Raw genomic sequence first — 128,026 nt, 5'->3', positions numbered from 1 at the left:
ATCTAGGGGGCTCTAAAGGGGTATTTATAAATATGGGGGACCCTCACTCTGACCTAGGCCTGCTCTAAAGGGGGATCTAGGGGGCTCTAAAGGGGTATTTATAAATATGGGGGACCCTCACCCTGGCCTGCTCTAAAGGGGGATCTAGGGGGTACCTGGGATGGCTGACCTGTCTGCCATTGCCTGCTCTAAAGGGGTATTTATAAATATGGGGAACCCTCACCCTGCCCTAGGCCTGCTCTAAAGGGGGATCTAGGGGGTTCTAAAGGGGTATTTATAAATATGGGGGACCCTCACTCTGGCCTAGGCCTGCTCTAAAGGGGGATCTAGGGGGCTCTAAAGGGGTATTTCTAAATATGGGGGACCCTTACTCTGGCCTAGGCCTGCTCTAAAGGGGGATCTAGGGGGGACCCCATCCTCCAGTCCAGTGAGTCCACCACAACCTTACCGTTACAATCCTCCTGTTCTTCTCCTGCGCTGGACAGTCAGTCACAGAGAGATCACTGCGCAGCCGCGCACGCAGGTCTCTCTCCAGTCTCCACTTTGTGGGCGGTGCCACTGCCAAGAGCTAGAGCTGAACAGGAGCCGGGAGCAGACAACCCGAGGGAGGCCTTAGGCTCCGCCCCCGAGCGATCGAATCAGCAAACGGGCAGAGTGAGTCACTAGCTTCGGCGCGGCGGACACTGCAAGGACCGCTCACGGACACCAGTGTCCGTGTGCAGACACCTTGCTGACCCCTGAATACAATTACATCTACTGCCATCTAGTGGCTGTAGATGTAATTGTGGTAACGCAGCCGAAAGTAGCGGCAGCTGCATTACAGGGACAGGATGAGTAATCTGATAGATTACTCGTCACCCTCAAAAGTAACTGTGTTAAGTAACGCCGTTTACTTAAACGCCGTTTACTACCAACACTGACCACACCCCAGAAACATTTCCTGCTTGTGTGATTAGCTCCCCAATTTTCCCAGAAGTATGTCTAAGATACAAGTCAGATTTCTGGTATCCCCTGCAACAGAAATGTCATTTTTGGTGAGATACTCCCAATAGGAACACGTCTAAATGGATGCAGGCCCAGAAGATTTCTTCATTAGAGCCCTGCAGCTGCCACAGCTGATTGATATTTATGAAACCACTCCCATTTGACCGGATCAGCACAGAGGAACAAACAGTGATTTGAATAACAAATGGGAGCAATCTGCAATAAAGTTTGTTAAAATCCCTGCAATGAACAGAGATCACCCAGAGGGGAATGTTTTTTTTTCTCAACAAAAGTGGAGTTACGATTTAACCGCTTGCCGACCGCCGCACGACTATTTACTGCGGCGGTCAGCCCCGTACAGGCAAAGTGACGTAGGACTACGTCGCTAGCCTGTGTGCCTCTAGGGGGCGAGCGCGGCGCCGGAGGCTCGCTCCTGCCCCGGCTCGTTCCCTAAGAAGTCCGCGCGTGTGACCAGCAGACCCGATGTCCGCCAGCCACTCGCGATCTCCCCGTGGAGAGGGAGAAAGGCAGGCGGCTGATGTAAACAAAGCCGCCTGTCATTCTCCCTGATGTAAGAACAGAGATCATACGATCCTGCTATGTAGGATCGTATGTCTCTGTGCTTACGTCACTAGCCACACCCCTTTACAGTTAGAAGCACGCCCCTAGGGACACACTTAACCCCTGCATCACCAATAAAGTTAACCCCTTCCCTGCCAGTGTAATTTTTAGAGTAACAGTGCATATGTATAGCACTGATTACTGTAATAATGTCACTGGTAACCCCAAAAGTGTCAAAAATGTCAGTCAAGGGTCCGATCTGTCCGCCACAAAGTCGCAGCCCCGCAAAAAAAATTGCAGATCGCCGCCATTACTCGTTAAAAAAAAAAACACCAAAAATGACAGAAATCTTTCCCTTAGTTAGTAAACGCAATAACTTTTGCGCAAACCAAGCAAAATACGCTTATTGCGATCTTTTTTACCAAACATAGGTAGCAGAAAACAAATTGGCCTAAAATGTTAAAAAAATTTGATTTTTAAATTTTTTGGGGGGGAATTTCATATAAAAAAATGTGAAAAATATTGTTATTTTTTCAAAATTGTCGCTCTCTCGTAAAACAGTAAAAATCACACAGGTGATCAAATACCACCAAAAGAAAGCTCTGTTTGTGGGAAAAAAAGGACATCAATTTCATTTGGGTACAGCGTTGCACGACCGCGCAATTGTCCCTTAAAGTCACGCAGTGCCGAATTGCAAAATAGGGCCTGGTCAGGAAGGGGGTAAAATCTTCCGGGGCTTAAGTGGTTAAGTAAGCATCAAACTTTAAAATACAAATGCATTTTTATGCAAGAAGAGCAACTAAGGGCAAATCATAGGGCTATGCATCTTCTCACATATTTCAATGCACCAAATAATGGTTTCCACCTATACTTTAATCTTATTGTTCAAAGTGACAAAACGTTTCATATTTTGATCGACAAAACTTGAGAGTATAAATATGCTTTTGATCTCTTCATGTTCAGTCTAAAATAAAATAAAAAAAGGAATTAGGAAGGTGAGAATACTGAAGTGTACTGAACATTTTTTGATCCAATCCTTTGAGCATGCCTATTTGATCCCTTCCCTTTTTTTTAACGTGTCATTAAATGACTGTGCTATATAATTACTACTTGAATCCAAAGTCAATTAATTGGTATTAAAATAAAAATTTCATCATTTGATGTTATCCCATATTTTAGATCAAAAATTTCATCCAGAAACAAACAAGTTGGTGATCAAAAAAAAAAAAAAAAATCTCATCTAATCAAGCAGCTCGATTATATCTAAATTAAAATAAAATATTGATGTGCATGGCCAGTATAAAAAAAAAATGGATCTCAGTTTGACTTACCTCCTCCCCTAGGTATATAACCTTTCTTTATATACAACACATGAATAGTTAACAACTGCTTGTGCAGTTAACCCTTTCTTTACACCATTGCGTGCAAAATCCCTGAGAACGCAAAGTGTAACCTGCAATCAATGAGGATGCCTCAGGGAGGTGTGTGGGGGGGCAGGAAGGCAGGTACTCAAGAGGCAGCAGCCACATCTTCTTGTTGCTAGGTAACTGGCACACACAGCCTGTCCTGAATGATTTTCTTAAGCAGAACACATCTACCAGCATATACTGTACATGCCATCGTGCCTGCCCTTTTCTACAGCCTAATAAATGACAACATTATAAAAAGCCTGTCATTGAGTCCCAAGAGCCCCTCATGTCCTCCACAAACACAAACCCATCCTCCTCCATTTTTCTTTTGTTCCCGTGAAGTTCTGTGAATTCTCCATGGTAACGATGGTAGCAACTGATCACGTGCACGGATAGAGTACATATGCACAGGCAGTGGTTCTAGCAACGTATAGGGCTGCATGCTGGGCTTCCTCTGCATTTTTCCGCACCCAGTTGGGCGGATTTCTAAAAACTGGAGATGGAAGGTCTGAATTGTCCAGTGGAACTGGAAATGGAAGGTATGAGTGATAGCAACCAACAAAATATCCATAATTCTAAAGCACATGTAAGAAAATAAAATCAAACACCTGTTTGGTTGCTATAGGCTTTTATGCTTTAGTTCATCAGAATCAGCTCAACAGACAAAAACATGATAAATGTACAAACATTGATGTGCCAGTGATTGGCTGTTCATTTCGCAAAGAGAATGTTCCCTTAGCTTAGTGAATTAGGTGAAGCGCTGCTGACTTCTATCATCCAATCATGTGCAAGTAAAAAATGCTGTTTTTTTATTTATTTATTTATGTATTTATATATTTTTAATATGTATTGATTTTTTTGCAGGTAATTGGGGATTCTTTGCAAAGTGATTTTTACCACATTCACTAAGATAAGGTAAAATCCCTGCAAAGTGAAAAGTGAACAGCCTATTTGCCTTTCGTAAATCAACACTATAGTGTAAAAGCTGATTTGCAGGACAAAAAACCTCAAGATACAGGTGACGTACCTATTGGAGAGCAGTTTTATCTGCCAAAGGTTTGCATTTTTGAGTCCTGAGATTAACATAGCCCTGCCACACACTACAACCCCATGTGGCAGGGCAAGAGACCTGTTTTGTTTTTTTTTTATTTGGGTTATTTTTTTTTTTTTATAATATTTTTATTAAGAAGTTTTACAAACAGGTGAACACAGTAACGCAAATAAAGGCACACATCCGGAGTAAGAACTCCGACAAATGTGTATCCCTTAACTGCTTGCCAACCAACCGCCAGTGTTACGGCGGCAGTCTGGCGCTCTCAGGCAAAGTGCCTTACGTGTGCAGCGCTAGTCTGGGAGGAGGTAGGGGGCGATTGCGCGAGGTGCGCTCCTGCCCCCGCTCGTTGGCTGGGGAGTCAGTGCGTGTGACTGGCGGCTCCGATGGCCGCCGGCCGCCGGCCACTCGCGATCTCTCGCTGCAGTGAGAGAAGGACAGACAGCTGATGTTAACACAGCCGTCTGTCATTCTCACTAAAGTAAACACAGAGGCTATGTGACCCTGCTATGTAGGATTGCATGTCTCTGTGATTACATCACAAGCCACGCCCCCTGACCGTTATAATCACTCCCCTAGGGACACACTTAACCCCTTGATCACTCACCCAACGAATAAAATTCAAAGTGCTAACAATAGTTTATAAAGCCATCCACAACTCTGCCCCCAGCTACATCACTAACCTGATCTCAAAATATCAACCAAGCCGTTCTCTTTGGTCCTCCCAATACCTCCTGCTCTCCAGCTCCCTTGTCACCTCTTCCCATGCTCGCCTCCAGGATTTCTCCAGAGCTTCTCCCATTCTTTGGAACTATCTACCCCAATCTGTCCGACTGTCCCCTAATCTATCCATCTTTAGACGATCCCTGAAAACCCTTCTCTTTAAAGAAGCCTACCCGGCTACTAACTAATAACACTGTTTCACTTGCTCCATCAGCTCATCCCCCACAGCTATTGCCTTTTGTATCAATTGACCCTCCCTTTTAGATTGTAAGCTCTAACGAGCAGGGCCCTCTGATTCCTTTTGTTCCAAATTGTAGTGTAACTGTAATGTCTGCCTTCATTTTGTTAAGCGCTGCGCAAACTGTTGGCGCTATATAAATCCTGTATAATAATAATAAAGGGAGAGCAGCAGATTTCCCTTTCCTTCTATCAGCATGCTATTAAGGCCCTTTCACATGGGCAGTCGCCCCCGTTGGACTATGTTTTGCTCAGCGGGGATCGATCCGCCAATCCCTGCTGAGCAGGCAGATGACAGGTCCGTCTCCGCTTACTTTGTAGAGACAGCTGTCAGATCCCCGCTCTCCTCTATGGGAGATCGGATGAAAACGGCCAGACAGATAGAAAATAGGGTTTCCATCCGGATTTCACGGACCGGATCGGATCAGATAGCAGCGGGTGTCAGCGGAGATGTCTCCGCTGACATCCGCCGCCCCATAGGGGTCCATGGAGCATCCGATCAGGTTTGCCTGAAAAACTGACAGGTGGACCGGATCAGAAAGCCTGTGTGAAAGAGGCCTTACACTGCAGCTAATTGGATTTATTTGTGCTGCTTCTTCTTCCCCAGTCTGAGCTCTGCTGTACAGGGACAGCAAGAGGTTTATACCAGGTCAAATTCAGGTAATTACTTTGCTTGCGTGTAAAAAAAAAAAACTAAATTAAATTAGGGAAGTATTCAAGTGGAATTAAAGTATGCAGTAATTACATCTGCTTCAACATTCAGACGTTCACAAGGTCCACTGTCAATGCTTGCATTTTCTCCCCAGCTTTTTTCTGGTGCTGGTCTTCTGCCATCTTGATTGGTCAGTACGGGATGATGTCTCTCCCATACTTGCGCAGGAATTCATCCATCCCGGCACACAGGTACTTTGCATGCACAGCTCAGTGTATATTTTAACAGCTTGCCGACTGCGCACAGTATATTTACTGCGGCAGTCAGCCCCGGCCAGGCAGAGTGACGTAGATCTACGTCACTAGCCTGTGACCGGCTTGTGAGCCAATAGCGGGCGAGCGCGCGCCCGCCCCGGCTCGTTCACTGAGGAGTCCGCGCGTGTGACCGGCGGACCCGATGTCCGCCGGTCACACTACGATCGTCGGTAGAGAGGGAGAAAGGCAGGCGGCTGATGTAAACAAGAGGCCTGTCATTCTCCCCTGTGTAAAAATGGAGATCAGACGGTTCTACTATGTAGAACCGTTGATCTCTGTTTTTACAATAGTACACATGTCCCATGACAGTTAGAATCACGCCCCTAGGACACACTTAACCCCTCCCTCTCCAATACAGTTAACCCCTTCACTGCCAGTGTCATTTTTACAGTAACAGTGCATATATATAGCACTGATTACTGTAGTAATGTCACTGGTAACCCCAAAAGTGTCAAAAATGTCAGTCAAGGGTCCGATCTGTCCGCCGCAATGTCGCAATCCCGCAAAAAAAAACGCAGATCGCCGCCATTACTCGTTAAAAAAAAAACACCAAAAATGACAAAAATCTTTCCCTTAGTTAGTAAACGCGATAACTTTTGCGCAAACCAATCAAATTGGCTGAAAATGTTAAAACATTTTGATTTTTACATTTTTTTGGGGGAATTTCATATAAAAAAAAGTGAAAATTATTGTTATTTTTGCAAAATTGACGCTATTTTTTTGTTTATAGCGCATGATCAAAAAATCACACAGGTGATCAAATACCACCAAAAGAAAGCTCTGTTTGTGGGAAAAAAAGGACGTGAAATTCGTTTAGGTACAGCGTCCGCTAAAGTCACGCAGTAAAAAATCGCAAAAATCCCCTTGGTCAGGAAGGGGGTAAAATCTTCCGGGGCTTAAGTGGTTAAGGAAGAATGCAAACAGGGAGGTAGGTCTATTTTGTGGCAGGAGATTTCATTTTAATTTTAGTTCTGCTTCAATCAAAAAAAGAGATGCATTAATCTGTGTCTTCTATATCTACCTTTTCGGATTCATAATACAGTAATATTACCAAGCTGTCATGTGTGTATTACCACCACTGCATTTATGGGATGCACCCACATGTATATAAGCACATGCAGTTTTATTGTTGAGAATAGGAATTGCTTGAATATCTTGAATTACTGATTTTCCCACATCCGTCTCTTCAGTATCCCTAATGACAAGCAGACAGGGACACACCTAAAATAAATCGGTCCCGATTATTAGAGAAAATCCAGGCAGACACGCTAGAGTGCACATGCAGCACACACTTCATCACCCTGATGGCTTTTGTGTGAAGTGCAGACTCTGCCTCTTTATTTGTCTCCTCCTCTGTCTGTCCCTTCTCTGGGTTCCTTCCCTCCATCACTCCTGGACAGCATCCCTCCTTCCTCTTCTCCCTTGTCTTGTCCTGGGTACCAATCCTACTAGAGTTAGTGTCTTCCAGTAGGGCATCTGTCCCATTGTTAATGGGAGGAAATCAAAGGTGGCTAAGGTTCCTTTGTAGGAGAGTCCTTGTGTAAGGTGTCCAGAATTTCTCTTTTGTTACAGCGGGGTTACACAGATTGGCAGACCCTCCCCCATGTGCTCTGTATTCATTCACAGGCATCCTTTGGGCTCCTTACTACTGTAGCTCAGCATCCTGCTCTACCTCTCTTTGTTCCTGGTCTCCCCTTAAAGATGCTTTGATGTTTCCTTTTCTACCCTGCATCTCCCTCCCTTGACAGGTAAATATATTTTTAGCTAGCTCTCAAGATGTTGCTTGTGGATTTTGCTGTTTTGATTGCATGGAGTATATATTCAGGGTTGGGCTAATGATTTACCCGAATACTCATTGAATTAGAATATGCATACAGCAGTTGGCTATGTGTTCATGTAAAAGCATCTTCATCTATTAGAATTTTGGCGATATAACACTGACTGCATTATCCTTATGTCATTTCTTTATTTGCAGTCTATGGTTGAGACTCTATTGATTACTGTGAAATGCTATATTCCTTAGTAATATGCAGCTGCAATCAGTCCATAGCCTTAACTGTGCTGAAATGCATCCCTGGCAGTAATTACATCTTTTGACAAGTTAGACCACGCTGACAAATATTGTGGCTGCAGTATTTATGGCATTTCATTGGAAAAAAGATACCAGTTGATTTTATTTGTCTACATTATTTTTTGCACATTCTTACTTGCTTGACTGCATGACTGGCTTTGTAACTACTAAACAGAATAATTATCACGTGTAAAACCACATGGGTCCTTATGTCTCTGGGTATATGATATCTGAAGTGTTGTCATTCTTGCATGTTGCAATTTTCTATCCATTTTTATCATTTTTAGTAATGTTTGGCTGTATACTAGAGTATTAAAGGGTCAAGGCAGTGGTGTCAATCATATGCTCTTCAACCATGTAGGATATATTTGCTCAATTGTATTGTACTATTGCTATCATTCCACAGACCACAGAAAATGAGGTTTATGTCCAGCTAGGAACGCTATCTGCATGGAGTTGGTATGCTTTTGTGTGTCCTGTGTTTGAATAGTCTGGCTTTTTCCTCCCCCAACCCAAATACATACTGATACATTCACTGGCATCTTACCAAACCGGCCCTAGAGAAGGTTTGCTATTGCCTGTATGAGCTTACATAAGATTATACATGCCTTAGAAAGCCGGAAGAATTTTAGAACCAAAGTATGTTCTAGAAAATATGACATATTGTCCAAATAAAAGGGAACAAAATGACTACATTAACCAGTGAAATTCCACAACAACCACTGTACACATACATATTGCAGTTATACAGTTATTACTATCGGTTTGGGGAAGTGATATAAAAAGTTACTTTGATATCTAGCAAGCATGGTGCACCTAAAGCATGGAGGCCAACTGTTGAGTTTATGGCTTTTCCAGTGACCAATACCATTAAAGACTTGCCAGACAAGTTTATAGTTTACAGATTAATTCTAGGTATGTATATTTTATACCTAATTACAGTATCTCACAAAAGTGAGTACACCCCTCACATTTTTGTAAATATTTTATTATATATTTTCATGTGACAACACTGAAGAAATGACACTTTACTACAATGTAAAGTAGTGAGTGTACAGCTTGTATAACAGTGTAAATTTGCTGTCCCCTCAAAATAACTCAACTCACAACCAATAATGTCTAAACTGCTGGCAATAAAAGCGAGTACGTTAAAATGTCCAAATTGGGCCCAAAGTGTCAATATTTTGTGTCTGCACCATTATTTTCCAGCACTGCCTTAACCCTCTTGGGCGTGGAGTTCACCAGAGCTTCACAGGTTGCCACTGGAGTCCTCTTCCACTCCTCCATGGCTACTTCACGGAGCTGGTGGATGTTAGAGACCTTGCACTCCTCCACTTTCCGTTAGAGAATGCCTCACAGATGCTCAATAGGGTTTAGGTCTGGAGATATGCTTGGCCAGTTCATCCCCTTTATCCTCAGCTTCTTTAGCAAGGCAGTGGTTGAATTGGAGATGTGTTTGGGGTCATTATCAAGTTGGAATACTGCCCTGCGGCCTGGTCTCCAAAATGAGGGGATTATGCTGTGCTTTAGTATGTCACAGTACATGTTGGCATTCATGGTTCCCTCAATGAACTGTAGCTCCCCAGTTTCGGGCAGCACTCATGCAGTCCCAGAGTTTTCAGCAAACTGTTTGCAGGCTTTCTTGTGCATCATCTTTATAAGAGGCTTCCTTCTAGGACGGCGGTCATGCAGACCAATTTGATGCAGTGTGCAGCGTATGGTCTAAGCACTGACAGGCTGACCCCCCCCCCCCCCACCCCTTCAACCTCTGCAGCAATGCTGGCAGCACTCATATGTCTATATTTCCCAAAGACAACCTCTGAATACGACGATGAGCACGTGCACTCAACTACTTTGGTCGACCATGGCGAGGCCTGTTCTTGGTGGAACATGTCCTGTTAAACCGCTGTATGCAGGGGCGGACTGGGGCGGAGGGCAGGCATGCATTTGCCCCCCAGGCCATTCTGATGGACTGTAAAAAGGCCACTTCCACCGCAGCAGTCATGGGACTATTTTGTTATTTTCGGCTGCTTAACCTCGCGCGGCAGAAGCAATCAATTCCCCTTTGCCTGTCACTGGCACTGCTAGATAGTGCAGTGAAAGCTAGCTTTCCCGGGAGTCAGGCTGTTTTTGCTCTGTAGCCCGTCCCGTCGCCACCCACTGTCTTTCTAGCTCCTCCCTCACACTTGGCCGCCTCTTTAATTTGACGCCCCTCCTACCATTTGTTTTCAGCTAATCCCTGCCTACACTCCAGCCGCCTACGCTTACATGCATTGTGCTCAGCCTACCCGTGGAGACCAGCCTGAGGGGGGAAACTTAGTTCGTGAACAAGCTATCTGCACCCTGCACCCCGACCTCTTTTTGCTTCACCACTTCTTTCCCTTCTCATTTCTTACTCCCCCTGTGCAAAGGGGGGTTGCAGACTAACTAGAGGAAGGTGGGATTGTGTAAATTGAGGCGGGATTATGCAGACTGGGGGGGGGGGGGGTCCGGGGGATTTTGTAAACTGAGGGGGGACTTTGCATTCTGGGGGGATTGTGTAAACTGAGGGGGGGGGCTGTGCAGGCTGGGGGGGGGATTGTGCAGACTTGGGAGTGGATTGTGTAGAGGGGGGAGGGATTGTGCAGACTGGGGGGAGGGGGGAGTGTGGAGACTAGGGGTGGGGGGTTGTGCAAATGGGAGGGAGGATTGTGCAGACTGGGGGGAATTGTGCAAACTAGGGGGGTATGCACAGACTGGGGGAGGGGGGATTGTGCAGACTAGGGGGGAATTGTGCAAACTAGGGGGGTATGCACAGACTGGGGGAGGGGGGATTGTGCAGACTAGGGGGGGGATGGTGCAGACTAGGGGGGGATTTGAAAATTAGGGGGGAGGCGGATGGTGCAGACTGGGGGAGGGGGGATTGTGAAAATTAGGGGGGAGGGGGATGGTGCAGACCGGGGTAGGGGGGATTGTGCAGACTAGGGGAGGGGATATTGTGCAGACTAAGGGGAGTAGAAATTGTGCAGACTGGGGATGGAGGGATTGGGCAAACCAGGGGGGGGGGAGATTATGAGCAGACTAGGGGAGAGGGGAATATGCAGACTGGGGGAGGGGTGTTGTGCAGACTGGAGGGGATTGTGGAGACTAGGGGGACGGGGGGTAGAAGAGATTGGGAAGACTGGGAGAGGGGTGAAGAACTGAGAGCAGCACAGAGGAAACAACAGCTTCTGGAGGCAGGCAGAGGCAGGGCACTCCAGGGAGTCGGGCTGCACCCCGGCCGCCACAATTTGACCCCAGGACCAGGAGCATCACCAACCAGGAGGCCATGCAAGGACCTGCTGAGCTGCCATTGTTGAGGTGAGAGACCCTGACACAGCTGACCCCCACATCAGGCTGCATTGATGGGTACTGGTGAGGCTGCATTGATGAGCACAAATCAGGCTGCATTGATGGGCACTGGCGAGGCTGCATTGACGGGCACTGATCAGGCTGAATTGATGGGCACTGATCAGGCTGAATTGATGGGCACTGATCAGGGTGCATTGATGGGCACTGATCAGGCTGCATTGATGAGCACTGATCAGGCTGCATTGATGGGCACTGATCAGGCTGCACTGATGGGCACTGATCAGGCTGCACTGATGGGCACTGATCAGGCTGCACTGATGGGCTCTGGTGAGGCTGCATTGATGGGCACTGGGGGGGCTAACTTGATGGGTACTGATTAGGCTGCATTGATGGGCACCGATCAATCTGCATTGATGGGCACTGATGAGGCTGAGCTGATGGGCACTGGTGAAGCTGCATTGATGGGCACTGATCAGGCTGAATTGATGGGCACTGATCAGGGTGCATTGATTGGCACTGATTAGGCTGCATTGATGGGCACTGGTGGGGCTAACTTGATGGGTACTGATTAGGCTGCATTGATGGGCACTGATCAGGCTGCATTGATGGGCACTGGGGAGGCTGCATTGATGGGTACTGATTAGGCTGCATTTATGGGCACTGGTGGGGCTGTATTGAGGGCACTGATCAGGCTGCATTGATGGGCACTGATCAGGTTGCATTGATGGGCACTAATGAGACTGAGCTGATGGGCACTGATGAGGCTGCATTGGTGGGCACTGATGAGGCGGCACTGATGGACACTGATGCATTATTTTTGTTAAAACTCCTTTGTTGCTGTTAACATTAAATTATGGTACTACATTGTATCATTTTTGCCGTGCTTCATACCATCAATATCCGTTAAAAGACCAGGTGGGCATGGATTGTGAGCTGATTTGGTGGTTCAATGGGCCACTTGACCGGACCTGCCCCCCAGGCCTAAGGCTGCCAGCCCTCCCCTGGCTGTATGGTCTTGGCCACCGTGCTGCAGCTCAGTTTCAGGGTTTTGGCAATCTTCTTATAGCCTAGACCATTCTTATGTAGAGCAGCAGTTCTTTTTTTTCAGATCCTCAGAGGGTTCTTTGCCATGAGGTGCCATGTTGAACTTCCAGTGACCAGTATAAGAGAGTGAGAGGGATAACACCAAATTTAACACACCTGCTCCCCATGCACACCTGAGACCTTGTAACACTAACAAATCACATGACTCCGGGGAGGAAAAATGGCTAATTGGACCCAATTTGGACATTTTCACTTAAGGTGTACTCACTTTTGTTGCCAGCGGTTTAGACATTAATGGCTGTGTGTTGAGTTATTTTGAGGGGACAGCAAATTTACACTGTTATACAAGCTGTACACTCACTACTTTACATTGTAGTAAAGTGTCATTTCTTCATTATAGTCACATGAAAAGTTATAATAAAATATTTACAAAAATGTGAGGGGTGTACTCACTTTTGTGAGATATTGTAATTGCTCTAGCCAAGCGTATTATCTATTGCACTTAAAGGAAATGTATAGGGTTTTTGTATATTTTTTATAATGTATTAAATTCAGGGCTAAAAAATACATTTATTGTTTGAATTGTTTATAGCTGTCTTTTTCAACCAGGGTGCCCAGGCTCCCTGGGCTACCTCCTGGCATACCTGTCCTCATTGTATTCATTATTATACATATATGGAATCTCTCACAGATTTCAGTGAGGAGTACACTTCACAGAAGGGCCTTGATGAGGCAGTGTGGCTTCCACATTTATAGTTGGGCAACTAAAACCTCTGTTTTTAATTTAATTTTAATTAATAAACAATGTGTACTTTTTACTTTACTTTTTTGCTGGCTACCTGGTAGGTTTGCTGGGAAATGTTTGTTCTGTGCAAAGCCCTTCCACTTTTGTGAGATACAGTACATTGGAACTCAGAAGAAAGTGGGAGATCACTGGAGTAGCTGAAGGTCAACTTCAGTGATTTCCAGAGAAATCCCAAAGATTTGGTATGTGCATAGTTACATTGGTCCAAGCTAATAATTAGCATTCCACTCATACTGATACCAGTATTGGTACCGATACTTGTACTCATGCAAATGCTCCGATACTGAAACCAATAACTTCAGGCTCGGTTCACATATGTGCAGGCTGGTTTGCAGTGCAATTTCAAAGCCCTGTGTTCCGTGAAAAAACCATACCCGTGAAAATTCCCTACCCTCGTCACTTCCGGTGCACCTACGTCATTGAACAGCTGAGCAGCTTAGCAGTGCGCATGCTCAGAGCTCCGGAGGGTAGGGAATTTTCACAGTAGTGTGTTGTAACGTTACACCGCATCAGCTGTTGCTGCGGTTACATTACAACATCTCGGCTGCAACATGAAATCATGTCTGCTCCTACCCCTGTGACTTCCCTGATCTCGGCTACTAAATGTAAAAGCGGTGGCGGGTCTATGAAAATATAAATCACGGAGCCGAGATCTCCGTGATCACAGGGGTAGGAGCAGACATGATTTCATGTTGCAGCCACGATGTTTTAATGTAACCGTGGCAACAGCTGATGCGGTGTAACGTTACAACACACTACTGTGAAAATTCCATACCCTCCGGACCTCTGAGCATGCGCAATGGTAACCTGCTCAGCTGTTCCATGATGTATGTGCACCGGAAGTGACGCGGTATGGAATTTTCACGAGGTATGTTTTTTTTAACGTTACACCGGTCCAGTGCAATTTCGTTCAGTGGTTTAGGTGATTCCAATACAATTCCAAACTAATTGTAGTGTTTGAGATGAGAAATGGCACCTAAAGTGGACTGAAATCGCACAGGACTGATGTGAAACTGATGTGCAAGTGAAATCTGTGCTATTTTTCCATCAGTTTTCATGCATCCATGGTGTGAAGGAGCCCTAAAAAAACTGTCACATGACACTAAAAATAGGTATTGGTAGTTGATATCAGCGAGCACATGAGGAAAAGTATCAGTACTCGTACTTGATCTTAAAAACCTGGTATCCGTGCATCCCTACCCAGAGTGCTTTTTTAACTATGATTAACTTACAGATATGAAAGTAAAGAAATTCTCTGATGCCTTCTAGGAAGAATGGTTGCCATTTGGGATGCATTTACCATGCATTCATATTGACTTGTACAGAGAAATAACAGTAACACATAGTAAAAACAATAAACACTGCTCCGTGTGATGACATTAAAAACTCCATATCCAGGGAAAGAGTTGTGAATAAAAGGGAAATGGGGGTAACCGCTGCTGAGTTCTCCTTCTGTACATAGAAGCTCAATGGCTGACATGGTGGTTCTATGGCTTCAATACTATTTGAGTCACTGGCTCCTATTATTATTATATAGGATTTATAGTGCCGACAGTTTACGCACCGCTTTACAACTTTAACCGCTTGCTGACCGCCGCAAGGTAGATATACTGTGGCGGTCAGCCCCGGCCAGGCAAAGTGACGTATATATACGTCACTAGCCTGTGACCGGTTTGTGAGCCAATAGCGGGCGAGCGTGCGCCCGCTGAGGCGTGCGCCCACCCCGGCTCGTTCACAGAGGAGTCCGGGCGTGTGACCGGCGGACCCGATGTCCGCCGGTCACACTACGATCGTCGGTAGAGCGGGAGAAAGGCAGGCGGCTAATGTAAACAAGCCGCCTGTCATTCTCCCCTGTGTAAAAATGGAGATCAGACGGTTCTACTATGTAGAACCGTTGATCTCTGTTTTTACAATAGGAGACCTGTCCCACTACAGTTAGAAACACGCCCCTAGGACACACTTAACCCCTCCCTCTCCAATACAGTTAACCCCTTCCCTGCCAGTGTAATTTTTACAGTAACAGTGCATATGTATAGCACTGATTACTGCAGTAATGTCACTGGTAACCCCAAAAGTGTCAAAAATGTCAGTCAAGAGTCCGATCTGTCCGCCGCAATGTCGCAGTCCCGCAAAATAAAATCGCAGATCGCCGCCATTACTCGTTAAAAAAAAAACCCACCAAAAATGACAAAAATCTTTCCCTTTGTTAGTAAACGCGATAACTTTTGCGCAAACCAATCAAAATACGCTTTTTGCGATTTTTTTTTACCAAACATATGTAGCATAAAACAAATTGGCCGAAATTGTTTTTTTTTGGGGAATTTCATATAAAAAAATTTGAAAAATATTGTTATTTTTGCAAAATTTACGCTCTTTTTTTGTTTATAGCGCATGATCAAAAAATCGCAAAAAGCGTTTGTGGGGAAAAAAAGGACGTGAAATTCGTTTAGGTACAGCGTCGCACGACCGTGCAATTGTCCGTTAAAGTCACGCAGTAAAAAATCCCCCTGGTCAGGAAGGGGGTAAAATCTTCCGGGGCTTAAGTGGTTAATACAGTAGGAATCAGAGGGCCCTGCTCGTTAGAGCTTACAATCTATGACAGATTTCCTATATAGCCCAACTGAACCTTTAGTTTAAATCAGCTGAATACATCAGATGTGCATTAAAACAAAAGGTGTGCAAAGTAAAAGTAACCACAAATGTAAAAAGCGTGTACCCGGCCGGCATGCTGTGGAGAAGGACCCTTGCTCTCTCGGTGCAAGCAGTGGTCCCTCTTTAGAGATCAGACACACTCCCTGCTGAGTCAGACCCAGAGCTCTCCAATCAGCAAGAAGCATTGGATTTGGTGAATGCTCACCAATTTCTGACATGTGTGGTGGGTGAGGAGTTACTTTTTCAAAGGGTCATAGGACACCAAAAGTTTTCAATACAAACGGTTCCTTTATTGAATAAAGTGGAAAGACACATGTACAAATATAACAAATACAGAACAGGTCAACAGGAAATACAGTATCGAGCAAATAATCCGCAGCAACCCAATACATTCATGTAGGAGAGATAAACATTCAGCCCTCCCTCCACACCTCCACCCGGGAACACCCCATGCTGAACCAGGGCCGGTCACCACACCTAACTCATAGGTGCCATCCAAGGCTGCCAGACCCTGTCAAACTTCTTAGGACAGTTTCGCAACATATAGGTTAACTTATACAGCGGTAGGACAGCGTCAATGGAGCGTTCCCAGAAGACTACCGAGGGGGGGGAAGGGGCAATCCATTTCAAAATTATTTCCCTCTTAGCATAGTACAGCAGGTAACCAATGAGCAGTTTCGTGGGTCTAGGCCTCTGATCATCATCCACAATACCCAGTAGGGCCAGCGTTGGTGAGACCTGGAGAGTCAGGCCCAGTCTATGATTAATAACATCAAAAACCTGTACCCAGTATTGCGCTATCACTGGGCATTCCCAAAACATATGCAAGAAAGTCCCCTCTGAGGTCAGACAGCGCGGGCAATTCGGAGATCTCTGGGGGAAGATCCTATGTAATCTCTGGGGGGTATAATAGATTCTGTGCAAGAATTTGGTCTGAATCAGTCTGTCCCTGGCAGATATCATCAATTTAGTACCAGCCTCAAAGCAATCCTCCCATTCCTCTCTATCCAGGTCAGGGATATCCCCCTTCCAAAGGTCCCAGAGCTTGTCCATACGTGGAGAGTGAGTGCACTGCAGCGTAAGGTAAAGGGATGAGAGCGGCTTGGTTACCACCTCATGAGCCAATAAGTCCTCGATCGGGTCCATCTCCAAGGTCAAACCCTCAGGAAACTGGGCCCGGAGAGCATGCCGCAGCTGGAGGTACCGAAAATACATCCATCTCGGCAGACCCCGTGTCCGACGGAGATCAGCAAAAGGAAGGATGGAACCCGCCGGGCACACATCCCGGAGAGTCCGCACCTCATGTCTAGCCCACAACTGAGGGTCCTGCAAGGACCATAAATGTTGCAGGTTGGGGTTCCCCCACAAGGGGCACACGGGGGACCACGTGGTAGGGCTCAGAAAGCGCCGACGCGCCGCCACCCACACCCGCAGAGTAACCCTAGTGGGCAGGAGGACACCAAAAGTTTATTTTGTACAACTAACACAGATGAAGTGTTAATAATAAAAGAACAACTTTTGGGTTTTTAACACAAAGTTTGATGACTCTTTTAAAAAGGCACTCCTTACCCACCAGAAATTCAGCTGGCCATTCCAGGACTCAGCAATCCTTATTTTGGACTGCTCAACCCTGTGTTGGCAAAACCTCAAAGCGTCCAGTGCCAGCCTACAAATTCTAAGGGGCAGATTAAAAATAGGCAAGAGGGGGGATAATTTAAGAGTGAGTGCAATGAGCCGGATCTTCAGAAGATGGAAAGATTAACCAAAACAAAATGCACAGATTTGGACAAAGGTCCTCATTATGTGCTATTCCTAAGCACCATTACTTCTGTTTTGATGAGAAGAGAGCAGACATATGACACAGACCAACTATATGAGGCCAAACATTACCATGTGCATATAAAGCCACCACTGTCAACTCACCTTATAGGAAACTGTTACTCACCTCAACTCACTGTGAATCAGATTGTGGTCAGCCATGCAAACATGATTAGACAAAAGATCTTTTATAAACATTAATTACTGGATCATCAAGGCTTGCATGTTTGTGCTCATGGTAGTGAGGGAGAGAAAGGCATCTATGGTATTTGCTTCTCTCAGCCTGAAAAAATCTAAACCAACTAATCAGTTATTCCCCCAGCAGTGCTGGGACAAGGTCATCTAGAGCCCAGGGCGAACATGCCAAACTGCGCCCCCCCCCCAAAATGTATTAACATTATGCGTCAGCAAAAATCCCCCCCACAAAAACACTGAGCACTAATCTGTATGCTTACCCCTAAGCATAAATTCCCTCTCCTCCCAGTAAAAATGTACCACCCTGCTGAAATTCCCCTGTTCAGGAGAAATCTTTACCCCCATTCCTCAATCCCCCCCCCCGTTCCAATGACCCTACCTAAAAGAAAATGCACCCCCTCCCAGCACAAATCCTCTAGACCTAAAATTTTCCCTTCAAGTACATATCATTTCCCCTCCACTTCAAATCCCCCCTCCCAGCACAAATTCCCCCCAAGTCCTTCCTCCTAGCACAAATCTTCTTCCCTCATCCCCACTTCCAACACAAATCCCCCTAAATCACCACTCTTAGAAATCTAGTCCTTACATTACCCCCCTAGAACAATACTTACTCCTGCCGCCCCCCCCCCCCAAATGCCCCCTTCCAACACAAATCCTCTCCCTCCCCCAATCTCCTTGTGGTGCCCTCCTACTTCACATGATATCACAGTGCCCAGGGCAGCTGTCCCTCCTGCCCACCCTTGTCCCGGCCCTGTTCCCCAGAGAAGGCAATGTATGGAGAGGTGGGTGGGTTGTGTATGTAATGTATGTATGTAGGGGTTGGGAATATACTGTACTGTAGGTATGGGGTTGATTATAAACAAGCAAATAAATTGGGGGAGCAAACCCTGAACATGTATATCTAAAGCCGGTGCAGCTATGAACCAAGCAACATGTATATTAAAAAAAGAATAGCGCACACATGCTAAAGAAATACTATCAAATATGGAGACAATCCATAAATAAAAATGGGACTAAATCCCCATTTTTATTTATGGATTGTCTCCATATTTGATAGTATTTCTTTAGCATGTGTGAGCTATTCTTTTTTTAATATGGGGTTGATTATGTATGTATTGTATGGAGAGGCAGACTAAACCAGGAACAATCTTTTTTTTTTCTGTCATCTTAACCACTTAAGCCCCGGAAGATTTTACCCCCTTCTTGACCAGGGCCTATTTTGCGATTCGGCACTGCGTGACTTTAACGGACAATTTCGCGGTCGTGCGACGCTGTACCTAAACGAATTTGACGTCCTTTTTTCCCCACAAACAGAGCTTTCTTTTGGTGGTATTTGATCACCTGTGCGATTTTCTGATCGTGCGCTATAAACAAAAAAAGAGCGTCAATTTTGCAAAAATAACAATATTTTTCACATTTTTTATATGAAATTCCCCAAAAAAATGTAAAAATCAAAACTTTTTAACATTTTAGGTAAATTTTTTTTTACCATATGTTTGGTAAAAAAAATCACAAAAAGCGTATTTTGATTGGTTTGCGCAAAAGTTATTGTGTTTACTAACAAAGGGAAAGATTTTTGTCATTTTTGTTGCTTTTTTTTTTTAACGCGTAATGGCGGCGATCTACGATTTTTTTTGCGGGACTGCGACATTGCGGTGGACAGATCGGACACTTGACTGACATTTTTGACACTTTTGGGGTTACCAGTGACATTACTACAGTAATCAGTGCTATACATATGCACTGTTACTGTAAAAATGACACTGGCAGTGAAGCGGTTAACTTTTTTTGAGAGGGAGGGGTTAAGTGTGTCCCTAGGGGCGTGTTTCTAACTGTGATTGGCTGTGGCTTGATGTGTAAGAACAGTGATCAACGGTCCTACATAGCAGAACCGTATGATCACTATTCTTACACAGGGAAGAATGACAGGCGGCTTTGTTTACATTAGCCACCATCCTTTCTCCCGGTGTAACGGACGATCGCGAGTGCCCGGCAGCACACGCGCGGGAGAGTCCGTGACCGCGCAGGAGTGGGAGCGCGCCTCTGGCGGCGTGCACACACTCCCTAGAGCCTCACAGGCTAGCGACGTAGCCCTACGTCGCTTTGCCTGTGAGGGGGTGACCGCCGCCGTAAATAGTCGTGCGGCGGTCGGCAAGTGGTTAAAGGACACCTGGAAATAGAGGAATATAGTTACTGTACATAGTTAAATAGTTATATAGTAGTCAAGGTTGAATAAAGACAATAGTCCATCCAGTTCAATCTGTATAGGTGTGTATGGACGTAATCATTTCTCATACCCCTGAATGTTATGATCCTTGAGATGTACATCCAAGAGTCTTTTAAAAGTATCCATACTTCCCGCAGTTACTACCATTTGTGGTAGAGACTTCCACAATCTTGTAGCCCTTACTGTAAAAAAAAACCTGCGTAGCCTGAGGTTAAAACGCTTCTCCTCTAATCGCATTGTATGGCCTTGTGTCCTCATGCATTCCTTGCGATTGAATAGTTTTTTTCTATGCTGAGATCACCGCTGAGGTATTTATAAATTGCTATCATGTCCCCCCTCAGGCGTCTCTTCTCCAGGGAGAATAAATCAAGCGATTGCAGGTGCTCTTCATAATTAAGGTCCTCCAATCCCCTAATTAGTTTAGTTGCCCTTTTCTGGACTCTCTCCAGCTCCAACACATCCCTTCTGAGGACTGGCGACCAGAACTGGAGCTGCTATTGCCGATCTCTTCTTCTGAAAATGCTAGATACCTGGCTGTCTTGCTAACTCAATATCGTTGGTGCTTCCTATGTTACTGACCTGGAGCAAGTAAGAGGATCAGAAGTTCTGACTTCCCTTGCTGCATTTTTTGTTCTGGATCAGTGACGTAAAAAGTATGGAAGTCATCAAATGAGCAGTACAGCTGTTATCAATTTTGAAGGTTAGCAACTGTAACCACGTTTCTGTCAGCACAAGTTTCCATGCAGCAAACAGCTGGGGTAGCACATAACAGCAAGAAAAGAGACTCTTTTGGTCTTGTAGACTAAAATTACAACAAAAAAATCTGTTTCAAAATAGACTAAAGGGAATTTCAACTTTGTGGAAAGATCCTTAACCAATGTTTGACCTTGGGTTCATCCACAAAAACAGCAACAATATATCTTTGATGTACTTGGTTCACCCTAGTCTTACTGTCTGCTCCGAAGCTGTTGGAAATTGCCATTACCGGCTGTAAAATTGGATTCTGTAGTAAACAAAGCCTGTAAACCCTTTTTGCAGGTTAAAACAACCTGGCAAGTGAAAAAAAATCAGATTTTCTTTTTTTTTTTAAAGTGTACCAATTTAACCCTTCATTTAAAGCCAGACTTCAGGAATCCTAAAAATACTTCCTTGAACTGGAGCTGTGCCTGCACTGCAGTGGTTAACTGTTTGTTTTGTCTAGGGGGGACTAAGTAAATGCTGCACTCTGCTAGCGGTGCGCCACCCTACGATCGAGAGGGTTGGCCTCAACCTCCTCACATCCAATGCTGGGCTACGGACCCTGCATCGGTCTTGGTGACCCCTAAGCTGCTGAAGCATGGTAGAAAAGAGGCTGCTGAGTAGCAGCACAGAGAAGTCTGCAGGGGCAGAGGATCGGGTAAGTAAAACTGCTTTTCTAAATCAGACAGACACAAGCAGTTAACCCTTGCAGTACAGCATAGGCCCACTGTAAAGAAGGATTTTTACTTTTCTTATAGTTCAGATTTAACCCTAATCACTCCTAATTTACACCTTTCTCCCTTTCATTTGTTAGCTATAGTTTTTCTGATGAATTTTTAGCATGTATTTTACCATTCATATTACAGTTTTAAATAACTTCACTGTGCTTTCAGCAGAAGCTTAAGGCCCCTTTCACACAGACGGACCCTTCAGATCCGCCTGTTCGTTTTTTTTTGGCGGATCTGAACGGTCCCCCCATGCATCCTTATGGGGCATCGGATGTCAGCGGAGACATGTCCGCTGACATCCGACCTGATCCGTCAAATCTGGATGGATGGAAACCCTATTTTCCATCCGTCCAGCTGATCGGATCAGATGGGATTGGATGAGAACGGACCGATGGTCCGTTCCCATCCGATTTCCCCCATAGAGATGCATGGGGAACTGACAGCTGAGTCTCCGCACACAGCGCAGAGGCACAGCTGTCATCCTCCTGCTCAGCGGGGGATCGGCGGATCGATTCCCCGCTGAGAAAAGCGGAGTCCGTTTGACGAACTACAAATGTGAAAGAGCCCTAAATGTTATTCTAAATTAAATTATAAAATAAAATGTGTGTACCTTTTATCTACTTGTGTTTTTGTGTTTTTACACAATATTCACACAACTCTCACCCAAGTTTCACTCAAGAATCTATATGATCAAGCAGAACTAAAAATTCAAGTTAGACTTGGTTGCCACGAAGTCTTTCAGGACAGCTCCAGAGAGCTCCTCCTAAAAATTCCAGGAAACATTGCGGTCCGCTACATCAATCTTTTCAAGGAAGGCTCCTTCCTCCAAATCCTCAGTTGTAGATGAGTATCTCCAGCAAACCTGAAGAACACAAGGACACTACAATTAAATAGGGCCGGTAATAGCCGTTGTTCTAAAAGACTCCCTGGAACCAAGCCTAACTTGAATTTTCCCTAATCATCTTCCAGGACAGAATCCAAAAGGATAAACAAGAACTTTCCATTTAGGGGGATCAAAGCCTGCAAGACCTTCCTGCCAAGACTGGTCACTAGCTGACAAGAGGTCCAATCTGTAATGGCAGCAGAAGGCTATAAAGCTTCACATTTCTGCCTTGCAAAGTCTGTTCTGGGGTGGCACAGGTAGATACCAAAGCTCTAGTGGAATGTGTATGAACCCTCACTTGGGGATCCATACAGGTTATATGATTCTCTAATAGCTGTCCTTCCTTTACCATCTGGCTATGGAATCATTTGAAGACCTTTTGTCTCTTTTTGACACCAGCCAATATAACATAGAGAGAATATGTTTTTCTAAAATTTCCTGTTACCTCCAGGTAATGTAATACACATGTAAAAAATATTTTCTCAATTGCAAACTGGATTAGGACAGATTGTAGAAAGAATAATGTCCTGAAAGCGATGATAGGAAAAAGCTCTGGATCTGTCTACAATACAGTTCCGCCTGGGAAAACTGACAGAAAAAGATCTCTTATGGATAAGGTATGCAACTCACTGATCTGGGGAGCCAAAGTCAATGCCACCAGAAGAATAGTCTTAAGTGTAAAGACTTTTAAGCTCACAGAGTCCAAAGGTTCCTTGGTCAAAGCCTGTAGAACCACTGAGAGGTCCCACTTAGGAAATACTCTAATGGTGCTTTTCCACTGCATGGAACCGAACGGTTCGGCTTGCTTTTGTGCTTTTCCACTGCATGGTACCGCATGGTACGGTGTAGAAACGGTTCGGTACTATACAGTACATGGGCGCTTTTCCACTACATGGAACCGAACGGTACGGATCCCTTAAACAGTACCACCTCAGTTGTGGTTCCAAGAGGGCCGTACCGGTACCATATCCCACAATCCTTTGCATACAGCCTTGACTGTTTGTCACTTCTAACCACTGATTGGTCAGAGAATCGTTGTTATCCCACCCACTTACTTTAGTACTACTTTAGTGGAAAAGCAAACCGTACCGAACCGTACAGAAATGTTCCAAGACCGTACCATGCGGTACCATGCAGTGGAAAACCAAACCGGGCCAAGCAGGGCCGAGTGGAGCCGAGCCGGTACGTGCAGTGGAAAAGTGCCATAAGAGGCACCATTTGGCTAGTGCGTAAAGAAAATCTGATACCCAAAGGTTCCATAGCAAAAGATTTTTCAAAAAACCCTCAAAGCTGCTATCTGCATCTTCAGCATGCTAATGGCTATTCACTTGTCAGCTCCATCCTGCAAAAAATGACAAAACTGAAGCTTTACAATTATTCTACTCACACAATGAGATGAAAATTCTCAACACTTTGCTAAAAATGGCTCTGGTTACTCTCTTGAGACTCCTAAACAAGGTAAGAGAACCACAATATCAGGACAAGCCCAAAAGAGTGCAACTCCAATACAGTTCTGTGGGGAGGAACCTCCTTTTAAAAGTTTGTCTAGCAGTGTATCCTGAAAGACGATTGGGGAAAATAGCTTTGGTCTTTCCCATATGGAAGAAAAATGTATTTCCAATATATTTAGGGGAAAAATATTTTGAAATATATTGAATATGGCCAAAATTGTAGCATTTCAAATATATTTCCAATATATTTGCACTAAAAATTGTAGAAATACCTTGAATATGGCCAAAATTGTAGCATTGCAAATATATTTCCAATATATTTGGGAAAAATTAAAAATGTTTTTAATATATTTTTCTTCCATGTGGGTTAAGGGGGTATACAAGTGCAATACCTGTAGTGATTAAATAGAAATATAAGCAATCTAACAATTACATTTGTATTTTATGTCTTTAGGCATCCACTGGTCCCACATCTCAATAGTCACCCAGTGGGTGCCATGATATCCACTAAAGAGAAGACCAAACCTCGGCCTCCAAAGGACAGCATGACTCTCCTACCATGCTTCTATTTTGTGGAGGTGAGTCTTTTACTGTATAGAGCTGACAAATGTAATAAAAAGGATACAGTGTGAATTAACATATAATGTTACAACTCCCAGGGTTGTTAGTACATGTATGTGTAGTTAAGAATGAGGCAAAAGCTAGTCATTTACATTATTCCATTTTTACCTAACAGTATAATTACTTCCAATGCATTTTTCAAAATATCACTGTGTGTCTTGTCTCTTATTTAGTTACAATATAAGTGATTGTAAAGTCTCGTTTTTTTTTAAATACCAAACATGTTATACTTACCTGCTCTGTGCAGTGGGTTTTTCACAGAGTGGCCCAGATCCTCCTCTTCTTGGGTCCCATTTCTGTGATCTTGGCCCCTTCCCCCTGTTGAATGTCCCCACAGCAAGCAGAATGTCCCCCCAGCAGTTGCTATGGGGCACCCAAGCCGAGTCACAGCTCCCTGTGTCCATTCAGACATGGAGCCGTGACCCGGCCCCACCCCTCTCGCTCCTGATTGGCTGACTGACTTTGATTGACAGCAGCAGGAGCCAATCATAGAATGCATAAAGATAAAAAAAAAAACATTCTGCCTTTACAATCACTTTAATGCCAAATGGTCTTGCGAGAAGAGTCTGCAACTATCTGGATGCAAATGTTTACAATGCAAAGAGTTCAGTTTTTACGGTTACATAGTTAAATATTGTCCTAATCCCTATGGTTCTTGCTTTATGACTGTAGCACCCTCCTAGGTAGGTGCTAGAGAGAAAGTATAGTTTTGAGCTCTGCCTGCTTACCAGAGGAGCTGCAGGTAAATCTATATTGTTCTCTGCCTACCAGAGAGCAGGATCTGTTAGAGAGGTCTGCTCATTGTGCTCAGGTGCAAATCGTTCTGTCTGCAGAGTGTTTCACACTGGTCCAATAGGGAGGCATATTGGACAGTGGAAGGAAACCTGACAAATGAGTGCACAGGCGTTTGATGCAGCCCTGGTGATTTGGCAGAGGAAACGTGCCTTGATGCATGCTGGGACACTGTATAAAAGCGAGGAGCACATGTGCTCCGGGTCTTTCAACTGGATAGCGGAGTCTCAGAGGGAGGGGGCGGCTACCTCCTCCTCTGTAGAGGTGCCATGCGGCCTCAGGTAGTCGACCTGAGGGCCCGGAGAGTGCAAGTGGGGAACTGAACCTGGGGGTCTGGTGAAGCTGATTGAAATGGGAGATGCTGGAGGATCTTATTCTGCAGTACAGTGAGTACAGATCTGTGTCAAGGGGCCTGACCTGAGGGGGGGCACCCCTGCAGCTAGAAGAGTCAGTGGACATGTGTCAGTAAAGAGGATGCTGGTGAGTGTCCAGAAGATAATGTAGATTCACCAAGTCTATTGCTGGAGAGAAAAGAGCAAGGAGACTTAACCCCTTCCATACATGTGGCAGTAGGGATTAAGCAGTGCAGCTGCTTCCACAAGCAACCTGGTGAGGCCAAGTGAGAGTTGTCCTTTTCCATTGTGAATAGTTACAGTCGGAGTATAAACACTAAAAACCAAAACCCCTGGACTGTTTATTGTGTGACGAGCCATTGGGAGTAAGGAGGGATTTGTGAACTGTTCCGTAAGTAACTGTGTGCTGGTAATCAGAGGAGACCCAAGAAGTCATTATACAGCAAGCCCTATGGGAATAGTGCTACATGACTAATGTGTAACATCGACTTCATATCACGACTTTTACATAATCCTTAAAATCCAACAAAGCATACATCAGAAGAGTGTGTGATTCATACATAATTGCTATGGAGACAAAGGAAACTATTCCAGTGAAGACAATGAATCTGATTGCTTTGTGTTTTTAGAAATGGCTCCAAGACATTGGCCCACATAATATTTAGCAGGCACATTTGTTTTGCATGTTTTAAAAATAAAGTCACAGCGCTGCATATTTAAGCACATTTTCTCTTCAGACAGGCATATATATTTTAAACCCAATTGAACCTGCATATTAAAAAAAAAAAAAAAAAAAGTATGCAGTAAGTCTGCATAAAAGGAAAGAATATGTGAATTTTATATATTTTTTAATTGGTTAGTGCTTTACTAGTCAGGGAGAATGAGCATAGCTGATTGGAGCACTGTGCAGGGGACCTGTAGCTGCTGGAGACTGTATAAGAGCAGCGGTCTGGGTCTCTAGCTTGTTGTTAGAACAGAACGGTTTCATATAATAATAAAGCACCAACACAATAAAATACAACATAAATTACACTTTCTATACTTTTTACACATTCTGACTGCATATTTCTATTAAACAATAATGGCTCAATTGGGCTTTAAAGCAGTTGTATCCTCAAAAAAAAAAAAAAAAAAAAACCCTGCAGGGCAAAGGCATAATGAGCTAGTATGCATCACATACTAGCTCATTATGAAATACTTACCTTAGAACGAAGCCCCCGACACGGTCGCCCGGACACCGCTGAGGGAGATGTCATCTTCCCCCCGGCGTCTCTTCCGGGTTCGGCGGCTCAGACGCTGTGAGTGGCCGGAGCCGCGATTAAGTCACTTCCGCGCATGCGCGTAGGAGTTCACTTTCCGGCAAGGAGCTTTGAAGGTCCCCCGCTGGTGTCAGCGTCTGCATGCAGGGCGAATATCTCCTAAACCGTGCAGGTTTAGGAGATATTAAATGTACCTACAGGTAAGCCTTATTATAGGCATACCTGTAGGTAAAAGTTGAAAAGCGGAGTATACTATTGCTTTAAATAGGACAAAATGCTTTGAAATATAATTATGATACCCCGCTGGATTTGTATCTGTTGTATCCAGATTGATTTACACCTGTCCTGGCTTTTATACTTCTGCATTAGTGACACAGACATCTTTTTGTGTTTTTTCTACCTGATGAGCTTCTCGCTATTTACATAGCAAATCCCATTCACAACTTCCTTGTTAGCAACAAAAAAAACCCTGTAGCCCTGTACACACAGGCCAAATGTCGAGTGGCACTGGCTGGTTCAAAAGAAACCGGCCAACATTCGGCCCGTGTGTACTACAGCCGGTCCTAAAGGAGTCGGCCGATTGGTCCAAAGGGGCACGACCGAAAAAAAATCTGCCAAACAGCTCCCAATCAGCGCTCTCAGCCAGTAGCTGAGAATGCTGACTGGAGAGTTCTCTTGGGGGTCCCTGTTAGAACACAATAGCTCAGCAAGGGAGATCGCTGTACTTAATTGCCTGAGCTGTCAGTTTTCTTTCGTTCACACACGAATAGTGTGTAGTAGGCTTTAGCCAGCTGGTATTGTTATCTGTCCTTCTACAACTGCAGTTAGAAGAAAAAGTTTGCCAGCACTTAATAGTTTTCAGGATTATTGCAAAAATGGCACTTAACCACTTAAGCCCCGGAAGATTTTACCCCCTTCCTGACCAGGGCCTATTTTGCTATTCGGCACTGCGTGACTTTAACGGACAATTGCGCGGTCGTGCGACGCTGTACGCTGTACCTTTTTTTCCCCACAAACAGAGCTTTCTTTTGGTGGTATCTGATCACCTGTGCGATTTTTTGATCATGCGCTATAAACAAAAAAAGAGCATAAATTTTGCAAAAATAACAATATTTTTTTTATATGAAATTCCCCGAAAAAAATTTAAAAATCAAATTTTTTTAACATTTTCGGCCAATTTGTTTTATGCTACATATGTTTGGTAAAAAAAAATCGCAAAAAGCGTATTATGATTGGTTTGCGCAAAAGTTATCGCGTTTACTAACAATGGGAAAGATTTTTGTCATTTTTGGTGTTTTTTTATTTTTAACGAGTAATGGCGGCGATCTGCAATTTTTTTTGTGGGACTGCGACATTGCGGCGGACAGATCGGACCCTTGACTGACATTTTTGACACTTTTGGGGGTACCAGTGACATTACTACAGCAATCAGTGCTATACATATGCACTGTTACTGTAAAAATGACACTGGCAGTGAAGGAGTTAACTGTATTGGAGAGGGAGGGGTTAAGTGTGTCCTAGGGGCGTGTTTCTAACTGTGATTGGCTGTGGCTCCTAGTGTAAGAACAGAGATCAACGGTCCTACATAGTAGAACTGTCTGATCTCCATTCTTACACAGGGAAGAATGACAGGCGGCTGTGTTTACATTAGCCGCCTGCCTTTCTTCCGGTGTAACGGACATCGGGTCCGCCGGGCACACGTGCGGGGGGGTCCGTGACCGCGCAGGAGCGGGAGTGCGCCTCCGGCGGCGCACGCTCGCTCCCTAGACCCTCACAGGCTTTGCCTGTGAGGGGCTGACTGCCGACGTAAATAGTCGTGCGGCGGTCGGCAAGCGGTTAAAATACTAAATGGTGTTCAATGCATAAGCTAATAGTATTACATTTATAACCGAATACCTGATCTTTTTATTTTCATCTAATGTTAAAGAATATGTAAACCCAACATTATATATTCCTGGTATGTGCCTGTTGTACCATGTATATAGGAAAGCCTCCTGTTCTCTTTGTATTGCTTCCTTTGTGTGAAATCCCTGGTGTTCCTGCCAGTCCTTCAGCTTTCCTTTTAAAAACTGACCACACTAGGCAGGAGAGCAGAGTGTGGTCAGTTCTCTAGCTATGCTGATGATCAGACTTGTCCTGACACATACTTCTAATGTTTTTTAGATCTATACACAGGTTTTTTGCCTTTTTATTTTTATTTTAAACGGAATGTATTGCTTTATAAGGTGAAGGTTTACAATAATTGGTGTAAGCAATCAAAGCCATTGATGTATGTAAACCCTAATATTTTAATACTAGTGCTGTGCAATAACCTCAAGCAAATGTTTCTGCAGCTGCTGATCACACCTCTGTGAGGAGGTACTGTATATTGGTCTATCCCAAAAATATTTTAGGTTCATGTATATTTTGGCATACTGTAGTTTGCAGTAAGAAACCCAATGCAGTTCATGCCCATGCAGTACTTCAATGCTATTGATTCTCTATGACTCTGAAGTGGCCGTTCTGAAAATACAATTTTTGATATTTGAACCACTGTGTTGATGATTTACTTTGTTTTTCATTACAGTTATGTTGCGTGACCTAGCCTTTTTTAGGCTCCATATTACAGGAAGGTTTCCTCATATGCTGTTGTAAAATATGCTTACACAATTCGGAATTCGTTTTTCCTTAACCACTTTACCACCGGAGGATTTTGCTGTCTTACGTCTAGGCCACTTTTTGCAACTTGGCACTGTGCCAATTTAACTGACAATTGCGCAGCCATGCAACGCCGTACCCAAACGAAATTTAAGTCCTTTTTTTCCCACAAACAGAGCTTTCTTTTGGTGGTATTTGATGCCCTCTGCGCTTTTAATTTTTTGCGATATTAATAAAAAAATAGCGAAAAGTTTGCGAAAAAATTGACATTTTCTACTTTGACAGTTAAAAAATATCCAATATATTCAATTTTTGTCATATATTTAGGCCAAAATGTATTTAGCTACATGTCTTTGACAAAAAAAATCTCAATGAGCATATTTTTAACCGCTTTAAGACCGGAAGATTTTACCCCATTCCTGACCAGGCCATATTTTGCGATTTGGCACTGCATTACTTTAACGGACAATTGCGCGGTCGTGCAACACTGTACCCAAATTTATGTCCTTTTTTTCCCCACAAATAGAGCTTTCTTCTGGTGGTATTTGATCACCTGTGCGATTTTTACTTTTTGCGCTACAAACAAAAAAAGAGCGACAATTTTGAAAAAATAACAATATTTTTCACATTTATTTATATGAAATTCCCCCAAAAAAATGTAAAAATCAAAATCTTTTAACATTTTAGGCCAATTTGTTTTCTGCTACATATTTTTGGTAAAAAAAAATCACAATAACCGTATTTTGATTGGTTTGCGCAAAAGTTATCGCAGCTACTAACTACGGGAAAGATTTATGTCATTTTTATTGTTTTTTTTTTTTTTAACTAGTAATGGCAGCAATCTGCAATTTTTTTTTTTTTTTTGCGGGACTGCGACATTGGGGCGGACAGATCGGACCCCTAACTGACATTTTCGACACTTTTGGGGGTACCAGTGACATTACTACAGTAATCAGTGCTTTAAATATGCACTGTTACTGTAAAAAATGACACTGGCAGGGAAGGGGTTAACTTTATTGGTGATCAAGGGGTTAAATGTATGCCTGGTGCTTACTGACGTGTGTGGGGGGAGGGGATTGTGTGACACAGGCACAGATCACAGGTTCAGCTATGCTGAATCCTGTAGTCTGTCACATAGGAAATCCGCCTGCTTTGTTTACACAAGCGGGCGGACCTCCACATTCGATCCCAGACGATCGGGGAAGAGCGGCGGTGATCACTGCCTCTCCTCCCGTGGCCCCCCGACTCCCGCTGTGTCTGAATACAGCGGGACCGAGCCTCCGGTGGCGCGCGCGCGAGAATTGACAGGTCTACGTCGCTGGATGATAACGAGCCACTTTGCCGCAGTACCAGCTCAGTGAGCGGTCAGCAAGTGGTTAATGAGTCTAAGCAAGTGATGGCGAACCTTGGTACCCCAGATGTTTTGGAAATACATTTCCCATGATGCTCCTGCACTCTGCAGTGTAGTTGAGCATCATGGGAAATGATGTTTCAAAACATCTGGGGTGCCAAGGTTCGCCATCACTCTAAGCCACCCAGATCCCAAGGCCATAACACAGACATAACATTATATAATATGAGGTTTTTGTGTTGGTATGCAGCCCTTTTTTTCTAAACGCATTTATTGCTGTGCACATGTAGCAAAGATCAACCTTTTGTCCCCTCTGTTCATAGAATATTGTGATGTTATTGCTGTAGAAAGGCGATTTTATTTTGGTAAACTTAACGGCAATCTTTTTGAAATGAGTGGTATCCCCCACAGTAACTTTTATCAACTTCTGCCTGTAGATGCACATTAAGCTTCTTATTATTTGTTTAATGCTTTAATAATTATTGTTGTGATGATTGTATTTTCAAATATCTATATATATCGAATACCAAAGCACGATTACAGTGGTGGTTATTTTTATAATTTTCCAGGCTCATATCTCTAAACATGCAATCAATACATTTCCTGAAATAATGCATTCTTTGATATGCTTTCCTGGAAACAAATGACATTTAAAATATATATATATATATACAGTATCTCACAAAAGTGAGTACACCCCTCACATTTTTGTAAATATTTTATTCTATCTTTTCATATGACAACACTGAAGAAATGAAACTTTGCTACAATGTAAAGTAGTGAGTGTACAGCTTGTATAACAATGTACATTTTCTGTCCCCTCAAAATAACTCAACACACAACCATTAATGTCTAAACCACTGGCAACAAAAGTGAGTACACCGCTAAGTCAAAATGTCCAAATTGGGCCCAAAGTGTCAATATTTTGTGTGGCCACCATTATTTTCCAGGACTGCCTTAACCCTCTTGGGCATGGAGTTCACCAGAGTTTCACAGGTTGCCACTGGAGTCTTCTTCCACTGCGCTCCTCCTCTTTCCATTTGAGGATGCCCCACAGGTGCTCAATAGGGTTTGGGTCTGAAAACATGCTTGGCCAGTCCATCACCTTTACCCTCAGCTTCTTTAGCAAGGCAGTGGTCGTCTTGGAGATGTGTTTGGGGTTGTTACCATGTTGGAATACTGTCCTGTGGCCCAGTCTCCAAAGAGGGGGGAGGGGGGGGGGGTAATGTTCTGCTTCAGTATGTCAAGGTACATGTTGGCATTCATGGTTCCCTCAATGAACTGTAGCTCCCCAGTGCCAGCAGCAATCATGCAGTCCCAGACCATGACACTTCCACCACCATGCTTGACTGTAGGCAAGACACACTTGTCTTTGTACTCCTCACCTGGTTGCCACCACACACGCTTGACACCATCTGAACCAAATAAGTTTTTGTTGGTCTCATCAGACCACAGGACATGGTTCTAGTAATCCATGTCCTTAGTGTACTTGTCTTCAGCAAACTGTTTGCGGGCTTTCTTGTGCATCATCTTTAGAAGAGGCTTCCTTCTGGGATGACAGCCATGCAGACCACTTTGATGCAGTGTGCGGCGTATGGTCTGAGCACTGACAGGCTGACCCCCCCCCCCCCCACCCCTTCAACCTCTGCAGCAATGCTGGCAGCACTCATACGTCTATTTCCCAAAGACAACCTCTGGATATGACGCTGAGCATGTGCACTCAACTCCTTTGATCGACCATGGCGAGGCCTGTTCTAAGTGGAACCTGTCCTGTTAAACCGCTGTATGGTCTTGGCCACTGTACTCAGTTTCAGGGTCTTGGCAATCTTCTTATAGCCTAGGCCATCTTTATGTAGAGCAACAATTCTTTTTTTCAGATCCCCAGAGAGTTCTTTGCCATGAGGTGCCATGTTGAACTTCCAGTGACCAGTATGAGAGAGTGAGAGCGATAACACCAAATTTAACACACCTACTCCCCATTCACACCAGAGATCTTGTAACACTAACGAGTCACATGACACCGGGGAGGGAAAATGGCTAATTGGGCCCAATTTGGACATTTTCACTTAAGGGTGTACTCACTTTTGTTGCCAGTGGTTTAGACATTAATGGCTGTGTGTTGCGTTATTTTGAGGGGGACAGCAAATTTACACTGTTATACAAGCTGTGCACTTACTACTTTACATTGTAGCAAAGTGTCATTTCTTCAGTGTTGTCACATGAAAAGGTATAATCAAATATTTACAAAAATGTGAGGGGTGTACTATTTTTTGTGAGATACTGTAATTGCTCTAGCCAAGTGTATTATCCATTGCACTTAAAGGAAATGTGTAGCGTTTTTGTATATTTTTTGTAATGTATTAAATTCAGGGCTAAACAATACATTTACAATACATTGTATCAAAGTGTAATTTCTTCAGTGTTGTCACATATAATGATATAATAAAATATTTACAAAAATGTGAGGGGTGTACTCACTTTTGTGAGATACTGTGTGTGTGTTTGTGTGTGTGTGTGTGTATATATATATATATATATATATATATATATACATTCAAACATTCCCATAAACACACTTGTAAACTTTGTGGACAGCCTTCCCAGAAGAGTTGAAGCTGTTATAGCTGCAAAGGGCAGGCCAACCTCAAGGTTTAGGAGAGTGTCTATGGGAATGTTTGATCATTTTTCCAGAAGTGCATTTGTGAGGTTAGGCACTGATGTTGGATGAGAAGGCCTGGCTCACAGTCTCCGCTCTTATTCATTCCAAAGGTGTTCTATGGGGTTGAGGTCAGGTTTGACTCAGCACTGGTCCAAATTATTTGGTGGAGGGGGGATTATGATGTGGGGTTGTTTTTCAGGGGTTGGGCTTAGTCCCTTAGTTCCAGTGAAGGGAACTCTTAAAGCATCAGCATACCAAGACATTTTGGACGATTTCATGCTCCCAACTTTGTGAAACCAGTTTTGGGGATGGCCCCTTTATGTTCAAACATAACTGTGCACCAGTGCACAATGCAAGATCCATAAAGACATGGATGGGCGAGTTTGGGGTGGAGGAACTTGACTGGCTTGCACAGAGTCCTGACCTCAACCTGAAAGAACACCTTTGGGATGAATTAGAGCAGAGACCGTCCCGTCTAACATCAGTGCCTGACCTCACAAATGCGCTTCTGGAAGAATGGTCAAACCTTCCCATAGACACATTCCTAAATCTTGTGGACAGCCTTTCCAGAAGAGGTAAAGTTGGCATAGCTGCAAAGCATGGGCCAACTCAATATTGAAACCTGACTAAGACTGGGATGCCATTAAAGTTCATGTGTGTGTAAAGGGAGGTGTCCCAATACTTTTGGTAATATAGTGAGTCTGTCTGTCTGTCTAATCTATCTATCTATCTATCTATCTATCTATCTATCTATCTATCTATCTATCTATCTATCTATCTATCTATCTATCTATCTATCTATCTATCTATCTATCTATCTATCTATCTATCTATCTATCTATCTATCTATCTATCTATCTATCTATCTATCTATCTATCTATCTATCTAATCTATCTATCTATCTATCTAATCTATCTATCTATCTATCTAATCTATCTATCCGTCTGTCCGTCCATCTAATCTAATCTAATCTTATCTATAGATAGATATAAAAAATTCCATATATGCAATACAAATCAGAAAATTGACCCAAATATTTGTTACTGTCTTCTCCCTTACAATCTTTCTTTTCCTTAAGCTTCCCATTGTGGCCTCCTCCATAGTATCTCTGTACTTTCTGGAGCTGACTGACATCTTTCGGCCCGCGCAGGGTGGATTTCAGTGTCATGATCGATCCCTCTCTATGCCATATGTCGAGAGCAATGAAGAGCTCATCCCACTACTCATGCTGCTCAGCCTTGCGTTTGCTGCCCCTGCAGCCTCTGTGAGTACCTCTTTTCCACAATACTGGTTTGAAGGAAGGAGTTTTACTATGCTGATATATTGCTCTTCTGTGCTCCTTTAGATCATGCTTGGAGAGGGAATCCTTTACTGTATCCAGTCCAAACTGAAGGGTCGTGGTAGCTCTGAAGGAAGTATCAACGCTGGAGGCTGCAATTTCAATTCCTTTTTGCGCAGGACAGTTCGATTTGTAGGTAAGTGGAATCAATTGAGTACCGTAGGCAGGGCTGCTGATAGGGGGGGACCACCAGCCCTCCTGTAGGGGGCCTGGGCACACAGGGGGCCCCAATAGCATGGGAAATTGGTGGGGTCGAGTGGTGGGGCATTTACAGAAGGAAGACCTGTGCGGCTCTCTGCAGCAGCTGAAAGCCATTACCCCCCCCCCCCCACAACAGGCTTTCAGCTGCTGCAGGGAGAGACACAGACACATGGCATCATTCCTGTAATTGCTTCTCCGACACCGATCCCCCTCCCCGTGCGCCCCCCCCCCTTCCTCCCGCAGCGCTGAAGGATTCCCTGTCCTGTAAAAAATATATTGTAAAAAAATAATAACTAAACATTGTAATAAATTATTTAAAAAATTGTAAAATAATTGTAAACATTTTTAACATTTCTTAACCGGTTGCCGACCGCCGCACGACTATATACTGCGGCGGTCAGCCCCGGCCAGGCAGAGTGACGTATCGGTACGTCACTCGCCTGTCACTGACTTGCGAGCCTATCGCGGGCGGGCGCGCGCCCGCCGAGGCGCGCGCCCGCCGCGGCTCGTTCACAGGCAAGTCAGTGCGTGTGACCGGCGGACTCGATGTCCGCCAGTCACACTGCGATCGCTCCTGTGAAGGGAGAAAGACAGAGCAGCTTGTGTAAACAAGCTGCCTGTCAGTTCTCCCTGTGTAAAAGTGAAGATCTGTCCGTTCTACTATGTAGAACGGTGGATCTTTGCTTTTACACCAATAGGAATGTCCCTACACAGTTAGAATCACGCCCCTAGGACACACTTAACCCCTCCCTGTCCAATAAAGTTAACCCCTTCCCTGCCAGTGTCATTTTTGCAGTAACAGTGCATATGTATAGCACTGATTACTGCAGTAATGTCACTGGTAACCCCAAAAGTGTCAAAAATGTCAGTCAAGGGTCCGATCTGTCCGCCGCAATGTCGCAGTACCGAAAAAAAAATCGCAGATCGCCGCCATTACGCGTTAAAAAAAAAACACCAAAAATGACAAAAATCTTTCCCTTTGTTAGTAAACACGATAACTTTTGCGCAAACCAATCAAAATACGCTTTTTGCGATTTTTTTTTACCAAACATAGGTAGCATAAAACAAATTGGCCGAAAAATGTTAAAAAATTTTGATTTTTACTTTTTTTTTGGGGGAATTTCATATAAAAAAATGTGAAAAATATTGTTATTTTTGCAAAATTTACGCTCTTTTTTTGTTTATAGCGTGTGATCAAAAAATCGCACAGGTGATCAAATACCACCAAAAGAAAGCTCTGTTTGTGGGAAAAAAAGGACGTCAAATTCGTTTAGGTACAGCGTCGCACGACCGCGCAATTGTCCGTTAAAGTCACGCAGTAAAAAATCGCAAAAAAACCCCTGGTCCTTTAGCAGCCAAATCCTCCGGGGCTTAAGTGGTTAAAAAAATATATAATTTTTTTTTTTTTTTTTTTTAGTAAAAACAAATAAAAAGGGCACACATGTTCTCTGTCATGTTTATGTCCGCTAATAATGATTTTAGTGTATTTTTAGTAAAAATATTGTCATGACATAATCGAGGGGCCCTGCCATGTAGGCTGTACCAGGCCCCATGATTTCTGACTGTAGGTAAGGGGGATTTCAAAGGCTTTTCTCTATGAGTTTGTACTTGTTTTACACTGGTTTCTTCTCTTTTTATTAGGTGTTCATGTTTTTGGCCTGTGTGCAACTGCATTGGTCACTGATGTCATTCAGCTAGCTACTGGATATCATGCTCCATTCTTCCTCACGGTCTGTAAGCCTAACTACACAAGGCTTGGCACTTCATGTGCTACAAACCCCTATATCACACAGGACATCTGCACTGGAAATGACCAGCATGCCATTTTGTCTGCCAGGTAAACACAACTGTAACATTTTATTTTTCTAAATAGTAAATGTAACTGCATACTAGATAACTGGTAAGATACACCAAGACCATATAAAGCACAGACTTAAGAAAGCGTTCACATAGAGAGGGCAGGTGCATCAAAGGAAAGGTATCTAAGCAACCCTGTTTGCTTCCTAGCAACAGTGAACTGCAGTTGCAAAACAGCAAAAATGGGGCAATTTATGTCACCGTGAATATCCACACCTACAGCAGGTTTCCAGAAAATAATGTGCAAGGTAAATATAGCATGTCAAAAGAGTATTGTCAAAGAATGACGACACATTGCATTCTCCATCAGCAGACCGAGGACAGCTTTATGTAGACATTCTTTACTAAGAAGCACTGTTGTTATATATCTGCTATCCGTTGTGTTCTATTGCTGCAATATGCGTCTGTATGATATTTTTATTTACATATTCATATCATAAAAATCTATTTCCAGGAAGACGTTCCCTTCACAACATGCCACACTTTCGGCTTTTGCTGCTGTCTACGTATCTGTGAGTATCCGCTGGCCTGAAAGTGCTCATTAGTGTCATTCCAATAGGTAGTGCTGCTACAGGACACAGAGAAGTCAAACATCGAATTATTCTCATATATAAACTGGTCTTCATTAGGTATAGGCAAGTATAAATACTATAAATAGAATGCAACAAAAATAAAAGTAAATGTCAGAAATGTAGAAAAACAGGAAAATAAGAAACCGAGGTCTAGGTTGCAAAGGATTTCCTCAAACATGGTTATCAATGTTATCTATTTGAAGGATAGGTCTGTGCACAGCAGGGTCTGAAAGGATGTTCTATACAAACAAAAAGGACAAAGTCAGCATTACCCTTTTGAGAGCAGGTCATTGATGTTTGGATGCCAAGACCGCACGTATCGGTTAGCTTGGCTAGAATTCTAAACCTAAATATCTGTGTATCCTTTTTTTTTTAAGCACTCAAATGTATAAAAATCTTTTAAAAATGCAATTTATACGGCTAACGGCTTTTAATAATAAACTCGGTTTATATATCAGTCTACTGTATACAGTGAGGGGAAAAAAGTATTTGATCCCCTGCTGATTTTGTACATTTTCCCACTGACAAAGAAATGATCAGTCTATCATTTTAATGGCAGGTTTATTTTAACAGTGGGAGACAGAATAACAACAAAAAAACGCATTTCAAAAAAGGTATCAATTGATTTGCATTTGAATGAGTGAAATAAGTATTTGACCCCCTTCACAAAACATGACTTAGTACTTGGTGGCAAAACTCTTGTTGGCAATCGCAGAGGTCAGACATTTCTTGACCACCAGGTTTGCACACATCTCAGGAGGGATTTTGTCCCACTCCTCTTTGCAGATCCTCTCCAAGTCATTAACCACTTTAAGGCCGGAAGGATTTGCCCCCTTCCTGACCAGGCCCTATTTTGCGATTCGGCACAGTTACTTTAATGGACAATTGCGCGGTCGTGCGACGCTGTACCCAAATAAAATGTATGTTCTTTTTTTTCCCCACAAACAGAGCTTTCTTTTGGTGGTATTTGATCACCTGTGCGATTTTTATTTTTTGGGCTATAAAAAAAACAACAATTTTGAAAAAATAAAAAACAATATTTTTCACATTCTGCTATATAACATTCCCAAAAAAAATAATTTAAAAATCAAAATTTTTTAACATTTTAGGCCAATCTGTTTTCTGCTACATATTTCTGGTAAAAAAAAATCACAATAAGCGTATTTTGATTGGTTTGCGCAAAAGTTATTGCGTTTAGTAACTACAGGAAAGATTTATGTCATTTTTATTGTTTTTTTTTTTTACTAGTAATGGCGGCAATCTGCGATTTTTTTTGTGGGACTGCGACATTGCAGCGGACAGATTGGACCCCTGACTGACATTTTTGACACCTTTGGGGGTACCAGTGACATTACTACAGTAATCAGTGCTAAAAATATGCACTGTTACTGTAATAATGACACTGGCAGGGAAGGGGTTAACACAGTGGGTGATCAAGGGGTTAAATGCGAGCCTAGGGCAGTAATTCCAACTGTGGGGGGGAGGCAGGGGCAGGGCTTCTGAAATGACCATAGAGACATGGGATCCTATATAATAGGACCACAGGAGCTCTGTGATCATTCCAGAGAGAAGAACGGTCAGCTGTGTTTACAACAGCTGACCGTTCTTCTCTCTCAGCGGGGTATGATCGCGGGTGTCAGGCGGCAATCAGAGCCACCTGCCCACTGCATCGGCTCCCCCGCTGACATGGGGGGGCGGGAGTGCGCCACTGGCGGCACGCGCTTGCTCGCCCCATAGCCTCGTGTACGCGAGCGACGTACACCTATGGCGATTTGCCTGAGAGCGGCTGCCTGCCACCATATAACTCCATATAACTACAAATCAATTTATAACTTTTTTGAAATGCGGTTTTCTGGATTTTTGTTGTTGTTATTCTGTCTCTTACTTTTAAAATAAACCTACCATTAAAATTATAGATAGATCATTTCTTTATCATTGGACAAATGTATAAAATCAGCAGGGGATCAAATACTTTTTTTTCCCTCACTGTAAAATCATACATAACAACAGGGCAGTTTTCAAGTTACTGGCACTGCACTGAAAAGTATTGGCAAGCTTTATGTTTTCATAGCCGCTGCCTAGGCTGTTATACCATTTTTTAAACAAGGTAATTTATAGTATACGCAACTTTCAATGGAAGGTTTGGACCCAAAAAACAAGAGCATGTTTTCTGTAACAGACGTGATACCAGCACAGTATCATCGCTTTGAGCACCAAAAGGTTGTGTGCCTACATGCTAGAGTGATGGAAATCAAGATGGCTAATGGTAATGCACTGGGTCACAATAAAGACTTATACCACTGTTTTATTTTTCAGATGTATTTTAACTCCATCATAACAGATAGTACAAAACTTCTGAAGCCATTGCTAGTTTTCTCCTTTGCCATTGCCGCTGGATTATGTGGACTAACCCAGATCACACAGTACCGCAGTCATCCAGTAGATGTGTATGCAGGATTCCTTATTGGAGCAGGCATCGCTGCTTATTTGGTGAGTGATCATTTGTGGGGGTTTTAAATACTGTAATATTTTTGTTATTGAACAAAAACTGGGACCGCAGAGAGTCCAGAGAAGGAGAAAAAAGCTAATAAGGGGGCTAGAGGACCTCAGTTTTGAGGAACCACTGCAAACATTAAAGTTTTTCTTCCTGGAGATAAAATGCTTAAGAGGAGATATGACAGCGATATACAAATATCTCAATGGTTTTTCTAGCATAGGGAGAAAACTATTCAGTCTTAGGGAGCTTAAGATGACACGCCGCCACTCAATGATGTTGAAGGAGAAATGGTTTAACCCTAAAGCGTTTGTTATCATAACACTTCATATTTATTTTATTTATTTCAGGTACTTATATAGCGCTGTCAATTTACGCAGCGCTTTTACATATACATTGTACATTCACATCAGTCCCTGCCCTCAAGGAGCGCACAATCTAAGGTCCCTAACTCACATTCATATACTAGGGCCAATTTACCTTCCAGCATGTATTTGGAGTGTGGGAGGAAACCCATACAGGCACAGGGAGAACATGCAAACTCCAGGCAGGTAGTGTCGTGGTTGGGATTCAAACCAGCGACCCTCTTGCTGCTAGGTGAAAGTGCTAACCACTACACCACTGTGCCACCTGATATGTGGTTGCTGTGCCATATACTTTTATGAGAAAGTATCCTGTTCTCTTTGTATTTCTTCCTTTGTGTGGAATTCCTGGTGTACCTGCCAGGCCCTCTGCTTTTCTATTAAAACTGACCACACTAAGCAGGGGAACACACCCTGTTCATTATTCTAGCTATGCTGGGAACTACGTGAGCTCTCCTCCAATGATCAGACTTGTCCTGACACGCCCCCGCTGCATAGCTATTCACTGGGAAGCTCAGCGTACTGCTGCTTCTCCTCCCCCAGCTCTTATTCAGCTGAGAACAGAGGGAATGTAATCACTTATAAAAAAGGGAAAAAAGATTTTTATAATTTTTTTTTTATATCAATCAAAAATGTTTGCCTTTCATTTCTATTTTAAACTGAATGGATTGTTTTACAAGGAGATTGATTACAGTCACTTTAAACTGTGTAAGGGGTTCTTTACTGTCAGCGCAGTAAGGATGTGGAATTTCCTTCCACAATCAGAAGTGTCGATAATTTCAAAAAACACCTAGGGCATCGTAAGGACTGCAACATACAGGGATATCGGAAATGGTTTTCGACATAAACACACCCACACAGGTTAAACTGGATGGACTGGTGTCTTTATTCAACCCTACCAACTATGAAAAAATGTATTATCCCTGCCAACTACTGTATATAAAAATGTATTATTACATCATTGTGCAGATGTCATATAATGAGCTTTCAATATGCTTGAACTATTCATGCCTTAGGGAACTAATTGCCTTGCTTGATACCAATCAATTTTAGGCTTATCATGCTGTGGGTAATTTCCGGGCATCCTCTGAGGATTCTTTGCCAGCACCGCCAAGTAAAGATGGTTTACGTGCTTTGACACAGCGTGGACATGAGTCTGTATATCACCAGAACAAATCCTCAAGCAATGACGAACTATCTCCCCATCCAGGTAGCCAGGCTACCCAACGCCGGGTTAGTGAAATACCAATATTCATTGTTTGTTCTAAAAAAAATAAGCAAAAAAAAACATAATGTTAAATGAAATATGTATAGAGAACATATTCTAGGCTCCTTCGCTGACAGGACTTATTATATAAAAGTAGCTAAAAACTGACATAACCAATATCCTAATCCCACAGGCAATTTCCTGGCACAGATATCACAAAACAATTTCCTGCACAGTGACCACTATGACAATGTAAGCCTGATGTAATATGCTAACGTTGTAGTACAGTGCATACTTTATAACAGACTTCTCCAGCATGCACTTGTTCTAATAAGATTATAAAGGACCGATATGCTGTTAGGATTTAGGAAAGGTCTTACTATTTACCTCGTTTATTCAGGCCACATTGGAATTCTACTGACACCTGAGGATTCCAACTTGATATCTATTTATTTATTTCCAGTGAGAATCTAGAAAACTTGTGACTGTGTATTTTGTGCATGCCTTGGGGTGCACTCCAATTGGTTGTAGAAGTGCAGATGTGTTGCAGAGGTGCTTTGGGGAGCCATTAAAATTGAATGTGAGGCCAGAGTCGGTACAAGGGGACAGTGCCGGGACAACAGGTTCATCCAGCGCCCAGGGCAAGGATGCCAAACTGCGTCCCCCCTTCCCTTAGGGTTAGGGTCAAGGCACCCCCCCATGCCTGCAATAAACCATTGCACCCAGGGCAACTGTCTCTCCTGCCCACCCCTTGTCCCGACCCTGCAAGGGGAAACTGACTGTTTGTGTGATTGATCCAGCTGATAATAGCTGCAACGATGTGCCCAGTGCTCTCCTACGCCCGGTACAAGCCTAGCCTTTCATTTTCCTTTCTTCACTGTCAGCGGAGATACTCCCCCTGACAGGCGCTCTGTAGTCCCAGCCCGGCATGACTTCACTCACTGAGAATCCGGCCAGAGGCGTAATGGGAGGAGCATAGAATGCTAACCTAGAGGAGCCGAGGAGGAGGGACTGAAAAATATGAAAAATATGAAATGTATAAAATAAGCCGATAATGATTGTAAATGATTAAATCAAATATTTAGATGGGGGGTGGGGTCTGACTGAGGGGAGGAGGTTAATTACCAGCCAACAGTTTGCGCAGCGCTTTACAATGTGAGGGAAGACAATACAGTTACAATACCATTCAAAACAGGAGGAACTAGAGGGCCCTGCTCGTTAGAGCTTACAATCTACAAGAGTTGTATTTTCTGAAATATGCAGCATGGGACTTTGGGTTTATCACTGGTGTTAATTTTTAAAATGCAGCATGAGAAGGTTAATGTATTGCTGCTGGTCACTGATACATTAGTGACCAGTGGCAGTAAATTATAGGGCTGCGCATCTTCACTTACCTCACGATTCAAATGCGATCATTAGGGTCACGATTCGATACTGCGATGCATCACGATGCATCACGTTTAATGCCCATGGTTATTTTATCTGTTCTTAAAACAAACAAAAAAAAACTCCCTGCATGTAGCAAAGTCCAAACACAGCAGACAACAACTTAAAAACCTCAAGGCTCCCCCCTAAACACTACAGAAGAGGGTCAGAGGCCACAGAAACACTACAAGGGAGGGTCAGAGACCACAGACACAATACAAGAGAGGGTCAGAGACCACAGACACAATACAAGAGAGGGTCAGAGGCCACAGACACACTACAAGAGAGGGGCAGAGACCACAGAAACACTACAGGAGAGGGTCAGAGACCACAGAAACACTACAGGAGAGGGTCAGAGACCGCAGACACACTACAGGAGAGGGTCAGAGACCGCAGACACACTACAGGAGAGGGTCAGAGACCGCAGACACACTACAGGAGAGGGTCAGAGACCGCAGACACACTACAGGAGAGGGTCAGAGACCGCAGACACACTACAAGAGAGGGGCAGAGACCACAGAAACACTACAGGAGAGGGTCAGAGACCACAGAAACACTACAGGAGAGGGTCAGAGACCGCAGACACACTACAGGAGAGGGTCAGAGACCGCAGACACACTACAGGAGAGGGTCAGAGACCGCAGACACACTACAGGAGAGGGTCAGAGACCGCAGACACACTACAGGAGAGGGTCAGAGACCGCAGACACACTACAGGAGAGGGTCAGAGACCACAGACACACTACAGGAGAGGGTCAGAGACCACAGACACACTACAGGAGAGGGTCAGAGACCGCAGACACACTACAGGAGAGGGTCAGAGACCGCAGACACACTACAGGAGAGGGTCAGAGACCGCAGACACACTACAGGAGAGGGTCAGAGACCGCAGACACACTACAGGAGAGGGCCAGAGACCGCAGACACACTACAGGAGAGGGTCAGAGACCGCAGACACACTACAGGAGAGGGTCAGAGACCACAGACACACTACAGGAGAGGGTCAGAGACCGCAGACACACTACAGGAGAGGGTCAGAGACCGCAGACACACTACAGGAGAGGGTCAGAGACCGCAGACACACTACAGGAGAGGGTCAGAGACCGCAGACACACTACAGGAGAGGGTCAGAGACCGCAGACACTACAGGAGAGGGTCAGAGACCGCAGACACACTACAGGAGAGGGTCAGAGACCACAGACACACTACAGGAGAGGGTCAGAGACCGCAGACACACTACAGGAGAGGGTCAGAGACCACAGACACACTACAGGAGAGGGTCAGAGACCGCAGACACACTACAGGAGAGGGTCAGAGACCGCAGACACACTACAGGAGAGGGTCAGAGACCGCAGACACACTACAGGAGAGGGTCAGAGACCGCAGACACACTACAGGAGAGGGTCAGAGACCACAGACACACTACAGGAGAGGGTCAGAGACCGCAGACATGATACAGGAGAAGGTCAGAGACTGCAGACATGATACAGGAGAAGATCAGAGACTGCAGACATGATACAGGAGAAGATCAGAGACTGCAGACATGATACAGGAGAAGGTCAGAGACTGCAGACATGGTACAGGAGATGGTATCAAGAGCAAGTATTTGGCTCTTGATAGCAAGTATCAAAGCTCTAAACAAGTAGTTAATTTTCCGGCTAATTTGGAGAACATATCCCCTACACCTAAGAGATCAACTCAGGCATGGCAGTCTCTAGCTCATAATGCAATGTACTTTTCCTTGATTCTAGACATCTATGTAAAGTACTCCACTAGTAATAGACTAAGTTTGGTAATGGATGTAGTCCCAGAAGTAATCAACAAAGCTGCAAGGCAATCTAATCTAGTTACAAGTAGAAACTTTGCAAATTTCCCCAATTAAATCACAAGAATTCTGAAAGGTTTAAACAGGTTGCCTTTCATGATATAGGTTTCATACTCAGTTACTTGGACTCCACATAGCAGCAGTGCACTCCTAATTCGAATTGTCAGAAGAATTCCAATGACAGAACTCAGCCATAAATTGCATATTACTCAGGGATGGTAATAGCAATGTACTCCTATTCCAGCTGAAATTCCACTGACACAAAATCCAGCCATAAAATGCAGTTTGCTCAGAGAGTTGAGGCAGTCTCTTTGGAGTAGGGTTCAATGTGTAAATCAGCCTTATATATTGTTAGTGGGTTTCCCCATCAGCTAAGCAAGAGTCCTTTTAGGCTTTAAAATGAATTCCTTCCACCCATCAATAGCTTCCCCAAAGAGCGATCGTGCCATCAGCTAAGCAAGAGCCCTTTTAGGCTTTAAAATTAACTCCTTACCCCCATCAGTAGTTTCCTCAAAGAGCGATCGTCGGTCAGCTTTCCAAGGGATTTTTTCAAAGGGAGCGCTTCACCGATGCGGGAGGAGCCTTTCCCGCCATTTGCATGGCGTCCAGAACTTGGTGGTTGTAGCCGGAAGCAAGCAGAGCTGTTGCGCAGGAGAGCTAGGCGGGAAGCGGACGCCTACATGCGTCTTATCCAGCAATGACAGAAGAGGGAGGGAGGAGACAGAAGAGGGGGGGAGGGGGAGGAGCCAGAAATCGATTATTGGGGGGGTCCGCATCGATGCAGAATCGCGGGTGGCCGCATCGCGATGCATCGATGCAACGATTATTTTCAACAGCCCTAGTAAATTACCCCTTTGTGCTGCATTAGTAGCATCAATGTCAGTGTTAGATAATTGTAGCAATGACCAGCGGCAATACTACATTAACCCCCTCATGCTGCATTTTACAAATTGAGTAAAACACCAGTGATAAAAACAAAGTCCCAATGTGCTAAAAAAGGTTCTTTGGTAACATCAGCGCCATCTGCTACCTTCAATTGAGTGATTCTGTAACCGTCACCTCCACCACAGATTGCTTACCAGATTGCACAGACTTTGAGAAGCGCGGGGACATCAGCACATCACTTCGTCAGCTGACGTCACCGTGCTTCTCAAACCATGAAAGGACAGGTAGCTGCGATTAGCCAGCCGGCTTGTTTTTATCCTAATGCGATTACATGTTCTTCTTGCTGTAAGTGAAATATTGTATACCTTTTAAAGTTTTTAAAGATTTTTACACTATGGCGAGCGAGCCTTTTGTATTTCGGTGACCATCTATGATATTGTTTGCTGAACGGTGGGTCCACTTGCCATAAGAGGTTCCTGGGACAGCTAACCACTTCCATACTGGACCTATTTTGGCACTCCTCTCCTACATGTAAAAATCATAATTTTTTTGCTAGAAAATTACTCAGAACCCCCCTAACATTAAATATGTTTTTTAGCAGAGACCCTAGGGAATAAAATGGCGGTCATTGCAACTTTTTCATGTCACACAGTATTTGCACTTGCAATTTTTCAAACGTGTTTTTTTGAAAAAGAAATGGTTTCATGAAAAAAAAAAAATCGAGTAAATAGATACCTAGCATGTCACGCTTTAAAATTGCGCACACTCATGGAATGGCGCCAAACTTCGTTACTTAACCACTTAAGCCCTGCTATTTGGCTGCTCAAAGACCAGGCCCTATTTTGCGATTCGGCACTGCGTGACGCTGTACCCAAATGAAATTGATGTCCTTTCTTTCCCACAAACAGAGCTTTCTTTTGGCGGTATTTGATCACCTGTGTAATTTTTACTTTTTGCGCTATAAACAAAAAAAGAGCGACAATTTTGAAAAAATAACAATATTTTTCAAATTTTTTATATGAAATTACCCCCAAAAAATGTAAAAATCTACATTTTTTAATATTTTAGGCCAATTTATTTTCTGCTACATATGTTTGGTAAAAAAATCGCAATAAGCGTATTTTGATTGGTTTGCGCAAAAGTTATTGCGTTTACTAACTAAGGGAAAGATTTTTTGTCATTTTTATTGTTTTTTTTTTAACGAGTAATGGCGGTGATCTGCAATTTTTTTTTGCAGGACTGCGACATTGCGGCGGACAGACCCTTGACTGACATTTTTGACACTTTTGGGGTTACCAGTGACATTACTACAGTAATCAGTGCTATACATATGCACTGTTACTGTAAAAATGACACTGGCAGGGAAGGGGTTAACTTTATTGGTGATGCAGGGGTTAAGTTTGTCCCTAGGGGTGTGCTTCTAACTGTAAAGGGGTGTGGCTAGTGATGTAACCACAGAGACATACGATCCTACATAGCCGGATCGTATGATCTCTGCAGTTAGATCAGGGAGAATGACAGGCGGCTTTGTTTACATTAGCCGCCTGCCTTTCTCCCTCTGCTCTGGGAGATCACGAGTGACCGGCGGACATGACATGTTAGGGAACGAGCGGGGGGCGGGAGCGCGCCTCCGGCGGCACGCACTCGCCCCCTAGAGGCTTTCAGGCTAGCGACGTAGTACTACGTCACTTTTCCTGTACGGGGCTGACTGCCACAGTAAATATACTGTGGGCGGTCGGCAAGTGGTTAAAAAACTCCATAGGCGACGCTTTCAACATTTTTTCATGTTACCATTTTAGAGTTACAGAGGAAGTCTTGGACTAGAACTGTTGCTCTTGCTCTAACGTTCGCGACCATACCTCACATGTGTGGTTTGAACGTCGTTTACACATGTGGGTGCGACGAACGTATGCGTTTTTACTATTTATATGAATATTTGGTATTGGGGCACTACATCACACAAAATGAGTGCAAAACTGAAAACTTTAGTATGTTCACATGTGCCCTGACAGAAAAAACAGTTAACAGGCCTTTCTACAAGCACATTTGCTGCATTGTTATTTCAAAGCACTTTAAGTGCCTCCAATAAAAATACATATAATTAAAATGTGTGAGTGAACTCTGTTTCTATCACATTAAACCTAATTGAATTTGTATTGTTTTAAGTTTTTTCTTGTTCTGAAATGACATTGATTCGTTCTTTACACCCGGGGGGGTTGCCTTCTTCGCCCTGGGCACCAAATGACCTTGTCCCAGCACTGTGTGACGCCAGCTTACCACCTTACCACACCGCATGTGTGAACAGGCCCTAATTGTTTTGGAAATGTTCGCAGGGTGCACTTATGACACTGGTGTCACTGAAAATAATGGGTTTTCTAAAATGAGAGCACAACAGTTTGCTTTCATCTCTTAGGGCTTCACTGCCTCATTTATATAGGACAGCGCTGGCTTCATGACTCTGACACAAGCAGAGCAGCATTAATAACAATGGGAGAAAGGTGTCAGGACTGGAGGAGAGCTAGGTTATATAACTGGTTCTTCCTCAAATTATGGAGCTCTCTCTGCAGCATTGCGGCCTGTGTCTATGGGCTTTGCAGTGTGTTTTCAGGTGCATTTTGTTTGCATTTAAAAAAAAATGGCAGCCACTCCAATCAATTTATGAAAAGCTTTTAAAATAAGGTGCACATGGAAGGGCTTTGCACAGAACAAACATTTCCCAGCAAACCTACCAGGTAGCCAGCAAAAAAGTAAAGTAAAAAGTAAGCATTGTTTATTAATTTGCAATAAAAACAGAGGTTTTAGTTGCCCATCATTTGCAACTATAAATGTGGAAGCCACACTGCCTCATCAAGGCCCTTCTGTGAAGTGTACTCCTTACTGAAATCTGTGAGAGATTCCATATATGTATAATAATGATTACAATGAGGACAGGTATGCCAGGAGGTAGCCCAGGGAGCCTGGGCACCCTGGTTGAAAAAGATAGCTATAAACAATTAAAAAAATTTATTGTAAATGTATTTTTTAGCCCTGAATTTAATACATTATAAAAAATATACAAAAACCCTATACATTTCCTTTAAGTGCAATGGATAATACGCTTGGCTAGAGCAATTACAGCATCTCACAAAAAATAGTACACCCCTCACATTTTTGTAAATATTTTATTATAACTTTTCATGTGACAACACTGAAGAAATTACACTTTGCTACAACATAAAGAAATGACTGTACAGCTTGTATAACAGTGTGAATTTGCTGCCCCCTCAAAATAACTGAACACACAGCCATTAATGTCTAAACCGTTGGCAACAAAAGTGAGTACACCCCTAAGTGAAAATGTACAAATTGGGCCCAATTAGCCATGTTTCCTCCCCAATGTTATGTGACTCATCAGTGTTACAAGGTCTCAGGTGTGAATGGGGAGCAGGTGTGTTAATTTTGGTGTTATCACTTTCACTCTCTTATACTGGTCACTGGAAGTTCAACATGGCACCTCATGGCAAAGAACTCTCTGGGGATCTGAAAAAAAGAATTGTTACTCTACATAAAGATGTCCTAGGCTATATGAAGATTGCCCAGACCCTGAAACTGAGCTGCAGCACGGTGGCCAAGACCATACATAGGTTTAACAGGACAGGTTCCACTCAGAACAGGCCTTGCCAGGGTCGACAAAAGAAGTTTAGTGCATGTGCTCAGCATCGTATCCAGAGGTTGTCTTTGGGAAAAAGACATATGAGTCCTGCTAGCATTGCTGCAGAGGTTGAAGGGGTGGGGGTTCAGCCTGTCAGTGCTCAGCCCATACGCCGCACACTGCATCAAATTGGTCTGCATGGCTGTCATCCCAGAAGGAAGCCTCTTCTAAAGATGATGCACAAGAAAGCCCGCAAAGTTTGCTGAAGACAAGCAGACTGAAGACATGGATTACTGGAACCATGTCCTGTGGTCTGATGAGACCAAGATAAAGTTATTTGGTTCAGATGGTGTCAAGCGTGTGTGGCCGCAACCAGGTGAAGAGTAAAAAGACAACTGTGTTTTGCCTACAGTCAAGCATGGTGGTGGGAGTGTCATGGTCTGGGACTGCATGAGTGCTGCCGGCACTGGGGAGCTACAGTTCATTGAGGGAACCATGAATGCCAACATGTACTGTGACACACTGAAGCAGAGCATGATCCCCTCTCTTCGGAGACTGGGCTTCAGGGCAGTATTCCGACATGCTAACTAGCCCAAACACGCCTCAAAGACGACCACTGCCTTGCTAAAGAAGCTGAGGGTAAAGGCGATAGACTGGCCAAACATGTCTCCAGACCTAAACCCTATTGAGCTCTGTTATGTCGTCATGGAGGAGTGGAAGAGGACTCCAGTGGCAACTTGTGAAGCTCTGATGAACTCCATACCCAAGAGCGTTAAGGCAGTGCTGGAAAACGATGGTGGCCACACAAAATACTGACACTTTGGGCCCAATTTTTACATTTTACTTAGGGGTGTACTCACTTTTGCTGCCAGTGGTTTAGACATTAATGGCTGTGTGTTGAGTTATTTTGAGGGGACAGCAAATTTACACTGATGTACAAGCTGTACACTCACTACTTTACATTGTAGCAAAGTGTAATTTCTTCAGTGTTGTCTCATGAAAAGATATAAAAATAAAATAAATAAAATATTTAAAAAAATGTGAGGGGTGTCCTCACTTTTGAGAGATACTGTAAGTGTACATTTACAGTCCTTTTGAAAAATCCTAAAAATTCTACTGACAGAAATGTTATTACTATAAGAGAGAATATGAAATGTTAGCATATTTATTAAAATAATGAAAATTAATTATATTAATTATATCTCTCTTCTAAACCATTAATCAGTTTGGACATGACGTTTCTGTGTTCATTATTGTCCTTTGGTTAAAAAAACTTATTTTACCAAGAAGTCTTTTACTTTAAGTTGTCTTTCACAAACTGTAGCCAGCCACCAGTTCTCCATAACCATGACTGGCTGTCATTCCGACTTTTTATACCCTGGCTATGCACACTTGTACCAAGTGTGCAAAGCAATCTGTTGGTTAAAGTAGGGTTTTTCTCTTTCAATTTTTTTTTTAAATTTAAAGTTTTAAGGAATGCAATGTGTACCTGAAATCAGATATACAAATAGAAGTATAATATTGGTGTCTTGCAAGTCAGTAGCAGGTGTACATAAAGCAGAGAAGTTATAGCAAATGACAAAATGTCAAAAAGCACTTTAATCATATCAGAACAGAGGAGCATTGTAGATAAAAGAAAATGGAATCTGTGCACCTATACCAAGGAAATAGGCACTGACGGATGGGATGCTTATATATTGAGTTCACTATACAATAAACAAAGGTATGCATAAGTAGAGACCATCCCTACACAAGAGGCTAAGTAGATAGGAGAAGGAGAAGGAGAGGAGACGGGGGGGGGGGGGGGGGAGCGGAAAGAAGAAAAGGATGCCAGGTCTCAGTGCTCATAGCAATGTATAACTGGCCATTGGTATAGAAGGGTGAGCATATTGGATCACAGTAGTGTTTTTCATTGCAGACATACTCCAACATGCCAGTGATGTAACCCACCTGCAAGTACAAACTTAGCTTGGTGTACTAGTAAATCAGAAAAAAGTTCCAGCTGAGCCCTGTAACCTTCAGTAGGTGCTACAGCAACCTTGATCGCTCCTTCTATTTACTACTCTAGCCCATCTACCAATTCCTTTTCTTCTTTCTGTCTGCCCAGGCCCATGCCAGTCATCTGCTTCGACCTGAACAATGTCTGCCCCAACAATTTTTTGGCTTCCTCTCTTGCTTCATGGCTTGTTACTTGCTGTTTTGTCTCAAAACCTTGGAGTGTCATGTAGTTCAACGTGAACTACTTTGCAGGGCAAACGTTAAGAAATTGTTAGACTCCTTTCCTTTTGGATGGGAATGAGGGGGTGCATGTGTATTCTACCGGTGACACAGAGGTCCACAAAACATACAATACTTATCAAAATTAATTCACTAAAATTATCTTGTGATGTAAATTTCTTAAAGCTTTCTTTTTAAATGATTTGAAGCCAGCATACTTTTCAAGCATACTCATCCTTAAACTCACCATACAAATAACAGTCTGACCATACAATCTTTCTGCACTGTCTTTACCAAAACTTTGTAATATGAAGACTTACCTAAATTATCCAATCCATGTATGCAATCAGGCAGGCCCTTGTTCTACACAATTGTTGGTAGATCTAAAGGAGACTACAGTTAGATTGTAGCATATGTCAGGAGCTTAAGGGCAGCATCTGTTCCATAAATACATCTCTTGAAAAATAATTGCTTCATTTTTAGTAATTTAATTGACTGATGTTTCTTTATAGGTTCAGCGTGAAAAAAATTCTCTCGGCAGCCTAAAACGTGCCAGCGTGGATGTTGACTTATTAGCCCCTAGAAGTCCCATGGGAAAGGAGAACATGGTGACTTTTAGCAACACTTTACCCCGAGTGAGTACCCCATCCATGGAGGACACTGGGCGTCGGCACATGACTATACACATGCCCACTGAAGGATCTCGTCAGAGGACAGCAGGTCCTGAATGGAAGCCAAAGCCAATCGAAGGGCGTAGTCTGACACTTGGGGAGGAGGTAGCATTGGCACAAGCCCATCGAAGAGCAGCCTCTGAAACTTCAGGTATTATTCTTGATGAGCCAGACCCTGACAGAGTTCCTCCATCACTTTATCCCACGGTTCAGGCTCGGCCAGGAGCTCCTCGGGTACTTATTCAGCCACGCCCTGCAGCCCCCCCACTTCTTCACATCCCTGAAGAAAATCAAACTGGTTCTCCAAAAAGCAGTTCAGCAATTAGAGCCAAGTGGATGATGATGGCTGAAAAAGGTGGGGCACCAAGAGCAAATACAAATCCTCCTAGATTAATGCAAGTGATTGCTATGTCAAAACAACAGCAACAGCAGCAGGCAACAGTGCTAGGCTCGGGTACTCCAAAACATTCTGAAACATCTTCCTCTTCAACAACCAGCAGTTCTGACTCTTCACAGTATCGCTCACCCTCAGAAAGGGATAGTTCCAGCATTGTCACTATTGATGCCCATGCACCTCATCACCCTGTTGTTCATCTCTCCTCTGGCAATGGCCCGTGGGAGTGGAAGTCAGGACAAAAGATTGGAGATGCCCAAGAACCAGGAAGTTATGACATGAGCAAAGATTTTCGTGGCTACAGGCCACCAAAAGGCGCTGGTATGTCTCCTGGTTCCTCCATTAGTGACTTAGAGCCTGACTCTGAACCACGTTGTGGACCAACGGTCAATGTTGCTGGAGGTGTGCCAACACCTCTAATAGCTGAAACTATTGGCCTTGCTAGCCGGGAAGCTAGTCTGAGAAGGAAACCCCATACAAGCGAAAGGGAGAGTAGTGAAGAAGGGGAAGAGCCATTTTACAAGAAGATTCAAAATCAGCGATTTAAGGACTAAAATATGGAAAAGAAAAAATGTAAATATGTTGGCATGTTGGACATGGGGAAATGACACTACACAAAACAGAAGCAAATCACTGCCCAATTAGCATGGAAGAATTACTCTTGTACAGAAAGTGATGTCAAATCTCCATGGAAACTGTACTGAAATTACATTTTGAACTCCGTGCAAAAATATAAGTATGACATACATTTTCATACAGTGATAACTCAAGTTGCCTTTCTAATTTGTACAGCACATTGAATTGATAGCAACTAATCAAGAATGCTCCTGTTTTGCTTACAAAAGACAGTTCCGTAAAGATGATTTTTGTACTATTTATAAGTATATATGACATCATTTTCTTTCCTTGACCAAACAGTAATCCATGGGTCTCTGCGGCTCAGTTAAAAACTAGTTTCCCTCTGCTCAAACTTGCTCAGGAAGAAATGATGCACTGCATGATGTCAATTCGGAGATAGTTCCCAGTTTTGTAAACAAAATATTTCAGACAAAAGTCAAATGTAAGTTTTGTAAAGATTTGTGGATAAGGAGAGGGATAAACATAAAGTTTAATGTGCACAACAGTAAGGTATGAGTAAGGTTACTTTATTGTATAGTTGAGAGCTGCAGTAATCCATATTTATATAAACTCAGAGGACCTAAAAAACATTTGGTGTGGAAAGTATGTTTTACACAGGCCTCTCTGAAGGAGAGTACATACTGTGGTTCTCAAAGGTGCTCAGTCTTTTTCATTTTGGAGTAAAAGCTGTTATTACACCACTAACATTTTTCTGGCAACAAAAAAAATGTGTCCTACATATTCTAGTAGAAGTCCATATTTGATAGTATGAGAAAACTTGTAATATTGGATTCAAATTGGGACCTGACCCACAGGCTGCACTCCATACAGCATGACAGGGGTGTATCCTAAACAACTGTTTGAAGAATTTGTACTCAATTTCCACCAGCCTTTTGTCCAATTAAACTGTCTCAATTTTGTGTTGTTTACAGGCTCAAGTCATTGAAAAAAATGATAATTTGGGTTTCTCCTGTTTTGTGGAAATCATAGTCCAAATAGCATTATATATTATTCCAATGGAGGTGAAGGTATTACATAATGAATGTTCTTGTAACCGTTTGGTATTTATGTCAGGTAAAACTACTGTTGTCAATCTCCCTGGTTAATTCTGAAATATATCTCACGAATTGACAACCACACAACACTGAAGGCCCGTACACACGTACCGATCGTCGGCATACAAACGTCGGTGGACGAAGGATCTGCCGATTGTACGCGTGTTAGTATGGTGCCTCCGACAGATGTCTGCGCACAATCCGCGGACAAAAGTCTTTCTTGCAAACATGAAAATTTTTGTATGCCGACACCAGAACGGACGATTGTTCGCCTGTCAGTACACAATTCGGCCGACAGACCGCAGATTTGCAAGACTGGGCATGCTCAGAAAATAGAAAACACAGGGAAAGTTAACCATTACATGACATCACTTCTGCAATCGGCGGACAAAATTCTTGTGCTGTCCTTGTGCTGTCTTTGCACTTTTCAGCAGACACCGACATCCCGGGGAGAAAAGAGGAACATTTGTATGCCGACCATCGGTACGTGTGTACGGGGCTTGAAAGCATATTAGGAGTGTGGAAAAGTAGAAGAACATTTGTAAGGTTTTTTTTTTTTTGCTTTCTGTATTCTGATCAAAATCACCTTCTGAACTAGCGGAATTTCAATCAGTGTGTAGCCATCCCTGCTTGACAGAAGTGGATTGTTTGATCAGTGTATTCTGACAGAGACAGCCACGGTCCCACTCTCTGAATACAATTCCTGAGGGGAAGAAAAATTGGAGGATGGAAAAATCTGTTGACCCAGTATTTTGGATAAACAAAAAAAAAAAAAAAATTGGATCATAATGACTTGTACAAACTGCTTGTTTTTTTTTTTTTTTCATTCAACCCAGCGGGCTGAACGAAAAAAACCTGACAGCTCAGTTTGGAGCCGCTGTACTAACAATCCGATGTTAGTACAACGATCTCCCCTGCTGTTATATCTGTTCTGAGGCCCCCCCGCCAGAACACTCTGCCCAGTAGACCTTTTTTGACTTCAGGTGGACCGGTTGCAGTACACACGAACCAAATGTCAGCTGGTTTTATTTGGACCAGCCAATGCCCCCTGACATTCTGCCCCTGTGTACGGGGCTTTACTGAATTTACACAATTTTTCAATGCTAAAAAGTAGACGTGGGACAAACACCCCTCTGTTCGGTTCGCAGCAGAACTCCCAAACTGGGAAAATGTTCTAACCCGAATGGCGAACCCCACTGAAGACTATGGGAGCCGAACAGGAAAAATCAAAAGTGCCCATTTTGAAGAATTATATGCAAGTAATTGGCCATAAAAGGGGTATGGGAGTTCGGGTACAGCCCTGGGGACATGTATCAATGCAAAATATTTTTTTTTAAACTATAGTTTTTTCAGGAGCAGTGATTTTAATTATGCTTAAAATGCAAAAATAAAATGAAAAATTACTTTAAAGTGGCGCATCTGTAGCATGCATAAAACATGCTGCAGCAAAAAGAAACCAATTTAAACCCCATTTAAAATGACTCGCGGCTGCAATTCCCGTCTCCCGGCTAGTGAAAAAATAAAGAAAAAAACGGCACGGGGTCCCCCCCAAAATCCATACCATACACTTATCCAGGCATGCAGCCTGGAAGGTCAGGAAAGGCCCCCCCCCCCTGAACCATACCGTGTCATATGCCCTCAACATGGGGGGGTGAGAGCTTTGGGCCTCCCACCCCAAAGCACCTTATCCCCATGTTGATGGGGGCATGGGCATCATTCCCACAACCATGGCCAGTGGTTGTGGGGGTCTGCGGGCAGGGTGCTTATCAGAATCTGGAAGTAATAAAAACACAAACACAGAGACAAGTTTTTGACAAATCCTTTATTAAAAAAAAAAAATTGTGTCCCTCCTCGATGTAAATCCATCGTCAATCACAGGGCCCACTGACCCGGAAAAAACAAAAAAACGCTCTACCGTCTACCTCCCTTGTGCTTTGACATTTTTTATATAGTTAAGGAGTGGGCCACCTGGCTACATCACCTGTTGGCACCACTGCCTTCTGACGTCATCGACTGGTGCATGCTGGACCTGTGACATCACAAGGGGGCAGGGCCACCTATATAAGAACTTTCAAAGTGCAGACGAGGCATTCGGTGGAATGCTGTCCCAGTTTTTTTTTTCAATAAAGCATTTGCTTAAAACTTGTACCCTTTTTTGGTGAATGGGTGGGGATACTCATTCACATGGGAGGGTCGGGATCTGGGGCCCCCCTTGTTAACATGGGGATAAGGTGCTTTGGGGTAGGGGGCATAGCATGCACCCCCTATTGTTGATGGCATGTGGCCTGGTATGGTTCAGGAGTAGGGTGCTCACTCGCCCCCCCCCCTTTCCTGACCTGCCAGGCTGCATGTCCAGATAAGAGTCTCATATGAATTTTGCGGGGGAACCCCACACCGTTTTTTATTTTTTTTAAGTTTGGCGTTTTTTTTTTTTCTTTTTTTTTTAACTGCCACTTTTTTTTTTTTATTATTCAGCTGTCTGCAGGGAAACCTATTGACAGCTGATGACTCGTTAAGGGCATGCGGCTGGCTTCCCAGCCCCGCTTTTTAGCTACCAGCTTACATTACGCCCTGTGCGCGCAGTGCATTGCAGGGTGTTGGTTTGGGGCAAAAACCCCACGAACACCCTGCAAATTTGGCGAGCGGCTGAACAGGCAAATGTTTGGCCTGAACTCATGCTCGGGCCGAACTGTTTGCCCATCCCTACTCAAAAGGTATATTTTATGCATTTATTTTTAACAGAAAGATCACAACAATTTCAAATATATATATATATATATATATATATATATATATATATATATATATATATACTGTATATATATTTAAAGGGGGGGAGAAGAAGTTTGTTGTTTGGGTTTATTTGCACTTTGATTTGGCAGTGTAGGGGGTTAAGGATGAGCGTTTAGATACAACAAAACACCCACAGCGTACTGGAAGATTTCTGTAACTAGATTACTCAATTTCCCCTTCAGAAAATGTATAATTAGTACAAGATACCAAATAAATCTGCTGTAATCTAATGTCTGTAAATCATGGGGACTGGTTTTAAGAACATTACTTTTGCAAACTGTCGTGTGAAATCACACATTTATGTGTCTAATGCCCCCTAGTGGATCCAGATCCAACTGTACTTCAGTTTTTCCTTAATCTAATTGCTATTATTTAACCACTTCTGGACCGGAAGATTTTCCCTCTTAAAGAGGTTGTAAACCCAAACATTTTTTTTTTTTAACCTGAAAAAGAAACCCATAATGAGCTAGTATGCATCGCATACTAGCTCATTATGAAATACTTACCTTAGAACGAGCCCCCGCTGTGCCGCCCGCTTACCTCTATGACGGGCGACATGTTCAGTCACCCGTCTTCCCGGGATCGCGGCATACGGCCATCTGATTGGCCGGAGCCGCGGTGACGTCACTCCCACGCACGCGCGCGGGAGCCAACGGTCACGGCACGGGGCTCTGAAGGAACGGCACCAGCGGCCGTTCCTTCAGAGTGCATGCACCAGTAATGTCACTGGCTGCATATAAGGTAAATATTTCCTAAACGGTGCATGTTTAGGAAATATTTACAGTACCTATAGGTAAGCCTTATCATAGGCTTACCTATAGGTAAAAGTTGCAGAGGAGGGTTTACTTCCTCTTTAATGACCAGACCATTTTTTGCGATTCGGCACTGCGTCAATTTAACTGACAAATGCGCGGTCGTTCGACACTGTATCCAAATAAAATTGATGTCTTTTTTCCCCCCACAAATAGAGCTTTCTTTTGGTGGTATTTAATCACCTCTGCAATTTTTTTTTTTTGCGCTATAAACAAAAAATAGAAAAAATTATGAAAAAAAACCAAACACTTTCACTTTCTGCTATATAACATTCCCATTAAAAAAAATAAAATAAAATACATTTTTTTAATCATTTTAGGCCAATTTGTATTCTGCTACATATTTTTGGTAAAAAAAAATCCCAATAAGCGTGTTTTGATTGTTTTGCGCAAAATTTATTGCGTCTACAATCTAGGGGAAAGATTTATGTCATTTTTATATATTTATTTTTACTATTAATGGCGGCGATCAGTGATTTTTAGCAGGACTGCGACACTGCAGCAGACACCTAACTGACATTTTTGACACTTTTGGGGGGACCAGTGACATTACTACAGTAATCAGTGCTTAAAATATGCACTGTTACTGTACTAATGACACTGGCAGGGAAGGGGTTAACCTAGGGGGTATTTTCTAACTGTGTGGGGGATGAGCTTATGCCCCATACACACGTGCAGATTATCTGAAGACTTTTGTCTGCAGACTTACCTTTTCTATGTAGTGCAAGGGCCTGCCGGATTGCATACAAATTGAAAGTGTTTAGGTTTGACCTCATATTATATGGTTTTGGTAAGTCTGCAGACAAAAGTCTTCAGATAATCTGCACGTGTGTACGGGGCATTATGGAATCAACACAGAGACCTGTGTTCCTAAATAGGAGGAACACAGGAGCATAGCATTGTGTTGATTGCCGAGAGAACAATGGTCTGCTGTGTTTACAACATCAGACCACCATTCTCTCTCCATGGGGAAAGATCACGGGTGCCGCCTGCCCCTCGGATCAGCTTCTCCACTGGCGAATAGGTGCGTGCCTCCAGGATCGCTCCCAGGAACCTCCGTACTTGACCCGCCGACCTGCCGCTGTATATCTGCAGTGGCTGGTTGGCAAGTGGTTAAAGGAATAACTATACAGTGTTTACAGTTTACTAAATTACATGTCTATACAAAATATTAAATACTATGCAAAATAAAAAAAAACATTTAAAGGTATATAATCATCCCACCAGTCCTGAGATGCATATAATCATCTCACTAGTCTTCAGAAGCACAATTCTTATAGGCTAATGTATGAAAAATATGTTAACAAGATCATTCCTTGTTGTTTTCAGTAATCAGTTATTGATGTATAAAGTGAAATAAACCCTCCTATCCTTTACAGCCAAGAAAGCAGCCATCTTAGCCTCTATTTGATCTGCAGGTGCTCTGCAGGTGCTATGGGGCTGCACATGTGATCAATTATTACACAAGCTATTTGATGGCTTGACATTTATCATTCACCGCATAGCTTGAATGTAGCTGTTTTGGTAAACAGTTAAATGGATGGGTTTAGTTCCATTTCAATACTTTGCTGTATAAATGAAAGTTGGTAGCTAATTGGTTTCTATGAGCCACAAGAAAATAATTTTGGAACTTTTTATACATATACACCATAGTCATCATTAGTACTATACTTTTAGGCCTCATTCACACCATGTGCAGAGATGTCAGTTTTTCTGCATGCTTTCTGCAAAGGCACAAAAAAAAAGAAAAACCCAATTGTTCTCTATGTAGAAATACAGGGCAGCTTAGGAAACAGTGACCACAGGTCAATTCGTTTCAGTATAAATCATAGAAATAGGAAACACAAGGGTAAAAAAGGACACTGAATTTCAATAGAGCAAACTTCCCTAAACTGCGCTGTTTGCCAGATGATATAAAATGGGATAAAATTCTAGGAACAAAGAACATGGAGGAAAAGTGGGAGTGCTTTAAGAACATACTAAATAAAGGTATTGGCCAGTGGAATATGTTTATAAGAGCTAAAATAAACCCTGGGTGGCTAAACTCCAATGCAAAAATGCATAGAAAAACTAAAGAAAGGGCCTTCAAAAAATACAAGGCTGAGGGGTCATTGGCAGCATTCCAATATTACAAAGAATGAAACAAGAAATGTAAGAGTGCAACCATGCCAGCTAAAATAGAACATAAAAGGCACATAGAAGAAGAGAGTAAAAAAAAAAAAATTCTTTAAGTATATATATAGTAAAAAAGTGAGGCCAGAACACAAAGGATGATGAAGGGAATCTGGCTGCAAAGGATAGAGAGAAGACAAAGGTGCTAAATAAATTCTTCTCCTCTGTCTTCACAAGAGAATTGGGGGGCTAGAGTAACCCAGCTTGTAAAGTTAAAGTTAATAACACGTCACAGGAAGCATCCTCATGGTTAACAGAAGACAGACTCAGAACTAGACATGAAAAACTTAACAGAAATAAGTCACCGGGACTAGATGGCTTACACCCGAGGGTCCCTAAAGAACGCCAGGTGATAGCCAGACCATTGTTCCTAATTTTCATGGATAGTCTACTAATGGGAATACAGGCCGGTTAGCCTAACATCCGTAGTATGTAAGATATTGGAGGGGATGATAAGGGATATATATATATACAAGACTTTAGTAATGAAAACGGTATCATTAGTAGAAATCAACATGGATTCATGAAACATTGCTCTTGCCAGACCAATCTAAAAAACTTTTACGAAGAAGTGGGCTGCCATCTAGATAAAGGAAGGCCTGTGGATGTGGTATCTGGATTTTGCAAAGGCATTTGATACAGTTGCCCACAAACCGTACAAACTATGAGTGAGAACCTGGATTTTAAAGCTGGCTTCAGGGGTGAGTCCAAAGGGTGGTAATAAATGGGGAGTACTTGAAATGGTCTGGTGTGGAAAGTGGGGTCACCAAAGGATCTGTCCTGTAACCAATCCTATGTAATTTATTCATAAACAACCTAGAGGATGGGATAAACAGCTCAATCTCAGTATTTGCGGATGATACTAAATTAAGCAGGGCAATCATTTCTATGCAGGATGTGGAAACCTTACGAGAAGACCTGAACAAAATAATGGAGTGGGCATCTACTTGGCAAATGAGGTTTAATGTTGAAAAATGTAAGTTAATGCATTTGGGTGCCAGAAATACGACTGCAAGTTACTGACTAGGTGGAGAACATTTGGGGGAATCTAAGATGGGAAAGGACCTGAGGGGTCCTAGTAGACAACAAGCTCAGCAATGGCATGAGATGTCAAGCTGCTGCAAGCAAAGCCAACAGAATATTGGCATGTATTAAAAAGGGGATTCACTCCAGAGATAAAACGATAATTCTCTCACTCTACAAGACTCTGGTTCGGCTGCATCTCGAGTATGCCTTCCAGTTCTGGGCACCAGTCCTCAGGAAGGATATACTAGAATTAGGGATGCACCGAAATGAAAATTTTGGGCCGAATCCGAAACCGAAAATGCAGGATGCCATTGGCCGAAAACCGAAACTGAAAATTACTTTTTCCCCCAAATAATTTTAAAATAGATAGAACAGGGGCATACACCAAAAACAGGCAGCGACGTACACCTGTCGCTGCCACCCTGTCACAGTATATGTACTGTGACGGGTTGGCAATAGGTTAATTTAATTACCAATGGTTTTTGTATTATGCAGCATGAGGGGGTTAATGTATTGTCACTGCTGGTCACTCATCTATTAGTGACCGACCAGTGGCAGTTAATTAACCCCTTTGTGCTGCATTAGTGCAACCAGTATCAGTGTTAATTAACACTGGTTGCACTGATACTGGTTGCACTGATACTGGTTGCACTAATGCAGCACAAAGGGGTTAATTAACTGCCACTGGTCGGTCACTAATGCAGCAGTGACAATACATTAACCCCCTCATGCTGCATAATTAATACAAATACCAATGGTAAGCTGCCTCAGCTATCTCCCCCCCGCATCAGCCTCAGCGTCCCTCTCCTACTCACTCAGCTCCTCCGGTCACGGTGTCCATTATTCAAAAGTCCCGCCTCTGGCCGGCCGCCCGCCTCCTGGTGATGTCACTACTACTACGATCTGTCCATGAATGAACTGACACACCGGGCGGGCGAGTGGACGCTTATAGCTGTCACTATGTGAGCCCTTCACTTCTCTTCAATTCCCTGACACTCCGGGCGGGAAGGCGGGGCGAGCGGCCGCTAATAGATAGATCTATGTGATCCTTCCCTGTCAGCTCAACGGGACTGTGTGTGAAATTCTGTGAAGGAGAACTGACCTGACACCGGGCGGGGGGGGCGGGATTAGCGGCCGCTAATAGCTGTAACTATGTGAGCCCTTCACTTCCCTGTCACGCGGCTATCTCCTCTGACAGGGAAGTGAAGCGCTCACATAGTTACAGCTATTAGCGGCCGCTCCCCCCGCCCCCCCCCCCGCCTGGTGTCAGGTCAGTTCTCATTCACACACAGTCCCGCTGAGCTGACAGGGAAGGATCACATAGTTCTATCTATTAGCGCCTCTACCCCCGCCCTCCCACCTGGTATGTCCCTTCATTCATGCACACATCTAGTAGTAGGGATGTCATTGAGACTTTTAAAACCTGCCCTGCGCTGCGCCCTCCTCCTTCCTCACGGCGGCCATATTAATTTCGGCACTGTTAACCCATTATCGGCCGAAATGGAATAGGCTCATTTTCGGCCGATAATTTCAGTGGCCGAAATTTCGGTGCATCCCTAACTAGAATGGAAAGAGGCCAGAGAAGGGCAACAAAGCTAATAAAGGGACTGGAGGATCTCCGTCATGAGGAAAGACTACAAGCATTGAACGTATTCTCTCTGGAGAAGAGACGCTTGAGAGGGGATATGATATCAATGTACAAATACCGTACTGGCAACCCTACCATAGGGAACAAACTATTCAGCGAAAGGGAATATAAAAGGACTTGTGGCCATTCGCTAAAATTAGAAGAAAAGCGGTTTAACCTTAAACTGCGTAAAGGGTTCTTTACCATTAGAGTGGTAAGGATGTGGAATTCTCTTCCACAAGCAGTGGTGTCAGCAGGGAGCATCGATAGTTTCAAAAAACTATTAGATGGGCACCTTAACGACCACAACATAAAATGGGATTACAATGTACTATTGACATGTAGCACCCTACAGGTAGGTGCTAGGTAAATGTATAGTGGGCCTTGTCTGCCTAACAGCAGGGCTGTGATTCCTTTATTTAGGGTGTCATCGCTTTTAGATGTGCCTGCTGAGGGGAGAAGTATCTTCTCATAGGCAGTGTGGGAAGCCCAATCAGGGGACACATCCAAGCTTGTAACTACCCCAGAAGGCAGATTATGCTGCAAAGGATTCTGGGAGTGGGTATAAGTTTGGGGGAAGTGCGTGACAGGTTGTCTTTGGCGGGAGCAGAGTCCCAGGAAGGAGAGTGCGGCTGTCTCTCCTCCTGTCTGAGGAGGTGGATGTCTCGGAGTGTCGCCTGAGGATCCAGAGAGTGTTGAGCTGAGCTGAGGGGATCTGGTGTGCCGAGAGCCTGCAGAGCGAGAGAGGGGTCCAGTCCCAGGAAAGCCTACACAGGTCGTGAGTACTGCGGATTGCCCCTGGGGGTCTGCCAGAGTCAGAGGGGACCACTCCGGAAGAGGTTCTGGGATCCAGTGCCAGCTAGCTGAAAGGGGGTACCTGGGTAGAGGACCCTGAAGTTACAGAGGGGGGTGCATAGTCAGTGAACCCCCGAAGAGTTCAAGGTTAAAGGGGGCACCTGCTTACGGGCCCTGAATTGGACAGAGTGTGACAGTTGAGAGTTGCAGCTTTACAGAAATCTACAGAGTACTACCTCAAGCCAGCGCAAGGCAGGAGGGGAGCATTCAGTGACTTTGCAGTGCAGCAGTGTCGGTGATTCTACAATTTACAGTCTTGGGTCTTCTGGACGTATTGTCGAGGATCCAGCACTTCTATCAAGCTACAGTGTGTTCTCAGAGTTAGTGAGCGTTGGCTGGCGTCGGCTGGCGTCAAGGAAGCGCCAACGGGCATTTTTCTAGGATTAAGTCCCAAGTGTAATTAGTTAAGCCTAAAGGAGTATCCCACTCATTCCCTTCTCCTATCCCCTTTTCTACAATAAAAATCACAAAACCAAGATGCCGGAGTCATCCATGTCTCAGTTCTTACACCCAGGGTCGCAACTCACATGGGCTGGAGAGGTAACCGGTAATAATGGCAGACCCACATCAGGCCACAGGCCTGGAAAACCTTCTACAGACATAAACACACACACACTCATCATAGGTTGAATTGGATGGGCTGGTGTCTTTTTTCAACCTCACCAACTATGTTATCTATGTGCCCTGTTCACACTGTTATCATGTGCAGATTTTTTCTGGGGAGGAATCTTCAACGTGTATGAAGTTTTCTGTGCGGGAAAAAAACAGACATGACATCAACGTTGTTGTGCAAATAGGGCACATAACTGATGCACATGAAAACTGAGGTCAATGTGCATAAAAACTCACTAAAACTGATGATAAATTGATGTAAACTTGTGTCTATGCAAGTGAAAGGTTTTCCCATCAGTTTTCATGCATGTATGGTGTGAACGAGCCCTAAGGGCATGCACTGAGTTCCACTTTGGAGATACACCTCATCCCCCTGCACTTGTACCCATGTACCAACATTTCTGACAGGCTTTGTTTCCCCCTAGTTCAGTGATGGCGAACCTTGACACCCCAGATGTTTTGGAACTACAATTCCCATGATGCTCATGCACTCTGCAGTGAGTTGAGCATCATGGGAAATGTAGTTCCAAAACACCTGGGGTGCCAAGGTTCGCCATCACTGTTCTAGTTAATGTCAATGCAATGGCATCGTCATTGACACACAGAACACTAATGGGCCTCACAGTATAGCAGAAATGATTCCCTATGTGCCTTGATGTTTGCTAGTGTGCTTACCTGTACTGTGTTAATGATAGCCCTTTCCATCCAAAAATGAATTTCAAGCCTGTCAACCATGCAGAAATACATGTACACGTGCCAGGAGATGAGCAAAATCATGAAGACGTGGCTTGTTATCTATGATAACGAGTAGGGTTGAGCGGACACCTAGATGTCCGTGTTCGACGGGTTCGGCCGAACTTTAAAAAAAAGTCCGGGTCCGTGTCCCGGACTTTTACCGAACTTTTCCCGGACACCGAACCCCATTGAAGTCAATGGGGACCCGAACTTTAAGGCACTAAAATGGCTCTAAAACACCAAAGGAAAGGGCTAGAGTGCTGCAAATGGCAGCAAAACGTAATTAAGAGCATGGCAAGTGCTCTGCAAACAAATGTGGATAGGGAAATAACTTAAAACAACAAAAAAAAACAGAAAAATAAAACAATGTTCTTCTTCATCTCTGAAGGACGAGGCCCATATGGAGTAGGAGGGAGGTTGAGGTGGTGGTGGATGTGGCGGTGACATAGGCGTGCGCACAGGGTGTGCTGGGTGTGCCTGGGCACACCCTAATCACCTAGGGCACATAGCATTGCCAGTGAGGAGATGGGAAAGATCTCCCTGGGACCTGCTCTGCTCTATTTCTCCTTGCCTACAGGTACATGGCCCCGATACATTACTCTCCCTGCTGGCAAACACATGCATGTGTATTTCAACTTTGGGGTGCACACCTTAATGCAATAGGCTGCGCACACCTATGGGCGGTGTAGGTGGAAGCGGCGGTGGAGGAGGACCAGGGCCGGATTAACAGCATCATGGGCTTGGTGCTGAGGATTTTGAAGGGCCTTAGGGCCGTGCCTTGCCATGCACCCAGAGGAGGAAGGGTGCAGCCATGCATGCCTAATTCAACATGGGATGCTGTCTCTGAAGCCCATAAACACATCCATGCATCGCCAACTGTCCCTCCTTGTCCGGCCTTCACGCTGTGTGGGGAGGTTCTGAGGGTGCTGCCTGGGGAAGCGAGCATAGAAGCCAGACTTCTGTGTTTACAAGTGACAGAAGAGCGGTAACAGTGAATATGGCCAACCCGGGGCCTATATAAAAGGTAGGGGCCTGGAGCTGCAGCTCCAATAGACCCTACATTAATCTGGCCCTGAGGAGGAGGACGAGGTAGCCAACACTGCTTCTTTTCACAAATTTTAAATGAGGGTACACCCCAAAAGAGTGAGAAAGAGCAAAAATGGAACAATGGGTGGGTAAGGTCGGTATCCATTGCTATTCTGCATAAGGTACGGAAAAGTCCCGTGGGATCCATGCCTGGTTCATTTTAATGAACGTGAGCTTGTCCACATTGTCTCTGGACAGGCGGCTGCGCTTGTCTGTTATAACGCCCCCAGCCGTGCTAAATACCCGTTCAGATAATACACTGGCTGCAGGGCACGCCAGCACCTCCAAGGCGTAAAGGGCAAGCTCAGGCCATGTGCCCAATTTGGAGACCCAGAAGTTGAAGGGGGCAGACCCGTCATTCACTACATGTAGGCGTGTGCACACATACTGCTCCACCATGTTGGTAAAATGCTGCCTCCTGCTAAGACGTTCCATCTGAGCTGCTGGTGCTGCTGTTTGTTGTGGCGTGCTGACAAAGCTTTTCCACATTTCGGCCATGCTAACCCTGCCTTCTGAGGTGCTGGCGGTGCCCTGGTTGCGTTGGCGACCTCCTCCTCCTCCTCCTCTGCCTTGTGCTTCCACTGTGGCCCCGCTGTCAGATGGGAATGCCAGCAGCATGGCGTCTACCAGCGTGCGCTTGTACTCGCGCATCTTGCGATCGCGCTCCAGTGAGTGAATTAAGGACGGTACGTTGTCCTTGTAACGGGGATCCAGCAGCGTGGCCACCCAGTAATCAGCACAAGTTAGAATGTGGGCAACTCGGCGGTCGTTGTGGAGACACTGCAGCATGTAATCGCTCATGTGTGCCAGGCTGCCCAGAGGCGACGAAAGGCTGTCCTCTGTGGGAGGTGTATGGTCCGTGTCCTCTGTATCCCCCCAGCCACGCACCAGTGATGGCCATGAGCTGGCCTGGGTGCCACCCTGCTGTGAACATGGTTCCATCTCCTCCTCCAGCTCCTCCTCCTCCTCATCCTCCTCATCCTCCAGAACTGTGCCCCTGCTGGACAATTGCGTCCCTGGCGTTTGCGTGTGCAGGAACCCACCCTCGGAGCCCCTTGCGAATGACTGCCCTGAAAGCCTTGGAAATGTTACCTCTTCATCCTCCTCCTCCTCCTCATCCTGTGCCACATCCTCTTCCATCATCGCCCGAATTGTTTTTTCAAGGAGGCATAGAAGTGGGATAGTTAAGCTGAGAACGGCGTCATTGCCACTGGCCATGTTGGTGGAGTACTCAAAACAGCGCAACAAGGCACACAGGTCTCGCATGGAGGCCCAGTTATTGGTGGTGAAGTGGTGCTGTTCCGCAGAGCGACTCACGCGTGCGTGCTGCAGCTGAAACTCCACTATGGCCTGCTGCTGCTCGCACAGTCTTTCCAGCATGTGCAAGGTGGAGTTCCACCTTGTGGGCACGTCACATATGAGGCGGTGAGCGGGAAGGCCGAAGTTACGCTGCAGCGCTGCCAGGCGAGCAGCAGCAGGGTGAGAACGCCGAAAGTGCGCACAAACGGCCCGCACTTTCTGCAGCAGCTCTGACATATCGGGGTAGTTTTTAAGGAACCTCTGCACCACCAAATTCAGCACATGCGCCAGGCAAGGGATGTGCGTCAAACCGGCTAGGCCCAGAGCTGCTATGAGATTTCGCCCGTTATCGCACACCACCAGGCCGGGCTTGAGGCTCGCTGGCAGCAACCACTCATTTGTCTGCTGTTCCATGCTCCTCCACAACTCCTGCGCGGTGTGTGGTTTGTCCCCCAAACAGGCAAGTTGTAAAACTGCCTGCTGTCGTTTACCCCTGGCCGTGCTGAAGTTGGTGGTGAAGGTGTTACGCTGTCCGGATGAGGAGGCGGTAGAGGATGAGGAAGCGGAGTAGGAGGAGTTAGGAACAGGAGGCAAACTGAAGCGCCCTGCAATCCTCGGTGGTGGAAGGACATGCGCCAAATTGCTATCCGCCTCAGGCCCATCCGCCACTGCATTTACCCAGTGTGCCGTTAGGGAGATATAACGCCCCTGACCGTGCTTACTGGTCCACGTATCCGTAGTTAGGTGGACCTTGGCACAGATGGCGTTGCGCAGTGCACACCTGATTTTTTCCCCCACTTGGTTGTGCAGGGAAGGGATGGCTTGCCTGGAAAAGTAGTGGCGGCTGGGCACGACGTACTGTGGGACAGCCACCGACATAAGGTTTTTAAAACTGTGCGTCTCCACCAGACGGAATGACAGCATTTCAAAGGCCAATAATTTTGAAATGCTGGCATTCAGGGCCAGGGATCGCGGGTGGGTAGGGGGGTACTTCCTCTTCCTCTCAAGTGTTTGGGAGATGGAAAGCTGAACGCTTCCACGGGACATTGTGGAGATGGTTGTTGGTGACCCAGGTGGTGGTGTTGCTGACAGATCGTCTGTTTGCGGGGTGGCAGGTGCCGGTATCACTACAGATGTGGCTGGAGCGGCCGAGACTGCAGCAGAAGAGGAAGCAGGATGAGCCAGAGACGTTTCTTGGTTTTGAAGGTGTGTACTCCACTGCAGCTCGTGCTTTGCACTTAGATGCCTGATCATGCAGGTTGTGCTCAGGTTGAGAAGGTTCATGCCTCGCTTCAAGCTCTGATTGCACAGGGTGCAAACCACTCGTGTCCTGTCATCAGCACATTTTCTAAAGAACTTCCACGCTAGAGAACTCCTTTGAGCTGACTTTGGTGCGCTCGTTCCCTTGCTGCGTTGGGCAGTAGCGGGCGTAGTGTCTAGGGCACGGCCGCTCCGCTTCTGCACCCTGCTCCCTCTTCTGCTGTGCTGGTGGCTCTGTGCGACCACCGCCTCTTCCTCCAAACTACTCAGTTCACCTGCATGACGTTCATTCCATGTGGGGTCGAGGACCTCATCGTCCTCCACATCATCTTCCACCCAGTCTTCACCCCTGCCCTCCTTGTCGGTCTCCACAATGCTGAACGCCGCAGCAGTTGGCACCTGCGTTTCGTCATCATCGGAGACGTGCTGCGATGATCCTTGCATGTACTCATCTTGAGGAATAAGTGGTTGGGCATCGCTGCACTCAATCTCTTCCACTTCTGGGGCAGGGCTAGGTGGATGGCCCTGGGAAACCCTGCTGACAGAGTCCTCAAAAAGAATAAGAGACTGCTGTATGGCTTGGGGCTCAGACTGCTGGCCTGATTTGCAAGGGGGTGAGGTGAAAGACGGTTGGACATTGGCTGCAGGTGCCAACTCTGACCTTTCTGCAGTAGACTGGGTGGGAGACAATGTGAAGGAACTGGAGGCACTGTCAGCAGCAAACCAATCTACTATCGCCTCAACTTGTTCTGGCCTCATCACTTCTAGGGGCGTTTGATGCCCTACCAAATACTGATGCAGGTTCTGTCGCCTACTCACACTTGAGGAAGGTGTTTCACTTGTGCGTGTAGCTGGCACAGATCGACCATGTCCTCTCCTTGCAACAGGAGCTCTACCAGCAGCACCACGACCCAGGCCACGGCCCTTATTTGACGGTCTCCTCATATTTCTGTAATTTAAGATCTTGCCCTAGAAAGGTTTTTATTGAATAGCGGAATAGAAAATATGATCCAAAAAAAGTGTATGTATATCACACGTACACAACCACACTAGGCCCCAATTACTATTGTTTGTACCCCTAAAAGGCTAGATGAGGAGTAGGGGGAGTATGGAACAGGCAGCACCCTCAAACCTTCAGAAGTATGAGATGAACCCCAACAACTTGGAAAGGTGGATCTCTCTCACACGTACCGACACAGACTATCCCGCAATTCAATTGATCCTCAAAGGTTTTTATTGAATAGCGGAATAGGAAATATGATCAAAAAAAGTGTATGTATCTCGCACGTACACAACCACACTAGGCCCCAATTACTATTGTTTGTACCCCTAAAAGGCTAGATGAGGAGTAGGGGGGGTATGGAACAGGCAGCACCCTCAAACCTTCAGAAGTATGAGATGAACCCCAACAACTTGGAAAGGTGGATCTCTCTCACACGTACCGACACAGACTATCCCGCAATTCAATTGATCCCCAAAGGTTTTTATTGAATAGCGGAATAGGAAATATGATCAAAAAAAGTGTATGTATCTCACACGTACAGAAACACACTAGGCCCCAATTACTATTGTTTGTACACCTAAAAGGATGGATGAGGAGGAGGAGGAGTATGGAACAGGCAGCACCCTCAAAGCTTCAGAAGTATGAGATGAACCCCAAAAACTTGGAAAGGTGGATCTCACACGTACCGACACAGACTATTCCGCAATTTAATTGATCCCCAAAGGTTTTTATTGAATAGCGGAATAGGAAATATGATCAAAAAATGTGTATGTATCTCACACGTACAGAAGCACACTAGGCCCCAATTACTATTGTTTGTACACCTAAAAGGATGGATGAGGAGGAGGAGGAGTATGGAACAGGCAGCACCCTCAAAGCTTCAGAAGTATGAGATGAACCCCAAAAACTTGGAAAGGTGGATCTCACACGTACCGACACAGACTATCCCGCAATTTAATTGATCCCCAAAGGTTTTTATTGAATAGCGGAATAGGAAATATGATCAAAAAATGTGTATGTATCTCACACGTACAGAAGCACACTAGGCCCCAATTACTATTGTTTGTACACCTAAAAGGATGGATGAGGAGGAGGAGGAGTATGGAACAGGCAGCACCCTCAAAGCTTCAGAAGTATGAGATGAACCCCAAAAACTTGGAAAGGTGGATCTCACACGTACCGACACAGACTATCCCGCAATTTAATTGATCCCCAAAGGTTTTTATTGAATAGCGGAATAGGAAATATGATCAAAAAATGTGTATGTATCTCACACGTACAGAAGCACACTAGGCCCCAATTACTATTGTTTGTACACCTAAAAGGATGGATGAGGAGGAGGAGGAGTATGGAACAGGCAGCACCCTCAAAGCTTCAGAAGTATGAGATGAACCCCAAAAACTTGGAAAGGTGGATCTCACACGTACCGACACAGACTATCCCGCAATTTAATTGATCCCCAAAGGTTTTTATTGAATAGCGGAATAGGAAATATGATCAAAAAAAGTGTATGTATCTCGCACGTACACAACCACACTAGGCCCCAATTACTATTGTTTGTACCCCTAAAAGGCTAGATGAGGAGTAGGGGGGGTATGGAACAGGCAGCACCCTCAAACCTTCAGAAGTATGAGATGAACCCCAACAACTTGGAAAGGTGGATCTCTCTCACACGTACCGACACAGACTATCCCGCAATTCAATTGATCCTCAAAGGTTTTTATTGAATAGCGGAATAGGAAATATGATCAAAAAAAGTGTATGTATCTCGCACGTACACAACCACACTAGGCCCCAATTACTATTGTTTGTACCCCTAAAAGGCTAGGAGTAGGGGGGAGTATGGAACAGGCAGCACCCTCAAACCTTCAGAAGTATGAGATGAACCCCAACAACTTGGAAAGGTGGATCTCTCTCACACGTACCAACACAGACTATCCCCCAATTTAACTGATCCCCAGAGGTTTTTGATTAAATAGCGGAATAGAAAATATGATCCCAAAAAAGTGTATGTATATCACACGTACACAACCACACTAGGCCCCAATTACTATTGTTTGTACCCCTAAAAGGCTAGGAGTAGGGGGAGTATGGAACAGGCAGCACCCTCAAACCTTCAGAAGTATGAGATGAACCCCAACAACTTGGAAAGGTGGATCTCTCTCACACGTACCAACACAGACTATCCCCCAATTTAACTGATCCCCAGAGGTTTTTGATTAAATAGCGGAATAGAAAATATGATCCCAAAAAAGTGTATGTATATCACACGTACACAACCACACTAGGCCCCAATTACTATTGTTTGTACCCCTAAAAGGCTAGGAGTAGGGGGGAGTATGGAACAGGCAGCACCCTCAAACCTTCAGAAGTATGAGATGAACCCCAACAACTTGGAAAGGTGGATCTCTCTCACACGTACCAACACAGACTATCCCCCAATTTAACTGATCCCCAGAGGTTTTTGATTAAATAGCGGAATAGAAAATATGATCCCAAAAAAGTGTATGTATATCACACGTACACAACCACACTAGGCCCCAATTACTATTGTTTGTACCCCTAAAAGGCTAGGAGTAGGGGGGAGTATGGAACAGGCAGCACCCTCAAACCTTCAGAAGTATGAGATGAACCCCAACAACTTGGAAAGGTGGATCTCTCTCACACGTACCAACACAGACTATCCCCCAATTTAACTGATCCCCAGAGGTTTTTGATTAAATAGCGGAATAGAAAATATGATCCCAAAAAAGTGTATGTATATCACACGTACACAACCACACTAGGCCCCAATTACTATTGTTTGTACCCCTAAAAGGCTAGGAGTAGGGGGAGTATGGAACAGGCAGCACCCTCAAACCTTCAGAAGTATGAGATGAACCCCAACAACTTGGAAAGGTGGATCTCTCTCACACGTACCAACACAGACTATCCCCCAATTTAACTGATCCCCAGAGGTTTTTGATTAAATAGCGGAATAGAAAATATGATCCCAAAAAAGTGTATGTATATCACACGTACACAACCACACTAGGCCCCAATTACTATTGTTTGTACCCCTAAAAGGCTAGGAGTAGGGGGAGTATGGAACAGGCAGCACCCTCAAACCTTCAGAAGTATGAGATGAACCCCAACAACTTGGAAAGGTGGATCTCTCTCACACGTACCAACACAGACTATCCCCCAATTTAACTGATCCCCAGAGGTTTTTGATTAAATAGCGGAATAGAAAATATGATCCCAAAAAAGTGTATGTATATCACACGTACACAACCACACTAGGCCCCAATTACTATTGTTTGTACCCCTAAAAGGCTAGGAGTAGGGGGGAGTATGGAACAGGCAGCACCCTCAAACCTTCAGAAGTATGAGATGAACCCCAACAACTTGGAAAGGTGGATCTCTCTCACACGTACCAACACAGACTATCCCCCAATTTAACTGATCCCCAAAGGTTTTTGATTAAATAGCGGAATAGAAAATATGATCCCAAAAAAGTGTATGTATATCACACGTACACAACCACACTAGGCCCCAATTACTATTGTTTGTACCCCTAAAAGGCTAGATGAGGAGTAGGGGGAGTATGGAACAGGCAGCACCCTCAAACCTTCAGTATGAGATTGTGTTCACTGTACCCCACAAAGATTGAGTTCACTGCACCCCACAATGATTGTGTTCACTGCACCCCACAAAGATTGTGTTCACTGCACCTCACAAAGATTGTGTTCACTGTACCCCCCAAAGATTGTGTTCACTGCACCCCACAAAGATTCTGTTCACTGTACCCCACAAAGATTGTGTTCACTGCACCCCAAAAAGATTGTGTTCACTGCACCCCAAAAAGGATGTTGTTCACTGCACCCCAAAAAGGATTTTGTTCACTGCACCCCAAAAAGGATGTTGTTCACTCCACCCCAAAAAGATTGTGTTCACTGCACCCCACAAAGATTGTGTTCACTGCACCCCAAAAAGATTGTGTTCACTGCACCCCAAAAATGATTTTGTTCACTGCACCCCAAAAAGGATTTTGTTCACTGCACCCCAAAAAGGATGTTGTTCACTCCACCCCAAAAAGATTGTGTTCACTGCACCCCAAAAAGATTGTGTTCACTGCACCCCACAAAGGATTTTGTTCACTGCACCCCAAAAAGATTGTGTTCACTGCACCCCAAAAAGGATGTTGTTCACTGCACCCCAAAAAGGATTTTGTTCACTGCACCCCAAAAAGATTGTGTTCACTGCACCCCACAAAGGATTTTGTTCACTGCACCCCACAAAGATTGTGTTCACTGCACACCAAAAAGGATTGTGTTCACTGCACCCCAAAAAGATTTTGTTCACTGCACCCCAAAAAGATTGTGTTCACTGCAGCCCAAAAAGATTGTGTTCACTGCAGCCCAAAAAGATTGTGTTCACTGCAGCCCAAAAAGATTGTGTTCACTGCAGCCCAAAAAGATTGTGTTCACTGCAGCTCACACACAGAAAAATGGATGTGGATCACTGACACCTGCCTATCTCCAATCCCACACCACACAGCAATATCGATTGTAGTTTGTAGAACACAGTTTCCCTAAAATTCAGCAGACTCTGTCCCTAACAGGATTGAGAAGAGATCGTAGATCAGGATTGAGTGCAGATTCACCCCACCCCCCACACAGCAATATCGATTGTAGTTTGTAGAACACAGTTTCCCTAAAATTCAGCAGACTCTGTCCCTAACAGGATTGAGAAGAGATCGTAGATCAGGATTGAGTGCAGATTCACCCCACCCCCCACACAGCAATATCGATTGTAGTTTGTAGAAGACACTGACCCTATATAATTCAGCAGACTCTATCCCTAAAATGCCTACAACTCGCCCTGCCTAAACACTCCGACCTGTCCCTCAATTCTATCCGGACACAAATGGTTTTTTCCTGCCTATCTTTCCCTAATCAGCAGCCAGCACGTTGATGTGTGCTCTGTCCCTGAATCTAAGCAGCATAATGACGCCGCTGCGGCTGCCTCGAACTTATAAAGACTTGGTCACATGCTTCAGACGGCCAATCACAGCTACTGAGACATTTGCAGGCATGGCTGGGATGGCTTAAGGCACACCAGTTAAACGATTGTTGATTGGCTGTTGAAAGCCCGCCATGAAAAGAGCGCCAAAGCATGCAAAACCCGGAAATAAAACGACCGAACACGGATTTTTACCCGAACATACAGTAAAGTGTCCGTGTCCGTGTTCGGGTACAAAAAATCCAATTATTCGGTACGAACACGAATAATACAGTCCGTGTTCGCTCAACACTAATAACGAGTATTTAGAATCTGGAGATGGACCAGCATCTTTGTTTTGCCTTTTTTTTAGTTACCAGCGCTTAGCAGTTAATCAGCATTATAAAGAATCCATCTCCCTATACCCCTTCAATCCACTCCACTCCTTTCCCTGCATCCAGCTGTTTGCACTATGTTAACCCTAACAGACACTGAGCAGGTCAACTGGAGATATAATGGAAGTCCTGAGCCAAATCCTAGCTTTGCCTGTGATAAAACATCTGGAAGAAAAAAAATGAATTAAATAGCATAAAATCTACAAGTATTTCAAGCGGTAAACAATTACTGAACAGATAAAGTAACAGCCAACCTGTAAGAAGAGTCTTGTCCTCGTTCTCACCTAGATAGGTCAGGTCCAGGTAGCTGGATATAGTGTGGTATTATAGGATTTTTTCATAGACCTTTGCAAAGTGCAGTAACAGATTTTACTTTACAGAAGTCGGAACATTCATTTTTTTAGCAAAAACAATGAAGCAATATTTATGGACCTGTTGTCCAAGGTGGAGATTAGTTGTACAGTACTGAATGTAGTGCTCTTCTAAGTTGGCTCACCATCCCCCTGTATAAATCATCAGGTTCTCCTAAACTTGTGAATATTTCTCATATTAGTACAGGGAAAACAGTGATACAGATTCACTCCTCCTTCTTCCCACTAATTCATTAAATTCAGCCATGAATCATTCAGATACATGGTGTTTGTTACCCCAGCATTTCAAATTCCTGATATGTGGCTGCTGTACCATGTACTTGGATGAAAAATTATCCTGTTCTCTTTTTTTTATTCCTTCCTTTATGTGAAATCCCTGGTGTTCCTGCCAGTCCCTCCGCTTTCCTGCTGAAAATCTGACCACACTAAGCAGGAGAGCTCAACATGGTCAGTTGTCAAGCTCTGCTGGGAACTCAGGCTGCTCTCCTCCAATGATCAGACTTGTCCTGACACCCTCCCCCCCTGCGCAACCTTTCACTTGGAAGATCAGTGTGCTGTTGCTTCTCCTCCTCCCAGCTCTTACAGTATGCAGCTGAGAACAGAAGGAATGTGATCACTTATAACAAGGAGAAAAAAATGTATTTAGGATGGTTTTGTTTTAAAACTATACACAAATGTTTGCCTTTCATTTCAATTTTAAATTGAATGGGTTGTTTTACAAGGTGATCGTTTACAATCACTTTTATCTCTATCTAACAATATTTTTATATTTATTTATTACAGGTACTTATATAGCACCATCAATTTTAGCAGCGCTTTACATATATATATTGTACATTCACATCAGTTCCTCTGCCCTCAAGGAGCTTACAATCTAAGGTCCCTAAAGCCCCGTACACACGTACCGATCGTCGTCATACAAACGTTCGTCTTTTCTCCCCGGGATGACGATGTCTGTTGAAAAGTGCAAAGACAGCACAAGAATTTTGTCCGCCGACTTCAGCTGACTGCAGAAGTGATGTCATGTAATGGTTAACTTTCCCTGTGTTTTTTCTTTTCTGAGCATGCCCAGTCTTGCAAATCTGCGGTCTGTCGGCTGATTTCTGTACTGACTGGCGAACAATCGTCCGTTTTGGTGTCGGCATACAAAAATTTTTATGTTTGCAAGAAAGACTCTTGTCCGCAGAATGTGCGCAGACAGCTGTCGGAGGCACCATACTAACAAGCGTACAATCGGCAGATCTTTCGTCCGCCGACGTTTGTATGACGACGATCGGTACGTGTGTACGGGCCTTTACTCCTATTCATACATACACATATTAGGGCAAATTTAGCTGGTATCCATTTACCCTACCAGTATGTCTTTGTAGTGTGAGAGAAAACCAGAGCACCTGGAGAATTATAAATAATTCCATACAGCTCTCTGTATTTGAAAAGTACAAAAATGTAATATTTTACACATTTTTATGCCACATATTTACATGCAATTTTTGGATCTAACAATAATATATAGAGTATATATATATATATATATATATATATACATATATATATATATATATATATATATATATATATATATATATATATATATTGCTGTCTATATATATTGCTGTCTATCACATTAAAAGGATTCATCATGAGTGGAGACGGGTTGTGCTGCAGACTATGACCAGGTTGCAGCTTCTGCTTACCCAAGCAGGCAGCTACTGGAAACAAAGGTCAGATACGCAGGTAAGAGTCTTTGGCACTGCTGAAGCGCAGGGATCACAGTTCGGTGGGTAGGACAGCCTAACCTGGCAGGAGTGTATGGAGACACATAGGATCACTAAGAGAAAGTAGTAATTAGTAATAGACAAACAGAAATCAATAGGAGCAGGCGGACATGCACGAGAACACAGAGCAAGAAACAGGCTAGGAATATACAGAAAGACATTGAAGCAGACTGCAAACATGGGTACTGGTAACTAAAGGCAGGCTCAGGGGATCACAGAGGTGCAGGAAGGCCAAAAGCTGCCAAACTAAGGCTCCGTTCACATGTAGGCGTCTTGGGGCGTTTTTGGGGAGTTTTTCTGCTCTAGGATCAGCTCTCAAAACGCCCAACAAGACAAATCCTATTCATTTCAATGGCCCCTGTTCACATCTGAGAGTTTTGACGCTGTAAGCAAAACGCCCAACGCTCTAAAAAGTACATGAGCTTCTTTTTGGGCAGATTACAGGCGTTTTCCATTGGTTTCTATTCAATCTAAAAACGCCTGCACAAAAAACGCCTGTAAAATCGCGGTAAAATCGCGGTAAAAACCGCGGCAAAATCGCGGTAAAAAACGCGCGAAAACGCTACGCTCAGGTGTGAATGTAGCCTTAAACAAGTGATGAAGAGACACAAGTACACTGGAATGCTCAGAAGATATGACAGGTGCAAAGATACAGGTTCCGTTCCAGGCAGGAGCACACACTGAGGATAGGCTGGGTGACACCGGGAATACTGGGGGCAGTGCCAGATTGAGGCTGCATTCACATGTCAGCGTTTGGATCGCGGGCAGAACCGCCGTGGTTCCGCCCGCGATCCGGAGATTATTGCAAATCGCGGGACGCCTAGCGTTGCTCGTTGATTTGCAATAGCCCCCCAAACCCCGAGCGATGTTGCCGCGATTTCCGCCTGCCGAATCGCGGCAACATCGCGCAAACAAAATCCCGGGACGCAATACGCTCCAAAGAAGTACAAACGCTGACATGTGAATGCAGCCTTAAACCTTGGGGGGCCCGGGCATTTCCAGTTGGGGGCTATAAAAATTACCACTTGCCGAACCGCTCAAAGTAATTTTACTGCGAGTGAGCGGCAGCTGCAGGCTCAGCGATGTACTGGTATGTAGCTGAGTACATGTGCACTAGCATGCCTCAATGGGCACAGCAGCTCACGGTGATCAGTACCCAGCCGATGTGAGTGCCCGAAGTATCATGTGATCGCTAAGATTGGTCATAGCGATCACATTATTACAATGTCAACAAAACAGGCATGAATGGCTTCCAATCATGACTATTTTGTTTACTATTGTGATGCTGTGATTGGCCCACAGCTATCACATGGTACCTTCAAAGCCAATCAAAGCACCCTGTACCATATATTTAGCTGTAGCAATTCACAGATCACAATAGTAATCAAGCTGTCATAAATAAAAGCCATTCATGACAGCAAAAACTATTAAAATCGTGATCATCACTGTTCAAAGCCATATTGTAAAAAAAAAAAAAGAATTCCCGATCATCCCATCAGAGTAGTACAGCGTCACTATGCTGTATTGCACTGCTGTATTGAACTGGTGATAGTATATAAAAAAAATTGTGAAAAAAAAAAATGTATTTCCAAAAATTTTGTGACAAAATGTTACAACTTCAAAACTTGCCATGCCTCCTACTAAATACATTGGACTGTCTATTTTCCAAAGAGGGGTCATTTGGGGGGTATTTGTACTGTCCTGGCATTTCAGGTGCCCAAGAAATTAGATCAGTACATCAGGATTGATCAATTTTCAGATATACAGTATCTCACAAAAGTGAGTACACCCCTCACATTTTTGTAAACATATAACAGTGTAAGGGCTCTTTCACACGGGCGTTCCGATCAGATCCGCCTGTCAGCTTTTTAGGCAGATCTGATCGGATGCCCCATTCAGCCCTATGGAGCAGCGGATGTGAGCGGTGACATGTCCGCTGACACCCGCTGCCATCCGCATCCGATCCTGTCCGTGAAATCCGAACGGATGGAAACCCTATTTTCCATCCGTTCTGGGGATTGGATCGGATGGGATCGGATGAGAGCGGACAAGCGGTCTGCTTTCATCCAATTCCCCATAGAAAGCAGCGGGGCTCTGACACCTCCCTCTTCGCACTGTGTACGGAGACGGAGCTGTCATCCGCCGGCTCAGCGGGGATCGGCGGATCGATCCCCGCTGAGCAGAGCACGGTCCGCAACGGAATGCGGACCGTGTGAAAGAGCCCTAAATTTGCTGTCCCCTCAAAATAACTCCACACGCAGCCATTAATGTCTAAACCGCTGGCAACAAAAGTGAGTACACCCCTAAATGACAATGTGAAAATTGTGCCCAAAGTGTCAATATTTTGAGTGGCCAACATTATTTTCCAGCACTGCCTTAACCCTCTTGGGCATGAAGTTCACCAGAGCTTCACAGGTTGCCACTGGTGTCCTCTTCCACTCCTACATGATGACATCATGGAGCTAGTGGATGTTAGAGACCTTGCGCGCCTCCATCTTCCATTTGAAGATGCCCCACAGATGCTCAATAGAGTTTAGGTCTGAAAAAAATGCTTGGCCAGTCCATCACCTTTACCCTCAGCTTCTTTAGCAAGGCAGTGGTCATCTTGGAGGTGTGTTTGGGGTCGTTAATATGTTGGAATACTGCCCTGCAGCCCAGCCTTTGAGGGGAGGGGATTATGCTCAGCTTCAGTAGGTCACAGTACATGTTGGCATTCATGGTTCCCTCAATGAACTGTAGCTCCCCAGTGCCTGCAGCACTTATGCAGCCCCAGACCATGACACTCCCACCACCATGCTTGACTGTAGGCAGAACACACTTGTCTTTGTACTCCTCACCTGGTTGCCGCCAAACACGCTTGACACCATCTGAACCAAATAACTTTATCTTGGTCTTATCAGACCACAGGACATGGTTCCAGTGATCTATGTCCTTAGTCTGCTTGTCTTCAGCAAACTGTTTGCGGGCTTTCTTGTGCATCATCTTTAAAAGAGGCTTCCTTCTGGGACGACAGCCATGCAGACCAATTTGATGCAGTGTGCGGCGTATGGTCTGAGCACTGACAGGCTGAACCCACACTCCTTCAACCTTTGCAGCAATGCTAGCAGCACTCATACGTCTATTTCCCAAAGACAACCTCTGGATATGATGCTGAGCACGTGCACTCAACTTTGGTTGACCATGGCGAGGCCTGTTCTGAGTGGAACCTGTCCTGTTAAACCGCTGTATGGTCTTGGCCACCGTGCTGCTGCTCAGTTTCAGGGTCAATCTTCTTATAGCCTTGGCCATCTTGGCCATCTTTATGTAGCACAACAATTCTTTTTTTTTTCAGATCCTCAGAGAGTACTTTGCCATGAGGTGCCATGTTGAACTTCCAGTGACCAGTATGAGAGAGTGAGAGCGATAACATTAAATTTAACACACCTGCTCCCAATTCACACCTGACACCTTGTAATACTAACGAGTCACGTGACACCAGAGAGGGAAAATGGCTAATTTGACCGAATTTGGACATTTTAATTTATGGGTGTACTCACTTTTGTTGCCAGCGGTTTATACATTAATGGCTGTGCGTTGAGTTATTTTGAGGGGTCTGCAAATTTACACTGTAATACAAGCTGTACACTCACTACATAACATTGTAGCAAAGTGTCATTTCTTCAGTGTTGTCACATGAAAAGATATAATAAATTATTTACAAAAAATGTGAGGGGTGTACTCACTTTTGTGAGATACTGTATATACCATAGTTTGTACTATAACTTTCCTACATACTAAATATTATACACTGATTTTGGTTATTTTTATCACAGAAATGTAGCATACTACATTTTGGCATATATTCATAAAAAAAAGATTTATTGTTTGCAAAATTTTAGAAAGAAAGAAAGAAAGAAAGAAAGAAAGAAAGAAAGAAAGAAAGAAAGAAAAACGCATTTTATTTTGAGATTTTCTGTATTTGTTTAATTTATATACCAAAAAAAAAAAAGTGGTAAATAAATACCACCAAAAGAAAGCTCTATTTGTGTGAAAAAAAATAATTTTCTTTTGGGTACAGTGCTGCATGATTGAGCAATTACCAGTTAAAGTAGCACAGTGCTGAATAGCAAAAAATGCCCTGGTCATGAAGAGGGGAAAACCTTACAGTAGTCAAGTAGTTAAATTATATAACAAATAAAAAAGTGAACTGAAATTAATGATAAACCTGATACCTATCCCAAATTCGACCAATCTCATAATTTCTGGTAAAGCTTGCTAACATAGTTTTACCCTATTCAAGATCGGAGATTGTCAGACTCGCCCCTTGACCCAATCAGGCTCAAGCGGGGGAGTGAGCTTCTTTCTCATGTTTCTCACTGCGATAAGTCAATGCTCGTGATTAACTTCACTTCTGCATGATGAGGTCAGGGCTTCGCTTGGCACTTTCCAACATTTTTTGAACTTTTCCCTTGTCCCACCCATTTGTCTCTTGTAAACAAGGAAATAAAATCCATGACACAGTCATGTTAAAACAAATATCTTGAATAGTAAAATAATATGAGAAGTTGAAATGTAAAACATCTGCCAGAAGCCCTCATCCTTTTTTCAGCCTCTGAAGTCAGACTTAACCACTCTTTTTCCTGAAACGAACACACTTTGTTATTTTTTTAATAATAAGACTCATTTTATAAATATTATTTTTATTTTATTTATAAAGGAAGTCTGGGGTACATTCTGGCAGGGGGCAATTGTCCCCTTATAAATCCAGCACTGTCTGGGGGTACTACAGAGATTATACTACAAAGCCCTAGGAGACATTTGTGAAACTGCTGGGAACATAGAGGGTCCAGCTACAGGTAAACTGGAAATTTTGGAGTCACTTGGAAGATCAGGGACACTAGGATTTATGGGGTCACTCGTAAACTCTTGGAAAGTCAGGGACACTAAGAATCTAGGGGTCACTCAGAGTCTCCTTGGAAATTCAGGGACACTAGTAATCTTGGGGTAACTCAGAATCTTCTCAGAAAACCAGGGACATTAGGCATCTTGAGGTCATTTGGAATCTTCCCAGAAAGTCAGGGACACTAGACATCTTGAGGTCATTCGGAATCTTCTCAGAAAGTCAGGGACCCTAGACATCTTGAGGTAATTCGGAATCTTCTCAGAAAGTCAGGGACCCTAGACATCTTGAGGTCATTCGGAATCTTCCCAGAAAGTCAGGGACCCTAGACACCTTGAGGTCATTCGGAATCTTCTCAGAAAGTCAGGGACCCTAGACATCTTGAGGTCATTCGGAATCTTCTCAGAAAGTCAGGGACCCTAGACATCTTGAGGTCATTCGGAATCTTCTCAGAAAGTCAGGGACACTAGACATCTTGAGGTCATTCGGAATCTTCTCAGAAAGTCAGGGACCCTAGACATCTTGAGGTCATTCGGAATCTTCTCAGAAAGTCAGGGACCCTAGACATCTTGAGGTCATTTGGAATCTTCTCAGAAAGTCAGGGACACTAGACATCTTGAGGTCATTCGGAATCTTCTCAGAAAGTCAGGGACACTAGACATCTTGAGGTCATTCGGAATCTTCCCAGAAAGTCAGGGACCCTAGACATCTTGAGGTCATTCGGAATTTTCTCAGAAAGTCAGGGACACTAGGAATCTTGAGGTCATTCGGAATCTTCTCAGAAAGGCAGGGACATTAGGAATCTTTGGGTCACCCTGAATCTTCTCGGAAAATCAAAGACAGTAGAAAACACTGGAGATTATTTTCGAAAAGTCAGGGACACCAAGAAACATTGGAGGACCTGGTGTCAGAAACAGTAACTGTTGCTCAGGTAATGCCTGAAGGAATGAGCCCAGCTTTAGGTGACACCAAATTGGCACTGCACAGAGAACGTTACAAGAATGCAGAAAAATGCAGTAAGAGATAATTTCATGAAAATACATTATAGGGTCATTAAAGCCCAGCTCTGGGCAAATAAAAAACCCCTTACAGTAAGGCTGTGACCACACTGCAAGGGTTAATTGCTTTATATCTAGGGGAACAATAAAACGAGATACGTTTATCTGCTTCTCCACTATTCCGCTCTTGTGTTCTAAGGCAGTGCTGGGACAAGGTCATCTAGAACCCAGGGCAAACATGCCAATATGTCCCCCCCCCCAAGTTGTATGAGCATTATGTTTCAGCAACCCCCCCCCTCAAAAAAAATTGAACACTAAGACACTAAGCTGGATGCTTACCCCCTAAGCATAAATCTACCCTCCTCCCAGGGCAAATTCGCCCCTCTGCTGAAATCCCTCCTCTCAGCACAAATCTTTGCCCTCCCCCCTTATCCATGCCCCCAGCTCAAATCCTCTCTCTCTCTCCACAAATTCCCCCCCCCCCCCCATTAAAAAAAAAAAAATCACTCCTCCTAGCACAAATCCTCTACCCCTCACACAAATTTCCCCTCCAGGTATACATCTTCCTCCCCAAATTCCAAAACCTCCCCTCTCAAAACAAATGTTTCCCTATTCTCCCTACCCCCCCCCCCCCAGTTTCCCCTCCTAGCAGAAGTACCCCTCAATCATCCCTACTAGCCCAAATCCATCATTTTCTTTCCCAGCACTAATCCTTCACCCTCACCATATCACCTCTTCTAGCACAAACCCTTCTCCTAGCACATATCTTCTTCCCCCTTCCCAACACAAATTTCCCCAAATCACCACTCCTAGCACACCCCTCCAAATTTGCCCTCCTATAACAATTCTTACCCCCTGCTGTCCCACATATTCCCCCTCCCAACACAAATCCCCTCCCCCCCAATCGGCATGTTATCACAGTGCCCAGGAAAACTTCCCCTCCTGCCCACCCCTTGTCCCGGCCCTGGTCTAGGGTCCTGACATCATCAAGACGAGATTTGGCTCCATAACCTTGCTCTGGATGCAAGGATGCCGAGGAACAGTCCACCGTCAGATTGTTTGTGGGGGAGTGTCGTCTGGGGGGAAGTGAAAAATCAAATAAGTAAAGCCTTTACTCCTTCCCCCCTAGACAAAAATGAACTATTAAGCCTTGCAGTATGGGCAGTTATCATTTTTTTCTGCTTGGAGTTGAGCTTTAAAAAAGTGGGTATGTCTGGCTTATTTTTGGAGAGTAAGAATTTTGTTTGGCTGGGTTCACACTTAAATTGGATGCAGCTCAGAGCAGAGGACTGGTGTGTCCCTGTTCTCTGTTTCAGGGAAGAATCAGGCCCAAATTTTGTGCCTGAATTCGGACCTGAAACGGAACCAAAGACACACCGCCCTGCCGCAGCTACCACGGAGATGCATGAATCAAGTCCTTTGAGAGCCAGGCACACTCTCCTGTCATGCGAATTGGATGCGGGGAAACCCTCATCCAATTCGCACTAGTGTGAACCTAGCCTTACTGTTACTTTAAATAGAAAGAGAGATTTTTATCTATCTAACTATTTATCTCAAACAACATAAATTTTACACCAAAACGTATTTTAAAGATACTGAACGCAACGGATATATACCCACCCACAGTTGTCACCACCCTAGGTGGATCAAGGGGATCCCCAAGGGACAACTGATGAGGATGCAGCAGAACTGTAGGGACGATAATGATTATAACCACCAAGCTGATGTATTAATCAACAGATTAAAAGACAAAGGATATGATCCCAAACAACTGACAGACCTCAAAGATCAGATTGGCACTATGAACAGAACAATTAACTAAAAGATAAAGTTAGAACCAATACCTATAAAAATTTCGCTTTCTTTACACAATATCATAGGAATTTCAAAGAATTGGAAAAGATTGTCCAACAACATTGGCCCATTCTTTTGAGGGACACAACCCTAAAAAACATTCTACCTCCTAGACCACAATTACCGGAAAGTCCCTAATCTTAGGGACAGACTGGTGCACAATGTCCCAGACCCCCCTAAAGCTATGGTCTCTTTCCTTGACCACTAGGGTTTTTTCTCCTGTGGTAAATGTAAACCTTGTCAGACAGTAAAAAATAGGACTAGAAAACTAATGAAATTCAAATCTAATACTACCTCCAAAGAGTATAATATAAAAAAGTTGATAACATGTTCTAGTACACATGTCACCAACCTGTTATCCTGTCCTTGCAGCCTACAATACGTAGGCCGCACCACACGTAAGCTGACAGTTAGAATAGGTGAACACCTTTAATAATATAAGGAAAGGTTTCACAAAGCACAGTGTCTTTCAACATTTCAGATTATATCATAATAGAGATCCAACATTATTGACATTCAGTGGAATCGATAAAATCGATGTCCACTGACGTGGCAAAGATATGCGTAAAGCAGTATCACAAAACGAAACATATTGGATTTATGAGTTAGGGACATTGTAACCTCAGGGTATGAACATAGATTTAGACCTCATTTGTTTTATTACTGATTTTTAATTTCATCTGGCTTTGTTGATAGTATGCATTTATTGTGAACGGATACACCACACGCTGATCGTATTCTTAAAATGTATTTTATATAATTTTTAATTAATTGGTTAATTTAAAAACTTTCGTAGTAAATATATATTTTTTTATAACCATGATGGAGACAGGATAACATCCACCCAACTTCAATAGAGTTGCATTTATTGAACATATAAATAATATTAATATAACTTTCAATTATTTTGGTAATATTTTAACCATTAATTTTATATATACATCTTTTCGGGGATGTGATGGACTTTAAATGTTGAATGTTTATGCCTTAATTTAGTCACCATCAAATATTGAATATTTATACACCATTATCTACATTACAAATATATGTTCTTCTGGATTTGATTTTTATAGGGTCACTTACATGCCCCCCAAAATATTCAGCCTCTTACTGTATTGTTATTATTATTTTTATATATTAAGATACATTATAATTATATTTAATATATAGTATGTTGCTCTACACATATATATGTACAATTAAGCCCTAAATGAAACCAGGTGAATAGATTGTATGTTAAATTATGGACATCACACTTAATGGCAGAATATCATCGACTATGAACACCATACATTCATTTAACAGCAAAATATCATATCGCCACCTTCTGGCCAAAACACGTATTTACCATAAGGACATAAGCATTTTTGTACCCTCACTCCATTATAAAGATTAAGCATTTTTGGATCGCTTTTTGGTATTATTATTAATATGGTCACGATATTTGATTTTTTGATTCCTGGGTATAACATTTATCCCCCGCTAACAAGTGACCCCCGTGGAAAAAAGACACCGTGAAGTGTATCCGGCAACGATATGTGTTAAGGGAAATGGGGTGGAGTAGTTGAGGGCGGATATGGCTTCTTCTCTCCCTATTTAATGAGACCGACGCAGCGCACGCACAGCTTCCGAAGACACCATTCCTATGACGAAACTCGTCAAGTTCTAACGCACGCTGCCTCGTTCTGGGCCCATAGCTGAACCGCACGCCATTCCCCCACTTCCGGGTACGGCGCGACTCCCACAGCAGACACTACGGACAGCCGAAAGGCACTTTAGTCTGCAAGGGAGTTCAAACAAGGGCACTAGCTTTTTTTTATCTTATTTTTATCTTGTTTTTACTGTGATTGTGTGAAGCCTTTAATAAAGATTGAATTTTTTAAACCGTCTGCACCATGAGGAGCTTCTTTTCTTCTTCCACATCCTGAGTGTATATAGGCGAAAGCCACGGACATCCACGTATCCACAGGAGACCAGAACTGTCAAGGATAAACACCCAAGCCTGTATAGATTCCTGCTGGCGTACGCTAACAGGAATCAACACCATCTGGTAAGTGGGCAATTTTACCATAAATCACCGGCGATGAAGTGGAGGGTCACACCATCACTACTGCATATGTGTATGCACCAGCACCTGATATAGCTGCACTAAAAGGACTTTATGCACCATTTGCACTATAATTATTTGCACTATTATAATATGGACTTTCATATCTCATTTGTGAGCACTTTCATTTGCTGTCCCACATTGCACTTTATGAGTAAATGTATTCATTTTTACATAATTTTTATATGATATTGATGTTATTTATTTCTATCTAAGTGAAAGTGATTTGCCCATTGCAATATACCACTGTATGCTATCTCACATATATGACCATTTGTGAGCACGTTCATTTGCTGTCCCACATTGCACTTTAACATTATTTATTAGTTTTTGTAAGGTATTGATGTTATTCATTTTCACTTTTTCTAAGTGATTGTGATTGGTTCATTGCAATTTAGCACTGTATTGGCACAAGGTAGCAATACCTTAGCACTATATATATTTTGATTTTTTAGCACCGTATTTCTCACATGGATACACATTAGTGGTAGGACATTAATGCCCTCCACCATTGGGTTTTAGCGCAGTTTTTTCTCTATTTTTTAAGAAAGAGAGATGGCCTGGCTGGGCTGGGTTGGTAGACCAATTGATTAAACAACAGGCGAATACCACTTCTTAAACACAAGACCTGTGGGAATAAAGGTGAGAGTGCTTTCACACTGTTTTCTTGAAAAAACAAGTTAAAAGCGCATATGTGGTTTTGATACATTTTGCAGTACATTTGCTGGGTGCCTGACTCCTAGCCTGCACATGGACATGTGACTCAAAAAATGCACCGAAAACACAACTGTGGTGTGTTTTTAATGCGTTTTCCATTCATTTCAATTGGGGGTTGTGTTTTGGTGCGGTTTTGAAAGCACTCCAAAGATGTAGCATTCAGGATATTCTACAAATGCACCGCACCTGCAGCGTAGTGGTGTGAAGAGTAGGGATGGCCTTGCGGTTCGCCCGGCGGTCGGTTCACGGCGAACTTTGCTCGTTCGCAGCCCGCCGATTTTGCGAACATATGGCGTTGTTCGTGGCGGCCATATTAGTTTACATTAGGGAGAACTTTGACCCATGACACAGCCATCAGGTGGAACGGGACAGCCAAGCGAAACATTTCAGCACATGGACATAACCCCTACCTTATAAATAGACCTGAGCTGCCGGCCATTTCACATTCTGCTTTTTGTCAGTGTAGGGAGAGGTCTGCTGTGTGCACCAGGGAAAGATCGTCAGTGACACAAATCGCTCTGTTAAGGTCCACAAAAGTCATTTTAAGAGCTGGTATTTGGTATAGGTGTACTGTCTCATTTTTGTCAGTGTAGGGAGAGGTCTGCTGTGTGCACCAGGGACAGATTCGTCAGTGACTCAAATCGCTCTGTTAAGGTCCACAAAAGTCATTTTAAGGACTGGTATTTGTAGGTGTGCAGTGCACTATATAGGGGTGTAATCCACTTATAATATACTTTGTAATATAGAAAGCATATTATAGTGGATATGTATTGTGCACTGTGTAGCATTGTGACTGGTGTGTTAGGCGTTTCTGCAGCAATACTACAAACAGTGACAAAAGCACTTTTAAAGTATTATAACTGGTGTAATAGACCAGTGGCCCCCCAATACCACATAATGAAGTGGGGTGTTATCTGAGTATACTTTTAGTGCTGGTTCACACTGCCGCTACCACTAAAGTAGCGTCGCTTCCAGCGCGACTTTGACGCGATTTTGACGCGACTTTGGCGCGACTTTGACGCGACTTTGGCGCGACTTAGCGCGACTTTGACGCGACCTAATCGCGAGGCAACTTTTTATTTGGCCAATCACAATCTGATGTCTTGTGACCTAATTTCCTTTTCCTGTGTTTTTTTTTTTACATATTTCCTTTTTCCCATGTGTGCAGTGTTGTGTGTCTCACATAGCTTTGTTTGTCTGTCCAGAAACGTAAAAAAAAAAAAAGAGCTTTTTTCCTATAATTTTTAAGAAGCACATGCCTCCAAAGACACCCAAAAAATGCCCGTAAAATGTCTGCAAGAAAAAAAGCCAGCCGCAGAGAAGCCATATTACAGAAAATATAGTAAAAATGCTGTTTTTTAGGGGTTCTGGACATGCTACAGAGCTGAAAGTTGACAGGTACACTTTTTAGACACCCAGACACTAAATCCCAAAAATGACATGCCTGCCTAAAAAAAATGCCCGCTAAATGCCTGCAAGAAAAAAAGACAGCTGGTAAGACACTACAAAAAATTATAAGAAAAATGATTTTTTTTAGGGGTTCTGGACATGCTACATAGCTGAAACTTGACAGGGACACTTTTTTGACCCCCCAGACACTAAATCCAGAAAATGACATGCCTGCCTAAAAAAATGCCCGCTAAATGCCTGCAAGAAAAAAAGCCAGCCGCAGAGAAGCCGTATTCCTGAAAATATAGTAAAAATGCTGTTTTTTAGGGGTTCTGGACATGCTACAGAGCTGAAAATTGACAGGTACACTTTTTAGACCCCACAGACACTAAATAAAAAAAATGACATGCCTGCCTAAAAAAAGGCCCGCTAAATGCCTGCAAGAAAAAAAGACAGCTGGTAAGACACTACAAAAAATTATAAGAAAAATGATTTTTTTTTAGGGGTTCTGGACATGCTACATAGCTGAAACTTGACAGGGACACTTTTTTGACCCCCCAGACACTAAATCCAGAAAATGACATGCCTGCCTAAAAAAATGCCCGCTAAATGCCTGCAAGAAAAAAAGCCAGCCGCAGAGAAGCCGTATTCCTGAAAATATAGTAAAAATGCTGTTTTTTAGGGGTTCTGGACATGCTACAGAGCTGAAAATTGACAGGTACACTTTTTAGACCCCCCAGACACTAAATAAAAAAAATGACATGCCTGCCTAAAAAAATGCCCGCTAAATGCCTGCAAGAAAAAAAGACAGCTGGTAAGACACTACAAAAAATTATAAGAAAAATGATTTTTTTTAGGGGTTCTGGACATGCTACAGAGCTGAAACTTGACAGGGACACTTTTTAGACCCCCCAGAAACGAAATCCCAAAAATGACATGCCTGCCTAAAAAAATGACCGCTGATGAATGCCTGCAAGTATAAAAGACAGCTGGTAAAGACACTACAAAAAATTAAAAGAAAAATGATTTTTTTTTAGGGGTTCTGGACATGCTACAGAGCTGAAACTTGACAGGGACACTTTTTAGACCCCCCAGAAACGAAATCCAAAAAATGACATGCCTGCCTAAAAAAATGACCGCTAATGCCTGCAAGAAAATTATGCTCTTTTCTTGTTCACTGCCATTTTTTAGCAAAGTCGGATGACAAGTCGGATTACAGGTCGCTTCAATTAAGATAAGGAGGCGACTCCCATTGAAGTATATGGGACAGGTCGGATCACTGGTCGCCTGAAAGTAGTACAGGACCCTTTTCTGAAGTCGGAGCGACCTTAATAGCGGCAATTAAGACGGCACTGATTCATTTACATTGGTTTGGTCATGTCAAGCGACCTGGGGCGACCTGGGGCGACACAAGTCGCCTCGTGAGTCGCCCTAGTGTGAATGGGGGCTTATAAGTGTATTTGTGTCCTGCAAAAATATTGCCTCTTTTGCTGCGTTAACTCTGCTACACACCGTGCCAAACTTACTGGCCAATTTTTTGTACAACTGGTGTGATAGACCAATGCCCCCCCAATACCACTTATTGAAGTGGGGTGTTATTTAACAGTATACGTTTATAAGAGTGTATTTTAGTCCTGCAAAAATTTGGCCTCTTTTGCTGCGTTAACTGTGCTACACACAGTGACTACAGTTCCTGGCCAATTTTTTGTAGAACTGGTGTGATAAACTAGTGGCCCCCCAATACCACATATTGAAGTGGGGTGTTATCAGAGTATAATTTTATATGTGTATTTGTGTCCTGTAACAATATTGCCTCTTTTGCTGCGTTAACTCTGCTACACACAGTGCCAGACTCACTGGCCAATTTTTTGTACAACTGGTGTGATAAACCAGTTGCCCCCCAATACCACATATTGAAGTGGGGTGTTATCAGAGTATACTTTTATAAGTGTATTTGTGTCCTGCAACAATATTGCCTCTATTGCTGCGTTAACTCTGCTACACACAGTGCCAAACTCACTGGCCAATTTTGTGTACAACTGGCGTGATAAACCAGTGGCCCCCCAATACCACATATTGAAGTGGGGTGTTATCTGAGTATACTTTTATAAGTGAATTTGTGTCCTGCAACAATATTGCCTCTATTGCTGCGTTAACTGTGCTATACACAGTGCCAAACTTACTGGCCAATTTTTTGTACAACTGGTGTGATAGACCAGTGGCCCCCCAATACCACATATTGAAGTGGGGTTTTATCTGAGTATACTTTTATTAGTGTATTTGTGTCCTGCAACAATATTGCCTCTTTTGCTGCGTTAACTCTGCTACACACAGTGCCAAACGTACTGGCCAATTTTTTTTACAACTGGTGTGATAGACCAGTGGCCCCCCAATACCACATATTGAAGTGGGGTGTTATCTGAGTATACTTTTATAAGTGTATTTGTGTCCTGCAACAATATTGTCTCTATTGCTGCGTTAACTCTGCTACACATAGTGCCAAACTCACTGGCCAATTTTTTGTACAACTGGTGTGATAAACCAGTTGCCCCCCTAATACCACATATTGAAGTGGGGTGTTATCAGAGTATACTTTTATAAGTGAATTTGTGTCCTGCAACAATATTGCCTCTTTTGCTGCGTTAACTCTGCTACACACAGTGCCAAACTCACTGGCCAATTTTCTATACAACTGATGTGATAAACCAGTTGCCCCCCAATACTACATATTGAAGTGGGGTGTTATTTAACAGTATACTTTTATAAGAGTGTATTTTAGTCCTGAAAAAATGTGGCCTCTTTTGCTGCGTTAACTGTGCTACACACAGTGATAACAGTTACTGGCAAATTATTTGTAGAACTGGTGTGATAAACCAGTGCCCCCCAATACCGCAGATTGAAGCGGGGTGTTATATACCTTGTTCCACATATACTGCTCTTCTCTAGAGACTTTTGTCACAGGGTAATTTAAAAAATGACAGGCAGAGGACGAGGCAGACCCTTATGCAGGGGTGGTAGGGGTAGGGCAGGAGCAGTAGGCCGGAGCCAAAGTGTGAAGTTTCAGAAGGTGCGTTCGATTACGTCAAAGGACGCACCAGACTTGGTTGAGTGGCTCACTCAGCCTTCCTTCCTCTGGCACCTAGCACTCGGACCACCCCGAATATCACCCATCAGAATTATTGAAGCACTGTTCCTATTTTTCCAGCACTTTATGGACTGTTTATCATATATTTATTGTATCATTAACTATCTATATTTATATTAGGTTCACTGTATCACTTACAGTTAATTCATTTTATTCTTGATTTTTATCTTTTGCCTTTGTTCAGTAATCACTTAATATTATCACCCTTTGGCACTTTTAATACGTATTGACTCACTGGAACACTTTTTATTGATATTTAACCACTTGCCTTCTGTGCACTTAAACACCATTCCCATCCAGGCCAATTTTCAGCTTTCAGCGCTCTCACACTTTGACTGACAATTGCGCGGTCATGCTACACTGTACCCATATGAAATTTTTATCATTTTTTTCACACAAATAGAGCTTTCTTTTGGTGGTATTTAATCATCTCTGGGTTTTTTATTTTTTACAAAAAAAAAGAATAAAGACAGAAAATTTAAAAAAAAAAAAAAAAAGTTTTTCTTATTTTCTGCGAGTAAATTTTGAAAATAAATTTTTCTCCTTCACTGATGTGCGCTGATGAGGCGGCACTGATGGGCACTGATAGGCTGCACTGATGAGGTGGCACTTATGGGCACTGATGAGGTGGCACTTATGGGCACTGATGAGGAGGTACTAATATGCCGCACTGATGAGCATTGATAGGCGGCACTGATAGGCGGCACTGATAGGCGGCACTGATGAGCACTGATAGGCGGCACTGCTGGGCACTGAGAGGTGGCACTGCTGGGCACTGAGAGGTGGCACATAGAGGTGGCACTGCTGGGCACTGAGAGGCGGCACTGATAGGCGGCACTGATGGGCACTGGCGGATGGCACTGATGGACACTGACGGGTGGCACTGATGAGCACTGATGGGCGGCACTGATGAGCACTGATGGGCAGCACCATCAGTGCCCACACTCAGTGCCCATAGTGCTGCCAGTCAGTGCCTAGATGAGCAGGCACTGATGGGCACTGACTGGCAGCACTATGGGCACTGATTGTGGGCACTGATTGTGAGCATTGATGGGGGACACTGATGGCGGGCACTGTTGGGGGCAATTTGTATGTTTTTTTACCTTTTAGTAATCAGGGCACTGGTGATCAGTGCCCTGATTACATGTCTCTGTGTCCCCGGCGGCTGACGGCTCCCCCTCCTTCCTCACACTGCAGGCTCCGTGTGAGGAAGGAGCGCCGGCGATGAGAGATGATCTCATATGTTTACATATGAGATCATCTCTCATTAGATGGTCCGATCACGTGGTGAATGGCCGCTGTGATTGGCCATTCACCACGATCTGTGATCGGCTGTGTCCAAGGGACACGGCCCACACAGATTCTCCCCGATGCGTGCTCGCGGGAGCGCGCGGGGAGCCTGCTTCTGGGAGGCCGTTTAAAAACGGCCTCCCGAAAATTCGAGTCCGCGCTGCAGCCGTATATAGGCTGTGGCGCGGATGCGAGGAAGTTAAGTTAATTTTATCTATTTATTGCACTTATCAGTCATTTTTTGGTTCACTTAGCGTTATTCCATTCTGGTACTTTCCTTAAACCAGAGCATCATTTTCACTTTTGCACCTTATATTATTTATATATTTACTTATATTGGTTTTATTGCATATTTTTTGTGTATTGATATTTGAATACGCACATCAGCACTTTAGGATTTTATATTTTATTTAATCCAGTGCTAAAATCCATCCCTTTCCATACATATTTATTCATTTATCACCTATAGGCAGCGCCACCTACCTCACCCTACCCCAGACTTACTGATATAGCCCTTTTGGACTATATTTTGAGTTTGGCTGCGGCCAATTTCTTGTTCATAAGCGCAGAATTTTTTACCTCCAACGTTCTTAGCTGTCAGGTAAACCCATGAGGGCTAATTTTCACCCCGCCCTCCATTTTTATTTATTGATTGCCTTTATATTTGATAGTCATTTCTTTTGCATGTGTGCGCTATTTTTTGTAAATATGCATGTCTCTTGGTCTATAGCTGCACCAGCTTTAGAAATGCATGTTCAGGGTATGCCCCCCCAGCTCCTTTTTGTTTGTAATGTATTCGGTCTGACCAGACTCTGGGGTTGAGCACCCCACTCTCCCACACCTGTACTCTATCAGTGTCCACTAGCTAGCAGATATAGGAGGAGTCCCTCATAGTGCAGTCGCACATCTCTCCCAGTAAGGAGTAAGCATCTCCAATGGTTTGAGAAGCTGGATTCATCCTTCTTTTTATGGATAGTGTAGGACCCACTGACAATGGGGTACTTTGACGTAGTGGTGGGCTTGAGCACGATATGGCCATATGGTGGGACTAAATCCCCATTTTTATTTATTGATTGCCTTTATATTTGATAGTCATTTCTTTTGCATGTGTGCGCTATTTTTTGAATATATCCATGGTTAATTTTTGGGGCCTGGAATGGCCGACACTTACTTCTGTATCCTGTGAATGCCTAATGTACCTCTAGCTACAGAATACAACATTCTTAGCTGTCAGGTAAACCCATGTGGGCTAATTTTTAGGGCCTTTCATGGCCGACACTTACTTATTTATCCTGTGAATGCCTAATTTTTCAGACTGGAATTGAAAATCAATGGGTCTGTAAACGTTCCGCCAAATTGTGGAATGGCTGTGGACCCATTTCACAGATGACATTCATTTACTGGCTGCTGTTAGTTCTGGCTGATTTAGGGAAAAAAAAAAAAACATTTATTTTTCTGTAACAAAAAAAAAGAAATTTTTTAGGGCAACTTTTCCAATTGCAATACTTCTATTATGACATTGTCCATGTGGTGGGACTATTTGTGCACAGCTAGTAAGTCTTTTGTGGCTGCAAATATGACCTAAAAGTTTTTAAAGTTCGCCTCCCATTAAAGTCAATGGGGCCCGCCGCAAACTTGAGGTTCGCGGACATTTGAGAAAGTTTGCGGCTAACGTTCGCGAACGATGTTTGTCCATCACTAGTGAAGAGTCCCAAAGGAAATATTTGCTCCAAATCATCACTGACTGGGGAAACTTCACACTGGACTTAATGTAACTTGGATTCTGTGCCTCTCCACTCTTCCTCCAGACTCTGGGAGCATGAGGTCCAGTGTGAAGTTTCCACAGTCAGTCAGTGATGATTTGGGGTGTCATGTAATCTGCTGGTGTTGGTCCACTGTAAGTCCAAAGTCAGCCCTTTACCAGGAAATTCATGCTTCGCTCTGCTGACTAGCTTTATGGAAATGCTTATTTCATTTTCCAGCAGGACTTGGCACCTGCCCACACTGCCAAAAGTAGTAATACTTGGTTTAATGATCATGGTATCACTGTGCTTGATTGGCCAGCAAACTCGCCTGACCTAAACCCCATAGAGAATCTGTGGGGTATTGTCAAGAGGAAGATGAGACACCAGACCCAACAATGCGGAAAAGCTGAAGGCCGCTATCAAAGCAACCTGAGCTTTCAGTAAGCCAACATTTATGTATTAAAAATCCTTTTTTTCATTGGTCTTATGTAATATGCTTGAAATGCTTGAAATATATCACCCTATGTTTAATTAATCTATACAATCTATAAGAGTTACACTTTTTGAATTGAATTACTAAAATAAATTAACTTTTTGTTGATATTCTAATTTTTTGAGATGCACCTGTACACTCACCGGACACTTTATTAGGTACACCTTGCTAGTACCGGGTTGGACCCCCTTTTGCCTTCAGAGCTGCCTAAATTCTTTGGGCATAGAATAAACAAGGTGTTGGAAACATTCTAAAGAGATTTTGGTCCACATTGCCATGATAGCATCACACAGTTGCTGCAGATTTGTCAGCTGCATATCCATGGAGTGAATCTCCCGTTCCACTGCATCCCAAATGTGCTCTATTGGATTGAGATCTGGTGACTGTGGAGGCCATTGGAGTACAGTGAACTCATTATCATGTTCAAGAAACCAGTGGTGAGATGATTTGAGCTTTGTGACATGGTGCATTATCCTGCTGGAAGTAACAATCAAAAGATGGGTACACTGTAGTCATAAAGGGATGGACATGGTCAGCAACAATACTCAGGTAGGCCGTGGCATTTAAATGATGCTCAATTAATCACTTGCCTACAGGGCACTTTCACCCCCTTCCTGCCCAGGCCAATTTTCAGCTTTCAGCGCTCTCACACTTTGAATGACAATTGCGCTGTCATACAACACTGTACCCATATGACGTTTTTATAATTTTTTTCACACAAATAGAGCTTTCTTTTGATGGTATTTAATCACCTCTGGGTTTTTTATTTCTTAGAAAAAAAAAAGAAAAAAGACAGAAAATTTTGAAAAAAAAAGTTTTTCTTATTTTCTGTGAGTAAATTTTGAAAATAAATACATTTTTCTCCTTCACTGATGTGCGCTGATGAGGCGGCACTGATGGCCACTGATAGGCTGCACTGATGGGCACTGATGAGGTGGCACTTAGGCTACGTTCACATGTTGGCGTAGCGGATCGTGGGCAGAATCACCGCTATTCTGCCCGCGATCCGGAAATCATTGCAAATCGCGGGACGCCTGTGCGTTGCCGTTGATTTGCAATGGCACCCCAAACGCTGTGCGATGCTGCCGCGATTTCCGCCTGCCGAATCGCAGTAACATCACGCAAACAAAATCGTGGGTCGTATGACGCCCCAAAGAAGCTCTTTCGGCAGGCGGAAATCGCGGCAACATCGCACAGCGTTTGGGGTGCCATTGCAAATCAACAGAAACGCACAGGCGTCCCACGATTAGCAATGATTTCCGGATCGCAGGCAGAATAGGGATGATTCTGCCTGCGATCCGCTACGCTAACATGTGAACGTAGCCTTATGGGCACTGATGAGTTGGCACTTATGGGCAATGAGGAGGTGGCACTGATGAGGAGGTACTGATGGGCACTGATAGGTGGCACTGATGAGCACTGATAGGTGGCACTGATGGGCACTGAGAGGCGGCACTGATGGGCACTGAGAGGCGGCACTGATGGGCGTCACTGATGGGCACTGACAGGCGGCACTAATGGACACTGACAGGTGGCACTGATGGGCACTGACGGGTGGCACTGATGGGCGCCACTGATGGGCAGCACCATCAGTGACCACAATCAGTGCCCATAGTGCTGCCAGTCAGTGCCCATCAGTGCCTAGATGAGCAGGCACTGATGGGCACTGACTGGCAGTACTATGGGCACTGATTGTGGGCACTGATGGGGGGCACTGATGGTAGGAATTAATGGCACTTTTTTTACATTTCGTGTAATCAGAGCACTGATGATCAGTGCCCTGATTACTTGTATTTGTGTCCCCTATGAGGAGGAGCCGCTGATCGGCTCTCCTCACCTCACACACACTGACAGTGTGAGGCGTGGAGAGCCAAATAATGGCACTTCCTCATTTACATGTGACCATCACATGGGTAAAGAGTCATGTCATTGACTCTTTACCGAGATCGGGATTGCGCCGTGTCCTAGCAACAGGCCATTGTGGTGCGCCGTCATATGACGGCGTCCCAGGATAATAGCTCCACCGCTCCACCATCATTTGACGGTGGGCAGGTAGTATGTGGTTAACTAAGGGGCCCAAAGTGTGCCAAGAAAATATCCCCCATACCATTACACCACCACCCTGAACTGTTGATACGAGGCAGGATGGATTCATGCTTTCATGTTGTTTACGCCACATTCTGACCCTACCACCTGAATGTTGCAGCTGAAATAGAGACTTATCAGACCAGGCAATGTTTTTCCAATCTTCTATTGTCCAGTTTTAGTGAGCCTATGTGAATTGTATAATCTCAGTTCTTAGCAAAAAGGGATGGCACCTGGTGTGGTCTTCTGCTGCTGTAGCCCATCTGCTTCAAGGTTCGATGTGTTGTGCGTTCAGAGATGGTATTCTGCATACCTTGATTGTAACAAATGGTTATTTGAGTTATTGTTGCCTTTCTATCATTTCAAACCAGTCTGCCCATTCTCCTCTGACATCAACAAGGCATTTTGTCCACACAAATGTCACTTACTGGATATTTTCTCTTTTTCAGACCATTCTCTGCAAACTCTAGAGATAAAAGTCCCAGTAGATCAGCAGTTTTTTAAAAACTCAGATCAGCCCGTCTGGCAACAACAACTATGCCATTTTCGTAGTCACTTAAATCCCCTTTCTTCCCCATTCTGATGCTTGGTTTGAACTTCAGCAAGTCTTCTTCACCATATCTAGATGCCTAAATGCATTGAGTTATTGCCATGTGATTGGCTGATTAGCAATTTGTGTTACCAAGCAATTGAACAGGTGTACTGTACCTAATAAGGTGGATGGTGAGTGTATAGGACCAGGGGCAGACTGGCAACTTTGAGCCTGGGGGCAAGTACAAACCAGAGGCCCATGGTGCAGCGACTCGGCCCCCCTCCAACTCTCCCTCGTCCCGTCCTCTTCCTGACTCCCATTCCAAGCTGAAGCCTTGCTCCAGATACTCTCCACTTATGGCCTAAATCATGGTTCCCGACCTGGCCAGCATGTTGCAGCGACTCGGCCCCCGTCCCACTTTCCCTCATCATGTCCTCTTCCTGACTCCCATTCCAAGCTGAAGCCCTGCTCCAGATACTCTCCACTTACCGCCTAAATCCAGGTTCCTGACCTGGCCAGCATGGTGCAGCGACTCGGCCCCCCTCCCACTCTCCCTCATCCCGTCCTCTTCCTGACTCCCATTCCAAGCTGAAGCCCTGCTCCAGATACTCTCCACTTACGGCCTAAATCCAGGTTCCCGACCTGGCCAGCATGGTGCAGCGACTCGGCCCCCCTCCAACTCTCCCTCATCCCGTCCTCTTCCTGACTCCCATTCCAAGCTGAAGCCTTGCTCCAGATACTCTCCACTTACAGCCTAAATCATGGTTCCCGACCTGGCCAGCATGTTGCAGCGACTCGGCCCCCGTCCCACTCTCCCTCATCCCGTCCTCTTCCTGACACCCATTCCAAGCTGAAGCCCTGCTCCAGATACTCTCCACTTACGGCCTAAATCCAGGTTCCCGACCTGGCCAGCATGGTGCAGCGACTCGGCCCCCCTCCCACTCTCCCTCATCCCGTCCTCTTCCTGACTCCCATTCCAAGCTGAAGCCTTGCTCCAGATACTCTCCACTTACAGCCTAAATCATGGTTCCCGACCTGGCCAGCATGTTGCGGCGACTCGGCCCCCGTCCCACTTTCCCTTATCCCGTCCTCTTCCTGACTCCCATTCCAAGCTGAAGCCTTGCTCCAGATACTCTCCACTTACCACCTAAATCCAGGTTCCCGACCTGGCCAGCATGGTGCAGCGACTCGGCCCCCCTCCCACTCTCCCTCATACCGTCCTCTTCCTGACTCCCATTCCAAGCTGAAGCCCTGCTCCAGATACTCTGCACTTACGGCCTAAATCCAGGTTCCCGACCTGGCCAGCATGGTGCAGCAACTCGGCCCCCCTCCAACTCTCCCTCGTCCCGTCCTCTTCCTGACTCCCATTCCAAGCTGAAGCCTTGCTCCAGATACTCTCCATTTACCGCCTAAATCCAGGTTCCCGACCTGGCCAGCATGGTGCAGCAACTCGGCCCCCCTCCAACTCTCCCTCTTCCCGTCCTCTTCCTGACACCCATTCCAAGCTGAAGCCTTGCTCCAGATACTCTCCACTTACCACCTAAATCCAGGTTCCTGACCTGGCCAGCAGGGGTCGGTTGGGGGGAGCTGGGACAGCTCGGTCGGGGATGGCGGGGGGAGAAGAGTCACCAGTGGGGCATGGAACTGGTCCCTGCTCAGACACAGTTTACACCATCCATGCTGGGAGGGGAGGTCTGCGCTCTGTCCTTGTCTTCAACCTGTACTCAGTAGGTCAGTGGCAGAAACTTTTTACTTCTCTTCACCAGGAATCCTTCAGGCATGTCTGTGGCAGAAGCAGTGCAGCCTTTTTATGGGGCATCAGAGTGGCCCAGGAGGAAATTTCCCCCCATGCCCCCTGGCCCAGTCCTCCCCTGTATAGGACTGCATTTACTAATAGATATGAATAAGCTGGAAAATTATAACGTCATAAAAAAAAAATCCAAAAAAACAAAACAGAGTGGTTCAGCAGGCATTTTAGTAATGCATTGCATGTCTAAAGCCTGTAAGGCTACAGCAAACTAGACGTTTTGCATATTATAAAGAATACCACGCTTAGCCCTTCCTAATCTTCCTATTTTGAACAAGTGAACATCAAGAAGAATACTCATTAAAATGATTAATGCTTTTGCACTTCATTGCATGTATTATTTTCTGCATGTCTCCTTGGCAACATTAGGGCCTGCCCATTTCCTTTTTTTCATTTATCATTTGCCTTTTGCAGGATATACAGACTACCTCTGTGTAAAAGCGTTGTTTGTATCTATAGGATGTGACAGATGTATTCAAGTGTGACTGTGTACCAGTGAGAGGAGGGAAAGACTAAGCCATATTGTGTTGTAGCAACTAGATAATTGCTATAATTAAGCCACAACTCTTCCTCTTTTCTTTATTTTTAGCTGGGATTCCTGAAATGTCCTTGCAGAATAAATCACTGCACAATTGGAACAGTCTCTTTTAGAAAAAATAAATAAACTCTTAATTAAGTTCCATGTAACTCACTGCTGTTTCTGTGAAAATCACATCTGATAATAAATAATAATAATAATAATAATACAGTAACCCCCCCTCCATTGCGGGGGTTACTTCCGGACCCAGCCGCGAAAAGTGAAATTCCGCGAAATAGAGAAAGCCTATTAAAATGCATTGTAGGCATGTTTATTTTACTGTCACTGTACGTGTAGAAGCATTTTAAGGTCTTTAAACACACTTTTAAAACAATAGAAACTCATTTAAACACATAAAAGATACTAAGAGACATAGCAAGAGCTATGGAAAACACAAAAATATTTCATTTTTAATGATTTATATAGTAAAATAACATTACAAAAAAAAACGCGAATTACCGGACCGCAAAAACTGAACCGCGATGGAGCGGGGGATTACTGTAATACAAAAAGTGAATCTCCAGCTTGTCAAACAAAGAAGTGTACTTATAAATATCCCCTGTAGAAGGGCCAATGTTGGTAAATCCCACATTACTACAGGGACAAAACTGAAAGAAGCAATGCCAATAAAATTCTCACCTCAATGTTGAATGTGTCAAAATAAATTTGCACTCAGTACTAAAAAATCTGAGCTGCAAATGTAAAATGACTGAATAATTATGAAATTGTGTATAAATACATGCTGTACTAATAAATATTCAAAAAGTGATCCTCAACATCATAAATAAATGAAAATAATCAAATTAAAGTGGAAGTATAGCCAAAGCTCGTTTGGTTGTACTTCTATGGATCACAGGAGTGCAAAATGTACTGCACTCATGTGACCCGTTTTCAGCCGAGAGCAGGCTGAAGTGTACAGCTTGTATAACAGTGTAAATTTGCTGTCCCCTCAAAAAAAACTCAACACACAACCACTTGCCAACCGCCGCACGACTATTTACTGCGGCAGTTAGCCCCCTACAGGCAAAGCAACGTAGACCTATGTCGCTCGCCCACGAGCCTGTAGGGGGCAAGCGCGCGCCGGCGGTGGCGCACTCCCGCCCCCGCTCGTTCCCTGCTGAGCCAGCGTGTGTGACCGGCGGCTCCGATGGCCGCCAGCCACTTGCGATCTCCCGCAGGAGAGGGAGAAAGGCAGGCAGCTGATGTAAACAAAGGCAGGCAGCTGATGTAAACAAAGCCGTCTGTCATTCTCATTGAAGTAGGCACAGAGGCTATGCGATCCTGCTCTATAGGATCACATGTCTCTGTGGTTACTTCACTAGCCACGCCCCCTAACAGTTAGAATCACGCCCCTAGGGACACACTTAACCCCTTGATCACCAATAAAGTTAACTTCTTCCCTGCCAGTGTCATTTTTACAGTAACAGTGCATATTTTTAGCACTGATTACTGTAGTAATGTCACTGGTACCCCCAAAAGTGTCAAAAATGTCAGTCAGGGGTCCGATCTGTCCGCCGCAATGTCGCAGTCCCGCAAAAGAAAACGCAGATCACCGCCATTACTAGTTTAAAAAAAAACAATAAAAATGACATAAATCTTTGCCGTAGTTAGTAAACGCAATAACTTTTGAGCAAACCAATTGAAATATGCTTATTGCGATTTTTTTTTTTACCAAAAATATGTAGCAGAAAACAAATTGGCCTAAAATGTTAAAAAAAATTAGATTTTTACATTTTTTTTGAGAATTTCATATAAAAAAATGTGAAAATATTGTTATTTTTTCAAAATTTCCGCTCTTTTTTTTGTTTATAGCGCAAAAAATGATCAAATACCACCAAAAGAAAGCTTTGTTTGTGGGGGAAAAAAGATGTCAATTTTATTTGGGTACAGTGTCGCACGACCGCGCAATTGTCCGTTAAAGTCACGCAGTGCCGAATCGCAAAATAGGGCCTGGTCATTGAGCAGCCAAATCCTCCGGGGCTTAAGTGGTTAATGTCTAAACTGCTGGCAACAAAAGTGAGTACACCCCTAAGTAAAAATGTCCAAATTGGGCCCAATTAGCCATTTTCCCTCTCCGGTGTCATGTGACTCGTTAGTGTTACAAGGTCTCAGGTATGAATGGGGAGCAGGTGTGTTAAATTTGGTGTTATCACTCTCACTCCCTCATACTGGTCACTGGAAGTTCAACATGGCGCCTCATGGCAAAGAACTCTGCTAAAGATAATGCACAAGAAAGCCCGCAAACAGTTTGCTGAAGACAAGCAGACTAAGGACATGGATTACTGGAACCATGTCCTGTGGTCTGATGAGACCAAGATAAAAGTATTTAGTTCAGATGGTGTCAAGCGTGTCTGGCGGCAACCAGGGGAGGAGTACAAAGACAAATGTGTCTTGCCTACAGTCAAGCATGGTGGTGGAAGTGTCATGGTCTGGGGCTGCAGGAGTTCTGCTGGCATTGGGGAGCTACAGTTTATTGAGGGAACCATGAATGCCAACATGTACTGTGACATACTCAAGCAGAGTATGATCCCCTCCCTTCGGAGACTGGGCCGCAAGGCAGTATTCCAACATGATAAGAACCCCAAACACACCTCCAAGATGACCACTGCCTTGCTAAAGAAGCTGGCAAAGCATGTCTCCAGATCTAAACCCTATTGAGTATCTGTGGGGCATCCTGAAATGGAAGGTAGAGGAGCGCAAGCACCTGTGAAGCTCTGGTAAACTCAATGCTCAAGAGGGTTAAGACAGTGGTGAAAAATAATGGTGGCCACAAAAATATTGACACTTTGATGGCTATTTGGGAAAATGGCTGATTGGGCCTAATTTGGACATTTCCACTTAGGGGTGTACTCACTTTTGTTGCCAGCAGTTTAGACATTAATGGCTATGTGTTGAGTTATTTTGAGGGGACAGCAAATTTACATTGTTATACAAGCTGTACACTCACTACCTTACATTGTAGCAAAGTGTCATTTCTTCAGTGTTGTCACATGAAAAGATATAGTAAAATATTTACAAAAATGTGAGGGGTGTACTTACTTTTGTGAGTTACTATATATATATATATATATATATATATATATATATATATATATACAGCGCTTTTTCCCACATTTTGTTATGTTGCAGCCTTTTTCCAAAATTGATTAAATTCATTATTTTCTTCAAAATTCTACAAACAATACCCCATAATGACAACGTGAAGGAACATAGTTTGAAATATTTGCAAATTTATTAAAAATAAAAAAAAACGGGGAAAAAATCACATGTACATAAGTATTCATAGCCTTTGCTGAATATACTTTGCTGAAAATACTTTGTTGAAGCACCTTTGCCACCAATTACAGCCTCAAGTCTTTTTGAGTATGATGCTACAAGCTTGGCACACCTATTTTTGGGCAGTTTCTCCCATTCTTCTGTGCAGGATCTTTCAAGCTCCATTAGGTTGGATGGGGAGCATCAGTGCACAGCCATTTTCAGATCTCTCCAGAGATGTTAAATCGGGTTCAAGTCTGAGCTCGGGCTGGGCCACTCAAGGACTTTTTCAGAGTTGCCCCATAGCCACTCCTTTGTTATCTTGGCTGTGTGCTTAGGGTCGTTGCCCTGTTGGAAGATGAACCTTCTCCCCAGTCTGAGGTCCAGAGCACTCTGGAGCAGATTTTTATCAAGGATGTCTCTGTACTTTGCTGCATTCATCTTTCCCTTGATCCTGACAAGTCTTCCAGTTCTTTCCACTGTAAAACATCCCCACAGCATGATGCTGCCACCACCATGCTTCACTGTAGGAATGGTATTGGCCAGGTGATGAGCGGTGCCGTGTTTCCTCCAGACATAACGCTTGCCATTCAGGCCAAAGAGTTCAATCTTTGTTTCATCAGGCCAGAGAATTTTGTTTCTCATTATCTGAGAATCCTTCAGGTGCCTTTTGGCAAACTCCACGTGGGTTGTCATGTGCCTTTTACTGAGTAGTGGCTTCCCTCAGGCCACTCTTCCATACAGGCCTGATTGGTAGAATTCTGCAGAAGTGGTTCTTCTTCTGGAAGGTTCTCCACTCTCCACAAAGAAACGCTGGAGCTCTGTCAGAGTGACCCATCTGGGTTCTTGGTCACCTCCCTGACAAAGGCCCTCCTACCCCAATCGCTCAGTTTGGCAAGGCGGCCTCCTCTAAGAAGAGTCCTTGTTTTTCCAAACTTCTTCCATTTACAGATGATGGAGGCCACTGCGCTCATTGGGACCTTCAATGTTGCAGACATTTTTCTGTAGCCTTCCACAGATCTGTGCCTTGATACAATCCTGTCTCGGAGGTCTACAGACAATTCCTTGGACTTCATGGCTTGGTTTGTGCTCTGACATGCACTGTTAACTGTCGGACATTATATAGACAAGTGTGTGTCTTTCTGAATCATGTCTAATCAACTGAATTTATCACAGGTGGACTCCAATCAAGTTGTAGAAACATCTCAGTGGAAAAAGGATGTACCTGAGCTCAGTTTTGAGTGTCATAGTAAATGCTGTGAATGCTTATGTACATGTGATTTTTTTCATTTTCTATATATGTGCAAAGATTTCAAACAATCTAATTCACATTCACGTTGTCCTTATGGAGTATTGTTTGTAGAATTTTGAGAAAAATAATGAATTTAATACATTTTAGAATAAGGCTGTAATATAACAAAATGTGGAAAAAGTGAAGCGCTGTAAATACTTCTCAGATGCACTGTATATATATATATATATATATATATATATATATATATATATATATATGCTGCAAAGCACCTTGTCCTTGATGGAGACAAGGGCCTCTTCCTCAAAACCCTGGGCTGTGGTCGTGGGAGTCTGCGGGTGGGGAGCTTATCAGAATCTAGAAATCCCCTTTAACAAGGGGGCTCCAGATCCCAGCCCCCCCTATGTGAATAAGTATGGGGTACATGGTACCCCTACTCATTCACCAAAAAACTTGTAAAAAGTGAATAAAAACAGTACATGAGTTTTTGACAATCCCTTTATTAAAAAATAAAAAAAAATGGCCCCTAAGAGATCCATCGTTAATCATGCCACGCGCTACACGCCGCCACCGCTGGATCAAGAAAAAGAAAAATCTCTGGCCTCGTCTGACACTCCCCACCAAATGCCTGCTCCTCAACCTGACATTTCTCAATTAGCTAAATGGTGGAGTCACCCTTGTGATGTCACCGACTGGGGCATATTGGGTTGGTGATGTCACAATAGGCGGGGCTACCAGGTGACATCACCAGATGCCCCCTCCCCTTACCTATTTAAGAACTGTCATCCTAGCGGAGTAGGCATTAGGTGGTTAGGCTTCATTATGGGAGGAGCTTTTTTTTTTTTTTTACGGGTGCAGCCAGCGTCATGATTGACAATTGATCTACATCGGGGACAATGGTTTTTAATTTTTTTCACATTTTTTTTTTAAAAACGACTTGTTAAAAACTGTCTACTGTTTTTCTTTATTTTGTACAATTTTTTTGGTGAATGAGTAGGCGTGCAATGTACCCCATGCTCATTCACATGGTAACGGGATCTGAGGGCCCCTCTTGATAAAGGGAGCTTCCAGATTCCAATAAGCCCCCTGCCCACAGACCCCCCACAACTGCCGCCCAGGGTTGTCGAGAAGAGGCCCTTGTACCCATCAACATGGAGACAAGGAGCTTTGGAGTGGGGGGGCTGAGCCACCCTGCCCCAAAGCAACCCCCTATGTTGAGGGCATGTAGCTTGGTATGGTTCAGGAGGGGGGGCGCTCGATCGCCCCCCCCCCCTTTCCCTGGCCTGCCGGGCTGCCTACTCGGATAAGGGTCTGGTATTGATTTTGTGGGGGACCCAGGCAATTTTTTTTTTAATTTTTGCATGGGATTCCTCTTAAAATCCATACCAGACCAGAAGGGGAATATGGGAGAAATCTCCTGGAGAAGAGCTGCACTGCCAACACTCCTGCCAATGTGAGGGTTCCATTTTATGAAGCACATAGGGAGCCAAGTAAGCCCTATGGGTAATTTTGAATTGGATAAGGCTGTCTCTGGAAGAAACCAACATATGAAAAGGGAGATCCCACATATCATTCCAATCATCATTATCAAGTTCTGGAACGTCCTGTAGCCACTTACAGCGAAGCCCCGCCAAATCCAACAAAGCCACAAAGGGCCACTGATAAGGCTTTACAGCTGGCCCTCCTGTACCGGGTCCCATCAGTTCAAAAGGGGGGCCCAGGCACACAGGAGAGACAGCTGTACTGCCTTGTGACTCCTGTGAACCTCCCTTGCAGTGTTTCTGGCTTTCTCCCTCAGGCTGCCCTGCAGAGGGATCAGTTCTAGATACAGCGGGTAAAATAAGTAATGAACACATCACCATTTTTCTAGGTAAATATGTTTCTAAAGGTGCTATTGACATGAAATCCTAGTCACATGTCTGTAACCCATGCAATCCATACATACAAAGAAAGCAAAATAAAAATGTTTAAATAATTAAATTATGTGTAAAAAAATGGAATGACACAGGGAAAAAGTATTGGACGCGCTAACTAAAATGTAGGTAATACTTCATACAAAATCCTTTGTTGATAATGACAGCATCAAGATGCCTCCTGTATGGAGAAACTGGTCACATGCATTGCTCAGGTGGGATTTTGGCCCATTCTTCCACACAAACAGCCAGGAAATCTTGAAGATTCCGTGGGCCTCTTCTATGAACTCTGATCTTTAGTTCTTTCTATATATTTTCTATTGGATTCAAGTCAGGTGATTGTCTGGGCCATTCTAGCAACTTTATTTTCTTTCTTTGAAACCATTAGAGAGTTTCCTTGGCTTTGTGTTTGGGATCATTGTCTTGCTGAAATGTCCACCCTCGTTTCATCTTCATCATCCTGGTAGATGGCAGCAGATTTATATCAAGAATGTCTTGGTACATTTTTCCATTCAGCCTTCCTTCAATGATATGAAGTTTGCCAGTACCGTATGCTGAAAAACAGCCCCACATCATGATGTTCCCCACCTCCAAACTTCACTGTTGGTTTGGTGTTTTTTGGCATTGGGCCATTTGACCCTAATTTCTGAACTTATTTGTTTTGGTTTCTTTGTATGTATGGATTGCATGGGTGCAGGGCTTGAACTGAATAGTAGGGATGATCGAACGGTTCGGGTCGACCATAGGTTCGACCCGAACATTGGCTGTTCGAAATTCGGCCGAATTCCAAACTTTTTGCGGTAAAAGTTCGGAATTCGGCCACCAGAACCGCCCAAAATGCAATGGGACAGGAACTGGGCTTTAAAAGCCTGTGATTAGCCAAGAAACATCAGTAAAAGCAATTTGGAGTGACTAGGGGGTCCAGAGGCCAATTAGGAGTGAATACGCCCCCCATATGCCCCCCAGTATATAACATAGCCCCGCCAAATCTCTAGCACTGTATTACAGAGGCTGTGGAATAGAGTGGAAGCATTTCTGCTGCTCCAGTGTCATTTTGCAATTATTAGTGTGAGGAAAGGGATATGCAGTGTAGTTAGGGTACTATATACCACTATAGTTAGATTCAATAATCTAGTTTATGTAGGGAAAGTGTTAAGTGTCAGAGTGACCGTAGTGTAGGATGAACTGACTCTGCTATGCCAGGGTGACAGAACTCTTCCATGTCAGGGTGACCGCCAGAAAAAAAAGATAATTTTTCTTAGAATTTCAGTAGCGCAGGGATGGGGCTCCGTTCCTTTCACACCTGGGCGTTTTTGTTGCAGGCATTTATTGGGCATTTTTTGGGTGTCTTTGGAGGCAGGCATGACATCGGAACTTCAGTATAGGGGTATATAGAGACATATACACATACACACATATAGGTGTGAAAGGAGCGGAACCCCATCCCTGCGCTAATGAAATAATTTCAATAGCGCAGGGATAGGGTTCCGCTCCTTTCACACCTATATGTGTGTATGTGTATATGTGTATATATATGTGTGTGTGTGTGTATATACCCCTATACAGAAGTTCAGATGTTATGCCTGCCTCTAAAGACGCCCAAAAAATGCCCAATAAACGCCTGCAACAAAAACGCCCAGGTGTGAAAGGAGCGGAACCCCATCCCTGCGCTACTAAAAATTCAAAGAAAATTTAACTTTTTTTTTTTTGGTTCTGGACATGCTAAAGAGCTGAAACTTCACAGGTACACTTTCTAGACCCCCCAGATACTAAATCCAAAGAAATCTCTTTTTTTTTTTTTCAATAATTTTTTCAATAATTGGCTCTCTATCAAAAACGAAAATTTTTAAGAACTTTTTTAGTGTGATTAATAGTCCCTGGGGCATGACCCAGAACCCTAGGCACTTTTTAGGGGCATTTATTGGGTTTTAGGGCTTCAAAATTGTGTTTTTTGATTCCAGAAGTTCGGGTCCCATTGATTTCAATGGGGTTCTGGAATCCGAACCGAACTTTTGGGAAGTTCGGGTGTTCTGGTCGAACCAAACTTTTCAAAAGTTCGATCATCCCTACTGAATAGTGCTTCTGCGGCAAGGTGTATGTGTTGCAGCTTTTCAAATTTGCCACATGACAAAATGAGGGTCTGCATTTGGGGTGCCATTAACCATTAATGGCACCGCAAGCGCTATGCATGTTTGCAGTGCATTTCTGATATGCACTGCAAAATGTGCCTTACTTGTGCACTTTGTCAAATGTTTAGGAAATCTCAAGTTTGAATGCGACCTAAGAACTCTTTGACATGGGCAGCTGAGCTGTCGATTTACTGCTATCCCTGGCTTCACACCCAAATCCGAGCAATACAGTCAGACAGGGCTGCATACATGCTGCGGATGCAATGCTTTACTTCACAGCTGCAGCATTTTTAACGTAGGTTGCAGAGTCTGACATGCAGCAGCATCTGTCAACCCATTGAGTTTATTAGGGCTGCTCTGCAACTGTGAGCCAAGTGTTGGGCAGCACAGTCTCACAATGTAAAATTGCGATTCAGCAATTACAAAAAAATAAATAAAAAATACCCATGAGGTGGCAGTAGTAAGGGTATCATTTCTGCCATGGCAAAGCAAAGCATCGCGACTGTGGCATTTTAGCACAAATATCATATAATATATTAGATATTAGGAGGGGGGGGGCTGTCAGGTAGGCTGTATGGGCCCCGTTATTATCTAACAGCAGCCCTGAGGCCACAGAAAGGAGGTGATTATAAAAGTAGGAAGTGGGTTTTTCTTCACAATCTGCTCTAAGAACATGCTCCAAATCTGAACATTTCAAAGACATGTGTAAAGGACATGTGTGAAAATAAGGGCTGAAAGTATGGAAGAATTGTAGGTAAATAAAATAGTAAGAGGCAGAGACATATTCAGAGGAGAGCTGGGCCTAAGGTTGCAAGGAGTAGTTCGCCACAGCCTGTGAAATGGCTTTCATCTTATATTTGGCCCCAGTGGCCAAGCTAGACATTCTTTCACCCGGGACAAAGACTGAGTTTGGCGTCCCCCCGCCCCAGAGAGAAGTTCTCCATTCATACACTCCCAGCCCCTTGCCCAGAGAGGGAAGTGTAATATAAACATTGATAAGCCAGAGGATAGTAATAATAATATATATATGTAATTTCATAGTTTTGGTAATAGTGATTTCAAGCCTCACGTCTGTAGCGCATTAGGGAAAGAAGAAGTGAGCAAAGAGGTGGATCTTTGTCTGTTCTTCCTTCCCAGCGGTGCCCCTCCCAATACCCCTGGGGGCGAGGCTTGAAATCTCCACATAAAGAGTTGCTTCTTTTTTCTGGAATAACAGCTAGGATTGCCACCTTTTTCTTTAAGCCAACTTTTATTTTTTTTGTAGTATATACTATAGGATTATAAAAGACTTGGGACACCTTCGGGTGCCCCAAGGAGAGCAGCAATGTGGCGCATGTAGCGTGCCACAGTAAACAGTGGGACAAATTGCATTAACAGTTGGAGGGGCTTAAAGGAGCATGATTATATAAAACAAAAGCATTCTTGTACCCATAAAATATACTAAGACTACTAAAACAAATGTCACTGTAAAAATAGGGCAGTGGATACTGTCAGTAGTGGAGAGGTTGGTGTCAGTAGAGCACTGGATAGTGTCAGTAGTGGAGAGGTTGGTATCGGTAGGGCAGTGGATAGTGTAAGTAGGGCAGAGGTTGACGTCAGTAGAGCAGTGGATTGTGTTAGTCATTAGAGCAGTGGATAGTGTCAATAGGGTAGAGGATGGTGTCAATAGGGCAGTGAACGTTGCCAGTAGTGTTTTATTTATTTATTTTTTAAATACGTTTTTTTACAATATTCATTTTTTTTTTATAATTTTTTAGGAGCCCATCGTGGAGCTTTGGTGAAATGCCAGGGGTCTAAACAGACCCCTGATGTCTCACTTTTAAGACAGGAAAAGGAATTAAGGATTTAGATCCTTAAATTCCTTTCTCTGCAGCCTTAGCTGCACTGGACAATGAATGAACGGAAGGTGCTCTGTGCTGAGCAGCTTCCCTTACATTCACAAACTGAACCATAGTAAACACAGTTTACTATGCTTCAGGTATTAGTGAACAGAGTGGGTGATCAGTACCAATACCTCACACCGTTTATTCAGAAAAGGAAGGGAAAAGGACAGAAATATGTAGTTTACCGGCCCCTTCCCCTGCTCTTCATCCTGACACATCGCAGCAGGCGGCGGGAGGTGGGAGGTGGGAGGGGGGGACTGAAACGACTGGGGGACCTAGACAGCACAAAGAGAGGAGAGGAGGGGGGAGAGGGCTTAATTTACTAGAACCGTTTGTCATCTGTTGTATTTTCCTCCTGCAGCTGCTAAATCTGGCTTTCAGCAGCTGCAGGAGGAACATACAGCTGATCGGTTCTAGCAAATGCTGCCCCTGCCACCCTTCCTGTTCAGGTCTGACTTTAAGGCAGCAAGGTAGCAGACTAAGTCCCTGGGGCTCGGATCCTGCCCCCCCCCCCCCCACGATTTCTGTTCTCATTGTAAAAGAGTTTTATTTCAATCCCCCCCCCCCCCCCCCACGTATGCCTGGATGTACTTGATCTCGAATCATAAACTATATTTAAGGAAAGATGCCATAATGCAGGGTGGCAGCATGCCTGCCTAAGGGGAGGTCAGGATTATATGATTTCATACTTGTCAAATGACGGTATGCTCGTTGCCAAAATTCCATGTTAGTTTTCCCTACATAGAAGCATGTGCAGTCACATTGAAGAAGGTATATCACTCCCTTTATCTTACAGTTAGCGAAAAGTTTTGGCACAAATTTTTCCCCATTAGGTAGAGTGATTGATTTTGACACTTCCATGTATCTACAACAATTACAGCCTCCACATTTAAAAGTGCCTAAACATTTGCACAGGTCTCTGATAGTTCCACCCTTGCATTCACTTTATACTAATTTATCTTTAAGTGACCTAGCTCATTTGAATGTGGAAGCTCCAGTACCAAAGGACCAATTGTAGGTATGGTTACTATATGAAGCAAAAAATAGTGCAGCGCTATCTAGTATGGTATAACCAATACATCAGAGTGAAGTATTAAATGACATGAATAACTCAGTGAACAAAAGAGTCCATAAAATGTGTTTCAAAAATTTGTAATAATAAGTGGTGATAAAAAGTCCCAGAGAGGTGATGATAGACCCGAAGACTTGGAATCCAATGGTAAAGGCAGGGGTACACCCGTGGAATGTAAGTAGCAAAATGGCAGCTTACCAGAAGCTCAGGCCTCCAACTTAATGGAATGGCCACATAGGCTAGAGCAATGATTCCAAATGGATCACCTCCTCCAGAGACCAGGTAGCCAGGTAAATTCCTCTATATCACATAGGAACTCCACACACGATATCATAAAATATGGAAGGAAATAAGCAGCACATAGCGTAATTCCGTAAAATTTGCACAAGGTTTTATTTAGATTGCACATACATGGGTAACTTTGTATAAAGGCACATCGAAAAAACATCCAAGGCCGATGCATAGGATCCCGAAGTGTTCGAAGTGATCAAAGTGTTTAGAGACACTATGACCGGGGAATCCCTTACGAATATTGGCTACATGTTCACCCATGCGTATTTGCATGTTGTGCAAAGTACGGCCGATGTACTGTTTGCCGCAACAGCATTGGAGCATGTAGACAACATTCGGAGTTGAGCAAGTGATGAAGGAATTGATGACATATTCTCTTCCTGTACTGTTAGATTTAATTTATTTATTTATTTAATTATTTTTAAGGGATTCCCCGGTCATAGTGTCTCTAAACACTTCGATTTGTGTCATCATAAAAATCCCCAAAATACCCTATTTGTAGCCTTTGACCGCTATGTTCCCGACTGGCGAGGATCTAATATCAAGAGAGAATTATCCCGTGCTGAGACACGGTGGATATATATCCTCAAAACATATGTCCCTCATGGCTTGAACATAGAATGGGATATTAACTGTTTTATCAACAACAATTGATATGTATTTTATCTGGTAAACCATTTTAGGGGCTTTGTTACAGTTGTTTTTAATGTCTTTTAATATCTAATATTTGTTTTACATTAGTGCTTTTTAGATGTTCTTTGATGGTATGTAATTATTATGCATTTTATATGTGTGGGGAAGTGTTATTTATTTACTCCATAACATTGGAAATAGTGCATAAATTGAGTCCTACATTTTTAATTTTCGCCACTAGATGGAGCTCTTTCCAAATCTCCAGTTTTACGTATGGACCATTTTTTATCATATTTTTTCTTAGTAATTTTAATAAATTGCCTTTTTAGAGTACATATATTTATATATATATACTCCTTTTTAAAGTCTTTTTCCCATTTTTCATTTTTATTATGTTTTATTAGAATTGATGGCAGCGATGTCACTTACAATATGAAGATATTCTATCTGCTCTATTTTAAAAATTGGTCTGCCTTTAATAATTGGTCTGCCGCTAGTACTATAGAGTATTAGATATCTTCAAAAAATCTGGCATTTAATACGAGATGTATATGGAGGTGATATTGCTGAACCTTTCCCTCACTTCGGCATTTACATGTACGGTACTTCCGCCCCACGAGCCTTCATTCCATCTGATTGGCCCGCGATGCGGAAGCATCATTGCTTCTGGGGGATTTAACTGGTGTGACAGTGGCGCCCGGTAACCACGCCCTGGACGACGTCACGTATGACGAAACCGGTCGGTCGGTACTGGACGCACAACTGTCACGCCCCCTAGACGCCGGCTCATATACACGTGGGATGCCGCGATCCTATGCATCGGCCTTGGATTTTTTTCGATGTGCCTTTATACAAAGTTACCCATGTAAGTGCAATCTAAATAAAACCTTGTGCAAATTTTATGGAATTATGCTATGTGCTGCTTATTTCCTTCCATATTTTATGATATCATGTGTGGAGTTCCTATGTGATATAGAAGAATTTACCTGGCTACCTGGTCTCTGGAGGAGGTGATCCATTTGGAATCATTGCTCTAGCGTATGTGGCCATTCCATTAAGTTGGAGGCCTGAGCTTCTGGTAAGCTGCCATTTTGCTACTTACATTCCATGGGTGTACCCCTGCCTTTACCTTTGGATTCCAAGTCTTCGGGTCTATCATCACCTCTCTGGGACTTTTTATCACCACTTATTATTACTAATTTTTGGAACACATTTTATGGACTCTTTTGTTCACTGTGTTATTCATGTCATTTAATTCTTCACTTTGATTTATGGGTTATACCATACTAGATAACGCTGCACTATTTTTTGCTTTATATTGTTGATCTTACTATTGATCAAGTGTTTTCAGCTGCTTTCACATTTATTTATTTTTGCTCACTTGTTTATTCACTATTAGCGCAGGATTTTTTTTGTTTTATTTATGGTTACTATATGCCAATATTTATAGATAATCCACCTGATCGCCAGATGTTTGTTAGAAAAAATAGTAATAATATGTATGAGATTACTTTTTACCTGTGGGGCAGATGTGGTTTAAAAGTAGATCATGGTGTGTTTTGATAATTGCTCTTCTTCAGGCAAGTGGATATATAACCCCCGGAGAGGAGCCTTCAATTTGTCTACCTCAATTTTAAAAAAAGGATAATTTGAACAGTTGCGTCTGACTCTTAAGTATTGGCTGTATGGTATTGATGTGATTAGCGACTGAGGGTGGAAACTGCTGGCTTGTAAGATAGAATTACCTTTACGTAGGTTTTATGTAAAGACTACTAGAAAGTAGGCCATCTGGGTTTTTGTGAATTTGGAAATTCAGAAAGGTGACAGTATGTAAAGCACGTGTCATGGTGAAACTAAGGTTGAAGGTATTGCAATTGATCTGTTCAACAAAACTTTGTGTGTGGTCAGGTGAGCTACCCCATACCACAAAAATATCATTGATGTATCTAAACCAAATGACCACATGCTCCAAATAGGATACAAGATCCTCTGATGTATGGGTCATGCACTCCCACTCCCCCAGGTACAGATTGGAGTAGGATAGGGCACAACAAGGCACCTGGAGGAAGTGGGAGCCATTGAAAACAAAATAGTTGTGGTTGAGGATAAAATCCAAAGCATCAATTACAGAGTTGTTAAGTGGCCATGTATGGTGACTTGTTTGAGGTAAAAAGTGTCTGAATGCAGGACAGCCCCTTGTCGTGTGGGATGGAACTGTAAAGTGCCTCCACATCAATGGCAAACAAAGATACCTCAGGTGGAATGGATAAACATCGATGTTCTGTAGCAGGTGTATTGTGTCAAATATGTAACTAGGGAGGCTCAAGACATGGGGGGCGTAAGTGGCCATCTACAAATTTACTGAGATTTTGGGTCAGGGATCCGTTAACTGAAATGATCGGTCTCCCTGAGGGAGAATGTAGACTTTTATGTAGCTTTGGTAAGGAGTGAGTAAAAGGTCGGTGTGCGAGGGGGTGCCCTGCATATGAAATCCCACTCGGATTTAGAAATTATGTTGTGTGAATTTGCTGAATCCACTAGATTGTAAAACTCCTGTTGGAGTTTTTAATCTTAGTGGTAGAAATGCGACTGTACCACTGTTTATTGGTCAAGATTTTATTGCACATGTTGATATATTTGTCATTATCCATGATCACGATATTGCCCCTCATATTGGAGGGTTTAATCGTGATCATGGGATTGTTTGTGTGATTGATTTGGTAGGGTTTTTTTTTCTCAGCTAGTGATAAATTCTCATTTATGTTTGATCTTGATGTTTTTAATTTTATTACTTGTAAGTTTTACAAAGGCCAAAACATTAGAATTAAGGCTTAGTGCCGGAAATGTATCCAATTTCTTTTTGTATTTAGGTGCAGTTGATGGTTCCGGTGTGTGATCCTTTGGTTGATCCAAATGTTAGAGCAGATGCTCCAGAGTATGATCATTCTCTTCAAGAAGTGAAATGAGGTGATCTATGGCTTGCAACTCGTAAGGTTTAAATTGTGAGTCCCTTGGCTCACCTTTGAAATAAAGTTTTTTAAGAATGAGTTTTCTCGCAAAAAGTTGGATGTCTTTTATTACCTCAAATTCATTGATATCTTCAGTGGGACAGAAACTTGAACCCCTAGCTAGTACCTGATGTTCAATATTAGAGAGTGCCCATGTCTAGTCAAATTGACCTCATCCAAAGTTTCTATCTCTTGGTGCACTATTGGGTCTGTGTTGTTCAATCCAATGTTCCCCTTGTCTCGTGTGTTGGTGGATTGCCCTGAGTGGGGTCTAAAAAAATCCTTTGTTGTGATTAGGATTGTTGGGATCCTGTGAAGGAAAGAGTAGAGGTGACAGTTTTGGAAGTGGGTGTACCTCCCCCAAGTGAAGAAGAGAAAGGAGAGAGACCTCCACCACCATATGTGTTACCTGACACCACGTGTGCGCCCCCAAAGAGGCCTGAGGATGAGGCTTGTACAGTGATGCGTTTTTTGTTGGATCTTTCTTGTGACCCTGCCACCTTGTGAGTTACTTTTCGATTTGCGTGATTTCTTCGATTTAGAATATCCTTTAGAAGAAATAGACATGGAAGAATTAGATGAAACATACGACATACCCAATTTTGTGTTCATGGGTCCCTTCTTAAAGTTAAATCTTGTTTTAAGTTGTATTGAATGCCAGTTATATGCTCTATTCTCTTGAAAGGCCACTTTATCCCCATAGAATTTGGTGTAACCATCAGGCAGCTGTAACTAATTGAAAAGCCAAAAAATACTTGTGGCAGTTTGGAAGGGCCAAGCCCCCATGAGAAGTAGGACGCCTTAAGGTAGCCAATTTGTATTGAGGAGACTGAGGGCCTCACAGAAGGTAGGAAAACATTTTATGTAAATGGCCAAACAAGGACTCTGGCATCCACTGCAGTGAATTGCGAAACAAATAAATAAACTTAGGGAGGATTTTCATTTTTAAAAAATGAATACGACCCAATAGAGACTAGAGCCGAAACAACTAATCGAATCATCGTCAACTAATCGATTATGAAAATAGTTTTTAACTATTTTTTTAATCGATTAGTTGGTCAGCTGATTAGTTGGTCTGCATACAGAATGCATTATTTGTTACAAGACACAGTGAAGCACACATACAGCTCAGTACATCATCCATACATGTCATTAAGTACCTAAGAACTTGTGAATGTGTGAGGAGCAATGCCTCATGGGACATGCAGTCCTGGGCAGGAAGTGAGTGGTTCTAAAGGCAGAAGTTTTATTTATCTTGCTATAGGGGCACTCTTTACTATACTTTTCAGCTTGCTATTGGGGCACTCTGAAGGCAGGAGGAGCCAGAAGCATCAGGGGGACCCCAGAAGAGGAGGATCAGGACTGCTGTGCAAAACCATTACACAGTGCAGGTAAGTATAACATGGTTGAGATTTTTTTTTTCTCCCCAACAACAAATTGACCAAAAAAAAAATGCAAAACGCAAATCGCAGCAAAATCGCGTGCGCAAAAAAACACACAGCAAAAAGCACTGCAGAAATGGATAAAAAGCAAGCTGCATAGGTGTGAACCGAGCCTTATGCTGGCCATATATGTTTTGATTTTCAGACGAGAATATTCATACAAAAAATATTTGTACATTACCTGAATGAAAGAATGTTGTTTGTAAATGAATGTAATTTCTAAACGAAAACCACTTTCACTATCTGAAAATTCCTTTAACCAAGAAGTTTTCTATTCTCTTTCGAATCTTCCCATCACTAAGGTCGAAAACGAACATCAATTTGACCCCACTAACAATTAGAAAATCAAATGAACGTTCTTAAAATTAAAATTTTTTTGAAGGAAGACATTGTTTTTGTATGGCCAGCCTTTATCAAGTCACCTGCCTATGAGAAAGGAGTCCGTCATACATAATATATTACAGTTCTGTCTAAAAATTGGCAAAACCGTCCAATTTTTTTTTTTTTTTTTCTTAACCACTTTAAGACCGGAGGATTTTCCTGCTTAACGTTCAGGTCACTTTTTGCAACTTGGCACTGCGCAAATTTAACTGACAATTGCGCGGTCATGAAACGCTGTACCCAAACAAAATTTACGTCCTTTTTTCCCCACAATCAGAGCTTTCTTTTGGTGGTATTTTCTCACCTCTGTACTTTTCATTTTTTGCGATATTAATAAAAAAATGCAAAAAATTGACATTTTCTACTTTGACAGTTAAAAAATATCCAATATATTAAATTTTTGTCATATATTTAGGCCAAAATGTATTTAGCTACATGTCTTTGACAAAAAAAATTCTCAATGAGCATATTTTTATCCACTTTAAGACCGGAAGATTTTACCCCATTCCTGACCAGGCTATATTTTGCGATTCGTCACTGCGTTACTTTAACGGACAATTAATTGCCTCGTTGTGCGACGATGTACCCAAATTAAATTTATGTCCTTTTTTCCCCACAAATAGAGCTTTCTTTTGGTGGTATTTGATCACCTGTGTGATTTTGTATTTTTGAAAATAAGAGCGACAATTTTGAAAAAAAAAAACAATATTTTTCACATTCTGATATATAACATTCCCCAAAAAATATTTACAAATCAAAATTTTTTAACATTTTAGGCCAATTTGTTTTCTGCTACATATTTTTGGTAAAACAAAATCACAATAAGAGTATTTTGATTGGTTTGCGCAAAACTTATCACGTTTACTAACTATGGGAAAGATTTGTCATTTTTATTTATTTATTTATTACTAGTAATGGTGGCGATCTGCGATTTTTTTGCGGGACTGCGACATTGCGGCAGACAGATCGGACCCATAACTGACATTTTTGACACTTTTGGGGGGACCAGTGACATTACTACAGTAATCAGTGCTATAAATATGCACTGTTACTGTACTAATGACACTGGCAGGGAAAGCGTTAACACTGTTAGTGATCAAGGGGTTAAATGTATGCCTCATGCTTACTGACGTGTGTGGGGGGAGGGGGTTGTGTGACACAGACAGAGATCGCAGGTTCATCTATGAATCATGTGATCTGTCCTTGCCTGTCACAGAGGAGATCCGCCCGCTTTGTTTACACAAGCGGGCGGATTTCCTCACTCTTTCCCACGACGATCGGGGAAGAGCGGCGGTGATCACCGCATCTCCTCCCATGGCCCGACTCCTGCTGTGTCTAAACACAGCGGGAGCGAGCCTCCGTCGGGTGCGTGCGCCGCCGAGAGAGGGAGGTATCTAGCGACTTAGGTCTACGTCGCCAGACCCGGCCGAGCCGCTCTGCTGCAGTAGCAGCAACGTGAGCGGTCGGCAAGTGGTTAAAATAGTAAAATTAGTATATCTCTTGTGTCTGTTATTCTCAGAGTGGATTGGAGATTTTGCTCCCTAACTATATAGTTGGTTATTTATATTTACCACTGCATAAAGATCTTTAGGAATAAATTGCCTTTTTTTTTAAACTTTACATATTAACTAATGTATACACCACACTTTTTTTTAAGATTATTACCCGATTAGTCAGTTAATCAAAATAATAATCGGGCAACTAATCGATTATGAAAAAAATAGTTTGTTGCAGCCCTAATAGAGAGAGTGGAATATTTTAAGCAATAGACAGCATGGATTGGTGAAAGACAGAAGTTGGCAAGCAAATCTGATTTTTCTTTTTATGAGAAGGTAAGCAAAACAATAGACAAAGGAGTGGCTATGGTTGTAGTTTACTTGGATTTTGCAAAAGCATTTGACACAGTTCCCCACACACGGCTAATGTGCAAGGTAAAGTCTACAGGCTTGGAAAAATCAGTTTGTAAATGGATAGAAAATTGGCTAAAAGATAGAATTCAGAGAGTAGTGATTAATGATTTTTACTCTGAATGGTCTAAAGTTATCAGTGGTGTACCCCAAGGTTCAGTGTTGGGACCCTTACTTTTTAATATCTTTATAAATGATATAGGGCAGCGATGGTGAACCTTGGCACCCCAGATGTTTTGGAACTACATTTGCCATGATGCTCAACTACACTGCAGAGTGCATGAGCATCATGGGAAATGTTGTTCCAAAACATCTGGGGTGCCAAGGTTCGCCATCACTGATATAGGGTCTGGGATTAAAAGTAGCATTTCAGTCTTTGCAGATGACACCAAGCTTTGCAGTGGAAGAACTTTCATACAGTATGTCTCCAACTCACAAGCTGACCTAAATGCACTGTTTAACCACTTCTGGACCGGAAGGATTTACCCTCTTAACCACTTAAGGACCGCCCACCGCAGATACTTTGCTGCTGGGCAAAGTGGCCTGTGGGGGCGAGCGGGCGCCGTCGGAGGCGCGCTCCCGCCCCCAGTCGTTCACAGGCATCCCCGCGCGAGTGATCGGCGGCTCCGATGTCCGCCGGCCACTCCCGATCTTCCGCTGGAGAGGGAGAAAGGCAGGCGGCTAATGTAAACAAAGCCGTCTGTCATTCTCCCTGGTGTAGCTGCAGAGACTGTACGATCCTGCTATGTAGGATCGTATGTCTCTGTGGTTACATCACAAGCCACGCCCCCCCCCACAGTTAGAATCACGCTCCTAGGGATACAGTTAACCCACTGTTTACCAATAAAGTTAACCTCTTCCCTGCCAGTGTCATTTTTACAGTAACAGTGCATATGTATAGCACTGATTACAGTAGTAATGTCACTGGTACCCCCAAAAGTGTCAAAAATTTCAGTAAAGGGTCCGATCTGTCCACCGCAATGTCGCAGTCCCGCAAAAAAAAAAAATCGCAGATCGCCGCCATTACTAGTTAAAAAAACATACAATAAAAATGACATAAATCTTTCCCGTAGTTAGTAAACGCAATAACTTGTGCGCAAACCAATCAAAATGTGCTTATTGCGATTTTTTTTTTACCAAAAATATGTAGCAGAAAACAAATTGGCCTAAAATGTTAAAAAATTTAGATTTTTACATTTTTTTTTTTTTTGGGGGAATTTCATATGAAAAAAAATGTAAAAAATATTGTTATTTTTTCAAAATTGTCGCTCTTTTTTTGTTTATAGCGCAAAAAGTAAAAATCGCACAGGTGATGAAATACCACCAAAAGAAAGCTCTGTTTGTGGGGAAAAAAAAATCCTCCAGGGCTTAAGTGGTTAATGGCCAGGCCATTTTTTGCGATACAGCACTGCATTATTTTAAAGCCCCGTACAATAAGAAATTCGGCCGGGAAATTTCGTCCGACCGATCTGCCGATTTTCGATTTTTAGTATGGTGCTTTCAACAGCGGACTCCGACTTTTCGGCTGACAAAATCCTGGTGTGCAGGCATTAAAATTTTTGTCCTCCGTCAAAACACGTCCGATTTTCGTCTCATTAGTACAGATTTCTATGGGGAAAAATCTTATGAGCAAGACTAGGCATGCTCAGAGATGAAAGAACACATACAAAGCAATCCAACACATGACATCACTTCTGAAGTAGAATTCTGTCGTGCGGGAAAATTCGTGTGCAGTCTAGAGCACATTCCAAACAACAGACACGACTCTGGACAAAAGACGGACGACCGGTCGGCGGAAATTCGTGGCGTGTGTACGAGGCTTTTCTGACAATTGTGCGGTCCTGCGATGCTGTACCCAAATAAAGTTGATGTCCTTTTTTCCCCACAAATAGAGCTTTCTTTTGGTGGTATTTGATCACCTGTGTGATTTTTATTTTTTGCGCTATAAACAAAAAAAGAGCGACATTTCTGAAAAAAAAAAAAAAAACAATATTTTTTATGTTCTGCTATATAACATTCCAAATTAAAAAAAAAAACTTAAATATTATTTTGTCATCATTTTAGGCCAATTTGTATTCTGCCACATATTTTTGGTAAAAAAAAATCCCAATACCTGTATATTGCACTTATATACGTGTATAACATAGTTACATAGTTACATAGTTAGTGAGATTGAAAAAAGACATCAGTCCATCAAGTTCAACCTATGATGTGTGTGTGTGTTTGCTTTTAACCGTACATTGTATACCCCTGTATGTTGTGGTCTCTAAGGTGTCCATCTAATATTTTTTTGAAACTTTCAATGCTCCCCGCTGATACGACTGCTTGTGGAAGAGAATTCCACATCCTTACCGCTCTTACAGTGAAGAACCCCTTACGCATTTTAAGGTTAAACCGCCTTTCCTCTAGTTTTAGTGAGTGGCCACGTGTCTTATTGTATCTCCTCTCTCTGAATAGTTTGTTCCTTATGCTAGGGTCGCCAGTACAGTATTTGTACATTGATATCATATCCCCCCTCAATCGTCTCTTCTCCAGAGAGAATAAGTTCAGTGCTTGTAGTCTTTCCTCATAGCTGACGTCCTCCATTCCCCTAATTATTTTTGTTGCCCTTCTCTGGACTCTTTCCAATTCCAGCACATCCTTCCTGAGGACCGGTGCCCAGAACTGGACAGCATACTCCAAATGTGGCCGGACCAGAGTCTTGTAGAGCGGGAGAATAATCTCTTTATTTCTGGAGTGAATCCCCTTTTTTATACATCCCAGTATTCTGTTGGCTTTGCTTGCAGCGGCTTGGCATTGCATGCCACTGCCAAGCCTGTTGTCTACCAGTACCCCCAGGTCCCTTTCCATCCTAGACTAACCCAGAGGTTCCCTCCCTAGTGAGTAGCTTGCTTTCTGGTTTCTGGCCCCCAAGTGCATTACTTTACATTTTTCAACATTAAACCTCATCTGCCATGTAGTTGCCCACCCCGTTATTTTGTTCAGGTCCGCTTGTAAGGTTTCCACATCCTGCATAGAAGATATTGGCATGCTTAGTTTAGTATCATCCGCAAATACTGAGATTGTACTAGATATCCCCTCCTCTAGATCATTTATGAATAAATTAAACAGGATTGGTCCCAGGACAGAACCCTGGGGGACCCCACTTTCCACACCCGCCCAATCCAAGTACTCCCCATTAATCACCACCCTCTGGACTCTCCCCTGGAGCCAGTTCTCTATCCAGATACTCACCCTATGGTCCATACCTACCTTCCTTAGTTTGTACAGTAAGCGCTTGTGGGGAACGGTGTCAAAGGCCTTTGCAAAGTCCAGATACACCACATCCACCGGCTTACCTTTATCTAGGTGGCAGCTCACTTCATCGTAGAAGGTTAATAGATTGGTTTGGCAAGAACGATTTTTCATGAATCCATGCTGATTACTACTAATAATACCGTTTTCATTACTAAAGTCTTGTATGTGGTCCCTTAACATCCCCTCCAAAATCTTGCAGACTACAGATGTTAGGCTGACCGGCCTATAGTTACCCGGGATACATCTTGGCCCCTTTTTAAATATTGGTACCACGTTGGCTTTTTTCCAATCAGCTGGCATCATACCCGTCTGTAAACTATCCTTAAAGATCAAGAATAATGGTCTGGCAATCACCTGGCTGAGCTCTTTCAGAACCCTCGGGTGCAAGCCATCCGGTCCCGGTGATTTATTTATGTTAAGTTTCTCTAGTTTAGTTTTAAGTCTATCTTCTGTTAGCCATGGCGGTATTTCCTGAGGTGTGTTGTTTAGTTCGGCCTTACAAGCTAGGTTTGTGTAGCCCCCCGATTCTTTTGTGAAGACTGAAGAGAAGAAATTATTTAACACTTCCGCCTTTTCTCTGTCCTCAGTGGCCATATTTCCTTTGTCATCTTTTATGGGGCCAATGTGTTCTGGCCTCGCTTTCTTACTGTTTATATACTTAAAAAACTTCTTGGGGTTCTTTTTACTCTCCTCCGCTATATGTCTCTCGTGTTCTATTTTAGCTGCCCTGATTTCATCTTTACATTTCTTATTACACTCTTTTTAATGCTTAAATGCTGCCAATGACCCCTCAGTCTTGTATTTTTTGAAGGCCTTTTCTTTAGCACTCATATACATTTTTATGTTGGAGTTTAGCCACCCAGGGTTTAGCTTTGCTCTTTTAAATTTATTTCCCTTTGGAATGCACTGGCCAATCCCCTTGTTAAGTATGCTCTTGAAGCACTCCCATTTTTCCTCCGTGTTCTTTGTTCCCAGGGTTCTATCCCAATTTATATTTTCTAGCAGTGAGCGCAGTTTTGGGAATTTGGCTCTTTTGAAATTCAGCGTCTTAATATTACCCTTGTGCTTCCTATTACTGTAATTAATACTGAAACTTATTGACCTATGGTCACTGTTTCCTAAGTTCTCCTGTATTTCTATATCCGTGAGCAGGTCTGCATTGTTAGTAATCAGTAGGTCAAGTACCGCATTGTTTCTTGTCGGTGCATTCACCATCTGACCCATGAAATTGTCCTGCAAAACATTTAGGAACTGCCGAGCCTTGGCTGAGTGTGCGGTTCCATCTGCCCAATCTATATCAGGATAATTAAAGTCCCCCATTATAATGACATTTCCCATCCTTGCTGCCAATCCTATCTGTAAAATGAGGTCCACCTCCCCCTCCTCCCTCTGGTGGGGGGGCCTATAGCATACGCCCAATATTACCTTCCCCACCGTGCCTTCCCTTTGAAGCTCTACCCATAGGGATTCTGCCTCGTCCTTAGCTCCATTATTAATATCATCCCTCATATTTACCTGTATACTGTTCTTAATATACAAACATACCCCTCCCCCTTTTTTACCTTCTCTATCTCTGCGATAAAGGGAATACCCCTGAATGGTCGCCATCCAGTCATGAGAGCTGTCAAACCAAGTCTCAGTTATCCCCACAAAATCTAAGTCCTCCTCAAACATCAGCAGCTCCAGCTCTCCCATCTTGTTGGCCAGATATAAGCGTCTACAAACTAGGGAAAAGATTTATGTCATTTTTATTTATTTATCTTTTTACTAGCAATGGCGGTGATCAGGGACTGGGAAATTGCGGCAGACAGATCGGACATCAAACTGACATTTTTTACACTTTTGCGTTGGACCAGTGATATTACTACAGTAATCAGTGCTAAAAATATGCACTGTTACTGTAATAATGACGCTGGCAGAGAAGGGGTTAACACCAGGGGCAATCAAAGGGTTAAATGTGTCCCTAGGGGGTGCTTTCTAACTGTGTGGGGGATGGGCTTTCTGCATGAACACAGAGACCTGTGTTCCTAAATAAGAGGAACACATGATCCCTGTGTTCATAACTGACAGAACAGCGGTCAGACCCCCCTACCAAGGAAGTCAATGCTATACGAGCTGACGTAACGCGTATAGGGGGTGGAGCCTGCATGCTTGACGTCATATCCCCTCGAGGCGAGCGTCCTGAACCGCTGTAACCGATTTTTTATGCTGTCTTGAATACCTGATCATGTAAGTGCATTCTAAATAAACATTTACCCTGTAAACCGTATGGAGAGCACTAGATTTTTGTCTATTTTCTCCTTATGTATGCACCTGATCGAATTGGACTGGAGTGAAGTCCCATACTTCCCTATGTGGTGTTATCATCTTGCACATACCCTAATTGAGGGAACAAGCTGACTTAGACCCTTGGTGACTCAGGCGTCTAAGAGTGAGGTGAGAGGTCAAATTTACTGGTGAAGGGTTGGTGAACACATTCACTGTGGTGTGAAGCACTGGAGACTTTCTTCACTTGATTGGATTGTTGAACTTTTTTACTCACTTTGATTTACACCATTATTCTCAATTTTGCTACTGTTTAGATTTGGCGCAACACTGTTTGAATTTCTTTATGCTTTGATTGTGTAGTGTGGACACAGTCGGTGGGTGCCGCCAAGTCACTTATATTTATATTTATATATTTTTGGTATAACACAATATTTTTCGCATATATATTTTGTGGCACAATATATTACTTTTTGCATAGAATTGGTTACATTGATTTTTATACAATATAATTTTGCACATTTTATATGTTGCACCATTTTTTGCGCTGATATTTTTGCGCTGATATTTTTTCACTGCGTTTACAACGGCTAACCGTTCTACTCTTTCAGCGGGGAATGATCGTGGGTGTCAGGTGGCCATCAGAGCTGCCTACCCGCTGCATCGGCTTCCCCGGTGACAAGCGGGGGCGGGAGCGTACCGCCGGGCCGGAGGCGCGCGCTGATCCCCTAGCCTCCTGCGCATGACTGACGTATAGTTACGGCGGTTCATGCAGGAATGGCTACCTGCCGCAGTACAACTGCGGGGGGCAGTCGGAAAGCGGTTAAAGGAGTTGTAAAGTCAAAAGGTTTTTTATCTTAATGTATAAAGATAGATAAAAAAAACCTTCTGTGTGTAGCAACCGCCCCAGCACCCTCTAATACTTACCTGACCCCCCATCTCTGTCACATGCAGTCAGTGCTTGAGACTAGGGGGAACAGGCAGGTTGTGCCTGTTTGAGCTGCAAGGTTGGTGAAAAGCAAACAAGCGTGCATGTGAAAGTTGACAAGCATTGGGGTTGGACAGCCTGCTAGTCAGGACATTTAATTATGTAGATAGTGTCAGGACATGGCTAGGATATTGTTTTTGGAAGTTTTTAAAATTAATCTATCTACCTCACTATAGACTTGTAAATAGCACAAATAAACATACCACTGTTTGCCACTATTCTGTTGGACTGGTATCTGTGCTTGAATGTGTGCTTACCCCAGGGAGCTTTGTACCGGTTACCTATCCAGAGCTCACATAAGGTATCGAATGCACTGATACATATTCATACAAATGTTTGTTTAAATATTTGTTAAAAAATCGACTAATGTATGGTCAGCTTAACGGTGTTATTATTTCTTCATAGGATGCATAGGACCCCCCATTCACTTCACAAAACAGACCTGTGGGATAGCTTTAATTATAATAGATGTGGACAGGTCTAAGGAGATTTCATTCATCTTATTTGGCAATGTCCTAAGTTGGTAAGATATTGGAAAGATGTTGTTCAACATACTGACAGTCCTTACATGTAATCAATATACACTACATTGTCAAAAGTATTGAGATGCCTGCCTTCCAAGAAGAGTTGAAGCTGTTATAGCTGCAAAGGGTGGGTCAACTCAATATTGAACCCTACAGACTAAGACTGGGTTGCCATTAAAGTTCATGTGCGTGTAAAGGCAGGTGTCCCAATACTTTTGGTAATATAGTGTATTTGTATTTTGGAGCATCTAGATCAGCCTTTCTCAACCATAATTCTTTGGAACCCTAGTGTTCCTCCAGAGGCTGTTAGGGGTTCTTGAAGTAAGGAGAAATTTCTGCATTATAGATATGTTCCCACGGATGCCAAATATGTTGCTATCTGTGAAGAGGGATGTTTCCACTCACTACCAATGTAAGGAGTATTCTTTCCACCAGTGGCGGCTGGTCGATAGGGGGCGCAGGGGCGCAGCCCCCCCAATCATAAAGAAAAAAAAAACATCTTCAAAGAAAAAAAAAAATACCATCTAGTCCACTATAGGGCGCCGGACCTATTGCTGGCTATGGGGGGGGGTAGGGTTTGGCATCCCACGTGGGCCCAGGCAGAGGCGCCGATTGGCGGCCGTTCTGGGTGTCACAGGGGCGCAAGCAATGTGCCCCGACACTACCCACTAGTCCTGTCCTGGCTTATAATTGGTCCAGACTCCAGCCTGGACCAATCATGATTCAGGACATCCCTGCTGACGGCGTTGGGGGTGGTGCCGGTGCGTGCGTCAGTCACTCACCGTCACTGCCCGATCTCCGTCACCTTCCCACCGGTTCCCGCTGCCGCAGGACGGAGAGGACTCGAGGAGAGGAGCAGCGCTCACCTTACCGCCAGTTCCCGCCGCCGTCAGAAGAACAAAGAGGACTCGACGACGAGGAGAGGAGCAGCGCTCACGTCCCCGCCGCCATCAGAACGAAGAGAACTTGAGGAGAGGAGCAGCGCGCAGTGGACATCTCGCAAGCAGTATGAGTGTGGAGTGACTGTCACGGTCGAGTCAGCGAGCCAGCCCAGGAGAGAAGGTA

At 43.5% G+C, this 128,026-nt stretch overlaps 1 protein-coding gene across 1 annotated transcript; it reads left to right on the top strand.

The window, feature by feature from the left end:
- Positions 1-7,294: 7,294 nt before the first annotated feature.
- Positions 7,295-53,728, top strand: PLPPR3 (phospholipid phosphatase related 3). The gene is made up of 9 exons (XM_082251458.1): positions 7,295-7,679; positions 24,328-24,451; positions 34,625-34,810; positions 34,892-35,021; positions 36,728-36,923; positions 37,398-37,455; positions 39,832-40,005; positions 41,425-41,604; positions 52,074-53,728. Exons 2-9 carry the CDS (start codon positions 24,371-24,373, stop codon positions 53,178-53,180), a joined length of 2,112 nt encoding a protein of 703 aa, XP_082107584.1. The 5' UTR covers positions 7,295-7,679; positions 24,328-24,370; the 3' UTR covers positions 53,181-53,728.
- Positions 53,729-128,026: the final 74,298 nt, after the last annotated feature.

Source organism: Pelophylax lessonae (assembly GCF_965119305.1).
Source record: "Pelophylax lessonae genome assembly, chromosome: 1".
In the NCBI taxonomy this organism is placed as follows: Eukaryota; Metazoa; Chordata; class Amphibia; order Anura; family Ranidae; genus Pelophylax; species Pelophylax lessonae.
The sequence above is the reverse complement of the archived record's forward strand: the minus strand, read 5'-3'. Positions and strand labels throughout refer to the sequence as shown.

Bases quoted from the DNA above. Each gene is read 5' to 3' on its own strand.
- PLPPR3 (XM_082251458.1), top strand. From the start codon at position 24,371: ATGATATCCACTAAAGAGAAGACCAAACCTCGGCCTCCAAAGGACAGC. The intron at 24,452-34,624 runs GTGAGTCTTTTA...CTTTTCCTTAAG, and splicing joins CATGCTTCTATTTTGTGGAG to CTTCCCATTGTGGCCTCCTC. The intron at 40,006-41,424 runs GTGAGTGATCAT...AATCAATTTTAG, and splicing joins CAGGCATCGCTGCTTATTTG to GCTTATCATGCTGTGGGTAA.